General features: G+C 38.4%; 3 protein-coding genes across 3 annotated transcripts; 2 read left to right on the top strand and 1 right to left on the bottom strand.

The window, feature by feature from the left end:
* Positions 1 to 10,683: 10,683 nt before the first annotated feature.
* cyb5r4 (cytochrome b5 reductase 4) lies at positions 10,684 to 36,726 on the top strand. The gene is made up of 15 exons (XM_084725983.1): positions 10,684 to 11,198; positions 12,284 to 12,437; positions 14,384 to 14,484; positions 15,058 to 15,130; positions 18,402 to 18,483; positions 18,596 to 18,653; positions 19,027 to 19,120; positions 21,137 to 21,169; positions 21,254 to 21,376; positions 21,654 to 21,794; positions 24,247 to 24,393; positions 27,082 to 27,232; positions 28,977 to 29,063; positions 34,107 to 34,268; positions 36,191 to 36,726. Exons 1-15 carry the CDS (start codon positions 11,115 to 11,117, stop codon positions 36,243 to 36,245), a joined length of 1,545 nt encoding a protein of 514 aa, XP_084582109.1. The 5' UTR covers positions 10,684 to 11,114; the 3' UTR covers positions 36,246 to 36,726.
* A 20,939-nt stretch (positions 36,727 to 57,665) lies between these two features.
* Positions 57,666 to 76,737, top strand: mrap2a (melanocortin 2 receptor accessory protein 2a). The gene is made up of 4 exons (XM_084725604.1): positions 57,666 to 57,846; positions 61,636 to 61,735; positions 75,935 to 76,119; positions 76,153 to 76,737. Exons 1-4 carry the CDS (start codon positions 57,726 to 57,728, stop codon positions 76,452 to 76,454), a joined length of 708 nt encoding a protein of 235 aa, XP_084581730.1. The 5' UTR covers positions 57,666 to 57,725; the 3' UTR covers positions 76,455 to 76,737.
* Positions 76,738 to 89,371: 12,634 nt separating this feature from the next.
* On the bottom strand, positions 89,372 to 123,169 carry cep162 (centrosomal protein 162). Its single transcript, XM_084725982.1, has 30 exons — positions 123,072 to 123,169; positions 122,356 to 122,482; positions 119,860 to 119,916; positions 118,092 to 118,373; positions 115,278 to 115,415; positions 114,858 to 115,035; positions 113,323 to 113,402; positions 113,171 to 113,241; positions 111,314 to 111,344; positions 110,596 to 110,670; positions 108,757 to 108,963; positions 108,039 to 108,120; positions 107,578 to 107,803; positions 105,896 to 106,118; positions 105,490 to 105,638; positions 104,071 to 104,205; positions 102,609 to 102,740; positions 101,428 to 101,540; positions 101,170 to 101,269; positions 100,956 to 101,082; positions 100,654 to 100,817; positions 98,249 to 98,353; positions 97,900 to 98,136; positions 96,490 to 96,702; positions 95,915 to 96,233; positions 91,583 to 91,715; positions 91,363 to 91,504; positions 91,178 to 91,276; positions 90,802 to 90,936; positions 89,372 to 89,711 (listed from the first exon to the last, which is right to left on the bottom strand). The coding sequence occupies exons 1-30, from the start codon at positions 123,129 to 123,131 to the stop codon at positions 89,508 to 89,510; spliced, it is 4,344 nt and encodes a 1,447-aa protein (XP_084582108.1). The 5' UTR covers positions 123,132 to 123,169; the 3' UTR covers positions 89,372 to 89,507.
* Between the last annotated feature and the right edge of the window lie 21,010 nt (positions 123,170 to 144,179).

Raw genomic sequence — 144,179 nt, 5'->3', positions numbered from 1 at the left:
TACATTTCTTTGTCCTCAATTTAAAAAAGGCTATTTTATTTAGCAGGCCACAACTCAGTGACCTCTCCAGCTCTGTGATAATGAATCATTAATTATCTTTTGGTAAGGATGACTGTATAAGCCAACTCTGCTGGGCTGTAAGAAGAAAAAAAATATTAAGCCGATACTAGAAAAGAGACATTTACCAAAGGTACAGGTTCTAAGAATGGAAACAATTTAATTGATGTTTATTTTGGACAAAAATCTTGGAATGAATCACTTATTCTTCTCTTTCTTAACTTTCCTTACAGGTAGAGGGGGTGGAGAAAACACAATGCAGTGACATACAGGCTGCAGTACATATGAGAACAGGTGTGGGCAATTACTTTTCATGGGGGGCCACATGAGAAATTGATCAGGCTGCTGTGGGTCAGACGCAAATGACACAAATTATACAAGGTCCTAATAATAAAATAATAAATTTCTGGGGCACATGAAACCTTTCAGTGGGCCACATCCAGCCCCCGCACAGCATTTTGCCCAGGTCTGTGCAAGAAAATTAGAGTGTGTGTGTTTAAATCTGCCCCACCATGAATCTGCCACTGATGTCTAAACAGTGATCAGTGTTTGAAGGCCTATATTCTGGCCAAGATATGATAATTTAGAATGCATTGAAAATATGAAAGGATGGAGAAATGGACCATGCGGCTGGAGTGTTGCTAGAAGTTTAAGAATGCTACTTTTTCCCACTTGAAAAAAACTGATCACAATTAGCTGAATCCAGCCCAGTTCATATCAGTTTATATATTTCCTGGTACAGTTTGAAACTGTTAATAATAATCATCCTCTTATTGGTTTGTCTTATCTTAAAATTCTTAAAGTGATGATGCTTGGTGTGTATGTTCATTATTTTGCTCTGTGTGTCTACAAATGGAGTTTTCAGAAGTGCTGTACAATAAGTTCATTATTCTTATTAATATTATAACATTTTTTTAAGCTCAAGTGTGGACACTCTCTGGATATTTATACACCGTCAGCTGCCACTAAACTTCTCACTATGAGAACATTTTGAAACATACGCCTGCTTTGACAGACGTGCCCTGCCACAGTTCTAATGGGTTCTCAGTTGGTTTTGTCCTGCTGAGAGTTCCTCTCCGGGGTCACTCATGTAGGCCTCCTGCCATTCCTGCTGCCCCTCCCCTTCCTGCTCAGCCACCGCGGTGAACAGGAGAGATCGCCACGGCAGTTAGGTTGTACTGACACCTCTGGGTCTCAGGAGACACATGCAGACACATTCTTGGCCTTTAGATGCTGTTTGACTGATGAGATATACAACATTCCATGTCATTCCGATGAATACAGTGATCTGTATTTGACATGTTCACACATGGATAAAGCCACACTCAGCCAAAAATCATTAAAGGGACACTTCAAAACTTTTTTTGCATTTTATTTAGATAATTATATAAAACATTCAGCTTACGATGAATTTGATAAATGAACTTTCTCAATGAATGAAAAAGAAAACCTCCAAATGAGTTGTCCAAGTGACTAATTGGTTGCTGACCTGTTCTAAACATGGATCTGAATTAGACACAGCCAATCAGGCTGAGCAGAGAGTCACCTCAAACCTTTGAGGTAAAATCCATTGGTTGGATGATGAGTGAGGCTCTGAGCCAGGGTCAGAGGTGAAGGGTCAGTCAGACAGTCAGCGAGAGGCTGGGAAGCACAGCCTGTTCATAGATCTCACCTCTCACAAATATGTATGAAGAGAACCCAGAACATCACTACACATAATTACGATTTCTGTTTCCATTCTTATATTGTCTATATGCTTATATATACTCTGTTCTTGAATGGGAGCAACTGTAACACAATCAATTTCCCCCCGGGGATCAATAAAGCATTTCTGCCTCTGATTCTGATTTTCCTAATCTATTCATCTTCTGATTATTTTCATGATTGCTCAATACATAATTTAGTCTATAAAATGTAAAATAAAAATGTTCATCACAATTTCCAAGAGCCCAAAATGATGTCTTCAAATATCCTGTTTTTCTCACAACCCAAAGATGTTCAGTTTGCATGTCATAAATGAGTAAAGAAACCAGAAAATATTCACATTTAAGAAGCTTGAAACTTTGACTTGAATTTGATTAATCAGTAATCAAAATAGTTGGCAGTTAATTTAATAATAATAAGTTAATAAGTTTCTTTCCTCCAACCCAAGGACGCTTCATTTACTCTTACACGTGACAAAGAAAAAGCAAATCCTCACATTTTAGAATCTGGAACTAGTGAATGTTTGACATTTTTGCTTGAAAAATGACTGAGATGATAAATTAATTATCAAAATAGCCGCTGATTGTCTTTTGTTCTCTGCATTCACTGCTGATCCAAAGGCAGGATGGAGGAGGATTTATTGGAAGTTTTACAAACTGTTGAGTAAAGTCCTCTGTCATTACCCTGGATGACTTCTCTGATCACATATTTAAAGCTGCACTAGTGCCTATTATTATTATTGTATGAACAATGGATCAAATGTGTGAAAGTAGTGATGAACCCACAGAGGATTATCAATCAATCACACAGTCCCCTCAGCTCTACAGCTTGGTTTAGTTTTCAGGCTTCGACTTTGTTCTCATTGTTTTCAGAAGCAGATTGTTTTGCTTTTCTGAGTGGAAAATGGTAATGAACCTGTTAAACGCTCGCTGTCAGGCACCCAACAGCAAAAGGATAAAGTCACAAAGCAGCTAGCTGGTAAACAGAGGGGTGCATCTAAATGTTAGAAAGTTAAGGAGTCAATCTTTTTCTCCAGAGGTGGAGGAGAACAAAACAGAGTTCAAAGGACAGGGATATTGGAGTATTGTCTACGATTCTGATGATGCTCTGTGTCATGTGTGCTTGACAAAAACCAGAACACATTAACCATATCGTCTTTATAAGGAGATAATACTGACCTGAGGTGTGTTCAGCATTGTTCTGCTGCCCCCAGGTGGCCAAAAAAAACAAACATGAATGGTGCTCTTAAAATATACAGTGAGTAAAGTCAAAGATTAGATAAGTATCACATGATCATGAAATGAAACTTTAAAGGTCCAGTCTGTAAAATTTAGGGGGATTTATTTGCAGAATATGGTAGAAATGGAAAAAAGTGTTTTCATCAGTGCATAATCACCTGAAAATAAGAATCATGTTTTTGTGACCTTACAATGAGCCCTTCATATCTACAGATGGAGCACGTCCTCTTTCATGTAGACTGTCTTGTTGCAGAACAGATGAACCAAATGGCCCAAGACGCAATCTTGCAATCTCAATCACACCAGGTTTGTCACTACAAACAGTGTTTTCAGTTCTATCGAAAGTCCCAAACAAGTGCTAAAATTAAGTCTGTATATGTTTGTTTCTTCTTAGTCTTAATATTGATTCTTTTTCACAGTTTTCTTTTGGAGATGAAATGACGGCATGTCAAATACTTTTTATATACTTAAATACTTTTTTTTTCTATTATTGTTATTTTTGTTGATATTTGTGGCATCTTTTCAACCATCTTAAGCCACGTTCACACTGCAGGCAAAAGCGGCCAAAATCTGATTTCATGCTCCTGTGTGACCCCAATCTGTTTTCTTCATGACAGTGTGAACAACACAAGTCACATGGAATCTGATCATTTTGAATCAGATCTGGGACACTTTTGTATTTGGTCCTAAATCAGATGCAGATCTGATTTTTTGACCTCAGTGTGAACAGTCATATTAGAATTATTGGGACTTTTATGCCTCAAGTGTCTTCCTGCGAGCCTCTCATGGAGAGGAGCTCACAGGTATAATTAAAAGTAGTCCTTGACATCCTGAACTTTTGGATGAAATCTGTTTCTGTGAAGACATTCAAGTTACAATCAAAGACTCCACATTCACAGACACACGCCTACGTACAGAAGTAGCAGCCATTGCTCCACAAAAGGCCATAAATTAAAACTTTGGCTCTCTTTCTCTTCATCCTCGTCCTTGTTATCATCTGATCTGGCTCGCCGGCTTCCACTGCACACCGACTTACAAATGAAACCATAAACACCGACTTTAGCATGATGGCGTGCTGCGTGTAAAGTCATGGTTAGTTCAGGCCCATGACCGGTTCACGCTGGAATCTGATATAAGCCAGAGTTTGAAAACAGTGTGAATACTCAAATATAAAAATCTGATCTAATCAGAATCAGACTTGAGCACTGAGGTTTGCAGTGTGAATGTAGCAAAAGTGGCCCAAATCAGAACTGAAAAGATCAGATTCAATGTGATTTGTGCTGTTAAACAAAATCAGATTTGGGCCACTTTTGCCTGCAGTGTGAACGCACCCTTATTTTAGTCCAATATTATGTTCATGTCGATTTATCTAGAAATTGATACCTGAGTTCAAACTTATCATCCACAGCTGTAGTTGCAGTTTGAAAGCAGGATGCTGTGACACATAAAGAGGCTTGGACAGAAATCTTTAGTAGTTTGACATTAATATAACAGATGAATTGACACACTTGTACACACAAACCATAACAACTCATGTGTTTGGCAGCTATTGCGAGTGTTGGAGTGACGCAAAAAGTGTGCAGCACATCAAACCAAATGGTATGCCAAACCATTTGTTGATCCAAACCGCCTCAGCCTCATGCGTTGCCATAGCAACTCCCTGTGCTGTAGTATCACGAGCTGCCTGGTCAACTGACCCACTGAAGGAAACGCAGGCCGGCACGCCGCACATACAACCATATGGCAGCGCGTACGCGTTGACAACCAGTGTGCCGCTGGGAAATAACTGTCAACAAGCACAACAAACAGTCCACTGGGTGTGAATGTTTATGAGAAGACACTGGCAATAAGACTTGAACACATAGAGGAGGAAACAGATGGACATTAAGGTCTAATGGGTTGCTTTTGGTAAGAACCAAGTGTTTGTCATGTTGCCTGTCTTCACAGCACAGATGGACATTTCTGCAGGAAACCATTGTTAATTTACTGGGATACTACACAGAAATATACACTGAACACGGGAATTAGAATCAGGAGAAACCAACACTCAGTCTTTTGCATAATAATGCAGCTTTAATCCACATGTTTACTGTATACCTGTATGCAGTAATCCAACTGCAGCACTGGATGTAATACTAAAAGATTTGTAGCAACTTGTTACTGAAACAAAAGCAAAAGCTTTTTTTATTTTATTTTACTTTTTCATTTCATCTGTGAAGTAAACAAGCTGATCTGTGTCTGTCTGTGTCAGCACGCTCTATTCACATTACGATCAGGTGAGGCTTCGTTCGAGATGAGAATGTGAGACTTTGGTGATTGGACTCTGACATGACATCATCATGTTTAAAGGGGGTTACGAAGCCGTGATTAGTGAAGGAAACCCCCGATGGAGACGAGACACTGATGGTGGTGGTGAAGGGATGGCTGACAACTGGATGTGATGAGGACTGGACTTCTGATGAGCTCATCCTGGGCATCCTGGGATTAGAAGAACTGGAGGACTCGGTCTCAGCTTGATCGTGCAACTGGTAGATTGCCTTTACAGTCCCAATGCAACTTTTCACTGGCGCCCAGCCAGCAAGCAGTCCTTTTTGTTGGACCCTGAGGCTACTTACAATCGTACATTATTCCTGCCAACACTCCTGATTGTACCAGGTTTCTCCTGTATTTAATGACCATCTCCCAATACCTCCCATTTTGTTGTTGCTGTTTTTTAAAATTATATTTTGTTATATTCTGTTTTTCTTTTGTTCTGTGTTGTCTAATTCCTTCATGTTTCTTCTGACTGAGTGTGCACATTATGCTATATCTTGCTTGTAAAACTTTCCTCCATCTAATTCTATGTATTGTATTTGTACCACTTAAAAAAATGGCCGATTTTTTTTTTAAACTTGTTTTAGCAAAATAGAAACTGCAGTACACTTTACTACTATCCATTCCTTTTTATAGCTCAAGATGGACAGAGCAGAGACAAACTAAACAATTTTGTGGTGTGTGTCAGTGTAAACTTGTGTAGGATATGTGAAGAGAGGGCACATAAGCAAAAAAGGAATGAAAGAACTGCATGACTGCTACAACATAATGACAACTGGTCTTGGAGGATACAGTCTTTTCAGGGAAACACAAGTCTAAATCTGGTCTAGATTCACACTCTGTCCTCTCATTTCCACTCTGTTGGGTCTCGTGATCCCTGCTTGTCCCGGAGGAAACACCCCCACCCCCATCTCCAACCCCAACAGGGCAGGCCGGTGGTCCTTGGCCAGTGTTTGTGAAAGGGCCCCAAGCTGCCCCTCACCGTGGCAAATGAGGCGCGTGACTCATCAGACCAAACATGGGATTAGCTGGTAATGATCTGGCAAATGGTTTTGAAATAATAATTATCTGCCCTGGCGCTGATCTGCAGGGAGAGAGGAGAGGATAGGCTGAGAAACAACAGAGGGAGAGGAAGAGAGGTAAAAGACGAGGAGGAGAGTAGTCCAATACAGCACTATTTAAACTATATGAACCAACAAACATGACACTTTTAGAGTCACTGGTTACGTCACTGACAGGACATCCAGCTCAAAATATTGCCCTCCATGTTCAGAGCTGTCTCATGTGAGCTCAAGTTGTTATGGAAGACAATAAAACATCAATTAAAACCAGCCAAACCAAGAAAAGTGTTGTTTTCAATCAGCAGTGTATTCTTGATCTTTGCTGCCACCTGCAGGCAGCTGCAGAGAAGAGCAGGTGGCACAGCATGCAGATTTTGCATCCAGTATAATCCAGTGTCTCCCAACCCTGGTCCTCAAGACACATCGCCCTGCATGTTTTAGATGTTTCCCTGCTTCAACACAACTGATTCAAATGATCAGGTTGTTATCAGGCTTCTTCAGAGGCTTGACGATGAGCTGATCATCTGAATCAGGTGTGTTGGAGCAGGGAAATATCTAAAACATGCAGGACAGTGAGCTCTAAGGATCAGGGTTGGGAAAGACTGGTATAATTCATAACCCTGGGACGGTGTTGAACTCGACCCATAATGTAGCCAGTTTTGACCGTCTACACTCACACAATAAGACAAGATAAGATATTCCTTTACTAGTCCCACAAATTTACCATTGCACAGAGGGAATATTCATATTGCACATAGAATGATAATAATACACCTAAATATTGCACATTGAAATTAAAATTGACCTGAATGAAATATCGATATTGCACATTTAATGATAGTACACCTGATTAAAGCATTGAATACTGCACATTGAATTAAAAAATTCAAAATACATCCTCAGTTACGGTGCAATACTTTAAAAAAGAGGCTTAGTCCCGAGGAAACCAGTAGTCATGCTTTAATTTGTTTCATGAGTCTCTGGAGGCCAAGTTGAATCCCTTTTTTGAGACCTTCCTCACATCCCAGAAAACCTGTGACCAGAAATTCAGATCATGTCTATATTGTATCTGTCAGTCCAGGATCATATCTGTATGTCCGCATGAACTGCAAATCAGGTTCAGTTTTTGGAAGTCTGATTATGACCCCTCTTGAGTGTTGACATGCAGTTCAATATGCAAAATCTGGCTTGGAGATTTTTGAACATCTGGGGACGTGCAAGACGGGTGCAGGAAATCAACATGAGATTAATAAATTAGTTTTTATTTCTGATTTATCAAATAAATAATATGTAGAATTTATGAACAACACATTTATTGTTATTGGACAGAACACAAGAGTGTGTGTCTTATGTGCTAAATTAGGGCTCACCCTCCTGTGGCGTCAACATTGGACGTTCAGAAGACATCATAAAACCTTTCATTCCAGCTTCTCATGGGACATCTTTTCAACATATGACAGCACATCGTCTTTTAGCTTTCTTTGCTCAGTGGGATGGTTCAGCTCCCGCAAAAATTGTTTCAGTCTGGAAAAAATGGATTTGCTGCCAAATTATGTAGATATAATTTATAATAATAGATTTATAATGTTAGTTGTGATAAAGTTTGGGTTATTAGATTACTATAACAGTGCTGTCTGTGATTCTTCTGTTCAGAGTGTACACTTACACACATTTTTCTCACATTTACAGAATGAACACAACATTAATAGTTCTTTAAAAAAAGAGAAAGACTGAATTAACACTCCCAGCTGATGTTAATGAGGATTAATTAGAATTTAGTAATAAGGGAGACAACAAGCTGCTAGTAACCTTGCAAAGAGAAAGTGAGAGTGAGGGTGAGAAGATTGATGGGTGTGAGGACAGTGAGGGTGAAAGTGCAGTGACAGGTATTACCAATATAAAATAGGGGCTTTCAAACTTTTTTCACCATGTAGAACCTCAGAAAACACTGGGCTCTCCAAGTACCACCATAAATGACCAACTTTAAAATACTTTAACAAAGGCCTGCCCTATTCAGCTATGGACAGTTCATGCAGGAGGAAGGTTTATTCCTAATGAGTCCCACTTCAACTGAATCTAAACTTGAGGTAACTCGAGTCATATCGCCTTACTTTTTTTTATTTATTTTTTATTTTTTTGCGCCTTCTGGTGCTACCACCTGCTTTTGACACTTAACAGGTGCTTCTTAGGTGGACTTCATTTTCAACGTGGCTGCTCGAAATATTCTCCACCTGATCTGCACTTCCCTTTGTAATAGTTCCAGTGTGGAGCCAACAACTGCACTACTTTGGAACCATTCATTTTTAGTCTCTATATTGTTCCTCTGCTTACTATCTTGTCAGTAATCATAGCTGACCTATGTGTGCACTAAATGTATGATTGTGACCACGTAGCAGGCTGATATTGACACAAAATATAGAAAAGTTAAGGCTTATCTTAATATATATATATATATATATATATATATATATATATATATATATATATATATATATATATATATGTATATATTTCCATGATCTCTTTTATATATTTGCATTTAAGTATTTTGTAGTTTTAGTAATTGTAAAAAATATTTCAGACATTCCTCCATGTACCACTAGAGGGAGCTTGTGTACCACCAGTGGTACACATACCAAAGTTTGAGAATCCAGGAGATAGGGTGTAAAATCCATTGAAAAACAGGACTGTAAGAAATGGTATGATACTGTAATGTTAGTAATTAAAGTAATTAAAGAAGATATGAGAAATGGTATATTAATGGTGTGCATGCATGTGTGCATGTGCATGTGCAGACCCTACTTGGGCCACCTGTCAAAAAAGTCTGGAAATGCCCCTGGACATACACTCAGTACCAAAGATATCCATTGCAGTCAGTTGTGCACAACAGGAAAAGGACAGACAATTAATGACATTAATTACAACTGTAATTCATTTATGTGTGCCTGTTTCAAGCATCTGATAATTTCCACCTGCGCTTTTTGTGCAATGACAAGTCAAAATTACCTGCCATGAAAAATCTAGATATTTATAACTCCAAATAAAATTCATTTCAGTTCATCGACATTATCCAAAATCTCTGCCAAGTCTCTGCCAGGTGCACGTGGACCTTTATTTTGAAGTCAGGGAACTCCTGTGAATCCTCTTAGCAGATAAGCCTTTCAAAGACAAACCCCTCGGAAGCCTTGACAGAAGTCTGTCAGTACACTGTTACACTGTGAATATAGAGGGTGCTACATCAGAGCTGTGTGAGATACCATGTCTATAGGATGTCAGATGAAAACCAGAGAGATTCAGAAGAGGAGGATGATGATGATGACAGTGAGAGTTCATCAAGTGGAGGAAGAAATGGTTCATTTTTCACCACTTTTTTCAACAATTTAATATCAGGTAAGTTCATGTTCAGTTTGTATTAAAAGCTAAGGTGTAATTAAAACTATAAATAATCATTTAGTGTCAACTGTGATGAGCCAGAGTATATGATACCAAAAACTCAAGGTATGATAATACCACATTAAGAAGTCCACAACATGATATTTATTGTGATATTGCAAAAAAATAAAGAAAATTGGCAACTTGAAAAATGTCCTTTATTAAATAATATATCTCATGTGTACCGCATTTTTTTTGTTTGTTTGTTTGTTTATATGAAATTAGTTTTTACTTTTAATTTGAAGTGCTTCTGCTTTCCTTCTTTAATAAAGTAAAATTAGCCAGACAAGATCTGAGCATGTGCAAAAAAAATGCATAAATTATCTTTGGAAATGAATGTTTGAATTCTATATGTACAATTGCAAAATAAAAAGAATCCAGCAGTCAGTAGTGGTTCTTTTAATCAAATAAATAATTTAATAATTAAGCATGTCGTATCAAGGTTGTCACAGTCTGGTATGCTATTGAGACATGTTTTTTATTGCAATACCCCAATGTTAAATATACTGTTAAATCTTCATTAATTATATAATTGACATGAACTAGTAATTTAAACCCAGCTGTTACCAATGATACTAATTAAAGTTCTGTTGTTCATTCAAGACAAACAGACTCAGGGTGCTGCTATTGTGCATGTTGGCTCACTGGAAAGGCTGTGTTACACTAGATGGAAAGGGACTACTTAATTAGTTGCACCTGTGTTAATCTTACTATTTCATATGAAAAGTGGCCGCCATGAAAATGGTCTATTCTTAAAAGAACTCACAACACTTGTTTATTGGTGTGTATTATAAGTACCGGCATTATTTGCCAAGAACAGTAGAGGGCAACGGAGGACCGTCGCAACTTGATGACATCATTTGTTGACGTTGTTGTCACGCTGAGCGACATTTATTGTAGTCTTTGCACGGTGGCTGAACCGCAAAGGAAGGAAATAGCTCACTATTAACCACTAGATACTGAGAAGTCGTCAGTTTGCTTGTTATTTATTTGATTAACGCGTCAGATATTAACTTAAATTGTAATTTAATGTGACGATATATTTGTTTTGTTATTTGTTAGTAAGGTCGTCAGCGCATAACATTCATGTCTTGTTAGCCTAGCTTAGCTTAGCCTCTTAGCTAAGCAGCAGCATTGCTCAACACAGTTCTGACAGAATGTATCACGACAAGGAAGGAACTTGTTCCTCAAACACTTGTCAGCCAGTGTGACTATAGCTGCGTCCTTCATATGTGAAGTCCTTGTGGTGAGGTGTGGTCGTTACACAGGTTTTGTCCGAGGCTGGGGCTGTTTCCGAAGCGTTAACAACATGTTGAACATCCCGACCCAGTCGTTCCCTGCGCCCAGCTCCCAGCAGCGGGTCTCTCCGTCCGGACAGTCCGGGAGGAACAAGGTAACAGTAACCTCAACACATGAAAATCTACAGAGAAAACACCGAACTTCTCTCCTAAACTCACGGTTTATAGCTGTTTTGCAAAAGTACATCGTGACCTTATAATAATAATAATAACAGGTTCATGTAAAGTTAAATACTACAGTGTCCGTCTTTAATTCGGTACGTATGTTATCAACATTATAGTGTGTGTTAATTAAATAATAGCAACGTTAATAACTGGTATGTTAGAAATAATCTGTATCCTCACGGACTCTAGATGACGCTACTGTGCCTTAAATTTGGTCTAAACCAGTCCTTCACACAGGAAGAGGATAAAAAGTCAGCCAGAGATGGACATAAAAACATCAGAAAGTGTCCTGTTACAAATGACAAATACTTACCCATAAAATGTATCAAAATAAAATACTGACATGAGAAGACGATGATTAATTAAGTATAATTAATTTTAAAAGACAAACTGATATTACCTCATTGTAGGCACGTAGTAGCCTCAACATGATATGAGTAATTAATAATTACTTAATTATTGTCTTTTGATGTTTTTAAAGGCTGGATTACAGTAAAGTGAATTTACCAGCTGTTCTATTATTTGGCTTTACACACTTGGTAACTCGATTATTTATCAGAAGTTGCATATTGTTAATATTTTGTGATGCACCAATAGTCATCCCTACAATAAAGTCACAATATTGATTAATATAGATTAAAAAAACATGATATATGATTTTGTCCATATCTCCCAGCCCTTATGATCATGAGGAACATGTCACAAGATTCCCTTGCGTTTAGTGAAATGATTGGGCTCTTTGCTGTCCAGTTTCTTTTCCACAGTTTAAACCTGGGGATAGAATAATGTTGAGAATAAAGTCACATGTTCAGTAATATTTTTAAAAGTATTTCAAATACTCAAATACAAGCTCTGAAAGTATTTTGTTACTATTTACATTCTATTTATTTTCTGCACAGCGAAATACAAATTACAGAATCCTCAAAAATAATTTAAGATATATTTTTAATACATGTAGTTGAACTACTGCCCATTTGTGCAACCAAATAATCCTCTGTTACATGGGTCTCATCAGGTGGCCTTGAAGCCTGGTCACAGTCTGATGGACTGGATCCGGTTTTCCAAAAGTGGAAAAGATCTGACAGGGCTCAGAGGGCGCCTGATTGAAGTCACCCAGGAAGAGCTGCAGAAACACAACACAAGAGACGACTGCTGGACCTGCATACGAGGTGAGCCACTCATTTGCATTACAGTGAACCAGATGGAAATCAGGTGTGGACATTAGTTAAAGAGGCGGTCTTTCAGTGTGCTCCAGGACACATTTGTGTACACACTGCTCAAAGAATGAAGTCATATGTGGCCCAGACCACCTCTGAATGTGGTCTGAGAGAGTGGATCTCAGTTCGTCCACAGTGCTTCTTAGGTGGATTCACATCTGTACCTAGAGCTGTCCACTTGTGATTGGATCGCTCATGTTAATACCAGGCGTAAACTCCTCTAATCTGCATGGTAGCTGTAGTATTTAGCCAGTTGACATGAGTGCTTGATATTAAATATTTGATTTGATTGATATTTGATCCCTCTTCATCTTGAATATAGTGGAATTTAGAGAGTTGTATTCCTTAGGGTGCCCAGTACCAACATAGATGAACAGACCCTGTGTGCTTAGCAGAAGTGTGTGATTGCAGGTACAAGAGATCAAAATGCTTTTTGAAGGAAGATGCAGCGGTTTGGAACATCTAATTTTACCTGGAGGTAAATGATTTATTTGGCCAGTAAATGCCTGAGTCCCAAGAGTTTAGGTTTTCTTGATTTGTTTGACAGTTGTGATGCCTTTGCCCTTTCTTTATAACTATTTTTTCTCATCTACTACACTAATCTTCTGTTTGGCAGCAGTTGCGAAGCTAATCTCTGTGTGTGTGTGTGTGTGTGTGTGTGTGTGTGTGTGTGTGTGTGTATTTTCTTAACAATGTACCAAACTGATGATTCCAGGGATGTTAATGGTTAACTGTTCATTGATTAACCACCAATTATGTTTTTGACGAGTTACGCATGTTGACTAATTTGTATACACACAAATGCACTCACAGCAGTCAGGTTTAGAAGGGAACCTTAGATTTGTAAATTTGTATGGTGTGTTTCGTCATTGTGCACAGCTTAACAAAAATATGTTTAGGTGCAATTCTAGCCTAACCTACTTTATTTAAAGCTCTTAAAAATCAGTTCCTTATCCATATTAAATTAGACAATTCAGAAATGTTTTGTTGCTGTAGTGATGCAAGGTTTAAACCACGGGTAGGGAGGATGCAGGGTGACTTTTTAGAAAATACCACAGATTTGGGCAGGCAGGTCAAGTGACAAAGCAAAGGTTGTAGGAAGTTATTAATAGCTTCCAGTAACACTGCGTGCAATTGTCCGCTGTCTCCCTCTTGCTTAAACACACACAAACACACACAGCTCAGCTGACCGGTGCTCAGAGTGCAACAAAACAGGTTAAATCCTGAAACTGTGGATTCTGTCCTTTCTCTACACAGTGCAGCCAAACACTTTGATGAAGGCTTACATGTTTTGCTGCCATTCAACAATGAGGAACATATTTGGAACAATTTCTTTGTTTATTTAATAACCAAAGTCTTCAGATTACTGTCCATGGGAGAGAAACAGTGCACTCTGTTCCAGGATCAGCCTGCTGGAGAGCGCAGTGTGATCCTGACAATTGTGCCACTGTTGTGCTACTATAAAGTTGGTGGTTTGCAGGTTGTTGTGGGTTGCCACCAATTAACAAAACAAACAAACATGAAAATTTCAGCACCTCTGAAAGGTCTGTGCTGCGAAATTCTGCATTTTTTAAACCAGTTGGTTGCTGGTTAATAGGTGTTGGCAATCAAAAATGAACTGAAATTGACATCCCTAGTTGATTCCAAAACAGCCACAGTCATATTTTGTCAGTGTGATGGCCTCTTCACCGGTTCACACTGTTTTGTATGTAAGTAGACGGTTACATGTGTATTCTTCAGTGAGAAGTAGTCATTTGATTGCCACAGAACCGCTCTTCAAATATGAGATACTTTTAATTTCATCACGTGATATTAGCGCTTGTGCTGGTGTCAGTTTCTGTTATGAGGGGGCAGCTGGACGTGGTACATAAAGCTCTTTTCTCTCTTTATGTTTTCAGGTATGGTTTACAATGTGACCCCCTACATGGACTACCACCCTGGTGGAGAAGAGGAGCTGATGAAGGCAGCTGGGATAGATGGCACTGAGCTATTTGACCAGGTATGGAAAGTAGTCATTCTTATGTTACATTTTAAAACTAAAGGTACAGATCCTGCATTTTTAGGTATTAGGTCAAAGTAAAATGGCTTGTTCGCATTGATGATCAAAACAGTAGAGTGTACACTGGACTTTCAAAGACTCTGTGATTAGTTTGTATGTCTCAAATATAGGCTGTGAAGTTTATATTGGTATAGTTTGGCTAATGAATGGTCCACCAATGTGATCAACCTTTTTTATTTTTCAAAATATATAGATTTTATTTTCAACTTTGGTCAAAATTTGCAACTGCAATCTTATTCATGTAAGATAAAAACTAGTGCCCTGCTTGCTCTTTGTGGCTCATTGTGGCCTAATTCAAGGATGCTTAATGAACAGTGAACAGAACATGTCCTGAAAAAGCTCAGCAGCAATACAAACAAGCCACAGGACCTTGGGAGAACTGGAACATGTTTTGTTTTGCTGCCTTGTAAGTGCTGCAAGGTTTTATTTTTATGTTCTGTAAGCTTTGTAATGTAGGTGTCTTGGGTTTATATGTGTTGCTATGGTAACACGTGTGTGTGTGTTTGTGCGCAGGTACATCGCTGGGTGAATTATGAATCTATGTTAAAAGAGTGCCTGGTGGGCAGGATGGCCACAGCTATTAAAGGTAAACACACATGCACGCACAAATGCACACACACACAAAACAAAATGTTTAAAAATAATATCTGGATATTTTTTGACTATTCTGCGATTTATGATGTATATCTTGATATACACTGTAACATACTGTAAATTCTCAAAGAATGCAAAGATACACTGTTCTTATAGAATATGATGCATTGCTGTAGATTAAACTATCCAACAGCATATAAAGTAGTTAAAATGGGCACAACCTTAAACATCTACAGCAGTTAAATGCAATAGACACATTAATGCAGCAGTAATATTAATCCAAAAACATCAGATATAATAGTAAAACACTGACATGAAACATTTTACTGCACATTGAGTGATGCTATATTACCTTTTGCACTTTCAGTAAATTCTGCTATAATATATATAATGTAATACATATACTTTTACCCAAGTAAAGTTTAGAATGCAGAGCTTGAATTGTAGTGGAGTATTTTCAGTGTGGGGTATTAGTACTTTTGCTTAACTAATGGACTTGAATTACACTCCCGCTGCACCTGTGATACCGGCTGAGCTTTCCCCTTTTAAGGAAAGTGGGCTTGTGGGTAACCTGTGTGACAGAGGTCTAGTCATTCCTGGGTCGAGACACACAGGTGGGTCACAGGAGTTTTTGTTTGGGTCCTCAAAGAAATAAAAGATATAAAAATTTATACCTGCTGTACACTTTTTATGAAGCATTTAAAATGTGTCTATTGTTTTACTGATGACAGGGAAACAAAGCTGTTAATTCCTCCTAGATGAATTTACTTTGTCTCATTTATGAAGTAGACTAAAATGTTCTACGTTCGCATAAGAAGGTAAGAGTTGTAAAATGTGCGTATGTTTTCAGTAAAGCACTAAAATAAACGTTCATTTATGCGCAAATGAACTTTTCCCAGAAATTATTGATAAGGCTTATGGTGACTGTGATGGTTTGTCATCTTTAAACAGTGGGTAAAAAAGTTTGGGAAACACTGGTCTAGAGGAGTTTGTTATCAAAGTGAGCTAGCTAATTAGCTGTGACATGCAGGCTAAAGACAACTAAAATGGCTTAAAACTGGAGGTCTTTAAAATACGATTTGGAGCAGGAAGCTGTGGGTACACACTAATTTAGGTGGTCAATCGCATATTCTCCTGTGATTTTTTTTTTTCCTGCCACAGTGAAAAAAAACCATCACAATGACTCGTAGCTGCTACACAGAGACTTTTTTATTTATTTTCTGTGACAGCAAACACAAAACACAGCTTTTCTACTAACTACTAACTATTTTACTGCACCCTGAGCTGATCTGCACACGTTATGTCTGACTGAAGTAAAGTAACTGCCCCTCAGCAACAACCAGTGAGGAAACTGAAAACTCAAATATGACAAAATTATCACCTGCTATATCGAACATTAATTCATCGTTGCATATGATGAATATAGTCAATATGTTGGCCAGCCCTAAGAGACACACACAGAGCCTACAGTATCTTTGCATCACTGTGCCCACACACATGTAACTTCTGTATTTGAATTGCAGCCTCACCTCAGTGTTAACCACACTGTGATTGTACTTTTACAGTCTTTGATCTTAAAGGGATAGTTAAAATTATCTGAGGCATGGTTGTATGAGGTCCCATAGTCTGTGTATTACCTATAATAGGTGGCAGTCAACACACCCACAGGTTGGATAAGCCTCAGGAGTACTGGTGTAGGAAGCTAAGCAATGTATTGCTGTGGACAGGGTGGAAAGTTCATTTTCTTCCCTCTGATGCTTGATGAATATGGGTCCTGATGCTGCTTTGAAAATCTTTTCTCTAAAAACGTGACAAATAAAAAAATGTAAAGTAATTTTTAGTGTTCTGAACAGCAGCTCTCAGCTGATGCAAGCCCCTGACGTCAGTTTCTTTCAAAACAAGGACGAGAGATTTCACAACTGGGCTGTCAAAGAATGAGAGCAGCTTTGACATGAAATAATCCCAGCTGTTGTGCATGATTGCATATCTTAAAAAAGCTTCAACACCTGAGGCTGTGTTCACAAAGCTTCCTCTTACAAAAAAGTCGTTCTCAGTGATAAAAATCTAAGAAAGATCTTAGAATTGAGGAGGACTTTTAACAGGCTTCAGAGTGGGGGAAGAAAAATTCTCCAAACATTGAATTAGTAGTTAGTAAAACACAGATTAGCTCATGCAGAGATAATGTTTGTGATCAATCTCATTAGATATGTTGATATTATTTGATATGTTTCTCACTGTTCAATGTTACTAAGTGTTTTACAAAAGAAAATAAAACCAAACAAGGTAGATAAATCTCCCACCTAATGCTGTAACATGACAGGCGTGAAAACGATCACATTCCATTCCACTGAATGTCATTTACAGCAGCAATGGTCAATCGTATAATTGATTATTGATCATAATTAAATTATTTGAGCATTTCTTTAAAAGAAAAAAGTCTGATTTCAGATTCTTAAATCTGATTGTTTTCTGGTTTCTTTACTCCTTTATTACAGAAAACTGTTGTTGACAGTTTGCTGACAAAACAAGACATTTATGGGCATCATTTTGGGCTTTGGGAAACACCGATGGACATTTTTCACCATTTTCTGACACGTGATAGATGAAACAACAAATCGATTGATCGATAAAGCAATAGAGAGATTAATTGACCATAAAAATAACTGTTAGTTGCAGCCCTAATATTCCCTGTAGGCTCACAAAATGGCATTCATGAACATTGCGGGCTTCCCTCATTAATATCAAATATATGAAATACTAATATTACCAGCATGGTACATAAACACGAGCAAATAAATGTAACAACCATCAGTGTGAGAAGAGGAAACTGTGAGTAGGCCTGTTTTTTTTTTTTTAACATTTTGGGGACTACCTTTAAAGTCTGGCTTACAGTTTAGTAGTATTCATAATGTCATTCATAATGACACCATGTCTTAATAGAGACTAAATTCTAACAATTTTACTGTCTATTTGATACCATTTAGTGCATTTTCTTTCTTTTTTGGATCAGCCAGTCACATTCTTTAAAAGCATAAGTTATACCTAGCAACGGGGTCAACCACACCTCCTCACTAAGATAAAAGTTTCTGTCCCTTTCTTGTACAGAGCTGCTTTTGAGAGGTTTCCTAAATCACTCCTAAGCCAGGACTAGATTTTTTTTAGGCTGGGTTAGGGTCTCTCTGAGTGTATTCTCAGAATCTTTGTGAATATGGTCCCTGATTTTAGTTGTAGTGCTGATTTTTTTTCTCTGTTTTTCTTCTCAGCTATCATCCCTCCTCCACCACCAACCACCCTTGCACCACCTGTCTCAGTGGCTCCTCCCCCAGACAAAGACGCCAGGCCTCGGTATGAAAGACAGCACATCTAAAAGCTAATATGATACGGCCACGTCACGGTTGGAACACATTTGCATATAATCAGTGACTTTATTATTATGTGCTGTGTGTTGTTTGTGTAGGTACGACTGGTTCCAGACTGATGTGTCTGTTCATCTGGTTGTTTATGCTAAAAGGAAGGTAATCATCACTCTGCACACACATCCATGGGACAGCAAATAAGTTACTCTAACCTCTGTTGGTAAACAGTGGAAACTGCAGATGAAAAGCCAGTAGGGTGTTAGGGAGATACTGTGTGTGTGTTTGGAGAGTTTTTGCGACAAAAACTGACCAAGCACAACAAAAGAATTTAGAAATCACTCTTGCTGCAGCCTTTTTGACCCCTTTGATCTTCAGAATTTCAGTTGAAAACTTTAAAACCTATAGCAGTGACTCAACTAGTGTATTTTAATAAAAGTTTGAAGGATGAAGTTACCAGCTGGCCGGAGAGGTGCCTGAATCAGTTGTTCAGAGCAGATGACGTATTTATGCATTTATTTATTTTTTCTCTCAGATCCCCAGTACAGGCTGCACCGTTGTCGACCTCGAGGCTGGTGTTCTACGAGTAGAAGTGCTGCTGGGGAAAATGTCCTACATGATACATTTACGTGAGTAAGAAGTTGTTTTCTATAGTTTATTTTTAGTCATCTGCAAAAACATAAGTGAGATTCAGTGAGGTGCTCCCTCTTTCTCTTATCTTTCTTCTGTATAGTATAAGTGTGATTAATGAGGTACAGTTCAATTCCTATAGCCATCTGCAGACAGATGCTGAACTCAGATATCAGCTTAAGTATATTGGAATTTTTGCTTTCAAAGTATACTATTAGACAACTGGGATTTGTGTTTAAGCGTTTGTGTTTAATCACAGTATTTTTTATGCATTTTATTTTATTTTTTATGGTGACAGTGTCATATCACTACATTACAAAAAGTATAAGGGATACTCTACTCAAAACATGACTCTCTCCCCTCCCTTTTTAACTCTTTTAACTCTTTAATTGTGTTTATTGGCTCCAAATCAACAACATATATTGGAAATGGAAGAGATCACAGCTCCCCAAAAGTGAAGCCAAAGCATCTCAGTTGCCCCCTGTTGGCTGGCTGCAGTACAAGTCATAAATCCTGCCTCCCCTATGTTAACAGATTGCACATGGGCCAAACTAAAACATCAAAGTACAGGGCAGGTCAATTTTTCCCAAAAATGATTTCTGTCTTATCACATGGCTATTTGTTCAGGTGTTAATTTTGTGATCAGTTTGGTATGCAATATTTATTTGATGATATAAAAAAGGGTTTTATGCCCTTTATTTATTTTACTTTTATTTTGGCTTTAGTTTTTTACAGTTGGAGGAAGTAGAGATCCATCTTTGTATCTACTGTCACTGCTACAAATAGGAATGAAAATGGTGGTTTTTGTGTAACAACAAATCTAACTGAGTTTACAGTCCAACATGAAGTTCTACAAAAAGAAACATGATGTCCCACATCAGCATACTAATAGGGCTGTAAATCTCAAGTTTAATCATGTTATGATATTATATTGATTCTTTGCCATGATATAATTTAGATTCCATTCAATTCAGGGGTCTGCGATCAATATCAGACATCGATCATCTGTCTGTGTCTATCAGTGACAATATGTAACATTTTTGTCAACTCACTCAAAGCAACTACAGTGAGTGGACAATTTTATGGCTGAACTTTTCCAGACATTGGTGACACAGCTGTCATAGGAATTTCAAAATAAAGGCATATGTTAAAGATGACGATATAGATTGATATTTTGACTTTGTATCAATAATGTTGGATCGTTGAACATCAATATACATAAGTCCAGATCTGTATATTGTTACACCCCTACCCACTACTCTGGATATTTGATGGCTTCAAATGAGGCGTCACGTTCACACAGTTTATCTTGACTTTAACATTACATTAACGTAGTTTCATCCCAGCCAGTCGAAGTGTAACAGATACCAGCCACAGCCCTGCAACATGCAAACACCAAGTGCAACAGACTGACCTGCAAAATAAACAGCAAAGCAGCATAAAAATAGTGAAACGTACAGCTTCCAAGTTTGAGGCTTGTTTTGTACTGGTTGTTAAGAAAGCAGTCCAAAGTAAAATGGTAAACTTAGCACATGCATAAGAGTTTTTCTGGTTGTTGTGGGGATGTCAGCATCAAAAAGGTTATAACCCACTGGATCTTTGCTTCCTTGCAATGTGGGAGCACCATTAGATGAAGGCCTCTTGTTTTGGTTCTTCCAGCTAACAATAGAGAAATTGGCGTGCTTTGCTCATAATGTTACCTTCCACATCTTCCTGTTTCAGTCTGCATGTTGCACCAGAGTCTGCATTAGTGAGGAAAATAGTTAATGGATGCAACTCCCGTTTCATGCATATGCCTTTACCTGCGTGTTAGTTTTAATATGCTCAAACATTTATTGCTGTAATGACGGTTTGCAAAATCCATGTTGTGGCAGAATATGACACCATTGATGGAGATGAAAGCCCTCACGTATAATTCAAGCATGTGACTAGACATGGACACACTGTACAAAGTGTGATGCTGATGTACACATAACTTTGGTTGTAAAATCTGTATCATTTTCGTGTTTTTTCAGGTCTAGCTGATGAAGTTGAGGGAAACATTGCTGGTAAGAGAACATGCTGATTCAATAAAAACAAAATATTTTAGTTATTGTCTTGTTCTTATTCTTAAACTGTCATTTCTTCAACAGTGCACACTGCCTTCTCTGTGGGGAAGATCCAGGTCAGTATACGCAAACAGGCGAAAGGAAAATGGACGAGTCTTGGTCAACCACTGGAATTTCACAATACATTTCTACGCAAAAAAGACAGAGGTGAGACACCATTTCACTGAGGATCATTTATTCTCTTCCACTTGCAGTATTTGTAGCTTTTTATTTGAATGTTAAATATATAACCTTGTATCACACCAGTTAGGACATTAAACAGCAAAATTGCATTAAAGATTAAAGAGTTGTTTTGATGATGTGTGCATTTCAAAAGCCCCTTCTCACCCTTTTTCTTTCTTCAGATAACACTGGATATTTGCTCATTAATAACAAACACACACAGTTAAATAAGGAGTCTACATCAATGGTCTCTTTGTTGCAGCTCTCTACTATCGGGATTGTGTGTTGGTGTCAAAGACTGAGGTGAACCACAACACCCATGTGTTCAGACTGCAGCTTCCACGTGGGACTGCCATGCATGTGCCTGTTGGAAAACACGTCTACCTCAAATCCCTCATTCAAGGTGAGCAACCACGCAGATGGAATGCTGAGGGCTGTACTCCAAAGCAAATTAGCAAGGCTTTCTTTGTGTTAACTGGCTCGGCAAGACCTAAAATCCCACTTAGACATGACAGGTGTCACAGTGGTGGTTACCACCTTTCTTTGTCAACCAGGTTTTCATCATTGAACTTTCATAAAATGCATCATTTGACTCTTCTTCTGCACAAGATGAACCAAGCATGTGATGCCTACTTCAGTCAAAAGCTCAGTCTGTTAAAATGGAGAGCTAGAAGACTATAAAAAATATCATGGCAAAAGCGACACTGTTGGTGCAAATAAGGCAAGAGAGGAATGATGGCAGGAAATTTCTAAATGTGTAAAAATGTGTAAGTTTGTTGATTAATATATTATTTTACCACACAGTACACAGTACTCTCAGTGCCTCCCATTTGTTTCTAACTGAAAACTGCACATTTGTAGTGCTCTTAAACCTCAAGTTTGATGTGCAAAATATTTAAACATGATTCTCAAGAAGTGCATTTAGGTCTGACACTATTCCATAATGATAGATGGGTGGAGATCACTTTATTTTTAACCCAAATCAAAGTGACATGAATTTTATTCATTGAATAATATCTGTGATAAATACCAGTAGACTAATCCCTTTTTAATCACTTAACAATAAGATTACCTCATAAATGTATTATAAATGGTTTATAATTAGGCTATTAATTAGACTGTAAACACTCTGTAAATCATTAATAAGTAATTACTGTGTATTATTGTGAAATGAGAGATGACGGAGACTGGATGATCAGTAGAAAAAATAAAAGAAGATTACCAACTATGCCACACCTGGAAATCTGTTCTGAAGAAGATACCAACCATCTGGTTATTTGATAGCCAGATGGTTGGTAGTTCATCCCAAAATTAGAAGAACATATTTTTCCCCTGGCCTGTGGTGCTTTTTATTCATCTAAATTTCTTTGGTGTGAGTTGCAGAGTTTTGGAGATACCTGCCTTCAAGATGTCTGCCTTCTCTCCAATATAATGGGACTAAATGGCACAATGAAATTCAAAATGCGTGTCTTTCTCTCAGTTTAAAGGGACACAAAATTATCAAAAATACATTTGAAATTTTAAACCAGTGTTTCCAAAAACAGTGAACCAGTTGTTCGAGATAGGGTTATCTTACATCATATTATGGACCTTGTTGTGAGCAGTTTCATATGGGAACTACTTTCTTTCTGTAGTGGAGTCTACTGGAACTACTTTAGCTTCTATCAGAACACTTTCTTTCTTGTTTCCTTCTTTGAGGAAACTGAGTTACAATAAATGTGTAGAAATAATATATTATGCAGCATAAACACAATAAGAAGAAAGTTACTTGTTAGATTCCAGGAAAAGAGGTTAAATGATATTTTGTTAAAACCAAAATTCTGAACATATATTCAGATCAAACACAATTATGGCCCTGAATCTTTCGTTACAGCAAACTTATCAAGGAGTCAAATGTCTTAATCTGAAACTGTCAGCGTAACCATGCCCCATGCTCTGGAGCAGGTTATGCATTTAGCATAAATTACCAAAGTGATATAGCCAGGTAAAAAGAGATACACCATTGTGACATTGAAAACTCTGACTTCAAGCTCAACCTACCTCACTAACCCATTAATCTCACTTAGTACAGCGCTCTGGACTGGACTGAATACAGTGAATGTTGTCCTCTGTGCTCACGCAAAAATAGAAACCTCTTTGTACATATTGCACGTAAGGGAAACATTGATGTTGTTACCTTCAGTTCTGAGTGTGCAGCACACATGATTCAGCATGCCCTGCCAGAGCTGTGGTATGAGTAAGGATAGAAAAGGACATTGTTAGGCTTTTTGTTCATCAGTCAGCATGCCTCCTCATCATCCAGATTCACTAAGTACAGAACGTCCCATGGCTGCCTCTTGTCTGTTTTCAGCTTCATCTACTGATGTCTAATTTTCCTGTCTGTCTGGAGTAGATCTGCTAGATGCTGGTTCAGAACGTCAAACAATATTGCTTTATTTAGCATATGTGCTTCATCTTTACTGGGCACTGTTACTAAAATCTTTTACAGTATGAAATCCTAAACGTCTCCAGAAGAACCTTTGATCATAATCATTTTGCTGTAATAAAAAATGTATGTATTATCACAGTCACAGCCACTCCTGTTGATAGAAAATTCTTAATATAAATGATGGGCTTCTAAAATATACAGACCTACAAATTTATGTTGATAACCATTAATTTTTTTCATGCAATGATAAACATGATAGCTGTAACACAAACATGGTGAATTTTTTTATTCTGATGTCTATTAGGTGGCAATGAACCCATATAAAGCAGGTCTTAATTGTCATAAAGAGAGAGCTGTTCAGAAGACACAGTGGACACAGTGGACTTAGGATGCTTGATATAATTATGTCTTATATACTCCTATCCAGACACGGAGGTAGTGAGGCCGTACACTCCAGTAGACCAGAACCTGGCAGCTTCTTCCAACAACCCCTCACAGGATTCAGACCTCTACCTCATGATCAAAGTTTACCCTGACGGGGTGCTGACCCCACATCTCAACAGCCTGCACGTCGGTAAGTCACAAAGAAGAAAGAGGAGAACGTGGGACAGAGAGACACTGAGGGTCAAATGTACCAACATGAAATCACAGGTTAGCACTGTGCCTTCATCAGTGTTCCTGTGTGTAGTTTAGTGAGGCAGCATTATGCAGTCAGCGCTTGAGGCCCCCATTTCCCTCCAGCTACAGTCTGGGAGTGAAGTAGTGTTGCCTGATCTCATGAGAGAAACAAGCCCAAAAGAAGCAACTTGACTCTCAACAACAATAAAACAACGTGTGTGAGAGAAGCCACTTAACTCAATTTATTCTAAATGAATATAAGAGTTGGGACAAAACCAAATTTTTAGGGGTTTTTGATTTTTACGCTTCAGTTATTAATAAGAAAATATATTTTAAAAGATAAAACGCTTGGCTATTAAACCTTATAATGTTTACAAAAGCTTTTTTTCATTTCACAGCATAGTCATAGTTTTTTTTTTATGTGATAGCAATATTATTTAATTAATTTATCAAAAAATAGAAAATTTACCAGTGCTTGAGCAGTATTCCCGGATTTTTTAAACCCAGAAGTGAGACAGGGCTATAGGTAAACCTTTTTGATGGAAATCTGGGACACAACTTTGAAGGAACAACATTTTCACTGGAATTAGAGTGTTGTTCTTAATCTTTTTTTTTTTTTTTTTTGTGAGGACATGATTTAAGAATGTGTATGAATTTATTATTTTGCATTTCAAAAGCAACCATTTGAAAATTGCTCTAACTTGTAACTTTACATTTTTTTAAATAAATCTTAAGAAGTTGAACTGAACCGACTCCAACAAAAATTCAATGTATGAATGAAAGTAAAGTTAGAAAGTTATGTCCAATGAACTGGTCAAGTCATTACTAGAGTAAAGTCTGAAGCTCAGTTGGCAGAAGGTGATGTCTGACATTACGTACATACATTACAACATTACATATTACTCACACATGAAATTATAACACAGTATTGCTGCATAGAAATACTTCATGAAGCAATGAGATTCAGACGCATTTAATAAGACCCAGTTAAAGTCATTCTGAGAAATCTGTTGCTCATTAAAACCTAAACCATGGGACTATTTGTAGTATTGATTAAAGTCATTAAATTAACTTCAGGGGAACTGAATAAGAGATGGAATGACGTGAGGCACACAAACCTAATAAAGCCTTTAAATAAATATGACATTTACAAAATGATAAAGCTGATGACTCACTGAAGTAAACTGAATGTTGATTATGTTATGAAGTCAGCAGTAGCTCACCTGCTTTAAAAATGATTTGGCTGTTTATTGTACGTAAAGTTCAGTTTTAATGATCACAAAACTACAACTCCTGATCTATTCTATCTTGGCTCTGTTTTTCTTATTAATAATCTTGTAAATTATCTTTTATTAGTCATATATTTATTTAAAGTGGACTAATTTAGTACAGCTTCCTACATATTTCTGTTGTCCCTTCAGTCTGTTTCCATCACTGACACATTTCTATAGAACAAAGGTTAATTCAAGGTTCCCTCCCCAACCATAACCTTCCATTTTAATATATCTGCATTATTTGTATCTGCTCTTTAGAAGCAGATCTTTTCTAAGCAGAATCATGTCTCTATCATATCTCCTCGCATTATTTGTCTAATCCTTTCACAAATGCATATGAGTAAAGGAGACAAGCACTCCTACAAAATGTGTTGCTGTGCTGCAGCTTGGTCCCGTCTGATAAATTCTTTGAGCTGAATACATCAAAACTCATAAAAGGCTAAGCAAATCGGCCACTGAGGGACAGAAGTGACATTTTCCTCACAGCTTCACTTGTATTCATGTTGTTTCCATTGGGGGGGGCTACAAAATGCTTAGATGTTTTTATGTTGTGGTTATCTGTTCAGCACAGCTTGTGGATGTCCCGGCAGATGGCCGCCCACAATTAAGAAAGAATGTGGATCCACTGGAGGTTTTTGCCTGTTAAAATGAAGTTTTTCCTTCCACAGTCGCCTCTGTTGGTTTTATAAAGAGTACAATGTAGACGTGCTCTATAAAAAAAGTGCCCTGAGATAACTCTGTTATGATTTGGTGCTATACAAATAAAACTGAATCGACTTGAATTAATTAGTTTCCTTATTCCTCGTCAGTTCACTGATAGAGCAACAGAGCATGCAGCACATTAGACCTAGTTTAAATTCAAGCAGATCATCAGAACAGGATTTTAGGGAAACGCAAATGTATATCTGACAATATAATGGGGATGGGAGAAAACATTTATTCTCTGAAGTATCATGATTCTTCTTTTTACAAATCCTGAATTGATTTTTTTTTTATTGCTGTATCGATTTATATATATGTACTTATGTGTGTGTATATGTATATATGTATGTGTGTGTACCACCAGATTGTCTCTCCATCTGTTGTGGTCTATTGTGGTATTGTGTAACTGCATGTACTGTAACTCGTATACAGTTGTCCCTGTGTAATATTTCAATTCTATGCAAAAGTAACTGAATGTGATCGCAAGATTTTGTCAATCTAAAAACCTCTGCATTGTCCCTTCATTTTGACACCTAAGAACTTTATTTTTGACGTTAGCTCTGTTAATCCAGATGTTTGTTTTACTCTGACAGCATTGTGTGATTCATTATATTAATTATAATTAATCTATGTATGTGTTTGTTCACTTCTGTGTTTTTCCTCTCTAGGTGACCATGTATCTGTCAGTGGTCCAGAGGGTACCTTCAGTCTCCGCCCCCTTCGTGATGTCACTGACCTCTACCTTTTAGCAGCAGGGACGGGGTTCACGCCCATGGCTCGCCTCATCCGGCTGGCCCTGCAGGACATCGACACCATCAGGTGGGAACAAACACACGACTCAAATCAGGAGGCAAAACACTTCATGTTGTCTAAGGGTTGTCTGGAGAGTTTTTTAAAACTTAAATTTCATCAAAATATTTTATTATTTTTTATATTATTTTATATCATGGAACTACTTTGGAATCTGCTGGAACTGAGTACTGCAATTTCTCAAGGGATCATTTCAGTTTTTCAACTCGGCACAAGTCTACATTGAGTGAGCACAGTGTGGGACAGAGAAAAAACATGTTTAGTCAAATCTCATCAGCCATTTGAAAAACAGGCATGAAGAAGATTACAACAGTTATCTGAAAGCTGATAAAGACCTATGACCTACTGGCTCTTGACATTCCTGCCATCAGTTTATAAAGAAATATTAGTTTTGAAAAATTCTTCTCAGTGAGTGGGTACTTGTATAACAAGATAAAAGGCTTTTGAGGCGGCTATTTTTCAAAAAATGAATCTTTTTCATGTGAGAGAAGGTTATATTAAAGGTTGTTTCATAATTTGTCTGATTGATTTTGTGCTCTTTCAAGGATTGTGTAATGAAAGGCTGAATGACTTCAAAACAGTAAAGTTTTTTTTTTATGAGAAGATATCTTTGTTTCCCTTGCACAAAAGGGCAATGGATAACAAAAAAGACCCCCAGAAAGATCACATGAGCATTGTCTCTTTCTGAAAACGTCTCATCATGTTTGAATAAAGCTGTATTTATGCTCACCGTAGTGTACCTGGCATGCAACAAAAAATGACGTCATATCCAATGTTGCGTCAAGTGTGAAGGCTTCAAAAGCCACAGCTGCTGAGTGAGCAGGATCGCCTGCACAAACTTCAAATTGTCATTTCCATCGTTTAGTGATTGGACACAAAGCTACAAAAGCATTTGGAGATGCCTGCACTCTCACACACAGTATAGAGTGTTAAAACTTCATGTGTTCATGCAGGATAGATCACAAAACGCTTATGTACGTTATGTACCGTATATTAAATTCTCTTCATAAAAATCAATATAATGAATTACTTATATATATCTTCATGGTTCATACAATTTTGTAAGAGTAAAATTAAAGTACTTTCAAGATTCATAAACCCAAACTTTCCAGACCTTCAAAGCCTTAATCATTATAAATGCAATTAACAAATTTATACCCACAGCAATATTGTCACCAGCTGTTCATATAAACTTTGCCAGTATATTTTGATGTATGTCCAGCTGTAAGAAACATTCACACACACAACTGCCCAACTTTAGTCTAGTACCCTTTATTAACAACATCTGATTATCATTGTCTTCTTTTCTAGTCTAGTCTTGTCTCTTTTGTCTTTTTGAACTCCTGCATGGATCACTTCCACATACTTACACTGGTTTATGTTGTTACTTGGTTGTCTTTTGAATTCAATGTTCACATTTGATTATTGTTGATTAAAAGAGAGGCAGAACATTATTATTATTATTATTATTATTATTATTATTATTATTATTATTATTATTATTATTATTATCATATTTTTTTCCTCTTATTAATCTGGGTTTGAAGGAGAACTTTAAGAACAGAAAGTGTTGGACTGTGAGGTGAAATAATGTGACAAGAACTTGCTCCTGTTTTGGAAAAAACATCATCTTTTCACCTTTCCTATGAAGTACAGCTTAGAAAAAATGGTCATAATGTGTTCCATTGTACTGTTTGTGTCTCTGATTATATACCCAATGCTCTGCCTCATAAACCTGCCTGTGTGTCCTCAGAAAAACCAGGCTGCTCTTTTTTAACCGACGAGAGGAGGACATTCTGTGGCACGGTGAACTGGATGAACTGGCAGCTAATAATGAGAGGTACTGAGGATGTGTGTTTGTGTTTTAAAGCTTTACAATGTTTATCCCTGTCACAATTCAGCCTGTTAATGTTATCTATTATTAACAGTAAATGAGGTTGTGGAGTGTGTAAGGTAAGTGCATGTGAGAAGAGTGCAGTGTGTAGAAATGAAGAACAGAAAGAATTTAAAGGAAGAGACGGGCTGAGGTGAGAGAATGAGTTGTCACCATTTCATCCTTTAAGCCAGGGCTGATATTCGGTGAAAATGTGTGAGAAAAATGTGTGAGATTACCATTAATTCTTTCTAGTCACTGACTGTGAAAATCAATGGATGATGCAAAAGAACAATTCTCAGCTGATTTGGTGTCATCGTCACATGATAACTAACCTAAAGGAACACTTCAACCCCAACATGAGTTGTATATCAACTACTCTCCTCTGAAGAACTGTGTTTTTCCTTTCTTGCCACTGTGTCCATGTGAATGTAAAATGAATTCAAAACATGCTACTAAGTAGTATCAAAACTTTTCCAGTCAAACACTGCCTGCATCCAATCCTTTTTGTACTCAGAGCTAGAAAAAACTTAACCTGGAGGCAGAACCTGGTGGAGATCCTAATTAGGGCTGCAGCTAACAATTATTTTTGTGTTCGATTAATGTGTCAAGTATTTTCTCGATTAGATGTTTAGTCCATAAAATGTCAGAAAATGGTGAAAAATATTTATCACTGTTTTCTAAAGCCCAATATGACATCCTAAAATGACTCGTTTTGCCCATAACCAAAACATATTTAGTTTCCTGTCATGAAGAAGTTAAGAAAACAGAAAATATTCACATTTAAGAAGCTGAAATCAGAGAACATAGACCTTTTTCTTAAAAAATTACACAACCTAATTAATTAATAATCTAAATAGTTGCAAAGTGTCGATCAGTGTGTCCCAAAAACACAAACTGCATATACACACGTAGCGAGTCGCAACTTGTTAATCAAAACAGTTGTATTTATTATCACAAATGAATATTATAAAATAACTAGCTGAACTTCAGTCGGCTGGTTACCTGGCAGCTCTGTGTGTTGGGTTTATGCAGATTTTGGCTCTTTTATAAAGTCCTGTGTGATGGCACAGTTGCAGCATTTTGTAAGAAGGTCAGATTGTGCAGCTGCTGTCTTTTTCAAATTGAATTGTAGTTGAGAATAAAAAAACATTATGTGCAGAAACACATTCTGGTACAACATCATTTCAAGGAGAGCTCAATTGGACATGTTTAATAAGTAAGTTAGTCTCCTGGACTCTAGATGCTTTTGGTGGAGGAGGACAGCTTTTGAATATCCCTGAACACAATTTCAACTATTTAAAGAACAACATTACAGAACTGATTAACTGAGCCAGGAAAGAAGATCATTAGTCAGGTATGATGGAGACTTTGACAGCATGGAAAAGCAGAAGTGACGTATAAGAGTAAGATATCTTCCATAAAGCTTAATTATACAATTTCTGTTCATTGCAAACATATTACTTCCAATGTAACCATATAATTCCCCATGTTAGCGTTTGTACCTTTTGGTAGCCCTGGACCCAACAGTAATACTATATATACACTGAAAATAACAGCTAACCCTTCTTGCATGTCATGAATTACTGTATTTCCTCAAATAACTGGTTGACCAGGGCCTCACTGTCCGATTTATTCGTAACTGATTTTCTCAAGTGATTTAGGGGAACTTGTCAAGTTCACCAGTTTCCTCGTATTTTGAGTTTTCATTCAGATACGAACACAATTTACAAGATTCAGACCTGTTGTAGAGTCATGTGCAGGTAGTTTGAAGACATTTTGAGTTTGAAAAGTACATTACACTTCATAATTATGTCGACATCCTGTTTGACTACATTTCAAATTATGATATAATTGTAAAATTAAGCATAAAGCCTCTCATCATTACTTTATTGATGTATTATTACCTGCTGTCAGGTGTGCTGACTGTATATCTTCACATGCAGGTTTATGAAGTCGCTGTCCACAGGAACATCCTCACTTATTCTGTCCTCTGTCTCCGCAATTTAAACTTGCCTGTGACTCCCTCCTCCCACTGCAGTCATCTATCAGCTTGCTATGGCGAGAAGTTTTAATTTTTTTTTCCTCGTAAGTCATTTTCATATCGAGACAACTCTATATTTCAGTGACAGTCTGACCCTCAGGTAACATGGCATTAACAGCACTCGTTTTTCCCGTTCCTTTGCTTTTGTAGGTCCCTTAATTCTACTGCTGACGCTGTTAAAATGATAGATTTTCCTTTATGGAACTCTGAAAGCAGAACTTCAAACTCAAACTCATAAAGTTCTTCTTTTTACTCATTGATGCCATTTTCATGAATGAACACTTCCTGATATGTGCAGCAGGAAGCGCAGCCTTTTATGGTATTATTGGGGTGTTAATTATTAAGTCTCATGCACGTGAACTCAACTAGCATTGACAGTTATCTGAAGTTACGAGTGTTTGCTGAATCAGATGCAGCATGTTTGTAGGAGCCCTTCCTGCAACAGAAAGTAAGAGAATTTTAAGAGAAGAATTGGAAAATATTCTTGCATGAGTATCACTGTCTGGCATTCAGTTAATAATCATTAATGTCTCAGCCAAACTGTGTTTTGTGGTAACATACAAGAGCCACAAGATGGCAGTAGCTACATTTCATGTGCGTATGGGAACCTTGAAATTTTCCACGTGTTCCTGTAAATGTGTCACAATAAAATCCCTATTAAGAAATGAAGGGTTTCTGTCCACTGAAAAGCTAAAAGGCTTTTAATTTGAAATGGATACAGGAAGTGAGCAGGAACTGTAACAGGGCAAATGAAAGTGAATCAAAACAAGGATTCATACTTAAAATATGACCAGTATACTTATCAAACAAAGGAAATTAGAAATAAATATTTCCCTCTGTGTCATATTTTCCGCATTTCCTGAAATAGTGACCAGAACCTTTATTTATCTCAACTAGTTTGCTTAAGATAGTTGAGGTAAAAAAAGGCCCTGCTGCCTCGTTACAGAAGAATTTGCTAAGTGCTTGTCCTATCTAAAATCTCCAAGATAGGAAAAAACCTCTCTTCCTATTACCGAGGCAGTTCTTCATGGCTGTGTCCTATCTCAGACCTCACATCTTATGTTAACTTACGAAATCCTAACTAGAGCTGTAAACTTGATTCTTTAATTAGTACTCATCCTGTCACATCTGCATCTCTATTTAAAATGTACACAGGACAGCCTGTATCCATGACAACAGCTGTCTCACTGCAGTTGAAGAAAAGACGTGCCGTTCAGTTTTAGTATCGATGAGTCAGAGGAATTAATTGTGTCTTGGAGGAGAGGAAATGCCACCTTTTTGGGAAGTTTCCAATCCATGATAAGGATTTGAACAGACTAATGAACGCATTAATCGTCTTGGCAGTCAGTATATACCCATTAATTCATGGTCCGGGAAATTCTAATCATCATCAGCCAGTTTGAGTAGCTTTTCAGATATAATATTTTGTGTTCATGTTGTTCCCCAGTTCAACATGTGGGAAACATTGTCCATCAACTGTGACTGACTTGTGCGTGAAGCATTATTAATGTAAAGACAGTGTCCCCGTCCCCTTGTCCTGCTGGAGGCTTGCATCCTGTCAGAAGTGATTTATCCACAAAGATGAAAAGTCAGTGCTCACCTTGAATCCACGACACTAAAACCTACAAATCAAGGTTACTGTTTACTGCAGCTCTCCACTGAAGTAGATACATAACTTCTTGTTAAGATAATATGTAGCTTTTGTTTTTTTATATTTGTTTGCTCTTGCTTTTGGTTTTATGTCTTTTAAATGCAATTTCCGTAATGTTTTGCCTATTTGTTGGCTGCTTTCAGCTGTTGTTTTATGGTCTCTTTAATGCAACTTTAATATTCTGTTTTATTTTAATGTATTCTTTTGCTCTTTTAAAGCACTTTGAATTGCCTCGTGCCTGAGTGGTGCTGTACAAATAAACTTGCCTTGCCTTACCCATCAAGTGCGACACCTTGATCCAGGGTGAGGTGGAGCAAGTCTCTCTGTGTGAGACAGTCTCATTTCATCCATTTCACTGTCCTGACAAAACATTAGTCAGAAGCAGCCAAAAGTCCAAGCTGGGTTTGCATGGCACTTATCCACTCACCTCCACTCCTCCTGCAGTGATCTGTGGTGGATCTTACTGTACCCTGCTGTCAAATGTTTCTCTCACACTTTGTTGGCTTTGTTTTGTCTTTTGAGTTTTGACAAATGAAGCCATGTGCCACAATTGATGTGTTTTTGTCTGTTTTTTAAATGTTAAATATTTTTTTAATGCTAATCAAAGGTGGTTACAAAAACATAATTCAGTATCACAATTTTTGCACACACCCACAATGTGACCATTGAGTGTCATTATGTATTTTATTGAATTTAAAAAAAGCTACATAAAGTGTGCAAAGTAGTAAAATGTGATGGACTGAAGGACATATTGGGCCATTTACCAACAAATTTTCTCTTATTTTTGTTCGTATCCATGATGTGTTCTCATTTTATGAGTAACCAAACAAGTTGATTTCTGGGATTCCACAATATTTTCTTATTTTTGCTCTTCTCTTAAGATAGAGATAAAGATTTATGATTATTTATATATAATTATTTGTTAAAATATCTGTGGTTGTATATAAATCAATAAAATATTCATTGTTTCACCTGGGGGTGCACCAACACATCTATTTCCTGCTTCACAAATTTAATGCTTTTGTGTCTTTTATATCAACTTATGTCAAATTTTGGGGGGTTCAGCCTGTTGGTTGGACAAAACAAATAATTTGTATACTTCCACAGAGCCCATAAACTGACATATTGTAATAAAAAATTCTCAGACAAGTCAAAAATATAACTAAATTATACTAATATTGTAATATTAATGTATTTATAAGAATGCAGTGAAATGCAGCCAATTCTCAGCTTTACAAACTCCTCTGCTACATCTGGACCTCAGTGCCTTTGTACATGCTCAGATTGTGTGTGTTGTGTGTGCGTTGTGTGTCAGGTTCCAGGTGGACTACGTCCTCTCTGAGCCCTGTGAAAGCTGGACTGGCAGGAAGGGTCGGGTGGATGAGTCCATGCTCAAGGATTTCCTCGACAGACCAGATGGGTCCAAGTGCTACGTGTGTGTGTGCGGCCCCACTGCCTTCACAGAGCTGACAATAGGGTGAATATAACCTTCATTATATAACCATTACTCACTGTTTTAGCGCTCTGACAAGATGTTTCATCTTAAAGGGTGTTTCTATTTTACTACTATGCAGGTCTTATTTTTATTTTTCATACCTTTTGGCAACAATTTCTATCAGTTATGACAACTTTGTTCTCACTAAAGCTGCGTTTTTTTTTCATTGCAACAAAGTCAGACAGGGTGAGCAAGCAGTTGGTGATTTTTGAAACCTGACATGCTGTGGTAATCGGTTTTGTGATTCCCTGACTCAGTGTTTATATTTTTTACAAGCACTGGGAAGGTCCAGGAGGAGAGGTTATCGGCAGCCCTCTTAGCTGCCATGCAGGCAAGGTGCTGTCGGCTCTTGCTCTGGCGGTCCAGCATCATTTTTCAGAAACTTGATGTGCCTTTGAAAAAAATACCCTGTTTTAGCTACATTGCTCTCAAACCTGCAAAAAAGGCTGAGTCCTAAGTAGCAGCTATGGGTTCAATTCAAGCCTCGTTTGTCAAACTTTGATACACAGTCCTCATACCTGTCTGCTACGAATGAAACTCTATTGGATGTCTGCTAAACAATCACAGATAATGTGAGTCAAATCCAAAGATATCTGTTGTTAGAGTCTGCCCCACAGTTGTAACACTAGCCAGGAATAGATGTAACAATGAGAGGTAATTTAAGTTTTCGATAACTGGAATATGACTAAACCATGTCTAAAACTATAACTAAAGCACTGACCAAAATTATGATTAAGATTTAAACTCCACTCCACTGACTAAATCTTGACTAAAACAAGCAAAAACAAACAACTAAAATGTGACTCAAACTCACTAAAATTTACAGTAAACAACTAAGACTGAAACTAAATTAAAATTCATGTCAAAATTAACACTGACACCAGGAAGTGAGAAAACTATTTTGCAACTTCACTGGGCACCTTTTTATTTGCCATAAAATATCATTTTGTGGTGTTTCTGACACTCAGTTTACAGGCGTACGTTTTTATCATGGTTCCAAAAAATATTGATACCAACACTCTTAATTCCATTTTTTTTGGTGAAAATTTATTCTTTAAGGATTTATATACAGTATATATGAAATATATGTAAAATATGAAATGCTTTGGTTGGCTTTTTTGTGCTCTGTGCCATAAAACAGCCCCGTTCCAGACAAAAATTCATAACTTTAAACATTTCAAAATGTATTAAAACCTACAAAATATAAAACTAACAATACCTACTGATAACATAGGTATAAAATGGGCTATTATAATGATTGATTTTTTATGAAAATGTTGGCCCTTTAAATTTGTGTCCCAGATTTCTGTCAGTTCTGTCAGATTTTACAAAACTATGATTTAATCAGGCATAAAACATGTTTGCTATACCTTAAGGACCCTTGTCTCACTTCCTGGTTTAGGCAGGAATCCTGCTCAAGCACTTGGAAAATTTTCTATTTTTAGAGACATTCATTAAATATTTCTGTGTTATGTGTCTCACCCATAACATGTCATCTCTGTAGTCCTTCTAAATCAAAGCTAAATAAGAATTATGTTTTAAAAATGTGTATTTTAATTAGCATTAAGAGAACTCTGAGACACTTTAAAAAGTGAAATTGCTGCTCACTATAACTATACTGTGAAACTAAATAATGTAACATTTAGTCAACTCCGTATGACATGAACTCTGTCAGATTTTCCATGCGATGGAGTTGACACCTACGTTTAATAAAAATCATGAGGAGGCTGGCCCATTACAAGGTTTAATAGCCAAGAGTTTGATCTTTTAAATTATAGGATATGACATGAACCACTGTTTCTAAACCGTGCAGAGCTCAGTGTGCAGGGTCGTTCTTGCTGAGGATGTACTCAGTCACTTTGCACTCAGCAGTTGACCTCCTGTTCTGTTTGTTCATTTCTCAGGTTGTTGAAGCAGCAGGGCTTCAGTGAAGAGGAGCTCCATGCCTTCCAGGGCTGATAAGCTCTGCCTCAACCCAATTCCAACTCCTGCAAAGACTGTGTGTGCCTGAGAGAGAGAGAGAGAGAGGGAGGATTTTAATTTATATGTTTGTGAGAAATGAAAGGAACATTGTACTTCTATGCACCAAGGACCTGTTGATGCAAACAGCAGAAAACACACCCCAGGCTCTGATGGGCTGAAAACGAAATCACAAAATCACAGTGCAGTAAGATTCTTCTGATTCTGGACAGTTTGGTCAGAGTCTGGAACACAGTTAATAGAGTTCATAAAAAGTGTGAGATGTAAAAGTGTGTAAAGTAAAAGCAGTAAAATATACAAAGAGAAATGAACGAGATGATGAGGTATATGCAATATGAAGAGACTGAAGTGGGGTGTGGTGCAGAGGATCTTCTGCAGACACATCAGTCACATGGATGCAGTTCCAGGAGAGTTGAAACTACTGCAGTGAAATAAAATGCATTATGATGAACTCTTTAAAGCTTACTGTCACATTCATTTAGACTGCGGCAAGTTTCATGATTACTTCTCTTATTACATTTTTATTGTTTTTCCTAAACTGATTACACACACTAATACTCAGTACTCCAAAATTAGGTAAACATAGAAGCACAAAAAATGATGGACCACTTCAATACAGAGTATTAGCACATATTAAAAAACTAAATATTAAAGCAGAACAGAACTCATAAAGGGATGGGAATAGGGGGCATAGATTGTTACTGGATTCCAATTAATGGAGGGGAACTCAATCTCAAAATAGTATAGAAATGTCTGCTTGGTCCTATAATACTTCTAGGTGGAGCCTCGGACAGTGTATTTAAGTTGTTAAAATATAAGAAAAGATGTTACCTCCTCCATCCAGCTCTTGTGGGATGGTTGTACACTTTTCTTCCAACTAAAAAGTAGGGATGTACCAATACCAGCATCAGGTATCAGTTCGATACTGTCCACATATACTCATACTCGTACTCCTAAAATTACTCCTATACACCACACCTGATAGTTCAAGGAGTTTGCTGATGCTTACCTTCTTTCGTGGTCAATGCTGTCATTATCAGTGAGAGACTCTCTGTCCTCAACATCATCCACTAATGACCGCAGAGACTTTGGCAAACTGTCCATAAAATTCCATGTAAGTCCATGTTAAACTGAAACAACTGCACAGAGTGCACTTGTAGACCGCAGCCAGCCGCTGTCCAGTAAGTCCCGACAGGCGTAAACTAATTGAATGAATCGACTAATTAATCTGAGATGCCACCAGTCTGTGACGTTCTTTTCTTGGTAATTAGCTGCTACAACTTCTCTTTGTGTACTTAATCTTCACCAAAACAGCCTGACATCACAGGACACCCAACTCTTTGGGGTTCACAGGAGGGTCAACAAAACTGTCGCACACATGGCACCACACTGCCTAACAGTAAACTAAATTCTTAAAGACCATAATAATGTTGTGTAATTATTATACTGAAATATATCACGTACACAGTAAACTGAACAGCTTAATAAGGAACACAAAATCAGTAAAGCAACTTACTACAAATAACCCAAAAATGTCGTGTGTACAGTAACTATGATTACACTAGCAGCAGGAAACAGCAACAATGATTTGTTACATGTAGAAAGTGAAAATTTGGACTACACCAAACAATGCAGTCAGTGGGTTCGGATCAAAAGCCATATTCCAGCTATAAGAAAAAATATAAAAAAATCCTGTCTGGAGTAGAGTTTGGCCAACTTACTAGAGATGCACTGCAGCTGCAGCAGCCCTGTCTTATGCAATCTGATGATGAGTGTATCAGTGTTATAGCAGCCTGCAAATTTATATCTGATACAGTAATTCTACGCTTTTCCTCCCACTGCCTCCTCATGTGATTAAGTGATGAAGAGGATCCCAGTCTTAATATCAGTGTTACTTCTGATTGGAGTTTAATTTTAAGTTGACCTTTTTAAGAAAAAGTTAACTCCATGTGGGCTAAAACCTACTTTTGCTGCCTTGATAGACATTGAACCTGGTCACACTGTTGTGCAGTGTCAGTCATTCTTCAGCACACAGCCGCTCTTTATGGATCAAAAACATCCCCAACTTAAAAAACGATGAGCACCTGAGCTCCTCTTGGTCTGTTTCACAGGAGCATAGCTACATGTTGTACTGCTTCTGGGATCTTACAGTGCACTGGGACACATCATCAGTGATGTAACTGGTCTTCATTCATGTCTTTCAACTTCAGTAACCCTCGACCCAGCCAGGGTTGACCAGTGGCTGACTTGTGTCCCAGCAGCACTGCCCTTCAGATCACTCCTCTGCAACACCAGAAATTTAGTACCAATACCAGCCAGTGAAATTTCATGATTCTCGCTAAGATTGAAGTGTGTCCTCAAGTCAAGGCGGAGTTGTGGCTGAACTTTCCGCTATATTCAAAGCATTGTTCTTCCATGCTAGTAGCCATTCTTCCTCCTCTGCCATTTAACTGCAGAGTAGAACACTTGTGCCCCATTCAGAAGAATTGCACCACTGAAAGCTATGGCATAGTGGAAAAATGAGTACCATCACAAATCCACAATTTTGTCATTGATTTGATATTGAAGTATCAATTGTTGTGATATCCCGTGTGAGTAGGTCTGTTGACACCCTGGATAGCTGCTCATCAGCTCTCACTAATGCAAATTGCTGAATCAGTGAGCAGAGGTGCTTGCCACTGTTTATTGCTGATGTTCTCTGAGCATATGGTCAGGGTTTCAGCACTGGCAGAACTCTCCAGGGGTCTTCTGGCGGCTGCACAAAGGTACAGCCCTTGGAATGTCAGCACCTCACTCTCACCCAGTGCATTGGGGTTAGACAGACATAATAAATGCATGTGCACAGCCTGGATCATGAACTCAATGTACAGGGGTTCTGTCTGGCAAATGTAAAGGCCAAGACAGTCCAGGCTCCTCGCTGCGATAGGCATTGTCAGTGCCTTCCTGCAGCCTGCTCTTTGGCCTTGCCCTGTTGTATCAGATGGTGGGGAACCTGCATAGCTCCACCTGACCTATTACTGCCACCCACCCACCAGAGCCCCATGCCTCGGCTTGGAGTCAGTCAATTCCATTGCCTGTTGTGCTCTCCACTTCCTCCCAGTGCCCACTTACTTCCTGCCACAATTGACTCTTTTGCATTGCCAGTTGACCAGTTGTCCTTTCTTCCTATGTTACACCTGCAGCATCAAAAATGCACTGAAAAAATAGGTTGGTAAACAGTAGAAAGCAGCATAGAGGCTAGTGACAATGTGACAGTGGTTACTTTTTAAAATCCTTTACAGCAGTCTCTTTAAAACTCAACACAGACTAATTTGGAGCGATGATCGAGTGCTGCTTGAATGGTGACAGACTGATTTTGTGGCTGAGGAAGGTTGCAGAAGTTACCAACTGAGTCGACAAGCTTCCACACGTTGCACCGAAAAGGAGGCCAAAATTAGCATTTCCACTTGAGTGTTATGTTTCCATCACTGCTGATCAGAGCTGGGGCAAATAAATGCTGATTGTACCCTTTCCTACTGAAGAAAAAAGCCAGATGTTATAGTGGGCATTGGTGGATTTTTTTGTGCAGTGTAAAAAGAGATTAAGAATTTGGTATGTTTCCACTGCATGGTATGGGTTGACTCAGCTCGCTCTTTTTTTTTTTTTTTTTTTCATTTTCCACTGTGGACAGTACCTGGTGCTTTCTTTAGCATCACCTCAGTCGATGTTCCAAGCATGTGAAGTTGTTAACCTGGCAGTAAATGTACAGTGTATGTTAAAGTTTAAAATGGTCAACAACCAACACAAAGAAATGTAGAGGATAGAAATTCAGTTTAGAAAAGAGCACCACACATTCTTGCTTAAAGCAGCCTCTGTTTGTACCAAAACTACAGATTGGTATCAGAAAAACCTGGACACTACTGTTGGGAGTGTTCAGAAGTGCCACACTTGATTTTTGCCCATAGTTGGTGCAAGTGTGTAGTTACTCTTTAAGTGGTAATCCTTGAAATCCTGAGTGCTGTGATGTGTCTTTGCTACACTTTCCAGAAAACACTTTTAACTTTGCACCATTTAACTTTATTATTCTCCTGATGAAGACTCCACATTCACTAAAAGCTTGCTACATCAACGTAATGAGCAAATCAGAAACCCGTGGCGTTCACAAACTGTGTGGAATGAGGGGGAGAGCTTTTTAACAGCACAGCATTAATCTGAAGGTCAGGCTTTTCAAATAGTATCTATCCAACAGACTCTCCCCAAAATTACTACAGCAAATACAAGCTCCTGTGAAAGCAGGCATGAACACCTAGTGCCAAGGGTCTGTCCACTCCAGTGATTCAGGTTTTCACTTGACTTGTGCCTTTACACTTGAAAATACTTGATAGCTGCCCCCAAGCCCAAAGGTTAAAAAGCCTAATGTCTTAAAAGTGTGAATCCACAAATCAATAAGTTTCTCTTCACTTTATGAATCAACTAACATTAACACTATTCATTTTCAGAAAGCTGACACTTAATCCTCCAGATCCACTTTGTTTGAAAGAATAGAACCATGAAGAAGTAATGTTACATTACTGAGCAACAGTTTGAAAAAATGATATTAAAGATAATTTACCAAAATGTGTGGGTTGAAAATTATGTTACTTCCAACTTTGTTAAACATTAGAAAGTGCAAAAAGAACAATGAGTCAATAACCTGACAGGCCAGATGGTTTGTTACACCAACATCTGGGAAGTTGTCCTTACAAAATGTGTGGAAAAGGGCAGGCACTTTCAAAAAACATTTGTCAGGTGATTGGATGAACCATCTGTCTTTCACGTCTTTTCCGTGGAGAAAATCTATCAGTGCTGTTCTTTGCTCTTCTTTCAATGAAGAAATACTCTCAGGCTCTGCTCACCGTTGTCACACTTAAAAGCACACCTGTAGCTGCCAGTAGTCCCTCCAAGGACTCTGATTGGCTGCACCACTTTTGGTGCAGACATAAACGGATAACTTGAAGCCTGGCAAGATGAATTCTCACGTGATCTCACAAGTCCAGCTGTCTCGCAAGGTAAGTAAGTCGAAGTTCTTTTGTTAAAATGGTGTTACATTTGGTGAAGAGTGTACTCTAACTTGGTGAGGACCCGAAACTCATAGTTTAAGGACTTAGGACTTACCTATCTTGACTTGGGACTTGAGTGCAAAGACTTAAGACATAATAATGACAAAACAATTACTTGGACCCATTTCTGGCTGTGTACTTTAGTTTAGCCGATTAGTTTATCTGTAAGAGACAAGTACACAGAAAAGCAATGTCCAATGTGTTTATAACTGAAATTAATTTCCAACACCAATCCCTTGATGGGTGTTGATAGTCCAAGCAATTGTTAAAATTACATGTTGCAGTGTAAAATCTTAAAATCAGTCCATGTAGTAATGGAGAACAGGAAGAACCATGGATGGATATTTGTTACATGGATATTTGTTATTATTTCTATTAAAGTAACATGTTTAAAATCTTATAACACACATTTAACAAATATATTATAATATATAATATATATATTAGTACATTTTACAAAATTTACATTTCGGTATTATTTCATTTTTGAAAAGATTAACTAATAGAATAAATGTATTAATATCTTAGTCTGGTATTTATCATGAGAGATACCAGACTAAGATATTAATACCAGACTAAGATATTAATACCAGACTAAGATATTAGTCTGGTATTAATATCTTTAAATTTGCGCAGTTGCGAGGAAAGGCAGATGCCACATGCACACATCAGCCCAGGGTTATCCTGCTGAACTTGATCGTAAATTGACAATAAAAATCTTTTTCTTTTAAAAAATAAAAATATGGTAACAGTTTCAGAGGGCTGTGTTGCATTGGAGGTACAGGTGCATCACCTGTCAGACAACATAAAATAAGCCTTCTTTTTGTCCATGAAATGAAGTGAGTTTAGAAAGTGAGTCAGTTTGATATGTTATATTAAGCCGCAGGATATTAAACTGAATCCAACTGTGTAAAAGTTTCTGTTATTGCATGAAAAACGTAATTGAAAACCAACTTTCCGTAAAATCTTTTCATTTCAGGACAATAGGAGCTGGGATTGTCTTGGCTCAGCAACTGCCTCTGATAGAGGTACTTTTAAAGATTCAGCCGATTCAACCTGATGTTAAACACTTGATAAACAACATATATAACTAATAAAATGAAAAAAGTTTCTATGAGATTTTGAAATGCATTTGCAAATCATGGAAGGAGCCTTGAAGGGAGAATAACTACAGCACTAACACTAAAAATGATGAAGCTGTGAGGAAACAAAAGCTGGAGGAATGTTCTTCGATTTTTTACAACAATCAGCTATTCACACAACTTCTAAGGTACAATTTATACAATATATGCACACACACACATATAGTTTGGAATCTCCTGCTACAAAAGCTTGATTCAGTACAGTCAGATGACTGGGAGGACGAGGCCTACTCTGTTATTGAAAGGTTTTTCTTGCTGTGTTGTAGAAAGTACTCTTTACAAATAATGTTATTTTGTGTGAAGGGTTTGCAAAAAAAAAAGTCATGTGCTATACATGGAGAACAAAATGTGCAATATTTCAATCAAGTGAAAGGGCAGAAAGATACATGATCTCTCTGAGGTACACTCAAATAAGAATATACGAAATCACGAGTCACTGGTAAAAGAAATTGGAGGCTGAGCAATACAGTCTGTGCAGATTTAAAGGAACAGTGTGTAAGATTTCGTGGAATCTAGGGGTGAACTTGAAGACAAACACCTGACTGAACATGTCATCACTAAACACACACTTTCAAGCAGCTGCAAACTCTGCTTTGTGGATGAAAAAGGAGCAAAAGAGGCAACAAGCCTTCACTGCCTCTGCCACAAAGGGTGAAAACAGCAGATTCACCCAGGTGTCATATTTACATCAGTGATGATGATGATGATGATGATGATGATGATGATGACGAGCATAAATACCCGTGTCTACTGCAGAGCCATTTTACCCTAGTAAGAGCTAGTTGTACCCCTTCCCATTGAAGAAAAAAGCCAGATGTTAACAGGTGTTAGTGGGGTTTCTGTCCAGTGTAAAAGGGGTTTTAGTGTGGAGATGCACTATCTTGTTAATGTTAAAGGAGCAATATGTAGCCGTTGCACGTGCAAAAATGAGTACTGCAGTCCAAACTGCAAGTTGGAGCCATAGACTGTATATTAAATACATTGTAATTCTGTTTAATTTACAATCTATGGTTGAAACAGGTTGTCTCCCTGCCCCCTGGCCCACTCCTCCCTAGACACAGCAGAGACAGGCAGGCTGCAGGAGCTCCACAGGGTGCATGCAACAAATTGGCAATAACAAGTGACGAGTCCTCCACTGTAAGTTGATTAGCTGTTTATAACTGTGAATTGTCTGTCAATGTAAAGTTAAGCCTGTTATCCTGAAAACAAAAGCCCACTGCTCTGAAGTAACACACTGGACTTTAAGTTAAGTGTCTGCCTGTCTCATTGCCTGCCAAACTCCATTAACATTTAGCTCAATTTAACAGTTATAAACATCTACGCTTTTTACAAAATTATAAATGATTTCTCACAACTCATCAACAGAATTTAGTGGGGCACTGTGGCTATAACGTTCATGTCAAGTGAAGCGAGTATTTTAGCTTAACATGCTTCCTTGATTTCTGATGACACATTGTGGTCACTTTTATGATTTATTACAGTAAATATATGGCAAATTTCTCCTTTAATTTTTATGTCCCAGCCCATCTATTCCACGGATTAACCACAGTGCCAGGTTGTAATTGTGATTTGTGCATTACTTTTGCGCGTACATGCATGTGTGCATCATAGGTGCGCTCCAGTATTGAAACAAACTACTCTGCACCTCTGATCGCTTCCAGAGCCAGTGTTTGGTTTGTCTGTTCCTATTTTAAATTTACTGCACCAGTTGACACCCAGAAGAGAAGCACAGGGTGTCTTCAGTTTATTCTGGTTACAGTGGTACTCTGACATACCATGCAACACTGTGCAGACATCAGCTGAAGTTTAAAAACAATTTGAAATGTAAATAATACATTTTATGTCTGAATTATACTGTTTAATCTCTGTTAAATTTGCTATTATTGAAGGAAAGAGAAAACATGAACATAACAGGTGATTCCAAACTTTTGCACTGTAATGTGTAAACATGCAGTTCTGTATGTGCCTTGTGACTGTCAGCACTCTGCTACAGGCTGCTGCTGCTGCTGTAATGATGAGTTAGTGCTGCACGGCTGTTAGGGCTGAGAATCACTGTCATTGTTCAGTGTGGAGCGCACCATTTTATTAATAAAAGTAGAGCTGACTGAGAATACATCTGTGGGATTACAGGGTTGTGAATTTGATCCTGGAAATTGAAGCTTGCTACCGCTAAATGCACTCGAGCTATACCATCAAAAATACACTGAGAGTCAGAGTCGTTCCACTGAGCTGAGACAGATTCCATATTCTGTTCATGCTCAGAGGCTGCTGATGCCACTCCAGCAGAAACCTGGTACAGCGTGCACCGCTATGATAGAAACAGTCAGCATAATAAATCTAATGATGGACCAATATTAAAAAGGAAAATTCTAAAAAAAAAAAGCTTTCACTCACTTGGTGTAAGATTTTGGATGGATTGTTCAGGAACTTTTTTTAGCCGTCTTTCAGCAGTGAGGCACATTTTGTCGCAGCCACCTGTTGAATGTAAATCTGTCATGTGCTGCCATCTCTGCCAGTATTTCACTCAGAAGTGTTTTAGACAAAGTATGAATCCGGTGTTCTTGAAGTTTTGGGCTTTCACATGGAATTTTGTCTAATATTGCAAATGTTGCTGCAAACTTAAGTGCTACGCATTTTATCGCTTGTTAGAACACAACGCACACTTTGCATCCTGATTGTTACAGAGCTGGTGACAGACGTTGTGTTGTGTTTGTCTAATTTAGATGGTAGAGCCACAAATTACTATACTACTGTACTGCTCAGCTGATAACACACAAGACGCACACTACACTGCAAATTAAATATGAACAATAATATAAAATATGGAATGGTCCTTTCAAATGCCAATAAAAAATTTTCTAAGTGTATGGCAATTTTACAACTGCTTTTTCCTGATTGGCTGCAGGATTCGGAGATTGTTGCACCCCCATTGTGTTATTTAAGTATTCCATATTGAATAGACACATTTAGGGTTTAAGTATTTTAAGTAAAAACCTGCTTCCATCCCTTGGTGGCACTGCCATCACTCATGTTCCTAATTGGACACTCCCTTGGCCTCTCTGTTAATCTGGGACAATGACTGGCCTAAAGTCGCATCATCAAATATGGCCTATTGGCTGATATATGTATGTGTGTATGCAATTGTTGTCTTTTAATTATTTATTTTTGTAACTTTACTGTATTCCTTTGTCTCCTTCATACCCTTTTATAGTGTTGATTTGAATGTGTTTCATTAAACACAGTGGCCGCGTCCACCTTGAGTGAAAAATGGGACCCACAGGAGAATCTGGAGCGTTGGCAAGTAGCTACATGTACACACAGTCACATTATTATTTCTGATAATACTACAAAGACAGTTCATCTTCTGACACACTGGCAGATAAACTCAGCCATAACCAAAGGTGCTGTCAGATAAATAAGAGCTAGGATAAATACTAACACATGATTTGTTGTTCAAAGGGTACACTAGAGGGCTCTTTACATTTCCTTTCCTGGAGACAAAACTGTACATACATGGAAAGCATTTTTTGCTGTTGGAACGGTGTGTGTGTGGGCCTCTGTCAGCTAAAGCCCACATCCTGTGCGCTCTGCAAAAAAGCCTGACATTCAAATTATGTTGTTGCAGGTTAGCGAATAAGGATGCCAGTCAGAATGTGTGTGTCATGAGGTGTGTGTGCACAGAAAGTCTATTTAACACGTATGATTAGATTTTAGCAATGAGGTACAATTACTTTCATGATTTTGCACATACTAACTTAAATACCTGTTTACTGGAAATCTTGATAAAGTTTCAAAGCGACTGAGACACAGTGTGTTCCGGTAACCATCATAACTCACTGTCACTCTGTGCACAAGGTCTGCTGAAGAGCCGCTGACTCTGAGCAGCATGCATGGGAATAAATTACAATATAACAGACGTTATACTGGTCATAGGTTTTCCCCTTGATGAGCTGAGTAAGTGCTTATTACACCTTTATTACTATGACACCTGAAAGTGGGGAGTAACAAAGAGTTTCAGTGTCTGAGAATAGCATGAAATCTGTGAAAAAGCTGTGACTCACAGGCTCATGACCCTCAGGTGTCATGAGCTCTAGTCATGGGGGGCTCCTTAATTTGTACATTATCGGTCATGAGATTATGATTTTAGACAGAAAAAACATAACACTGACAGTGTTTTATATAAAAGAGCTCATCGATCATTTCAGACGAGAACGTCAGTTTACTCATATTGATCTTATGAAAATCAGTTGTAAAAAAGAAGTTGTTGTTCTCGAGGAGCTTTCCATGGACGAACAAATAACCATGAAAACATCATCAGGGTTATCTCAGCTTGGGATCACATCACATTTTTAGCTAAATTTGGTGTGTCCTTTTTAGTTAATAGTTAGTAAGGCCTTCAAAAGATTATTTTTTAACATTAATATGTTTTATTGAGACTGCAGTGTTAATAATGGCATTATATGTTTATTGCTAGATTATAAGACATTTCTAAGCACATGTAATAAACCTGTCAACAATGTTTAAGATGAATTAATCCTTTATTATACACTTATTAACACTTAATTATGGATTTTGAGTGTACTAGATCTAAAGTGTGAACAAAGCATATTGTGGTCAAGTAATCAAAATACTTGGCAATAACTGGCAGTTAATAAGTGCATAAAGAAGGATTATTTAACCTTAATAAGGATTGTTAATACGTTTCTTATAAGTGCTTATAAATGACTTACTGGTTGATTCAATCAAGCAACACCAAGTCTGCGCCACTGTTCTGATCCGTCCTCCACATAGCTGCAAGCCCCACCAGCAGCGTTTCAAAAGCATTTCAGCAGAGGAGCGTTTTGCTCGCCTGATTATGTTTACTTGCTCAGATTTTGTTGATTAGGTCCGCTTTCCTTGTTCTTTGTGCTTCTACCGTGGATGAGCAGGCTACATGACTAAATAGTTTCTGTCTGTCTTTATGTTTGTGACTCTGCACAGGGTCTTTTTTTTTATTATTATTAACTGGATTCTCTCTGTCTTTCTGTGTCTGACTTCCTGCCCATTCGATCTGCAAATGAACTCAGCACATATATGAAGCAGAGAGAGACACTGCTGGTGGAATCACAAGTATTGTGTAGAATGGCTGTGGACCATCCAGCTGCTGCGATGTGGCCATAATGCGATTCAGTTGTGCCCAGTGGAAATTGCGGGTCATAATCAAACGACATGTTTATTTTGCTATTTTTAACATGTATATAGTCTTACTAACACAGGTTACCATGCCTGGGATCTCATCACATTTTTATCTAAATTTGGCATAATTTTATTTTAACGTGCTTACAATAAGTCTTAGTTAACAGGTAATAAGGCCCTTATAAGATAATTAATATTAATGTTTTAACAAGACTGTAGTGTTAATAATAGCGTAATAAGTATGTGTATTGTTAGTTAATAAGATATTTCTAAGCACTTGCACAAAACTTATCAACAATGTTTAAGATTAATTAATCCTTTATTATGCACTTATTAACAGTTTATAATACCTTTTGAGGGTACTGGATTTAAAGTGTGAACAATGCTTATTAAGGTTAATTAATCCTTTATTATGCACTTATTATCAGTTAATTATGCATTTTGGGTGTATTAGATCTCAAGTGTGAACAAAGCTTATTATGGTTAAGTATTTAAAGTGCATTAATCAACTGTTAAGAAGTGCATATTAAAGGGTTAATTAACCTTAATAAACATTGTTAACAAGTGTCTTATAAGTGCTTATAAATGTCTTGTGCTTATATATTTATTTAGCTATATACACATATATAGTCTTACTAACACATAACAATAAAAAGCATCCTATATGGGTCTAATTACTTGCTAACTTACAGCACCTTATATGGTGTGTAAGTGTTACCCTCAATTTTAACAGAAGTGGCGATTCAATGGGACTTGTATAGGAAGTGTATGATCGAGTGTTTTTAAAGCTCAGCCCGTTCTGGAGACTAACAGGAATGTTACACCTGGGACCCGGGCCGAGATCCAACCTTGACCCCAAAAGTTATGTTTGTTTTTTAATTTTAAACACTATCCACCGTTCGGTGATCCGTGCCTAGGTCCAGCTGAGAAAGTGCATTCATGTGTGCTCTAGTACAGTTTGCATCAGGTGTGAAACCATACCAAAACAAGGAGGTGAATGTATTTCTGTTGTCTATTGTGTATGACGTATTTCGGCATCTGGTGTTCACTGAGGTTTAAGCTTTAGCCTCAGTCTTTTAGCATTAATGTTAGGTCATGTATGCAATCATTAAGTAACTTTACATATTTAAGACCCTTTTACTGGGTTAATGTGTCAATGGAAACACTGGAGACACTGGAGACAGACTTCTCAGCTGAGTATATTAGCATTAGCTTATATTAGACAGCTACACTTGTGAAATTTCCTAGCGTGAGTCATCACTGCAGCCAATAAAATCCACAATCGTCAGCTGGAAACAAGGAGCTTTTACTTCTCTAGAGTCAAAGACAAAGTATTCCGATCTTGAATCTGCCACCGTTATCCCTGTAAACAGCATATGTGCAGTGGACTGGAAGGGAGAGTTTCTAACGTCATAGAAAGAGCATCAAAATTGTTAGGATACCATTTCCAGCAAGCAGAGCTGGCCTGTGCCCTGTGACACTGCAGGGTCAGAAGAAAACATTGCTATTTCTTAGGGGAAATCGGTGTCTGTATGTATGACTGCTCAGTACCATCTTCATGTTGTCAGGTGTCATGGCTGGTGTGATCCCATTGCAAGATGGTCTCTAGTTTTATCTTTTTTTAAAATGTGAAATCTTCTTCTTCTGTACAGCAGGAACAGCTGTAAAATTAATGTCAGCCTAGTGGAGTAAAAGTGTAGAGTATTCAAGTAAAGTACAAGTTACTTTCAAACACAGGTGGTAGGATTGTAGTTGCATTCACTTGGTTGGTTTTGATGATTCACCACCAACATGATTAATAAGGCAAGGATGTTCAGACCACTCAAAGATACGTCAGACTAATTTTTAATAATTAGTTTTAATTTACTCAAGGGCTTTAATAGATTGAAAATGTCAGAAAGGTTGAATAACAGCAGCTCCTGTGTGAGCGATCCTTGAATCCCTGTGAATATTCATGGAAGCTGGATGCAGCAGGTTTAACATCTCAAGAGGGTGTTACTGTGCCTGTGTTTCCCCAAGGTGAATAAACACATCTGAAGAAGAGTGAAGAGCCCAACAGCAGCAGCTACTCAATGGTCATGTTTGAAACCATTCACTCATTCGCTCACTCACTCTTCCCTATGTAGTGTTTATCAGTTGTAAACTATATAGTGAATTAGCAAGACCCTGGACAGGCTCCACTATGTGCAGAAATAAGCTACACAGGTTCTCACCTACACCAAACCCTGGCAGCACATCACTCCCACCCTTATCAAGCTTCTCTGGCTCCCTGTCAAGTCCTGCATCTACTACAGAATCCTCCTACTCACCCACAAGTCCCTCCATGGCTCTTGGATAGGTGTGGGATTTATTTAAATGTTTAGAAATATAGGAACCAGGGTGACAGCAGCATCTTCTGTACCATACCCCTGCTTATGTGTAAATTGGTATGGATCAAGTTTATTTATTTGTTGTACCGTTGTAGATATTGGAGCAGAATTCTTTTTAGAAATTTCAGAATCACTGAGATAAGAGCGACTGGTCAAGTGTGCGAGCCCTGACTCCTCGCCACACCTGTTCAGATTTCCCCTCAGGTGTGCTGCTGGGAGCTATGTCGACAGTATAGTTTTCAGGACAGTCACCTTCACACATAACTCAAAGACACTTCTTGCAGATGCAATGAATTAGACAAAATTTGAACAACATTAAACACAAAGCAAACAGAGCACCTGCATGCCATCCCTTTTTTGCTGGGGACCCACTGGAAGCCCCTCCAGGTCTCCACTTTGAAAACCATTGCTGAAGGCTACTTTATTAGTATTCCATCCATCCCCCTGTGATAGACAACCCCAGCTAAACTGTGACAGCTGTGTTGAAACATTCATTTGCAAGGACTTACACATGAATTTATATCAGAGCTTCAAAAATTAATCGCTGATTAAATTAATTGGCAACTATTTTAATAATCTGTTAACTGATGAGTAACTTTTTGAAAAAAAAAAAGTGAAAATCCTCTGATTTAAGAGGCTGGGGTATGAATATTTTCTCGTTTCTTTACTCTTCTCTGACAGCAAAGTGCATATCTATGGGTTGTGAGTAAAACAAGACATTTGAGGACGTCATCTTAGGCTTTGGGAAATAGTGATCATTCATCATGAACAAACAAATACAACAAATACGTACTTCACTCAACAAAGGTCATGTCACTGGAGCCATTTTCATTGATTTTTGTAAAGCCTTTGATACAGTGAATCATCAGATTTTATTGCACAAACTTAGCTCATTTCAACTTTCTTCTTCTGTGGTAATTATGCTCTCCTCATATTTATCAAACAGGTCTCAGGTTGTTAGAATTGGTCATGTAACATCGTCCCTGTTAATGTGTGATATGGGAGTTCCACAGGGTAGCATCCTGGGTCCCTTACTCTTTCTGCTGTACATCAATGATCTTCCCAATGTGTGTAAATACTCTAATTGTTTGCTATATGCCGATGACACTGTCCTTTTTCTTTCTGACCCAGATCCTATTATTGTAAACTCTAAACTCTGCTCTGATCTTGGTATCCTACATGACTGGTTGAATGCTAACCATTTAACTATTAATGTCAAGAAACAGAATGTATGTACTTCCACTCACCTAAGAAACCTATATTCATCTCAGACCCAATTCACTTTGCTAGTCATAAGCTTTCCATTACAGAAACCTATAAACATCTTGGAGTGCATGTTCATTATTTAACAAAGAAACTCAACCAGAAACTGTATGTATATACCAAGATCAGACCATATCTTACCAATGTTGTCTCTAACACATATCTTCATGTAGTAATTCTCTCAACAATGTCTTACTGTCTCCCAATCTGGTCCCTCACTAGAAAGGAAACTATTGAACCTATAACAAGACTGTACAATAGAGTTTATAAGATCCATGGTAAACTTCCCCTCTGGACTCACCACTGCACTGCACTTTCTCATTCTAATGCCTTGACCTTTCAGAACTACACAAATAATCAGGCTATGAAATGTTATCATTGGACTCAAAACAAGAACACGTCTCCAACACTCACTGATCTGGTTCCAAGACACAACATAAGACAGGAATGTATCACTAGATCAGTCTCCCATGCACTCATCCCAGTACCAGCTTACAAAAATAGCTATGGTCAAAGATAATTTTTTCACACATATACCCAACTCTGGAATGAGATACCATATTATATTAGAACAATAACCTTTGTTATACATTTTAAACAGACATATAAACACTATCTGATGGAAGGATACACTTGCAACCACTAACTTAATCCATAATGTGTGCATACTGATGTGTTTCTGTCTTTCATGTGCTACAGAACAGGAACCTGCTGTAAACCAGTTTTAAACTGAGTCAGGCTCGATTAATTGTAACTTATTGTTATTATGTTACTTTTAATCTTTTCCTGTATAATAAACTAAATAAATAAATAAATAAATCATTTTCTGGTATTTTATAGACCAAACAACTAATCAGTTAATTGAGAAAATAATTGACTGAGTAATCAACTATAAAAATAATTGCTGCAGCCCTAATGAATACACACTTACACATGGACACTAACATTTATGAATATTAAACATTTCAATCAGAGGAGACTAGCATGAAATTCAATGACTATTTTATTGATAAAATACAGAGTTTAAGTTTGGTGGAGGCTCCGTGATGACACTCCTCCTGTGATGAAGTGAGGAGAGAGTCAGGAGTGAGTTAGACAGGACAGGCTGCCAAGGCCGGATCAATTATTAAAGGCTCAATTGGCAGCATGAAAACCCAGTGGAGAGCAATTTTCTCCAAGGTAGTGGAAGTGAAGCCAACCTGTGCGCCAGAGGTCATCTCCTGCGGCGCTACACTGCACAGCATCCAGCAGAGTCATATTGTAGCCAGCAGCGTGGGGAGCAGGTCAGGGAGCACACTGGCAGTGGCTCTCTCTGTTCCTGATGGTCTGCTGGCAGCTCTGATCTCCTGTAAAAAGAAAAAGAGCATATTAGTGTATAACTGTATCTAAATTTGCATAATGCTACAAATGATTCAGATCTACCCTCTCTTAAAGGGATAGTTCACCCAATAATGACAATTCAGTCATTTTCTACTCACTCACGTGCTGATTTAAGGTCAGGTTTATTTTTTTAGTCCACAAAACACTGCTGGAGTTTCACAGGAAAACAGTGTTGTAGAATCTCCCAAACAATTAAAGTGAATGTTTCAAAACAACTGGGAAAAAAACAAAATGCCTCCATACTACTTATTTGGCAAAATCCAAATCTGCTAAACTCCTGATATGCCGTTTGCACACCGTCACACCACACACACACAGTTCAGACAGTGTGTATGTGCACCTACATGCGGCTCCTAGCTATGAACCTACAGTGAAGATTCAGGCTAAAAACATGGTGTAAATAACATTTTTTTAGTCAACCTGGCATGTTGGCTTTAGGAGACTTGGATTACACCAGACGAGCAGTGTGGAGACATTTTTACTGTTGTTTTTTTCCGTCTGAAAACTGGTCACCCTTCACATTGACACTGTTTGGCAGATTCTGCAACACTGTGAAACTCCAGCAGCCTGACCTTCAACTGGCATGAGGGTGAGTAGATAATGACTGAATTTTTATTTTTGGGTGAACTAAGTATCCCATAACGTTTGCAAATTTCACTTAAAGGCATTTAATTGGTGGGCTCTAAATTTGAAGTTTGTCTGACAGTCCTCGTGCTTTCTGAAAATCAATATTATCATCTCTCACTCTCAGTGCTGTCTTCATTAACAGCAGGGATCTATTTTTGTCTCTTCCTGTTTTACACCATATCCTGTGTATAAAATGAGCTGTGTGTTTCAGTGTTGTGTCCTTGTGATACAGTGTGCATGTGTTTATATCCATAGTACTCATTCATAGTAGTCATTCATGTCTGTGGGGTCTGTTTATGTTGTTGAATTTAATTTATTTTATGAAGGAAATTACAATACAGAAACAGACAAAAATAGATCACTGCTGTTAATGAAGATGGCATTGAGAGTGGGAAATAATAATATTAATTTTCTGTCAGACATTAGTCACAGTCACTTCACATATCCTTTCAAATTTGGAGCCCAGCAATACCCACTGCAGAATGAAATGCCTTTAACGCTCATTTTGAATAGTCTATTTATTTATGTAATTCAATACACACAATGAAATGGAAGAGAGTGTTTTGGTCATACCTGTAGTGTTGCCTTCAATGAACACCAGTCAAGGTGGTTACAGAATTCTGTTATTACAGTTGTAAATTTGTTTTTTGTTTGTCAGTAGTTGTAAATTATTACTTGATCTAATGAACTAACACATTTACGAGTATGCTGCTTCTCAGTTATGATGATATTTTAGATTGCAGTGGGTCTTACAATTTGACAACCAGGATTGTAAAGGCAAAAGACAACACAATGTTAAAACAGGTTAAAAAGCACAATTTTATTATTTTCACATGTATACAAATCAGCCGGGTCTCTCTTCCTCTCCCTCGCAGATGTTCCTTCTGTAGTTGTCCTTCATTGTTCAGACAACTGCCATAAACCAGGACGCCATCACTCTTCAGCCTTTCTGGAAGTACAACTTGGCCTTAAGGCTGCGGCATGCAGGAGAGACCTCGGCCTGCAGATTAAAAGCACACAGAGAATCAGAAACAGAGCAATGTTTGCAGCCTGCACCATAAATACCCCAGGGAGTGAGGAGCCTGAATCACTCCTGTTCTCAATCAGTAATTGCCCCACAGCCATTGGCTCACAGCATGTGAAGTCCCGCCACCCACACACATACACACACAACACCACTGCACACACAAACCACCCCCAATCAGTGCCACTAGAATACAGGTCAGGTAAGATGGTGTTGATACAGTCTAGCCTGTTACACTAATAATGAACATAATATTTCATGTAATGGCAAATAGTGGCAAATTTAACAACAATTTTAAAGCATACAAAATACAGGCTACTAACATGTTACATGCAGAGAATGCAGCTAATTTAATGTTACTTACATTTATAAAGAATTTAGCACCATCAACAATTGCTTCTGCCATCTTTCCATCACGGCTGATCTTTTTCTTCTCCTGCAGAAATACACAACCAGATTGAACTATAGTACACAGGAGAAATTGTAGGGTACATCAACTATTTACTAGAAATTGCTGTGGATTTTGAGTGTTTTAAAGTAGAATATATAGGGGATCAAATTAACTGCTGAGAATTTGCACTTAGCTTTGTGGTTTGTAATTTACAATTTTATTAGTCAAATTTTTAACTATAATCTAACAATGTAATGCACTCATTAAGGTCAGCTGGAAGAATGTCCTCATGGAAATTAAGGTCTGGTGATACCAGTTCACCGTATACCAACATCTAATCCCTAAAGCTGTATGACATCACCTCAACAACACCTGTGGAGATGGACACAAAATCCAACAGCTGCATCCACAAATTACCTGGGCCTTCTTTGCTGTCTTTCGAATGTGGCACTGTTTGGAAGAAAAACTCTGAAACCTTCACTGAATAGGGGGAGGTGAGGCTTGTGTTTGCACAGACAGTCTCACCTGACCTGACTGTCCAAAACACCCAAGGCCCAAGTTTGAACAGGATGCAAGTGGAGTGCAACGCAGACAGCAGACCAAGCCTAGCCAAGATTGTTGGATTGCAGAAGCCAGGCAAGGCGTACCCAAACATACCCAAAATGTGGTCCAAAACCACTGACAAGGAAAGGAAGGACCTTGGAGAGTCCTATAAGATCGGATGTGTGAGTCAATATCAACAAGGGAGATGGACAACCTGCGATCAACAGAACTGTTTACAACTTTTACATCCACCCAGCAGATTCTAAAATCTCTTGGGATCACAGTCTCAAAGAAGAAGAAGGCTTTCAAAGACCTGGCAGAATGGGCAGAACAAGGGAGGTTCTTTTTATTCTGGCTCTGAAGAAAGGATAAGGTTTGGAGAAAGTAAGAGTCTTAAACTGGCTGCAGGAGATGACAGGGACATGATGTTCTGAAATTAAGGGAGCAAAACATGAGTGAAGGGTGCCTGCTGATGATCCTGCAGCCGGCATCATGGTGCTGTAGGAGGTATGTCAGGCAGAAATGCCCAGCTGGAAGGCCCACCTGTGCTTACACCAAAGACATACAAAGGGACAACAACGAGACGCAAAACCACCACAAAGAGATAAATAGTAAAATGTCTACAAAGATGCAAACTGTCCACAAAGATAGGCAAAATACAAATATATATATTATATATAAATATATAAATGAGTGCAAAGAGATGCAAAATAACTTCAAAGCAATACAGTACCACCATAAAGAGATGCAAAATTTCTGCAAGGATGTAAACTGTCTACAAAGACATGCAAAATTACTACAACAAGTTGCAAAATGATTAAAAAGATTCAAAATGACTACAAATATATTCAAAATGACAATGAGATGTAAAATGACCAGAAAAAGTTGCAAAATGATTATAAAGAGATTCAAAATGATTACAAAGACATGCAAGCTCACCACAAAGAGATGTAAAATGACTACAAATGAGCAAAATGACTGCAAAGAGATGTGAAATGACAACAAAAAGATGCAAAATCACCACAAAGAGATGCGAAATTTCAACAGAGATGTAAAATGACTACAGAGGCATACAATGACTACAAAAACATTCAAAATGACCACAAAGACACAATAAATAACTACAAAGAGATTAAAGATGAGAAAGAAGCTTGTTTGTGTCTCTACATCTCTTTCAGTCTGGGTGTCTTCCTCCTGTGAAAGCGAGGTAGGGTGGCTTTTACATGAACCAAACATGACATGTCATTCTCATTCCTGTTCTGTCACTCAGTGACACACACAGACACAGTGTGACTCAACTCTGAGACATTTTGTCCTTTTACCTTCATCATGGGCAACATTGCAGCTTCATTCAGCACACAGTGACCCTGAATGAAAGGATCACAGACCCTGGGGAAAAAAATCAAAGGAACTGCTGGATGAACAAGTAAAACTTCCATCACTTCTCCAAGAGAGACAGACAGGGAAAATAAATAACTTTACACCTTGAAATGAACAAAGGTTCACTTCAAAAGGTTATTTCTTATGGATAATAGAATCCCCTCTAGTCAACGCAATCACAAATTCCAACTTGTAAGTACAAGTAGAAGTACTGTTACATTACTGAATATTACTCAATTACAAGTACAAATATGGTGTTAAAAACACTGAACCAAGAGCTGTGCCTGCTGCTTTTTTCAGCTATGTGTCATGGTTTTCATTGGCTCATTTGCACACAGATAAAAGGGAGTTTCTTCTAAACACATTAAACATATCAGAAAACATGACAAGACTGAGTTATGTAGTACTGAATTGTGTTAAACTGTTGATCATGATTTCTGTCTTCAGGATTTTTCGTGTGGACCTGAAACATGACTTGGTAATGTGTCGGAGCCATGGTCGGAGCCACTACACTACCTCACCCTACCTGAAAATCAGTCAGACTTACCTTCAGCAACTCTCTCAGTCCAAATCAGCCCAGCAGTTCACTTCAGCTCACGTCAGTTCCAACAACCCAACATGGAAGAAAAAAAAAAACACCATCCTGTCACAGTCCTCTGGCTCTGGTTAAATATTTTTAGGAGCAAAATTCTACTGTGAATAATTTTGTTGTTTTCATTTCACACTGGCTTTGGCAGTGTAAACATCTGTCTCCCCCTGATAATACAGCCCATTTGAACTGAGAGGAGGCAAGAGCAGGAGAGAGGCGAGAGAGCGCAGCAGCTCTCACAGCAAAGCAGTGTGTGTGTGTGTGTGTGTGTGTGTGTGTGTGTGTGTGTGTGTGTGTGTGTGTGTGTGTGTGTGTGTGTGTGTGCTTCTCTGCTGTGTGTCGTTCATGTTCAGTGTGTTGCAGCACTCCGACGCTCCACACCAGTGTGCGCCATTACGCACTGAGATGTTCGGGGAGATCTGAGCGGGATAACTGGAGGAATCCCACAGGCTCAGAGGAGACGGTCCGCGGCTCAGTCTGGTTCAGAGTCTCTCTGACATGTCAGGCGCTGACGGTCCAAACGGCACCGGCGCGTCTCCAGTCCCGGACTATGAGTGGAGGTATGAATACTATGACGACGAGGAGCCGGTGTCTTTTGAAGGACTCGAGGCGCACCGCTGTGAGTACACCTGTTCATGTTCATCACTGTGAAACTGAAGCGAAGTTATTCATCTGTGTCATCTGACAGGTTTACTGCAACATTAGCTCTGGAGTCTCAGCGATCAGTTTCATCACTTACAAAATAATAATGATGATAATAAATAGAGCCCGACCAGTAGTGGGTTCTTGGAGCTGATGGCGATATTAGAGAGTGAAAGAATCCTGATATCAGAATAACAGCTGATATTCTTTGTAGAGATATAATAAACATAAGTGCGGATTTTTTGCAGTGATCCCTCAAAAGGGGTTAACACTTGTTGTTGTCCTAAATGACATCAGGGCAATGAAAAGTTACTCATTCTAAATATACTAAATAACAAATACAGATCAAGCAAAATCTATATATATATATATATATTAGATTAGTGGCAATCATATTTTTTGCACCACAGTTTTCATTTTTACTAATGTATATCACTATTAAAATAGTGATGATTTGACATTTGGATTTCTTTCTGCTGGAAAACAAGGCAAACCAGGGCATCTCTGCAGCACTAGTTCTTCTTTATAATGCTCTTCTCACACATTTTTCTTTTTTCAGAAAATTGCAATGTGGTTCTGATTCTGCACTGGGTCATATTACGATTTCAATTATATTGCGACTGTGCATCCCTACATGTATAAAAACAGTCTGCAAGTTTTCATATAGGTACACATCAGACAACATGTATGCTGACACAGATATAGCTGGGATAAATCAATATCAGGACAATATTTGCCAATGTCTGTCGGACTGTAATTGAGTTCTTGAGTTCACCAGGCCTTGAGCAAAAAGAGCATATGACACATGAAGTTGTATTTGTCAAACATGCCTCATGCAGTGCTGATACTATCAGCATCGCATGATATATATAGTTTTTGAGTTTATACCATTTATTATACATATTTATTACACAGATCAAAATACCACATTAGCACATTAGGACACGGAGACCAGGAGGAACACCACAGAAAAAGTCTTGCAGTGATTCGGTTTAAAAAACTGTTGACTTCAGCAGATTTCTGCAATCATTTTTCAGCAACAGGATAGTGAGCATTTCAGTTCTGGGGATCACCAAACCCCTTACTGTCAATATACACAAGAAAGACATCCATCCAACTGAAAGCTCCAGGTATGTAGTCTGTGGTTGTGAGGTTTCATAAGGCTGTGATTATCCTAGAGGTCACTGTTGGTCATTTTTATACAGAGAGGACAAGTTTCAAAAACTGTGCTCACAATGAAATGGTTGCTCTTAGGACAGAACAATAATAATACAAAAAAATCTGATTGTGATTATTTTTACTGATATTGCAAATGTGATATGATTTGAAATATTAGAGGGAATGCTACTTTTTACGTCATTTTTACATCTGATCTGTACTAAATGATGTAGAACTGCAATGATTTGTTAATTAATTGATTAATTGATTAGTTGTTAACTATTAAATTACTTGGCACCTATTTTGATAATTGATTTGTCAGTTTGGATCTTTTTTTTTTTTAAGAAAATTGGCAAAATTCTCTGATTTCTGCTCCTCAAATGTGAATATTTTCTAGTTTCTTTGCTCCTCTCTGACAGTAAACTGAATATCTTTGAGTTGTGGACAAAACAAGACATTTGAAGATGTCATCTTTGACTTTGGGAAACACTGATTGACATTTGAGGACATTTTGTGGACCAAACAACTAATTGATCAATCCTAAAAATGATTGGCAGATGAATTAATAATGGAAATAATCATTATTTGCAGCCCTACAAAGATGTTTTCTTAAGTCTGTAGAATCTGATCACGTCTCTGCTGCACCACAATAATGTTACAAACAAAAACTGTCTTATCAGATATTGCAAATCCTGTGATTTGAAATTCTCAGTAGCCCTTATTGTGATTTTGATAATTGATAATTGTTCAACCTTAGTTGCTGTGAGGACTAACATCATCACTCATGAAGACAGCTGAGCTCATTGAATCCACAAGAAGATATTCCACACTCTTTATGGACCTCAGTATGTAGATATATTCAAACGGGATAGGCAAAATAAAACTTTTTTTTTTTTGCCCCAAACTGCATGGATTTGGGCTTAAAGTTTGTGTGTCTATAAAGGGGGACTCTTGGGTGTAGAACCCATTTTCCTTCAAATATCTTGACATCATAGTGTGTCAAGCAGAAACATAAGACAGTAGATCCAAGCACAGACTCAGCAGGAGAGGTAACTTCAGTGAAACCATTTCATAACAGGAAACAGTCAAAACACATAAAAGGTTCATGCTGATGACAGACAGAAGTCCAGAATCCAAGCAAACAATCCAACACACGAAGCAAGAGACAGGAACACAAAAGATGAAGATGAACTGATGAAGAAACACCAGGGCTCATTCCTAAACCGGCTCCTACACAAATAAGGGGGAGGCTGTAAATACACCTGCAAGCTTTGGGAAGCCCCCATCTGTCTCTGGCAGAAACAGGAACATTCATCATGATGAATAAATATTAAAACGGTAATCTTATGAACAGCATTGACAAAGATGTAAGGTGCAAGATGTGACACACTCATCACCTTCATGACAAAATGAACTTGTGAAAGAGAAAAATGATTCATTAAATTAGAGAAATACTTGCTCCCATGCATCTTTGGCCACATCTGTTTTTTGATGACAATTTTTTCATCACGTCATTCCATCATGTGTGCACGAAAAATGTATCAAAAGTATCTTATTACTCATCCTTGGAAATAGCCACACCTCGTGGCGTTTCCTCCATCACGGACACAACAGAGGTGCTGCACCAGAGAGGAGCGTGGTTTGTTAGCCTGCAGCCTGCTTGCTTCAGGGCGAGGTTGTAGGGGCCGGTTTAGGACTGAGCCCACAACTAAATACAGAAGGAACTAATTAGGGGCAGGCAAAGCTAATCAGAAATCAAAAGGGCAGGAAAACAGACAAAGACAGGAAGTGAAGCAACAGAAACAGGAGGGAGGACCCTAAAACTAATACTAGCTACTAATAGTAGCTTTTGAGATGAGTACTTTGTACTTTTACTTACTCTTTTCACCACTGCATTTCACAAATAATATCACTAAACATTTGCTGAGTGACATATTCCTTCATGATCCTTTCATGATCTATATATATGACTGTGATGAGCCTTTGTTTTTCTCTCTAGCACCACCTTTATTTACTGAGCATGTTCAGGCTCCCCAGAGGTCGAACTCTCTCTATTTTGGGCTCTCTGTAAACTTAAGACCAGCTCTGCCAACACATCAGCCTGTTTTTTTAAATAGTTTTTTTTTTTTTTGGCTTATGCCTTTATTTGATAGGACAGCTGAAGCGAGGACAGGAAAGAGGGGAGAGAGAGCGGGGGAATGACATGCAGGGATGGGCTGCCAGCCACCCTGTCAGCACTGTTGATAAGACACATGTTGGCTAAATCGGCATGAAATTTACTGTGAATATTAATGATCCCCTGAAGATTAATCCTTCTTGTTTATTGATCTTGTGGCCTTTCCTCCAGATACTTTTACTTGTTTATTAATATTCATACATGTTTTTGCAGTGTGTCTGTGTGACTCAGTAGTGAGATTATATACATTTTCTATAGCATCACAATGACTTTCTCTAACCGTCCTGTGGAAACATGTCTGGTGTACAAGATTTTATTGCCTCTCAATATAATAAAATACTTCTGTAGTATATAACATAATTCCATTTAATGTTTCCTTAATTATGGTTTAATAATGATGATTGTGTCTTGTTTTTGTGTTTTATTCTATAGACTCCATAGTGATCGGCTTCTGGGTGGGCCTGGCTGTGTTTGTCATCTTTATGTTTTTCCTGCTCACACTCCTGACCAAGACCGGAGCTCCACATCCTGAGTGAGTCATTGCAATGCGGCTCAGTTCAATGTGCCCTGCTGTACTCATACCACTGTCAGACGGAAAGTTTTATTTAGACATCCGAATACAGTCAAGTAAACCAAACTCACAGGATGTCTTCAGGCAGAAACTTTCAGATAAGGATTCATGTGTCAGTCATGTGTGGACTAACATCATGAGTTTATCACTCATTCTTCAGAAGAGGGGGTTTGTAACGGGCCAACCTTCTAGTGATTCAGTTTTTATTAGATGTAGACATCATCTCCACCAGAAGGAATATTTGATGTCTTATGGAGTTCACTAAATGTTACATTTTTTAACACTTATTTAACCTTTAAAATAAGTCATATCTTTCTATGATCTAGACATGGGCAAAGCTTCAAAGTTCGTTTGACTCCTTAGAGGTGTGCTGTTTCAATACAGCTCACGTTGAATGACAAATATCACAAGAGTGGTGACTTCTCAGGCTTCAAATGTCACCAGTGCTTTAAAAGGCGCTTCATACAGTTTTACAAAGTTTTACAGCTGAGCTATGCGGGTCACACATTAGTGGGACAAGAAGAGAGGAGAATAACTGAGAAATGTGGCAGTGAGGCTACATTAGAAACGCATAACCGTATTTCTTGGTGATACATGAGGGACAATGTCCGCTTCACGTCGGGACTGCATCACCCTGTCAGGATTAATTTCACAAGATTGATCGCTTGCTGTACATTATTCTGCTTATAACATGGTTACCTACCAAAAAACATCAATAATTTGATACAAAATATCAATTTTTACATTATTTTATAGATTTAAAAATCATCATTTTGCTTCTCCAGAATCTGTGATGAGAACTGCATCCATAGAAATGACCTGCTCTTCATAATCAGTCATAAAGAAATAACAGACCTTAGAATGTTGTAATTGACCAATCAGAATCGAGTGTTTAACAAAGCCACGTAATAACAAGTAATAATGTTATAAAATAATTTCATGAATATCTCCAATCACATTACATTGCAAATTATATGAGATATCATCCAACTATCAACCACGAAGTTTAAAAACGTGAAACTACATCAGTGCATTTATGTATAATATTTTATATCTAGACATTTTGGACAACGCAGAATTATTTTTCTGTAACATGTTGCATGATATTATCTATATTTAATGCAGGACTCTGATCCATCCTCCACATGGTTGCAAGCCCCTCCAGCAGTGTTTCAGAAGTGGCAGCAGAGTGTTTTGCTCGCCTGATTTTGTTTACTTGCTCAGATTTTGTTGATTAGGTCCTCTTTCCTTGTTCTTTGTGTTTCTACCATGGATTAACAGGCTACGTGGTTGAATAGTCTCTTCTGTATGTCTTTATGATTGTGAGTCTTGCATGGGGTCTTTTATTTTATCTATTTATTTATTTATTTATTTAGTTTTGATTAATTAATTGGATTCTGTCTGCTTTTTCTGTGTCTGACTTCTTGACCATTTGATCTGCTCTGTGCTAACTGATGTGGCATCCATTAAAAATAGACTTGGCGCATATTTGAAGCAGAGCGGAGAGACGCTTCTGGGACGCGCCGAGGTGCTGCTGGTGGAATCACAAGCTTTGTGTAGAATGGCTGCGATCAGCTCCAGTGCAGCCGTAATGCAACACAGCTGCACCTAGGGGTGTCCCGATCTGATATTGATATCGGATATTGGTCCGATATCAGCCAAAAAACAAGTATAGGATTTTATCGGACTGCATCTAAAATCTCTGATATAAGCGCTCCGATAAGCAGTCCATTTTCCGCTCCAGCACTTCCATCCATAGGTGACTCTGGTTGCTGACTATTGTTCTCTGTTTGAGTAACATCACTTGATCAAGCCTTTTCTAACATTCCACACTACAAAATAAGTAATAAAAGTATGTATGATTCGTGCTGATATCGTATCGTATCGATATCGGTATCGGCCAATACTCAAGGCTGCAATATCAGTATCGTATCGGAAGTGAAAAAGTTGTATCGGGACATCCCTAGCTGCACCTGGTGCAATTAAGCTGTTTGAATGAGTTCTTTATATCTACAAAGGGCACGGGTCCTCTTCCTCTGAGGTCACCATGTTGCATCGCCATGTTTCTACAGCCTTGTTTCAATACAGCCTTCTGAATTTTCACAAGTTTTGCAGCCACCATAGGTTCTCCTAGACATTTGCAAGGGGAGATTAGTCAGAATGTTTGCACTAAATCCTACACATTGGTCTTTTAGACCAATGAGTGGCTTTGTGTTGCCTCCAGACTGGCAACAGCTGTGGTGGGAAGCACTCTGTTTTCAGGTTGTCTATCCATTACATTCTTATGAATGTGAATGAATTATCTCACACCTTAAGGGAATTTCTTCAAATTCAGCACAAACATCCACTTGGACTCAAGAATAAAACTTATTCGATTTTGGTGGTCAAAGGTCAGTATGACCTCACAAAACACATTTTGGCCATAACTCAAGGTTTCATATGCTATTTTAGGACAGAATTTCAAATGTCCAATAGTATAACATGATGAAGTGATGGAATTTCATATCCAAAAGGGCAACTTCACAGTGACAAAGTTCCGCAAAAATGATTTTCTGGCCATTATTATTGTCACAGTTTGTCAGATACGGAATTGGTGACACTAATCTTGACCCACCTTGAAACTGTGCTGATCATACAGATCAGTTGTGCTGCAGCCGGGCTGAAGACGTGAAGAATCCGTGTTTTACAGTTTGTTGCTTCTGTGCACAGCATTATATTAGAAGCATTGTAGTCCACCAGCAGCTCATTGGTTTCGCTGATACTAAACTTCAGGTGATTCAGGTTGTTGCACCATGTGACAGAGCTCTGTATCAGTCCTCTGTCCTCTGTAAAAATAGTCTTTAAGTGAAGATAACATGTTTATCACTGGAAATTGTTCACTGGAATCATACATGTCAATATAGCGATAACTCCCATTATGGCCAAAAAATACGCTCAAAACTGTGCAATCTAAACACATTCTGCAAATCTGAGAAACATGTAGTACTAAATTGTCGAGTTAGACCATTAAAATGTTCTTCATGATTTCTTTGTTCAGGATTTTTTGGGCAGATGTGAAACATACTGGAGCCACGGTTCCCCAACACTACAACTCAGCCCAGCAGTTCACTTCAGTTCCAACAACCTGACACAGAAGAAAAAAAAATACCATCCTGTCACCATCTTCTGGCTCTGCTGTCTCAAACAGGTCTGGACATGTCCAATAAAGCTGCTAGAAGGAGCGTCCATGTTTTAGATGATTTCAGGTTGTAGTGGTGTTTGACACTGAGACAGTGGAGTGGACATATCCCCAGTGTTTCAGAGCAGTGTTTCATTTTTTCATGATTTTGAGACCTAATTTTATATACTTAGTATTTTTTTAAAATCATTCAAATTTGGCTGGGTGGTTACTAAGACATTTTTCTGTGTTTTATTGTTGCTTTACACAAAACGTTAATACCTTTTATTAAATTCATTTGAGGTCCTTGTGATAAGTAGTAATTATACAATAAAACAAATATTGCTAGTAGAGTGCATTTCATACTATTTACCTGTCAGTTTAAAGGAGCGGAGAGTGTTCTGTGTCCGCTATCTGAGCTTATACAGTAACTGCTGTTTGTTTCTGTAAGTATAGAAAATTGCATCTCCAAACCTGCAGCTCTTGTGGGGTGTTCATGGTCTGCAGTGGTCAGTATCTATCAAAAGTGGTCCAATGAAGGAACAGTGGTGAATCGGTGACAGGGTCATGGGCGGCCAAGGCTCACTGATGCATGTGGGGAGTGAAAGCTGTCCTGTGTGGTCTGATCCAACAGACGAGCTACTGTTGCTCAAATATGCTGAAGAAGTTAATGCTGGTTCTGATAGAAAGGTGTCAGAATACACAGTGCATCACAGTTTGTTGTGTATGGGGCTGCATAGCTGCAGACCAGTCAGGGTGTCCATGTTGACCCCTGTCCTCCATCCAAAGCACCAACAATGGACACGTGAGCATCAGAACTGGACCACAGAGCAATGGAAGAAGGTGGCCTGGTCTGATGAATCACGTTTTCTTTTACATCACGTGGATGGTCGGGTGCGTGTGCATCGCTTACCTGGGGAACACATGGCACCAGGATGCACTATGGGAAGAAGGCAGTTGAGGACGTCATCTTGGACGCTGGGAAACACTGATCAATATTTTTCACCATTTTCTGACATTTTATTGACCAAACAACTTTTAATCTATCAATCAATTACACAATCAACTGATTAATTGACTATGAAAATAGTTAAGTTGCAGCCTTACATTTCTCTTTTATTTTGAAAGTTCAGTCTTATCCAGTGATGATATGTTGTTGTCAGACTGATTGTTGACTCAGGAAGCAAACAGAGAAATGTTGTGGATAATAATTGTCATAAAACTGACCTGAAGTTACTTTCTCTTCTTTCAGGCAGACTGAGATTCATTCCATCACAACTAATTACTGTAGTTTTAGTGGTACTTGTTGTTTTGTGTGGTGTTTTTAGAAATATGTTGGTCTAAAAAAGCACAAGTGGTATCAAATTAAAGGGGAAATTATGTTCTTTTTAAATGAAATCAACTTGTAATTGTCAGATTCTTCCTGTTTTTTTGAGACAGAGCTGTTTGTTTGGCTTGAGTAGGAAAATTGTCATTAAAGCGAGGATTCTCAGTGAACTGCAGCAACATTCTGCTGGTGTCTAGATGGTTAATGATAGCTTATATTTAGATTTTATTTACTCTGTAGGCTATATTTTAGTTTGTGCTTGTTAGTGTATGCTCTATGGTGGATTCAAGTTGATGCCTTGACTCTCATTTGAAACGCTCGTCCTAGATATGTCAATGAGATCCCAAAACAATATTTATAACTGAATAAAATGAATGCATCCGAGTCACGGGTGTACATCTTTCCCCTCCTCTGTATCTCTGCTCACAGTGTGGCTCCAGGGTTAGTGATGTCCGCCTGTTAGTCTGATGGTTTACCACTTTGTTTCGGACTGAAATGTCTCAACAACTCTTGGGTTTAGTCAGTGTTGCAAAATCTTTTGCAACAAAAGTAGCTTGCACTAGCTCCAAAAGTTGACCTCTTGCTAGTAGTGACTAGGGCAGGTCAGTTTTCTCCAAGGGCAGCTCAAGGATGTATTTTAAGAGATGAGAGGGAGCAGTCGTTGAGCTGGCATCAGGTAAATACTATATTTCTAGGGAAATTCCATGATGTTTGTTCACAGACATCTTGATTGGAAATCACAGTTGATTTTAATCAAATAGCAGGTGATTGTCATTACATGACATCTGTGGCCAGTGAACTGTGCCACTGTGCCATAGTGCAAAAAAAGTCAAATGTCAGAGAGTATTTTTAGAATGTAGTTTGTAATTAACTACATAAACTACATGACAGGGTGGCAAAAGACGGGACAGTGGTGCAGTGGTTAGCACTGCCGCCTCACAGCTAGAAGGTCCTGAGTTCGATCCCCCAGCTCCCCGGCTGGGGCAGGGCCTTTCTGTGTGAAGTTTGCATGTTCTCTCCGGGTTCTCCGGCTTCCTCCCCCAGTCCAAAGGCATGCATGCTAGGTTAATTGGTGACACAAAATTGCCCGTAGGTGTGAGAGTGGTTGTCTATGTGTCAGCCCTGTGATGAACTGGCGACTTGTCCAGGGTGAACCCCACCTCTCACCCAATGTCAGCTGGGATAGGCTCCAGCAGCCCGCGACCCTCACGGAATAAGCGGTTACAGAAAATGAATGAATGAATGAACTACATGACCCAGTGTTAGGAATGCACCGACACTGATACCAGTATTGGATATCGGTCTGATAATTGTGCTCATGTACTCATACTCATACTCATAACACTACCACAAGACCACCACACCTGATACCACGTCACAAAAAAAAGCAGCTATAACACAAGGATTGTGATAAAACATGTAAAGAACCAACACGGCACAGAGTTCAAGGAGTTTGCTAAAGCTTAGCCTCTTTTCTTGGCTGCCACTTGTTATCCTCAATGTTATCCAACAGTAACAATAAACTCAGCTCTGCAAATAATGTGGAATTATTCCTACTGAAATATACGTCCATCTTCAACCGCTTATCCAAAATCAGGTCGCAGAGGTAACAGTTCCAGCAGGGGAACCCAGACATCCTTTTCCCCAGCTACATTAACCAGCTCTGACTGTGGGATCCCGAGGCCTCAGTCCTCAGTTTGTCCTGTGGCCTCCTCCCAGCTGGATGTGCCCGGATCACCTCCCTAGGGAGGCAACCAGGTGGCATCCTTACAAGATGCCCAAACCACCTCGACTGGCTCCTTTCTACACAAAGGAGCAGTGGCTCTACTCTGAGGTCCTCATGGATGACTGAGCTTCTCACCCTATCCCTAAAGGAGATGCCAGCCACCCTCCTGAGAAAACTCATTTCGGTCGCTTGTACCCGCAATCTTGTTCTTTCAGTCATGACCCATCCTTCATGACCATAGGTGAGATTAGGAACGAAGACTAACCGGTAGATTGAGAGCTTTGCCTTTCGGCTAAGTTCTCTTTTCATCACAACAGTGCAGTAGAGTGAACATAATACCCTACAGTTCGGTGGCCTGAGGATTGCAAAGCTGCTTTTTGCAGATGATGTGGTTCTCATGGCATCATCAGTCTGTGACCTCCAGCGCTCACTGGATCAGTTTGTATCTGAGTGTGAAGCAGCTGGGATGAGGATCAACACCTCTAACTCTGACGCCGTGGTTCTCAGCAGGAAACCGATGGATTGTCTAGTCCAAGTAGGGAATGAGTCCTTACCCCAAGTGAGGGAGTTCAAGTATCTTGGGGTCTTGATCTTGAGTGAGGGGACAATGGAGTGTGAGATGGGCCGAAGAATCTGAGCAGCGGGAAACAGCAACAACAATTTGTTAGAGTAAGAAAGTGAGGACCATCTGATGAAAACAAACATAAACATGTTTTTAGAGTTATTGTAAGAACTGTATAATGGCATTATTAAGTACTCATATCAGTACACAGTATCAGCAAGTACCCAAATGTAAGTACTTGTACTTAGCACTCACTGACCCGCCCCTCTTGTCTCCTGTGGGGGCTTCTAGACATGTTGCAGGGGCCCCTGGTGGGGACGCCCTGATTCCCCCTTCGGTCTGACCTCACCCCTCATCACCATGTTATTAATTACTCTTACCTCTAATGTATATTATCATATTATATTGTGCTTTTTTCTCCTCATCATAATGTTTTTTCTAATAATGTAATATCATGAAAATTTTTTAATATTATTAAGTATATCTTACTAATTTCATCACGTGTTGCGTCACACATTGATGATGATAGAAAATATTAATTTATTTTTGTTTATTTATGTATTTATTTATTTATTTTTCCTACCGTCCCCAAACATACTCTGTAGATCAGTACATATTGATCACTGCCTCTCTTACAAACATGCACACACACATACCCACTCACTCATACACAGTCTTGACCATCTAAGTTGATCTCAACATCACTACTCCCAGTCTTAGCTACATCATCAGTGTAAGTCCTTTATGTTACTGTCTGTATGTACTGTGTTCATTATGTCTGTCTTTGTCATTCTTATGTTTGTCACACGTTCTCAACAATGAAAAAAAAATGCTGATGAATTTACTGAGATTTGAATGTAGTTAAACTACCACACAACTATTGCAAATTGTAGTTAAATTAGTAACTGAACGTTTCCCAGTCTACCTTTTGAATCACCATTGGACACATTCTTAAACCAGCACCAGTTCTGAAAGGAATGATGTCACATTTTTACGCTCAGATTCATTCCTTACATCTGGTTTCCTTAAATTCCATTAAATCACTCTGGGAGGCAGATCTCTGGGAGGAGATTACTGAGGAACTCTGGGAGGATGCCCTTGATAAAGTACATAAATCATCTATCTGAGCAAAACATGGACTGATCCAGTGTAAAGTTGTGCATCACACCCATAAAGGTTACAAAGGTTAGGCTCTCTTGAATTTATAAAGCTGTGGACCCAACATGTAACAGGTGTCATCAAGCTCCAGTGAGCCATGTTCACATGTTTTGGTCTTGTTCTGCTTTGCAATGTTACTGGGAGGAAATCTTCAGGTCGGTGTCCAAGGTTACTGGGAAACTGATTAAACCTAATGCTATGACTGCACTATTTGGTGTATCCTTGCCTTCGATGCCACTCTCCTCCCTAGAGGCAGCCTTTATAGTCTTTGTCACCCTACTAGCCAGACGCTTGATAATGCTCAAGTGGAAATCTTCAACAGCCCCATCACATATAGTATGGACAAAAGAAATACTTAATTGTGTCAGTCTGGAAAAAATCAGGTGCATAAAGAATGGTTCCCTGAGAAAATTTAGTAAGATGTGGGACCTTTTTTAAATAAGTACAAGAACTGGACTTCTGAGAGACCCCTGAGTGACTGATCAGGTACCTGTCCCGCAGTATTTACACATAATGAGCAGTAGATTGACCAACTACATGACATTATTTATTTATTTAATTATTTATTTATTTATTTTTATTTTTTTTCTTCTTCTTCTTCTTCTTCTTCTTCTTCTTCTTCTTGTTCTTCTTCTTCTTCTTATTATTATTATTTTAGTATTGCTTAGTTCTTGTCCTGTCCTGGATTCGTGTGGTTTTATTTTGGTCTTTACATGCACTTTTGCTTTGTCACTATTGTACCATCCAAATGTTATTGCATTGTTTGTATTGTTGTCATTTATTTGTTCATATTAATAAACAGATTGTGGAAGAAAAAGAAAATAGTAATTGAACTGTGCGTAGTTAACTACACATCACACTGCTTGTTACAGGACTAGCCGTTACTGTGCGTTTTGACAGTCTGCTTATCTGCCATCACCACATCTGGACACATCTGACGCTGGCTACACCCTCATTTCTCTAATGGAAGATGACAGATGATTCAAAAACTCTTGAAGCCACGTCAGCGAGTTAAATACAACCTTAACAGCACGATGGGTCTTTGGAAAAGTTGCAGACAGCTTAAACAATTGATAGCCGGTGTTGTATTTGAGTGTGACGTCTCTCCAGTCAGTGTTGGACCACTGACATTGTCAGCTTGTCTCCTGGCATCGCTGTCTGTCTGTTGTCAGTCAACCAAACAGCCAACTTGGCTTCATTTTACACATTTTTTACATTGTACATGCAGTTCAGATAGATTAGTATTTTGTGTTTCTTCCTATGCTTAGATTTTTTGCTGTTTGTGCTCTTAGTGTATGCTCCGTGGTGGATTCAGGTCGATTGCCCTGGGAAGTCTCATTTGCAACACCTGTCCTAGTTACTATATATATATATATATCAGAGAGATGCTGATATTTAGTGCATGCAAAAGAAGACATCTGAGCCATGAGTGTGTCTCTCCCCTCCTGTCTTTGATGTCTGCCTGTGAGCAGAACCTCACCGCAATATGTGTCCTCAGTTCTACGCTGGAGGTACCAGATTCTGTTCAGTCAGCAAGAGAGACTTTCAAACACAGAGCACATCAGTGACTGAGTCATGATGTTACAGCAGTCTGCTCAGAGTCGAGAAAAGTTAAGCACAAGATGTTTCTCCAATCAGTTTCATGAAGTGACAGACGAAATATCTTCATTAGAGTCAAACAGAGACGTTAAACAGCCTTCATAAGCACAGGACTGACTAGATTTAAGCGTACATATGATTAATTTGCTCATTCTTTAATTTTTTTTGGTGGCACATGACTAAGAAACTATTTAACAACAAAAACAATAGTTTGTCATTTAAGGATTATCGTCTGCACCAGTCTATCTGTAGATCTGTAGCGTACAAACTTCTGCACAGTTATTTATTGACTGTAACAGCATCATGTTGTGTATGTTGACTGAACTGAATGAACTCTGTCACCGAAGTTCTAGGGAAGAAAACAACATCCACCTCCAAGGACCAGATAGATAAAACTCTGATTCACAACTAAAACTGTGTAGACACAAAGACAGACATCTGTCATTCTGTTTATCAGATTTATAAAACTTTGAAAGTCTGGATGTCCTTCACATATCTAGACGTATCTTCACATATTGTAATTGTACATTTTGGCCTGCAACATTAGGTCTCGATGAATCTATCCTTATAAGCCAAGCCTGTTTAGATTGTTTTTCTGCCATTTTGAATTTTGTTCAAATCTGATTTCTGACTACCTCACCTTCTTCAAATTTTGTCTCCAAACTGGGTTCAGAACATATTCGGACCAAGCTGGAAAAAGTTTTTTTTTTCAGATTTCTGATATTTCCTACATATTTGTGAAAGCCACATCAAAATGTCTAAAACCACCAGACATATGATATATATTTTGCTGAGTTGTTTACTTACATTATACTAAATGGTTCCAACAAGTATTTTATTGAAGGTAACAGTGCATTTCCTGCTGGCTGTTGCTCACTAGTTGCTATAACTTCCAGGAAAACAGTATGAGGAAGGAAGTCAGCGAATATGACTAAACATAACATGAATAAAACGTTGATATTACCTCATCCATAAAAATTATATCTGCCTGAGTATGTCAGATAGATTTTCATCAGCTATGGTAGTTGTTTTCCCATGATATCATGCTACTTTGTGACATCATTAAAGTCAGTCTTTTGTTATTATTTTACTATGAAAGGGGATTCTAGCGGCAGAAATTACTTTGAACATTTAAATGCTGTTGGCAGGCATCATATTACAAAAAATGTCATATCTCTCAAGACTTTGAAACCATATTTAGTGAACATATGTAGATATGATGTCTGAGTGAACCTGACATATTTGGTTCCATTAGGCCAATAGATGGTGTTGTTGCAGCATCATCTAGCTATAAAAGAAGGAATGTCTGTGTGTATGACTGTCCTTGACGTACCTCAAGAACCGTTCACCCGGTCGACTTCACACTCAGCGTCTGTATCGTTGAGGACTCAAGGCTGTGTCAAGTGTAAAGTCGATCCGACGTAAATTTCTCAAGAACACTGCACTCAGCCATACAGCAGTTTTCAACGGAAACTGCAAGCAGCATTTCCAGGGACCAGATGTTCAGCCTGCTCCCAGTGGGCAGGCATTCATCTCAATAAATGTGGAACCAGGTTGACATGCACAGGCTTCATTTCCACTTTTACACAATTAGCCATAAATGGATGTAGAACCCTGCAAACATCTGTTTGCATATGGATACTTGTGCCCCTCCACCACTCATCAGACCTGTCAGTGAGATGCAAAGAAGAAAAGCAATTGAACAGATTGTCACATCAGTGAGGTTCTCCAACAGCATCAGAACAGCTGTCATTATACATGCCTGTGGTTATTTATAGCTCCTGTACCAATATTTCACCATATGTACCTGTGAACATCACAGGGTGATATCTCAGTCATCATTAGGAAACGTCAGAAGGATGAGCAATAATTCATATCATACTGAAACACACTTTACAAAGTGCTTCACATTACAGGTTCAAATGAAAAGGTCATTAACAGGGAAGTGATGGCTCCATTGTGAATAAAAAGAATGACAAAATAGATGATAATAAGATTTATTTATAGAGAACTTTTTCAGCAACAAGCACAAAGTGCTTTCCACAGTCAGAAGAATTAAAAACAAAGCTAGATTAGGGACAATTACAAGAAGTCAATAATAAAGCATTGGAATAAAGAAACAAGCATACATATACACTGTAAAAAATAAAATAAAAAAAAAATAGCTGAGATGACAACATGCTACACCAGATTTTCGAATTTTGAGCCCAACCCAAACTCCAGTTTTGAAATAAACTTTAAAACGTTTTTCTGACCTATAAACTTTAGTTGAGATAATTTTCTCAACTTTTTCATTTTTACAGTGTAGATATAAACATAGTATATACATTTATGCTGTACAAAAATAAACATACACCTGCATAAAATATAAGAAAGATTTAAAAAAAAAAAAACCCTCAAAGAAAAACATTCAGTATCTCAGGGCCACAGAAGGGTGGTCTGTCAGCTGTTTGGAAAAGCCTTTCAATAAAAGTAAGTTTGGAAATGAGACTTAAAAGCATCAGCAGTTCCACCTGATGTGATGCTCAGAGGGAGGCTGCTCCATCAGCCTTAGGTCCCAGCCCAACTTATTCTACTTGCGCCTTGTGAAAGTTTGGTGGTGCGACGCAGTGAGACATCAGTTCTTTCACTGTCTGTTTTCAGCACCATCTATTGTGATGAAATGAGGAGGAGACAGGAGAGGGAGGAGGGAGCGCTTGTTTTGTGTGAGCGTCCAGCGAGAGCGGTGCAGGTAGAGGCAGGAGGAGAGAGAAAACAGGAAAGTTACAGCAGCAGCTCCCTGATACCAAAAAGGAAACATATGCACGTCCTAATGAGACGTATAGATATGCTAGTGCTGCATCGATTTCTTTCTGATTCATGTTCATCTTTTTACCGATACAAGCCGTCTGAATCAATGCACTCATATCTTACATATTAAAGCCTGATGCATCTGATGCATGAGTGAATCATTACACCCCGACTATCTAAGATAACACCCAGATTTTTGTTGTAGCTGGCTTTATGTCTAGAGTCAGGGGAGCCCGGAGTGGCTGTATTTGTTTTATGATGTGTTCAGGACCATCGAGGAAAAATTTTAAGAAGCTCTGGGACATTCAGCTCTTTATGTCAGATGGTAGATAGATGTAGCAAACCTAATTTACTGGTGTCAGAGGGTGTGAATGAAAGGTACAGCTGTGTATCATCTGATGTTATGCTAGTGGATTATGTGAGCCATGGGTAGCATAAAGAACAGAAGGAACAGCTCCCAGAATTGATCAATGTGGTATCCCATATTTAGTCTGAGCAGTTTGAAGTTAATAGACCAACAGAAACCTCATAATTCTTTGAAAATGAAGTTTATAGATGCAGCTCTGAGCAACATTTCACAGAACACAGTGTAGACTGCAAAATAATAACAGTGAAACCTGAAGAAATAATGATTTACTAGGCTATTTGATAATGTCTTCCTAATTGACTTAACTATTTAAGCTTATTGATTTTAGACTGCAAAAAATATTGTCAGTGGCTAACTGCCAACATCCTTGCAAGGTGTGCTCATGCAGGTGACATAGCGAAGTGATGTGTAGCAGAGTAAAGCACTGATCTCTGGACAGTTATACTGAACACCAGTGGGGACACTGAATGTCTGATCTGCTACTGAACTCAGATGATCACTACATCACTCTGCATCGTGCTGCTGGGACACAGAGATGCTGATGGACCAACATAACATTAAAAAGTCAGCCTAAATGAAATATGAATCCACTCCAGAAATAATCACTCAAATATTAGTTGGGACAATTCTGACTTTTACCTGAAGCGATACTTTGCACAGGATGATTTTAATCAGTCTTCCCTCTTTTTTATGAATTAATCAAATCTGAGGAGTAACAAAACTGCCCTTATTAAACTCCGTCATATTAAATCTGTTACAGCACGTCTGCAGCAGGGTTAAGGATCCCTCCCAGACATATTTTAATATAAAAAATGCTCAGCTTTCAATAATAATTGGGGTGTGATGTGATTTTTCACCAAAGAAGTTCATTAACTTCAATAAAATTCTTATGTGTACACCTACCTCTTCGCTTTAATAATAATTAAAAAAAAATCTATTGAATGAACATACTGATAAATAACTGCTGGACACAAGATGTCTCCTACTACACTGAAAAGTCTTACCCTGGTTTTTTGATCATATTCAGGATATGGTATTTGCATGGAACATGAGAAATGTTATTCATACCCCTGTATACATGATTCTGTGAGTATCCAGGTTTCTGATCAGTTGTGTGCAGATGTATCTTCATTTGTCACTGTGGCAGTCGTTCTGTACCAACACAGAATGTCCAGAAACCAGGAAAGGATTTGATATGAATGTTTTTTCTCATTTGCCCAGTCAGGCAAGTGGGTCAGATATTTATTTGCACAAAATCCATTTTCACTTGCCCCTTTACACATTATTTTATTTATTAGCAGTTCGAATAACAAGAAAGACCACAAAGAACAAAGAACAAAACATAACCATAAGCCACCACACCAGTTGTTTTGTCAGTGAAAGGTTTTTAAAAGACATAATCCTTTGCAGCACACTGAATTCTAAACTGAAAGTACACAGCATCCTCTCTCTCTGTCTTTTCCTCTGCATGTAGCAGCACTGCTCAGCCATGTGAGAAGCGGCCTCGTCTGATTGGCTACATGGACACCAACCTCAACAATGGAGCCCCTCCTCCCCACCCCAGTGGTCTGGACTCGTCCCGCTCTCTTTTCCAGTGCTACGTGTCCAAGGAGGACCAGGTGAGCTCCAGAGCCCCGTGGAGCACAGCGGGAGGTGTGGGTGGAGGAGCGGCAGCAGGAGGAGGAGGAGGAGGAGGAGGAGGAGGAGGCAGCTGCCTCAGGAGGCCCAGCAGCAGTCTGGAGGTGGAGGATGGCACGCTCCTGCAGGAGCTGGCAGTGGCAGGAGAAAGGACGGACAAAGAATCCATCCTGCTGGCCCACTTCAGCATCCCAAACTGTGTGAACTCTGAGCACAGCTCGACTGTCGGGGAGGACGACCTGCTGCTGGGAGAGCCAGAGCTGCCAATCATTGTGGAGGGGCGGGACCAGAATGAGCACAGTGATTTCACATACATCAGGCCCGGAGAGCTGAGAACAGCTACTCATCAAGTGTGACGATGATGTGTTTGAACTTCCAGACATTCAAATAGTGGTGACAAAATACACTGATGTACCAAAGGGAGTCTATGCTCACTGGCAGAACTTCACTTTCCATCTTGTTTGTAGAAATTCTGTCTTTAATGGTGTGAAACCAGCTGTTGTTGTGTTTTAGCTGGACTGAAATGCTGCAGACTGGCAGCCCATCATAATATTCATTTATGGAGAACTGCAAAAGACAAGAAATGTGACCAAAAAGAAATTCTATTACAAATGTTAAGTTACTACGGAAGCTGAGAATGACCACGCTTACAGTTATTTTCTAAATGCCGTTATCTCACAAGTTAATTATTCTGTTATCTTGAGAAAACAAAGCCCATTTTCTCATGATAACAGGTTAGTTTATCTTTCTATCTCAAGATAATAGTTTGTTTTCTTGTGATAATTGGTTTATTATTTTGTCATTTCAAGATAATTGTGATTATGGTTAATTATTTCATTATCTTGAGATAATAAACATTGTTTTTTGGCGACTTATTTATTTAATTGGATCCCCATTAGCCACCACCAAGGTAGCAACTACTCTTCCTTGAGCCACACAAGATTAGTTATTTCAACAGGTTAATTTTTTTTTTTCCTGAGATAAAAAAGTTTGTTGTCTCTTTATAATGGGTTAATTATTTTGTTATCTCAAGAAAACAACGCTGGTTTTTTTAAGCCAACAGGTTGCTTATTTAGTGATCTCAAGATAACAAAGCTTGTTTCGTCATGATGATGGGTTAATTATTACTTTTCTTGAGGTAACAAAGTTTGTTTTCTCATGATGAAGGTTTTAATTATTTTGATATCTCAAAATATTATTTTGTTTTTGGGTCAATTACTTTGTTATTTCAAGATAACAAAGCTGGTTGTCTCATCAAAAATGTATCTCATCATCTTGAGAAAACAAGAGGCTGATTATCTCAATACAACAAGATAATTTATCACAAGAGAAAGATCACTGATCACCTGTGAAGCTGCAGTTGGGCTCGTCTTCTCCTTATATGTTGAGGACTTTTCTGAATGTTATCTCTAACAGAAAGACACAACGCCATTTCTGCCTGTCCCAGACAGGAGAACAGTATGATTCGTTGATCAATAACTGGTACTTGTTACAGTGTGTCTTGTTAGGTCAAGTTTGGGACAGGAATTGTGACACAAATCTGGCAATTGTCTTCATTCACCAGTGTGCAACAGTACTGGCTGATCTTAAATTTTCATCTTACATCACATGATACAGTTGTCAAGATGACATCTATGCATTTGGGATCGAATCACAACTCAGCTCATTTTTCAGATCAGCTAAAAAGACAAAAAATGGGATTAGGGTTAAATTAGAAATATAATGGTAAATAAAATAATAATACATATACTCTACTGAATTATACTATACTATAGTATATGTAATATATACTTATACACTGTGCAGTCTATACTTAGTAGTCTGTCTCAATTTCCCACCCACAGCACTGTCTGATTGGTTAGAGGAAATGTGTAATAACCAATCAACACTGAAGCCTGTGCCAGACAGACACAGATCTGTTCTGGTGAGCTGAGCAGAGCTGTGTGTAGAAGTCAAGACAGCAGATATTTACAGAGTTACAAGAAATATAACGACTTAATGATCTGTCTCATGATGTCTATGATGACAAGAATGCCCGAGATTCGGGGAATTATTACTTTAAAAAGTAAAGTGACAGTAAAACTGTATGTCACACTGTGAAGGTTTCATTTAGTCTGCAGGTCACATCCAGGCCGAACCGTTGGAGGTGATCTGCATGGATCACGGACCAACAACCATCCATCCCACCCATTTCTCCAGGTGACAAAGCTCATTTTCTCAAGATATGAAATAATTCACTCATGATGGAAAAAACACTGTAATGGTCGTTCTCTGCCTCAGCCACTGGTTTGACAGGATCTTTTTCGTACTGGGTACATAACCTGCTCTGCCCCTTTTGGTGCATTGTGACAAAAATAGACAAAAATAGAATGTAGCAAGTCTGAGCCCTGCTCTACAAAACTCAGTACATGCTCTACATGACAGCAGAGGGGTGCTGCTCTCCATTACTGACATGTTACAGAGATGGAAATGAATGTTTCTTTTTTTAGCTCCTTCTTTCAGCTTATCTCTATTTGATGGGTTCAAGGACAAAAGTCATGCATGTCATGTAGAAAATGTAACTGAACACCGACAGACTGAATATGTGTAGCAAATATACTGCCTTTACGTCATTGGAGGACATGAGTCTGTATTAGTCTGGCAGGAACTCCACCAAGGTCATGGTCATGGTAAACTAATTACATTTCCAATGTTTACGTGCATGAAAATGATGCTAGTCTTCTCTGTTGGGTGCTGGCACTTTAAAGGTGTTTGTTTGCACCCAGAATTCAGTGTGATAGAAGGAAGTGACATATGGCTACTCTCATCAGTGCCAACTGTTTTCCACCATAGGCTCCACAATGCTGTACCTGCCTCTTCGCTGGTTGACTTAAAACGCCAGCATGGGAATTTCGTCACAGCACCAGATTTAAAAGCTGTAGAATACTGTGAAATACTGAGAGATTTAGCAGGCGGCAATTAGGCTTTATCAACTTGTAAGAACTTGAATGTAATGGAAGTTCATTTATGTAAATGTCCAACACTGTAAGTTCAAGACTAAACTTTGGTTTTAGGATAGGGCTCACAGGGTTATATTTGATTTTTAACACATACTGCTGGATAAACCCTGACTGTATGTAATGCATTTCAACATGAGACTAAATATACAACTAATAACAATCTCTTCTGCACTTAATTACCATAACATTTTAAATTAAAGCTGCAAGAAGTGATGATTGCGGACACTGTAATTCAAAAGATTGTCACACAAGGCTTACTTCTTGTTGCCAGTAGTTGGTGCAATGATGAGAAATATGGGTAGGATTTGACGATGTATACTGAAATTACGACAACTTCCTGTTTTATGCTGAAATATTGAAATTTGCTGTGACACCACAACCGTGCTACTTGTCAAAAACATAAACTTTTCACTGTGAATGTCTCACGATTGCACATACCAGTGTCACAGTGTCTGGAATGCCAAAAATTCCTGTTGGATGTCCAAAACATTTGAAAATTCAGAGACATGTCGACCAATTGGGCCCTCACACCCTGACATGCACAGGGATGTGAGGGTTTGATCAATGCTACTTGCAGCTTTAATTGAAAACATTTAAGCTGTGGCTCCAAGAATTTCTTTTTTTTTTTTTCTTTTTTTTTTTTTTGGACGTCTGGACACATACCTGTCCCTCACAATTTTTTAGGTCACTTGCCAACACAAACTAACACAAGTGGCAGACAAAGTGCAGAAACAGCTGACTTTGACTTTACACAGACGCTAATTGTAACATTTTACTTCAGGACTTAAAGCCCCTCCACCCCTGTACGTGTCTGGGTGTGCATTTATCAAACTTCTAAGAAGTACACTTAAGAATGATCAAAGCAGCCAGCTGTGAAGTAAAGCACTTCTTTCTCTGAATGTGAAGAACAAGACACATTTATGAAGAAACTACTTACTACTTACTTTCATTCTATATGACGTCAACAACTCAACAAGTTGTGTACTTGTGCTGTCGGGAACTCATTTGTTTCCATTATTTTGACACTACATGGATGCAGGATAAGAACAGACTCAAGTGATCACATGATTAATCACATGTACCTTCAGAGCAGGACCAGCCAATCAGACAAAGGGTACTCATATCAGAATTGCAATATCAGTCAAATTAATCACAGTTAGATATTTTTTCAAAATTGTTCAGCCCCAATCAACAGTCTAATAAATTTCTTTGTTATAAACAGGGATTAAATAATAAGAAAGTAGCTGAATTGGAAAAAAAGAGAAAAACAAACTGCAGATGGAGGACATTCTACTGCTGGTAGATGACCTACAAACAAAATAAGTGGTAAAGTGGTCCTATCAAATATGCATTTAGAAAACAGGTCACAAGAAAGCAACTATTCTACTTGGTACATACAGCTGAAATTTTATTTATAATGATCAGTGCTGTACTGTGCAGTCATTCCACATTACTATGTACAATAGAAGACACTAACACAGTGTTCCTAACCTACTCAAGAGAGCCCTTGATCGCTCAAATGTGAGTCTAAACATGATAAATGGCTGTTTTATTGTATTAGCTGTTAGTGTAATGGACTAAGTGGAGAATTTTTACTTTTATTTTTCACTGAAATCCAAAATTTCACTCACAACTGTGTCCACATTCGAAGCCAACAGAATACTTTCCTCCTGACTGTTGTTGTCTCCTTGTTTGTGGTTTGTGTGTCTGTATGTGTGTGGGCTGATTGCAAGGTTTGTTAATGTCTTTGCTGCACTTCTTACATTTAATTGAATGTATTTTTCTATATGCACTGTATTAATCTGAATGTAAAAGTACATTGAGTTTACTTGTAATGTGTAAAAATAAATCTGCCTCGCCATGCCCTTGATCCGTGAGCGGTATTATCTACATCTCACCGTACAGTCCTCTGCAGCTCTTGGAGCGGCAGTGTGAATTTGACTGTATTTACCATATAGTAGCATTATTTTAGTCTGCTGCTTTCGTTTGATTTTGCTGCTCTTTGTGCCCAGATCCAGCTCCAGCTCTCAGTGGAGACCTTTTTTTAATTTAATCTCATTTTAAATATGCTTCTGCTGTGGATCATGCTCTGCTTGTGTTAATCCTCTGTGTAGTTCACCCTCAGGGACGGCGCATGAGACCCTGCTCAGGGTTATATGTGCCCCCATGACATTTTGTGTTGCTGAGTTTGAACAATGGGGGTGTTTAGTGTCTCTTAAACAGCAGCTACTCAGCAGTGAGAGCTGGACTAGCAGGACCAACAGCAGGACACCACCCCACTAAAGATTTTAATATTATTTTAAAGCTGTATAACAGTGGCAGCTGGTCAACAGACGGCGCTAGGTGCTGCCCCACCTCTCCCCACATCCTAAAACTTCAGAGAAGACTTAATTATTTTAAAATATATACTGTAGATTTCTTTAAATGAACAATGTCAATATTGTGCAGTTAGTGAATAAAATGTATGATGTGCACTAAAATGTGTTGTTAAAAATGTTTTAAGATATCCATTTACTCTCACTATGAGTTGTACATGCATGGTTGGATCCTCTCAATAGAAGAGATAGGAGCTTGGTGGCGCACAGAACCTCAGCGTTCATCTGAATGCTGCTGGTTTACACATCGTCAACCTCTGGGTGGCAGCAGAGAGCGACTGGCTCCATCTACCTCTGATAATTAATACAGCAGAGTGAGATCTCAGATGTGTTGATAGTTGGAAGAGTTTAGCGCATTAGCTGCTAGAATGGAGATATAAAATATGCGAAGTCACTATAAATAACGTGTTTTGAGAGGAGAACGTTTGCTTTAAACTTGCTCTGTGTCAGAAAACAGCCTCGTCCCAGACAAGAATCCACAACTTCAAACAATTTAAATGTGTTTAAACTAACAAGAACTACTGATGACATGAGGGGTAAAAATGTGCCATTACAATCATATTTGTTTTAAAATATATATATATTTTTATAAAAATGTTCCTAGATTTCTGTCAGATTTTTACCAAAACATGATTTAATCAGCATAAAGAGTAGGACTGTGTTACGTCCCTTAGCTCGTGATGGGAAAAAGGAAGGAACATAAAACCAGTTGTAATCGGTAAAGTTAAAGTTATTTATTTGTACCGCAGTTAAAGAGACAAGTACACAAAAAAAGAGGCATCAAAGCAGGCGACAGGACCAATGAGTGCTGCTCAACTCAAAGAAAAGAATAAAACTGAAAGAGAGCTCCCAAAATGGGGCTTAACAACTGCCTACAGTGGATAAAAAAGAAAAAAACAAAAGGGAAGCCTGTAGCTACCTACCTTGTCGAGTTTTAAAACAAAAATACAAAAGAGACATCACCCCTATGCCTAGTGTAGTCTAATAAAAGTCAAAAATCCTAGCAAGTGTGTGTCAACTTCAATCAGTTTTGAAACTGTTCCCTGGCCCAGTCCCTTTCAACGAGTACCTCATTCAAAATATCTTAATACAAACAACAACGAGAGGCACATGTGGCAAACTGTCTATGGCGAAGGCAGCCGCCATGACTGGCACGCTCCCTGAGCTTAAATCTCATCGACTTCCAGCTGCACTCCTGTGATTGGTGGATGGGCGATCAAGAGAAACCAATCAGCAGGCCGACCAACAGTGTAGATGACGCAGGCAACACCCCGCATAGCTGGAGGCCAATCATGGGCCGGAGTTCACACACTGCAATATACAAACAGAACTACACGGCACAAGGGTTAAGCACGGGGGGGCAGAAACGGTGGTGGCTGTAACAGCGTGTAAATCACCAGTTTCATCATGACACACTATTATTTTTTTTTTTTTTTGTGAACAAACTTTTTATTAGTTCATGTTGACAGAGCAGAAAATAAGTGTACATATATGGATGCACTTTTTAAATAAGTAAACTTAAATTATTTAATATTATGTTATACATGTACACAAAAGTAGCGAGCCTGCAGATAAAATACAAACATGCATATCCATGTATACCTTAACATAATATTGTAGGCACATAGACACAGACGTACACCTGCAAACACAATTCAATCCATGAGAAACATGGGTAGGAGCACCTGCTCATTTATGAACATCAGCCATATCAAGTCTACTCAGTCTACCAAGTCTACCACAGTCATGTCAATTCCACATGAGCAGGAGTCTGCCGAGTCCCCACCAGTAGCACCAAGTCTACCACAGTTAAGTCAATTCTGGTGGAGGAGGGTGGGTGGTGTGATTGCATTAGTCTAGGAGTTAAGTCTCCATTTTCTGTTGTCCTAAGGTTGATGGTTCAATTCCTCATTCTGAAAGCTTCAACATGATCTTGCAGAGCATCAATATCATCTCCTATCAGTGTGGTTGTTCTCTCAAATGATTCAATACAGCTTTGTCTGTAGAGACACCAACACTTGGTTTCCAAGTGTTGCTCAAACTCATGACCACAGGTATGAACACCACTGTTGGCAATATTAAAAAAAAAAAAATGTCAGCAGGAATAGCTCAACAAGATAAGCAGCTAATATCAGATACATGAGGTTGGAGGATCAATCCAAGCTCACCTGCCCTGAGATTTTCTTTTTCTTTTTTCTGGAGTTTTCTTTTGAGTATTTTGGCCAAGAAATACAACTACGATTGAAACTCAAGGTGTAACCTCAGTCTGAAAGGCAGGCGTGTCTCTGTTGGAAAAGAAAACACAATTGTTACATTTTCAAGTCAAAGCAATGTGGTCATCCAGACTCCTATTAAAGACCTGTAAAATTCAAAACCCAAATGAAAAGCAGCTGGTCACACTGAGAATAAATATCTTACCACAGTGAAGATGTTCTCTCAGATGTCCTCCATTGAGGCTGCATATCTACAAGTGTAAGAGAAATAAAAGTCAGGTTATTTGAAGTGTGGTTGTCTGAACGACTGATCCACAGTCAGTGTTTCCTACAGTAGATGGTGTTCAGTACAACACACTTCCTAGAAGCAGTGAGGGACACCAGCACAGAGGCTAAACAGAGTCCTGTTGTGGACAGAGTCAGCAATAAAACAGATTTTAGTCACCTGAAAAAAATGAATGTCAGTTTTATAATATTGTCACCACTTTACCTCGCTGTGAGGCAGCCTGTTCTTTTGGGAAACTACCATTACAGAAGTCAAATATCTGTCCAAGTCCCACAGTCAACTGTCAGAAACATCATTTTAGCTCACAGAACAGAGGAGTTTCTTCTCTACTGCTGCCTTGATCACTTATTTCAATTATACAGAGGTGGAAAGAGTACTTAAAGTACTCAAGTACAAGTACTGTTACACTGCTAAAATATTACTCAATTAAAAGTAAAAGTACTGGTGTTACATATATTTTTAAGTAGAGTAAAAGTACAAAGTATTTGTCTCAAAAACTACTGAGAGTGTTAGTTATTTCTAAACGTTGATGTCAGTCACCTCTAGAAAGGGTTACACATTTTCTGCATTTTCCTTAAATCATAGTTGAAAATGATTATTCATCATTAATAATTTATATGATACAAAGCACATTTTTCCTTTCTGTTTTTGTCATTTTTTTAGTTTTTTAGTTTAATTTTTCTTATTCAACAAACAGCTCCACCAGACAAAACATCAAATGAGGTGAAGTTACTGCCACGACTATTCAACCCATGAACACAGTTTTAATTGGTTAAATTCTTAACAGCAATTAATTGATTAATAATTAATCATTAACATCTTTACTCCAAATGTGCGCTGCTGCAGTGTTTTGTTTTGTTTTTCACTTGTATGTCACGTTTTTATTGGCTTGTTTGTGATCAGATCACCTGACTGGCTACTAAAATTCAGATGAAAGGTTTGGATATTAACTCAAATCATACTCAGTACTCACTAAGATTTTAAAAGTAACTAAGTAGATTACATCTTGTAATGCGTACTTAAGTGCAAGTAAAAGTACAGACTTGAATATATACTCATAAAAGTACAAGCACACTAAAAACTACTTAGTTTCAGTAATTTGAGTATTTGTAATTAGTTACTTCCACCCCTGCATTTATATCAGGGTCAGTGACACAGCAGACAGACTTTTGTGTCCAAGTGTAAAATTTCCTTTTAAAATAATTGAATCAATTCATAGCAGGTATCACTGTATACTGTGGAGACTGTTTACATTCAAATAATATATTTTATGTTTTAACATCTCAAACCACCCAAAATGTCAGGTGGTGCAACCGTAAGAGAAAATTAAAAATTATTAAAAATTATATTTTAATGATAGTTAGTTAAAATAAAATACTGTGACATGATTTTATGTTTGAAAATTTTCAAAACAAAAAAATACATGTCACATACTGGTAAAGCTGTTGAGATTACTGAAAAAAAATTATCCAGCAATTTGTATGTTGTCAAATGTCGGGGTGACATGTAGTATCTCACAAAAGTGAGTACACCCCTCACATTTCTGCAAATATTTAATTATATCTTTTCATGGGACAACACTGAAGAAATGACACTTTGATACAATGTAAAGTAGTCGGTGTACAGCTTGTATAACAGTGTAAATTTACTGTCCCCTCAAAATAATTCAACACACAGCCATTAATGTCTAACCGCTGGCAACAAAAGTGAGTACACCCTTAGGTGAAAATGTCCAAATTGGGCCCAAAGTGTCAATATTTTGTGTGGCCACCATTATTTTCCAGCACTGCCTTAACCCTCTTGGGCGTGGAGTTCACCAGAGCTTCACAGGTTGCCACTGGAATCCTCTTCCACTCCTCCATGATGACATCACGGGGCTGGTGGATGTTAGAGACCTTGCGCTCCTCCACCTTCCGTTTGAAGATGCCCCACAGATGCTCAATAGGGTTTAGGTCTAGAGACATGCTTGGCCAGTCCATCACCTTTACCCTCAGCTTCTTTAGCAAGGCAGTGGTTGTCTTGGAGGTGTGTTTGGGGTCATTAACATGTTGGAATACTGCCCTGTGGCCCAGTTTCTAAAGGGAGGGGATCATGCTCTGCTTCAGTATGTCACAGTACATGTTGGCATTCATGGTTCCCTCAATGAACAGGCTCCCCAGTGCCGGCAGCACTCATGCAGCCCCAGACCATGACACAACACCATGCTTGACTGTAGGCAAGACACACTTGTCTTTGTACTCCTCACCTGGTTGCCGCCACACACGCTTGACACCATCTGAACCAAATAAGTTTATCTTGGTCTCATCAGACCACAGGACATGGTTCCAGTAATCCATGTCCTTAGTCTGCTTGTCTTTAGCAAACTGTTTGCGGGCTTTCATGTGCATCATCTTTAGAAGAGGCTTCCTTCTGGGATGACAGCCACACAGACCAATATGATGCAGTGTGTGGTGTATGGTCTGAGCACTGACAGGCTGACCCCCAACACTTTCAGTATTCACATTTCTCTGTGCTGTAACATACAGGAAATTGGCCAGTTTCCCGAACCTGAGGCTTGTCCTGTCTTCTGACTGGTGGATTGACCTAAAATGTTTTTTGACAGTTAAAACTTCATACAGAGAGAATTACACCTGAAGCAGCTCAAAGTGTGAAGTTATTAACAGTTTAAAAAACACTGCCTGTCTGTCTGTCTCTATCTGTGTCTTTCTGTGTCCAACTTGTACATTTTAGACTGCAGTCTTTTTAACTGTTAAACTCAAAGTTTGAGCTGTTAATGTTAAATTCACTCATTCATTCATGAAATACCTGTCTTGTCTACACAGTGGATACACGTCCACTCACAGTTGCTGGGCAGAAATTGACAAGACTGATTGTGATTGGCTTATTTGAATGTCTAGCTCTCAGTGTAATGGCTGCCAACTAACATTTTTAATCTCAGCCATATTTTTCTTCTGTCCCACTTACTGACACAGCTTCTCATATATATATATATATACACACACACACACAAAAGCTGTTCTTTGTGTCTGTAAGGGGACTTTTACTGACATACACTCTCACCCATATACATACAAATATGCATGATAATGCATGTGCACACACACACAGACACACGCAACCTCAGTGATACATCTACTGCTATTAATACTTCTGGCAATATGGTGGGGATACTAGTCGGCAGTGAGCATCAGGCACACTCAAAATTTTGTTTGAAATTTTCTCATTTTCTCATTATTTTGCTGTGGGAGAGAAGCTTTACCAACCCAGAACATCGGCCTTTCTTGACATCCTGGGATCTTTCCGGTGTTCCATTTATGAACAGCTTGGACAAATCCTACTGATTCTACCTTCATCTTCTCAAAATACGTGCTTACATACAAACTACAAATGTGCACAGACTTGTCAGATCACAGAGACTCACCAGTTCCAGGACATTCAGTTCATCTGAGGAGACTTCCAAGGATAAAAAGCCTCTCCATGGGATGGTGTTTGAGTACTGACTCCAAGAAAGACTTTCTTGTTCAAAGGGAATTCGTTCAACACATCCTTCTTGAGACACAATTTGAGAAACTCTACAATTTCAGTTTCCACTGACCGCATAGGCTGTCTGTCCTCTGTCTCAAATGAAAAACGTCTCCCTCAGACTCTCCTCCTGTGACAGGTGGTAGTTCTTGTGGTAATGGAAATACAGTAAAACTGCAAAGTAGCGGACTGCTCAAGTACTTGAATTGCAAAACTAACTTGCTGCATTACTTGTTACAATAAAAAAATAATCAGAGTACTCAAACAGTTACTTTACAGTAAGGATGACAACGATAAATCAATGATCGATTAATTGCTCATTAAGAATTGGTCGAACAAGAAAATTTAATTGATTTACTATCAAATAAATTATTATTTTTGAGTGTTGAGCATGTAGGCCTTGACGTCTTTATATATTTCATAGGCTGTAATGCTGTCACAGAATAACAAATAGAACAAATACAAATAGCATGTTACTCCCAGCACTGCTCCCAAGCAGGTAAACCCAACTGATTCTAATGACCGAACAGCTTTTTCTCATTTTTAACCCCCCTCCCTTTAAGGCATTACACAGCAAAATCATCAGGATGTTGTTTTCTCTGATGTGGAGTTCATTAACTGCAGCTGTTACTGCTGTCAGTGGGGGTTCAGATTTCTTGTAGATATTTATTAAGCCTCATGCTGTTCTGAATGATGAGACACTTGATAGGACCTTATATTGAGCTGTTTAAGACAGTTTAAGCAGTTGTCGGAATAAGAAAGTGCTCTCTGCTGCTGAACTTGGACTATAGCTGAGGAGAAGACCCTGTTGGAAGTGGATTATACTTTACATGAATAAATATTCCTCTTACAGCCTGAAGTTGTCACTTCAATAAAAACATCAGGGAGTGGATTAAACAGACCTTCAGAGTGGGAGAGTTTTCTGGTTTTCCTCTGCTGCCTGCAGTCAGTACTGATAATTCAAGTGCAGCAGCTATTTGCAAATATATCCATCCAAGGTTATGTTTTCAGTTGTTTGTTTGACTGTTTTTCAGCAGTACTGATTACTGGCCCCATTAAACTAAGAGGAAGGATGTTGCATGTGGAAGATCCTTTTAAATTTGTGGATGTGGAGGAAATGAGAAGACTGTCACAGAGGGACTCTTTCAGAAAATTTGGCAACCTGTTATTAGTCTGACAGAAATTAGAGTGAATGGTCAGTGCTGTGGCTGGTTAACCGGGTCATGGTGTCGTAGGTCAATGCCATCTAACTTATTTCTTCTTTCTTTTCCGTGCTATCATTCTATTTTTTTTTTTATCTGTTCTGTACTTTTACACAACTCTTCAAAATGAATAAACACGTTTCAAAAAATGGAGCAGATCCAAATCTCATGGTGGATACACAACTCATTTTTCACTTTAGTAAAAATTGCAAAACAAATCAATTGGCCTTGCCCTTCTAGTTAAATCTGTATTTTGGCAGTGTAGCTCCCAAAACAGAGCCGTGAATCCTCAGTAAATGTCCCCCACATTTCTGCAGTACAGTACTGATACAATTGATCCTGTGCATTAAAATGAGGGTGAAGTGGAATACTTAAAGGCCTGAAGTTCCAGTTCCAGTACAGTGTATAAAAGGAGGAGCTAAATATAAATCATCACAGTTACGACTTGTAAAAAACATTTCTTTCAATTACACATTAAATAAGTTATAATAACTTAAATAAAAACACACACTAGCTATAAAATATACTAAAAAATGAACAGGTGCAGATGCATATAAAGACATTCAGTGAAGATTTTTTGTTTACAGACTTTAGGCTGAAGATTAAGTATTAGTAACGTGAACCAGGAAGCACTGTCATCTCTGTTATGTGGAATATTGACTAATACACTACTGTCGATGAGAAGCCATTCACCTGAACTCATTTTAACACTGACGTATTGATTATTGCTTATGTTGTCCATCTCTGGCTTCAACACAGGTGTCAGCATTAGCTCTCACTGACACACATCAGTCTAATCTTATGTTTGTGCATTAACTCCTCTGGGTGGTGGGGGTGGGGGCTGTGATGGGGAGGACCACTCCCTGTCTCTGCAGATGTCTCAGGATGTCCAGGATGGAGTCCAGCTCCAGACGGAAAGCCTCCAGCTCCCTGCTCTTGTCCTGAGCCAGACGCTTCCAGCGCTCCACCTCTGTCTGCTGATCGGCATCCAACGTCTGCCACGAGCCACCAATCACCTGCCGGGAGAGGGACAGACATTTAGTGAGGTTAGACATTGTCTTTGTTCATAACCCACAACTAAAGATGTAGCTGCTGTCACGGGCTCTGCTTTAGGTCTCACTGTGCTGCACCTCTCTGGAAGAGAATTAAATGTGAGCTCTGCTCAGGAGAAGGTACTGAATCAAATTTCAGATATTTGGGGCTGAGGGCAGGGCGCTTGAGCTTTGCACACTTGCTTTTTGCTTCATTGTGTCCAAATCCTTCTGTTGGATGGAGTTTCTATTCTTCCATGACATTAATTCCATATTTTGACTTTCATTACATCTGATCAGATATTCATTCCATACTGAATTTTATTCCATATTTTGATTTTCATTCTGTATAATCAGACTTATATTCCACATTGCTAGACTTTTGATCTTTATTATCAGACTTTCATTCCATATTATTGTGCGACCAAACGCTGCATCACTAGATTTTGTCAAAAGTCAAAGTTAAGTTTGACTCCGCTGTTTCTTCTTTGTCCTCTAATTCATGAGACAATCTGCATGCTGATGATAACTCATAGTATGGAGCAGAGAGAGAGTAGGACCGACTTGTCCTCAGGGTGAAGATGCTCAGTTGTGTGGGGACTTTCATTCCATACTATCAGACTTCTGTTTCACAATCGGACTTTCATTCCATATTCTTTATTGCTATCCATTTAATAACCTTGCAACTGACATAAGAGAATAATCCCATTTCATTTGGTTATTGCAGGACAGTATTGTGAAACATAACAGCAAAAGTTACATTGTTATGAGGGTAAAATTATTTGCTACCAATAAAGAGTGGTTGTACTATGGAGTTATGAAAATCTACTCTGTCGGTCATCAATTCAAGATCTTCACCAAATGAGCACAATGGATCTTTAGTTGACCATGGCAACATGGAAAATTCAATTAAAGTCCTAAAATACAGGTTACACAAAAAGATGCCACACAGATGCATTGTAATCTATTTGTCCTGCTAGACTAACAGGGTCCACAGTGAAAGGTTGGTGGCCTGGGGCCATTAAAACAGTATCTTAAGCTCTCCATGAAGAGTAAATTGTGGCCTCAGTAGTACCTGCTGCAGCTCTCTCTCTCTGTGTTGGTGTCTGAGCTCCATGTTGAGGATCTTTCTCTCCAGGCTACACAGCAGTTTCACCTCTGGGCTCTGAGCTTCTTTTGCTTCCTTCAGCTCCTTCAGCAGTCTGGTGAGCTGAACACATGACTGAAGCAGTGACTCAGTGTTCAAATAAGAAACAATTCTAAACAAAACAATTCTCTTTTTTCTTGCTTAAAATCAAGGGGCATGTAATTGCTTGTTATAAAAGCAATACAAAATGTAATGCAAATCAAAACCCAGATGACAAACAGTAAGAAAAATTGCGTAATTTGTCTTCCATTAAATGTTCCTTACATTACAATGACAGGGATCAGAATCAGAATTTACGCCTCACCTGTTTCTGCAGAGCATCCTCTCTGGTTCTGGATATTGCCAGTGCACTCTTAGTTCCCTGCAGCTCTTTCAGCTGCTCTTGCAAATGTTTCACTGTAATCTGCAGGTAAATATTAAAGTTAAGGCAACAGGATGAGTCTAAGGACATTTTACGGACTTGACTTTGATTGGTTAGTGAGCCAGTACCTCCTGAGTGTCGAGCTTATTGGCTAGTTCGGCAACTTTTGAGGACGAGTGCTCCAGGGCATGGGTGGCACGCAGCTGGTCTAACACCCGGAGGTGTTCTGCTTTCATAGAGGACAGCTGCCCTGCAGATCGCTCCTGCACCCTAACAGACCACATTCAATTCAGTTAGTTGATCACATCCAGAAAATATCAGTGATTGTGTTCACACTGACACACAGACCTGCACAGCTCCTCCTTGGCTTGTTCTGCATCAGCCTTTAACGCCTCTTTGTCCCGCTCACTCTGCAGCTGCAGCTGCACCAGCTGCTGCTTCAGAGCCTCGTTCTCCTGCAGAACCTCGGAGATATGACTGCCTGTCAAAAATATACAACAATAAAAGACATTATTCAACTATTTGCTAATGCTAATAGCAACAGCCCGTGCTTGACATATCTCACTGTTACCGTTCTCCTGTCGCTCTGTTTCTGCCAGTCTGTCGTTGCTCTTTGGCATCTTTGCTACCGTCTAATTTTGCAAAGTTGCTCATAATTGTTTTTCTTTTTTGTTTTCTCATGTTTCATCCTATTGCTTGCATTTTTTTGTTGTTTTTGACCTTGCTTGTGCTGGTGTTGTTTTTGCAGTGTTTGCCTTTGGTCTTTCTGAACTGTGATTTGCTTTGCTTTTATTACTCTGCTTTTACACGTGTCCATGTCTGTTTTCTGCTTAATACTGTCTGTGTTCTGCTTTTACTGTGATTAAAATGCTTTTAGAATTGTTGTTTTAACTTGTTTCTGAATTTTTATATTGATTTTAGGTTGCCAACACCAACTTTACATCTGGCCAGGGACTACAGATGAAAACTAGCCTTTTGGCTAATTCTGGCATATTTATAGTAATGTTTATTAATATGCACTGTCCCTGAGAAATAAATGAATAAATAAGTAAAATAAAAATGCATAAACCTAAGGGTAAAAAGGCATTAAACACAGCAGAGACAGGAGTAGTGATGCAAACTAACCTTTAAAAACCATGCAGAACCTTTTACTGAGAGCTGATGCTGTAATTGTATTAACAACATATTTTGTATATTTTCTGAAAAAAAAACAATGTTAATTTAACATCCTATTTGGCAAGTGCTACTGCATGTTGTTGTATCATTATTCCTTTAAGGACAAGTCAACATTGTGTCTTTAAACAATGGTCTCATGCCCACGTGGACATTGAAGAACATTTGGTCACTGTGATTGTCCACACTAATCTTACTGAAGAGACCTTATCCTAACATGATTCTAAGCCGGGGAACAAAATCTACAGCTCTTGTTTAGTGCAAAAGACGAAATGTCATCATTTAAGGTTGAATTGAGTTCATCTGTTCGGATTCCCTCTTTATGTTTCTGTCCCTCCACTGCAGCTCAGTAAGAAAACACTGTCTGTGGAAACAAAGGGGACTTGGCAATAAATACAGTAACTTTGGAAGATTCCAGCTGGGCCTTTCATACTCAGACTGCTAAAGCCTAATATTAGCATCAGCTGAACTTCATTTTCACTCAGAAAAAGGGACTGTTCCCCACCTCTTACACTGGAATCACTGTGGGGATTTCTTCACGGCCGTTGTGGACAAAAGGGGTGATTACAGCAACCAATAAAACAGACAATATACATTTTAGCTTCTACATAACTCAAGTCAGCTGAATACTAACAGGTATGTTTAAGGGTATAATATGCTGCCATGCACTTTCCTCTCACAGCTGTTAAAAGATAACAGGTATTGTATCTGCTTTGTAGTTTTTGATCTGGTTTAAAATTGTAGCCACTGACCATGATAATGAGCGTTATCTATTTTTCTGACAGACAGGCAGCACAAACAGGGCTGCAGTGGCCCATTATGTTCTTTATATTATCTTGGACTTGTCTTGGTGTCATGTGTGTTTGGACTGGGCTGTCTCTCTCACCTTTTAAAGTTTTTGGTCTTGACTAAGCCCAGTTGACTTGTTATTTTTGCCTTTCCTGCTGAGTGTCACTGGCTTTTCTCCCACCGGTCTGGAGCTCTGCTGTCACTCAGCAGTGCGATACAACCAAAAACTCATACCTTGCTATAAGTCATTTCATATGCAGATAATACATATCATGATATAGCACATTCTCTAAAAGTTCTGTGAATAGGAGTTCTTCACCTGTTCCAAATGCTCATTCTGTGTCATCTTCACTCTCCTCCCTGTTTGTATGTGTTTGCTTCATGCAAATTTCCTGCCTGGATCTGAGCCATGCAGAACACAACATCATCCAAATGATGCAAAATATAACCTGAATAACTATTTGTGATGAAATGGTGTGTGTTTGAATGTTGTGGGGGTGGGTGAGTTGGAACGAGAGGTATGTGAATAGCATGTAAGATGAGTGAATGATTGTCTAGTGTCTTGTATTTTATGTCTTGTGTATATAAATGTATGGAAGGATTGATATTTTATGTTGCTTGACACCAATGAAGGACAGGACGTGCTATGGAATATATACTGATCAGACATAACATGATGACCACCTGCCTAATATTGTGTTGGTTCCCCTTTTGCTGCCAAAACAGTCCTGACCCATCGAAGCGTGGACTCCACTAGACCCCTGAAGGTGTGTTGTGGTATCTGTCACCAAGATGTTAGCAGCAGACCCTTTAAGTCCTGTAAGTTGTGAGGTGGGGCCTCCATGGATTGGACTTGTTTGTCCAGCACATCCTACAGATGCTTGATTGGATTGAGATCTGGGGAATTTGGAGGTCAAGTCAACACCTCAAATTCGTTGTTGTTCTCCTCAAACCATTCCTGAACCATTTTTACTTTGTGGCACGGAGCATTATCCTGCTGAAAGAGACCACAGCCATCAGGGAATACTGTTTCCATGAAAGGGTGTACATGGTCTGCAACAATGCTCAGGTAGGTGGTACATGTCAAAGTAACATCCACATGGATGGCAGGACCCAAGGTTTCCCAGCAGAACATTGCCCAAAGCATCACTGTGACGGTCACAGGCCTTAGGTCAGTTCCTGTTCCTGCCTCTGCTTTCTCTTGCAGGTTCCCTCCCTGGTTGCTTACCCCTCCCTCCTCATTGGGGATTGCTTTCAAGTGAAAGCAATCCCCAACGAGGAGGGCATTGCCTTTAAAAGCTTGGGAGAATCCAATCCTCCTGGAAGGCTGGTGCCTTTCAGGCACCCACTGGTTTTGTTTGGTTTGACTTTGTTTAGCTTAGCCTTGGTTTCCTTGTACACATAGCTTATGTTAGCACACATTCACAGCACCCAACACCTTCATTACACCACTGATTCTCCTACTTAGTCATTGGGTTTTATATGTTGCTTTATTTTCAATAAATTATTTGTTTAAAAGATGTTACTGTGTGGACTGTGTATGCTCTCCAACGAGCTGGACATAACAATCACACTGCCTCCGCTGACTTGTCTTCTTCCCACAGTGCATCCTGGTTTTATGTGTTCCCCAGGTAAGCAACACACACACCCCCAGCCATCCATGTGATGTAAAAGAAAACGTGATTCATCAGACCAGGCCACCTTCTTCCATTGCTCTGTGGTCCAGTTCTGATGCTCATGTGTCCATTGTTGGTGCTTTCGGCGGAGCACAGGGGTCAACATGGACACCCTGGTCTGCAGCTATGCAGCCCCATACACAACAAACTGTGATGCACTATGTATTCTGACACCTTTCTATCAGAACCAGCATTAACTTCTTCAGCAGTTTGAGCAACAGTAGCTCATCTGTTGGATCAGAACACACAGGACAGCTTTCACTCCCCACATGCATCAGTGAGCCTTGGCTGCCCATGACCCTGTCACCGGTTCATCAATGTTCCTTCATTGGACCACTTTTGATAGATACTGACCACTGCAGACCAGGAACACCCAACAAGAGCTCCAGTTTTGGAGATGATCTGACCCAGTCGTCTAGCCATCACAATTTGGTCCTTGTCAAACTCACTCATATCCTTACACTTGTCCATTTTTCCTGCTGCTAACACATCAACTTTGAGGACAAAATGTTCTTGCTGCCTAATATATCCCACCCACTAACAGGTGCCATGATGAAGAGATAATCAGTGTTATTCACTTCACCTGTCAGTGGTCATAATGTTATGCCTGATCAGTGTATATTGTGTTAAAAGGTATTATTAGTTTTGGTATTGAAAGACTGTAAGTTAAACCTCATGGTGCACAGAATAATAAAGATAAAAATCTTTATCTTAAATAAAGATAATTATACAAAAAAGAACTATTTGTGATGAGATAAACAATGTTTTTCTATTTTCATACAACATATATCATCATATTGCTCAGCCTGACACAAACCTGATTTTAGAAGTTTTAAGGGAAAGCTAGAAAATGGTACATTAACATATCAGCTCTAACTAACTATTTTCAGAGATGAGATAAACATGGAATTATTATGCAAGTCACTGCTTCCCAGACTTTGTCAGGTGAGTTATCTTTTTTTTTTTTTTTTGGAACTCATAGATATTCTAGTTTTCATCTAAGCATGCAGAGCAAAGTCAACCGTAATGTCCACATTCCTACCTGTGAAGACGGTGGGCTGGTATGTCTTCTCATACTGAGCAGCTGGAAACGTTTCTTCCCCTCCTCGTGTCTCTGTTGCGGGAGCAGAGCTGAGTGTTTTTGCGGGGCCTGCTTGTCTTTTGGTCTCTGTAGAACGGGCTTCTGGTCGAGGACCAGGGACAGACAGCATGCTCCTCCTCTCCTTCTGCAGTCTCTCCACAGTGCGGCTCAGCTCCTGAATGCTTCGTGTCTTGGTGCTGAGCTCTTGGTTCAGCCGCTCTATCCGGACGCTGAATGCTTCCTCGGCTTGCCGCTGGTGTCGGCCTGGACTTGGATGGGCCTGTCCAGGAGAGACATCAGTTTGTATAAGTAAGTAAAATTTAATTTTCTCTACCTGCCTTTGCTTCATCACATACAGTCCAACATTTTACAAAGTCCAATATTTCAAATGTCCGTGGCAAAGAATCTTATATTTCTGTCTAAAAGTTTAATTAATTCACTTTTCACTGACACAGATCAGTCAGTCAGCATGCTAGAGGTAACAGTGAGGCTAAAGCTAAGAAGACTTAACCGGTCTGTGTAGCTCCTGTACCAACCTTGTGTTTGAGCTGCTGCTGGAGAGACTCAATCTGGTCCTGGAGAGATGTCTCTTTCTCCCGGTGGCTCTTCTTCACACTCTGCAGCTCATCCTCCAGCGTTTGAACCTGTGACATCCACGGCTCGGCCCCTGCTGCTGAGTTTGCTGCTTCCAGCTGCTGTTTCTGTTCCAGCTGCTGCTCCAGCTCTGAGATCTGCTGCTCGTAACGGAGCTAAACGGTTCACACAAACAAAGGTGTTGAAATGTCATGTTTTTCAGTATTTCTGCTTTTTAACTTCATAAATTCTTTCACAAAGTGGAAAAGTGTGCTGTGGTCTGATGAGTCCACATTTCAGACTGTTATCACTAATCATGGACATCATGTCCTCTGGGCTAAAGAGCAAAAGGACCATCCAGATCGTTACCAGTGCTAACTTGAAAAGACAGCAGCTGTGATGGTATGGGGGTGTGTAACTGTCACATCTGTGAAGGCCACATTAATGCTGAAAGGTTCATACAGATTTTGGAGTGACACATGGTGCAGGGACAACAGAGACATCCCTGCTTATTTCAGTGAGACAATGCCAAAACACACTGTGCACATGTTCCAACGGCGTGTCTTCATAGTAAAAGAGTTCAGGTACTAGACTGACCTGCCTGCAGTCCAGACCTGTCTCCCATTGAAAATGTGTGGTGCATTATGAAGCACAAAATACAACAACAGAGACCCAGAACTGCTGAGAACCTGAAGTCGTATATCAAGCAAGAATGAGAAAGAATTTCACTTTGTTTTTTTCACAATTTTCACAGTGTTGTTAAGAGAAAAGATGATGTATCACAGTAGTAAACATGCTCCTGTTCCAACCTTTTTGAAATGTGACAATAAAGTTCATCAAAACAATAAAGTTTATCAGTTTGAACATTAAACATTAATGTATTAAACTGAATATAGATCAAAAAGTTTTTGCAAATCATTGCATTCTTTTTCCATTTACGTTTTACACAGTGTCCTGGGTTTTAAAACTGGGGTTGTAAAAGTAGCTATAAAAACAGGTTTTTGTAAAATAGTATATCACTGAGTAAAACATTAACAGGCCTCTGTGAGATGTGGGGTAAATCTTTGTGTCTGATTGGTTATTACTCCTGAATACCCACTTGAGAGCTGCTCTTAAATGTTGCCTCTGTACTTCGCTGTCAATAGGAGTAAATATGTTTTATTGCTAATTCCAAAGTTGGCCCTTTAGTGTAAAAGTTTCAATTTTATAATATAATAATGCCATTTAATAATGTCATCACGCCATCAGGAAATACACCTTATTATATATATTATAATATATTTATCTGACAATGTCATTTTAACTGTTAGATAACAGTTTACCACATCATACAACAGTTGTAGTATTGTCAAATTGCTGTATTGCTGTTGTACCTTGATTCTGTGGAACTGTTGTTCCATGGCCCGCAGGCTGCGCTTGGACTCCTCATCGTGGCTCTCCAGCTCAGCTTCCAAACGCTGAATCCTGCGTTCCAGCAAGGCGTTGATCCTGCTGGGTGGGGACGTCTTGGCAGCGTCGTCCTCTTGATTCCCGGCTGTGGCTGCAGCGTAGATCAGAGCAGGCAGGGAGTTTGGGTTTCTACGTCTTAGTATCTGCTCCAGCTCCTTGACCTGGTAAAAACAGAAAGACTCTCAAGAAATGAAGAGACATGAACTCGAGAGAAAAGGGAGGGAGTGTAACAACTTTGATCAGTTAGCTTGTTTGTTACTATGTGTGAGAAACCTGTCGCTCCAGGTCCTGCATCCTCTTAGTTTCCACTGTTTTCTCTTTGGCTTTTCTCTGCTGCTCACTGCTTCTTTTGCCCACATCCATCTTCAGTTTTTCTACCTGAAATAGAGACAAACTGTTAATTCTAACACAGTTAACAACATTAAACTGTGACTGTCTTTCAGCACGCTTTCCGCCTCACATCACAACTGATACTACAAAGTTTCTGCCTCTTTGCATTCTGCCTCACAGGTTGATTCCATTGACATTAATAAAGATGGTTGACGTGTCTCTGCTTCCTCTCACTGTACAAAAATGTATCCCAGATACCAGCGCTGCCACCTTGCAACAGTGACGTCATTTGGAGTCAGAGTCTGAGTCAGGGTTTGAGCATGGTATCTAGGTCCCGCCAATACACCTGGCCGACTCACTCATGAGAGAGCTCAGCTGTCAATCATGATGTGAAACCATCCTTTTTTAAGCATCAAATAACTAATTAAAAACAAACTGATAAACAACACTTGAACAAACATCTGCATGATAAGAACTAACTTACATGACAGAAACCATCTCTACCAAAATTTACTTTACTTTGATTTTTTTGTTTGGGCCATGTCCCATTTTCTAACATGGAGGGGGCGGGGTTTACTGCCAACACTTAGAGAAACAAGCTTGTGTTTTTGTAGTACTTCTTATATCCAGGAAGGTTATATAAAAAGAATTAACGCTGTAACATTTTTTTTAGTAGATTTGCCTACAACTGTAGCTGTGAATGGGAACTAAGGATAAATAAAAACAACTCAATCAAAGAAATAAGAAAAGAAAAGAGGTGAGATGAGATAAGCTTAATTGATCACACAATGTAGAAATCAACACATTACTGCAGCTAAAAAGAGATACAGGTAAAAAAGATAAAGTAAAAAAAGAACAAAAACATAAGAGGATAAACATATTTTAAAAAATATATATACGTAAATTTGATTAGAAAAAGCCACACACAAAGACCATATACACTATATACACCTTTCACTTGTATAGATATGTGGAAAAAAACATGGCTATATATGTATGGAGATACATACACACACACACACACACACACACACACACACACACACACACATATACATGTTGTATGGATAATGCAGGATAATTGCACAGAAGCTGTAAATATTCACATGGTGTGTGACATTGTATTATGAGAAGAAATGCACTGACCAAAATGTTTCAAAATGTCAGGTTTTATTGTAAATATTGATTTACTGAGTGGACTAAGTGTGGATGAGAGATTGAAAGAGATTGACAGGATTAGAAAGGAAGGCAAAAAAGAAAAGATGGTGACTGGAAAAAAAAACAGAAGCCCAAACCCTTTACCATCCACCATAACGAGAAAGTTCACGCAATGAAAGCCCAAAAAAGCCAGCAAAAGAAAAAGAAAAAGAAAAAGAAAAAGAAAAAGAAAAAGAAAAAGAAAAAGAGAGTCTACAGGGATTCATGTTGAGCATCCCTGAAACCTGCTGTGTTGTTGCTTTGTTACAGAAATGTCTCTCCCTGCTGCTGCCCAGTCCACTGGCCTTTTACCTTCATCCAAAGGGGACAAGTTACAAAACCTGAACTTTTTGTTTTTCCTTTCTCCTGACCTCAGATATACTAGAGAGTAGGGCTGCGACAAACAAGTATTTTATTATTGATTATTCTGTCAATTATTTTTTGGACTAATCAACCACTTGTTGATCCATAAAACGTGAGAAAATGCTCGGACTGCTTACATCTAACGGACTTTGTGTTTATTTCTGCTCATTCATTGTCGGCCACTCATGGTGAATGATTTTGTTTCTTCTGGCTCCTGAACACTTTGCTGGACTCTTTGTGTCATTAGCAGCAATGTAATGTGTACACTGCTTATTTAAGTATGCATCTACGATATATTAAGAATATTGTACTATACTATGTATATTCTGGGCTTTCTGGTCTCTATCCTCTTGCTTTGATGTATTTTGTATATTAGTAAAATTCTGACTAAAAAAATAATAAGAAGACAGGATTAGTGAAGAAACTTTCTTTCTTTTGAAAAATGAAAAGGATGTCCACTTCTACACAAAAATTAAATTAAATGTATGTCTATATGCGATATCTAGACATGTATATTTTAATGCAGGTCCACATTTTGACTTTACCATTTTTTTTTCATAATGCATTTAAGATGTAACAAAAGACTTAAGGTACAACGGGAAACTGTTTTATTTTAGATTTGTCTTTTGATTTTTTTTTGGTTGTGATTTTTGTTAGTTTACTTTTTCTCATCTTTGTTTTTCCTCCTCTCTCCTGACTTGATGTTTTTTGTTTTGGTTTTTGGTATTTTATGTAAATGTAATTATGTACACCCTGTGAAGAAACAGAATGGGAGAGCGGAGACTTACCTGTTCTTTGAGTTGGTGGATCTCAGCTGTAGCAGCCTTCAGTCTGCCAGCATCTCTGTCCAGCAACTCCTGGTTCTCTGCAAACCACTGCAGCTTCTTCTTCAGGGCCGACACTTCCTCTCTGTGCTTGTCCTCCAACACACGCATCTCAAACGTCTTGTCACCTGACACATTCAGACCAGATAAACGCTGTCAGTGAAACCAAAGATCACTTATGCATGTAGCTACTTCTAATCTTTCAAGAGTTAAATAGTGAAATTTGGATTTAAATTCCACTTGCACTGCTCTGTATCAAGTTCTACCTGAGGTAGACATGGCCTGAGCTTTAGCCAGGTCTCTTTCCTTCTTCATTAGCTGCAGGTCTACCTCCAGAGCCTGCTTTTCCTGCTTCAGTCTGTGCACGTCCTCGGTCAGCTTGGCCTCATTCCTCTGCACACAGAAACGTGTCTCTGTGTTAGGTGAAGGGGCCGGAACAGAAACCAAGTCTAACAGTGTTTCAGTGATGGTGGTTCTCACCTGAAATGTGTTTATTTGAGCTAACAAGTCTGTGATGCGTTGAGTGTGATCCATTAAGCAGATGTTTCCTGCAGGCCTCGAGGTTCTATTCAGCTGCTCCCTGGTGAAGAAAGAAAACACATTTGACAAAAATACTTTTCAAAATGTAATTAAGCTTCATAAGAAGGCAGATGTTCACTTTAAATGTGCGTTCATACTGGAACGAAATGCACAAGCAATAACACGTTCACAAATAGGTGACAGCTTTACTGAACCCACCTTGTGAAAGTCAGCTCATTGAGTATCCTCTGGTTTTCACTGAACATGGCCTCCTCGTTGGCTTTAGTCTTGACCTGCTGAGCCTTCATCTGCAAATACAGCTTCTCATTCTCCTGTAAAACAACATTAGTGTTACTGCAGAAGTTCTGATAATGTTTCAATTTATAGGCACCCTAATTTCATGCCAATAGGCGGCAATTACCAAGTGACATATTAGAAATTTCTTTGAATTTACCCACAAATTACATGGTAAGTTTGTGATAATTAATACATTAATTACAATACTTGCTAATTATCAAATATTGACCATGAAATTATGGGTACATCTGCAGGTATTTTCGAAGAAAGTTCAAATACGTGAAATGGCAACTACCACCTGCTTGCATTAAAACAACACTTGCTAATTATCACATATTTACCATGAAATTTGGAGGTAATTCATGGGTAATTTCTAAGAAATTTCAAATATGTTACTTGGTTATTACCACCTATTGGAGGTGAAAGCGTCATCAATAGGCTGAATCTGTTGTAATATAAGAATCCATTCACAGTAGGTTATATGTTTAAATGGTGTGAATATGTTATTTTAATGTCTGAATATATACTGCATTTAACTGGTCTGCTAAAGTAACAACTATTGATTGGCAATTACAGTTTGAAAAAGTTAAGATTCGATTTGACTAAAATATTAATTTAAGGACTATATACTTGTATATTCCTGCCTGAACCTCTCTGACAAAGACTCTGCTGGACAACTCTGTCTCTGAGTTGGGGGTTTGGATGCTGTTACATTCCTTCCTTCTCTTTTCTGTTACAGCTCCAAGTTCTCTTTCTCATGATTTAGTGTGTGTTTAAAAAAAATTGTAGCTAACAGCTGTTATAACACACATTTTCATTCACAGCTGTGAAAAAGCTCCAAGCAAATCCTGTTGACACCAAAATCAATCTTCCACAATGAGAGGTACAATCAGAAGAGTGGACATTTTGGGATCAATATGTTGAGCCCTAAAGTCCATTTCTCTTAACCTTCTGACACAAAAACTGAATGGAGTTGTAGAGGTCGAAATTACAGTAAATATCAAAAACAGATTTAATGAAATGAAGATCAAAGGTAAAGACACACAAATGAAGAACAGAAATGAACAGCAGCAGTGAAAAGGTAAGTATTAAGAAACACAAACCTGCTGGTAACCTTTTATGAGTATCTCCTGCTCTTTCATTTCTTTATCCATCTGTTGGAGTCTTTCCTCTGTAGCAGCATCACTGGCCTCAGCCCATCTTTTCTTCTGACTGGCTTCTTCTGCACTTCGCAGCTGAGGAGGGAAAAAATTACTGCTGATTTACTAAATATCAGTGTATCACTGTTGCTACTCACTGTTGATTATGTTCAGACAATATAATCCACCCCACAATTTTTATCAGTGATTAACAATATATATATATTTATATATCAGAATGTTCTCACTGCTTTACCTTGCTGTCAGACAGCCTTTACTGACTGGAAACAACATTAATTAAGTCATATATCGCTCTCTCCAAACCATCCAAATTCCACTGGCAAAACCAGTATTTTTTCTCACAGAACACAGGAGTTGTTGGTCTACTGCTGCCTCAGTCTGTTAGTTTGTGTTGTTGTCTGACATTTTTCATCGAAGCTGCACAACACCACAATCAAATTAACAGACTGAGGCAGTGGTAGACCAGCAACTACCATGTTCTGCAAGGTAAAATGAAAAAGGTTTGGAGAGAGTGATATTTGATTTATGATTTATAATGGCAGTTTCCCATCATTAAAGTCTCTGATGGTGAGGTAAAGCAGTGAAAATATTCTAAATATGATGTACACTTAAACTGATATTGATTTTTAGGCGTCCGAAACACATTTTGTGACTGACTGTCCACAACAGTACATTGTTTAGCTTCCCACACTGGCACTCCCGCCAACTGGGGGTGTGTCAACCACCATCTACTGTAGGTAATACAACCACACTTTAAATCAACCAAACTATCCCTTTAAAATCACTACAACGCTTCAGATTTGTCTTTCCTGCATTGGACATTTAATTTATTTTTGATTTTGTCCTGCAGTGGTTTGTATAATATCCAGAGAGAGGAGCGTTGGTGTGGAACAGTATTTGGGTACAGTCTTCTTCTCCAGCATGAGCAAAACACTGTTCAACCGCACTTTTCAATCAGCAGCAGTTCTGTTATGTTGGATGTTCTGGCTGTTTTGCTGTGCAATCAGTATTACTAATATACTATAGACCAGGGACAAATATAACCTCTTTGTGTAGGTCTTCTTGTTTCTCAGCCTTCATGTTCTGCATTTACATAAACCTGTTGGACTGTTATGTAACAGATGTACAGAGAAGAGAACCTGGCCATAAGCCTAATTCTAATTTTATTCTAATTCTCTTTTAATCTATAACCTTAACCATGTGTTGCTCTTTCATCTGCTACTGCACAATGTCCTTATGATGCACCACCTCAGCCCTGCAAAAATAAAAAAGATAGCAGGCCAACCAAAGGAAAATAACAGTCTACAGCCGACCGCCCCCGCTCTCAATCATACAGAGGCAAGCAAATGGCAACAAGGCATGGACTTGTTTGGTTTAGTCCTGTGATGTGAGTGTGTTTGTGCACCTTGCTCTGCAGCAGGTAGTTCTCTTGTTTCAGTGAGTTGAGCTCCTCTGCTCCTTGCTTCATCGCCTGCAGCTCCCTCTCCTTAAGAGCCAACTGGACCCTCAGCTCCTCCACCACAGAGCTCTCCTCCACCCTCTGCAAGTCACACATCAACACTCAACTCAAGTCAATCAACCCAAACCAGAACACAGAAGAAGTCATAGAAGATGTTAAATAGAAATGCTAAAATCCAAAACACATATTTTTCCCCTGGCCAAGTATTGCTTTTTATCCACCTACATTTTTTTTTGTGTGAGATGCAGAGTTTTGGAGATATCACCTATAGAGATCTGCCTTCTCTCCAATATTATGGAACTAGATGCACTTGACTTGTGGTGCTCACAGTGCCAAAAAACAAACAAAACAACAACAACAACAACAAAACATTTGAAAAACTCAACAGCAATGTCTCTTTCCAGAAATCATGACATGGTTACTCAAGATAATTCACAGAAATTGTAGTTAACAGTTTCAAATAGGAACTATTTTCTTTCTACCAAACTACACCCACCAACCGTATCACCACACTAGCTAGTTCAGTGGTGTTAATGTTAGAAGTAGTACCTACATGAACAAGCTCACTATAAGGTCTGTGGATTATTTTGAGCACCACAAACTGGCATCTAGTTCCATTATACTGGAGAATAAATATGAGTAAAAAAAGACTATCTTTATCCTGCATTACAGGAACTAGGGTGGTACTAAACATCAGTCAAAGATTCTACTGAGGTTTTCAAATGAGGGTGTGAACATCTGTCCTTTATATTTTATGATATAATCACCCTAAAAAGAAAAATCCTCAGGTAAAATCCTCAATCTGACTAAAATGATTTGTCATTTGTCTTTTATTAAATCAACTTTCTTTTCATGAATATAACTAACACAAATTTATTTCACAGAGCTGTTCAATTACAGTAACATAAAAACATGTGAATTTTGGAAATGCATCTATCTTTTTTGAAGTAACTGTTTTACTTGTTTTGGACTTTACAACACTCTGGAGTTATTGGATATGTTTGGATCACACAAGTCAGAAAAAATCTTATACAGCCTCCACTGAAATCTAATTCTACAAATAATATATTAGTAGTAATTATCAGTACAACTTAAACTTTATCTGCAACTATTTAGAATACTGGGCTGAAACAGAATGAATAGAACTGCAAAAAAACACAAAAACATTTTGCAGCTTTAAAATGTTGATTTAGAATTTGAATGTCAATGTTATGAACTACTCAGTACAGTCCTGAAAGAATTAGCATTACATCATACGTGTAGCCATTACTTGCATATTGCAGACCTTTTTGCAGGAGTCTCATTTTCACACACTTCATTTGTAAACACTAAAAAAAAATAGCTGGAGGTGAAGTGTTTGATTACATTGTCCTTTGGAAGATGCTGCGTCCGTCTGGCTTCCTGTGTGTCTGTAGCATCCAGGTGGCTGCTGGTGTCAATCTGCTGTTGGAGGACAGCCACTAAGGACTGAACAGATGCCACCAGCTCACTGCTCACCTTCACATCTGGCTCTGCTAATCAAAAAAAAAAACAAAAAAAAACGGGGAAGATGTATCAAACAGACAGCTCAAAACATGACATGATTCCACACCTCCACACCAGGCTCCCTGCTGCATTTTGAGGATGCTGCTGGATTCAGAAATGGGGCAAACTCTATTTTGATGAGTTAAAATTAAAATAAGCTAACAAATATATTCATGTGCTGTAGCATTTATATCAGGGCATAATTTATAGCAGTATCATCATTTTGTGTGTGAGTGCCACTAATAACCTGTGTGGTCATCTTTTTCTTGACTCTTTGTGACTTTGGCTTTTGTTTGTGGACGCTGCAGAGGATGGGAGACAGAAGACTGGGTTCTGGTTGTAACAGCAGGTCTGCTCAGTCCCGATGACCCGGAAGACGCTGCTGTTCTTCCCTCCACTCTCCTGCCTCTCACAGGGGCCACAGTGGGTTTCCTCACTGAGGACGTAGAGGGATGAGAACCAGTGGAGGCCTGGGAAGAATGTATATAACAAATGTATATATTCAAAATTTGGTCCTTCTATATATAAACATTCAGAATAGGAATAGGGCAGGTGTAAATTTCATAATATACAGTAAGACAACGTAACTCACAATTATCATAATTCTGTTCAAATATGTCTGATTATGCAGTCCTAACACACTGACTTTATGTAAGGAGAGAAACACCACACTTGGTTTGGTACTGGGAGAAGTTAACCTTCAGGGCTTTCTATCAGAAATGCCTGAGGAGTTCAGGTGAAGAAGAATAAAGGGCAACAAAGGAGACTGCAGATAATTGGACTCGAGTCATAGGGATTCGGACTCGAGTCAACTTGAGTCGCAAATTTGACAACTTGCAACTCGACTCGGACTTGGAGTCAGTTACTTACTACTGTTAGTCTCCCCCCTTCGGCGGGAATCATGGCAACGGCGAGTGTCCCAAAAGTGGTCAACTCTGGATACAAAAACTACAAGTTTGTTTGAAACATGTCACATCTTTATTGGAATGTAGCCTTTCCCCATCTACCTTGGTCTAAATGATCAAACATGTAATGTAAGAATAGATAAAATTAACAGCTTTATGTTTTAATCCATGCAGACTAGACTGCATGCTCTTTTTTGGATGAGGAACAATAGTGAGAGACTTGACTTGACATAATCTGCGACTTGACTTGACTCGACAACCTTGTGACTTGACTCGACTTGACTCGACAACCTTGTGACTTGACTCGACTTGACTTGACATAACCTTGTGACTTGACTTGACTTGACTTGCCCATGACAAAAAAACTTGGGACTTGCTTGAGACTTGGACCGAATTACTTGATACTTGCTTGGGACTCGGATTGGAGGGACTTGTGCAATTGTCTGGTAGATTGTGATAAATGAATGGGACCGTGACCCAGGAGACTGAGGCTTGTGTCCCATGTGAGGCCAGTGGTCATTTTACTTATTATTTTTTGACTTTATTGACTTATCATTTACTTTTTTCTTTTCATTATTTTTATTTTTCACAGTTGCACAACACAGTTTGGTTACGTTTGGGCACCAACACTCCTTGGTTAGATTTAGACACCAAAAAAATTCCTGCTTAGGTTTAAGCACCAAAACTCCTTGGTTATGTTTAGTCACAAAAAAATGTAAGTTAGATTTAAAAAAAAGATCATGTTTGGGTTAAAATAGACACTTTCACTATATTAACCATGTGTTAGAAAGCCTTTCTGACAGAAAGCCCTGAAAGCTGACTTCTCCCATGTGCACTTTGTTCAGTAACAACAGATGACTACACCTTAACTTTTACTGTGTTGGATCTGATCCTACCATTGACCTTACAAATGTTAAATTATAACTTTTCATTTTTGGGAGAACTGCTGCTTTAAGAGGTCAGTCTGATGCAACTTCAAATCCAAGCACCGCTGAAATGGAGAGAAGTTTCACGTTTGCCTCACCAGTTGCTTCTTAGCTTTGCCAGCCTGAGAGGAAGTGTAAGACGAGTGTATGTTCTGATCCTTCATCAGCCTCTCTACTTCCTGCCTGATGCTCCATGTCAGGTTGTGGTCTGGGGAGCTCAGTCTGCTGGCTTCTTTTATCCGGTCATCCTCTCCTGGAGAAGTCAAATCTGGGAAAGTCTTTTCCAAGAAGTGTGATTTCTTTTCTTGGTTGAGTTCTACAGCACTGCATTCAGAAAACATAACGAGAAAAAACAGACAAAACCTTAAAGAGACACAAACAAGTCAGAGCATTTTACCACTACAGCAAAATGTTCATGGGTTCAGTCAGACCTTTCTCCAGCGCAGACACACACACTCACACATGGTGAAGACAATACCAGCCCCTCTGTCGTGGCTGGTAACGACTAACAGTGGATGTTTTGTGATGTCTTCATTTTTGGATTATTTGCAGTCCTAACCTGACAGGCTGAAGGCTGAAGCCTCTGACATGGTCATTCTCTGGCCGGATGGGTCTCATCAACTCTTCTGCAGTGGGCAGCTCTACACACACACACACACACACACACACAACATAATTTATACGACATACTTCAGTCCTGTCATGAGCTCGGCATTTATAAACATCTCAGCATGTTGTATCTGTCCAGCCTCCTTCGAGGATGTGGAGTATAACACTGTGAGGTTTGAACAACTGAGGGCTGGTATGCTGAACCAGTGCCTTCACCCCGGGTATATGAGCCTTACCAAAACCACAGTGTGATCAGGGTTTTCCACCCAGACTTTAAAGGGACAGTTCACCCTATGGGACTAAATGACCCTCAGCTTGTGGTGCTCAAAGCATCAAAAATCTAGATGAAAATGCATTTGTGAAATTTAAAACCAGTGTTTCCAGATAATCCTTTCTTTCTTTCTGGCTTTCTTTCTTTCCAGTAGAAATGAAAGTAGTTGTGGTAGATTCTACTGCAGACAGAAAGTAGTTCCTGCATGAAACTGCTCACAACAAGGTGTGTGGATTATCTTGAGTAACATGGTGATTTTCAACTTTTCAAATGTATCCTGACTGCCATTTATTCCCATTATATTGGACAGATCTCTACATCTCTATGGCCAATATCTCCAAAACCTGGCAATGATTTTGGGGTGAACTGCTCCTTGAAGAGACATACTGTGTCTGACCTGACTCATTGGTAGAAGCAGGCTGAAGAGACTGTCTGGCATGTTGAGGAGGGGAGGATGGAGACACAGGTCTGTTGGTCCTCCCCCTCCCTTCCACAGATGAATAATGGTGATCATGGTCATCTGAATCGCCCACAACATGGATCTGTCTGTAGGCCTCGTGAAGAGCCTCCATCTCTGAGCCTCCACTCTGCACATACGACTGGCCTGGACACAAAACAAGGTCAATGGAAAAACAAAAGAAAAGAACAATACCATAAGATGATATTGTAGGGAAATGACTGAGCTGGGGACTGTTAAAGGGACAGTATTACGGTACAACCAGGGTATTAAGAAATACAGACGGTGTGATTTTCACTGAATGAGATATGCTGTATTGTTGCCACCACGGGTCTACTAAACTAAAATAGTCAAAAAGAAGAAAATTGCCTCTGGCCTGGGAGGGTTTTGTGTTTAGTCCTGATGATACAGGCAAGCTCGCAAACACTGCAGACTGCTGACAGGTTGGAGTAGTGAAGTACGTTTGTAACTTGAGCGAGCATGAAAGAGAGGGAGTGTCAGACTGATTGTAGTCTATGGTGGCAGAAAGTGGCGGTGAAAGCAATGCTGAGATGAGAAAATGTGGAGCAGTGAAGTTGTCGGTGACAGTAAATGTCCAGGGATGGCGCTATAAGTGTATGGTTTAGGTTTCAGCTTGTCAGTGAATAAAAGCTGTGGCTTTTCAAGACCAAAGCAAAGCTTTGTGTGTGTTATTTCCCTTCTGCAGGAACAGCGTCGCTACGATGATCAGCTCTGCCTATGTTGAGGAAGTATTACAGTACAGTGTAGTTCTCTCAAGTTGAGTATTTATATATATATGTATATATGTATATATATATTTTGGGGGCTTTCAACAGGTCATGGAGGTGAGTATTTTTACACAAAAATTGGCATTATACCATATACCCTGAACAAATGTCAGGAAGGTAGTGCTCATGTTTTAGTTCGTACATGAGGCTAGGCCCTTCTTGTTTATACCATTCAAGGTCAAGGATGGGTCAATACTGGCTGCCTGTGACTCCACTCAAAAATTGAAGCTGTAAGGTTTGTAATGTATTATGTTGTTTATTTCTTAGGCTAGCCTGTTGAACTCAGCGTTAGCATGCTGCGTGGCTGGTCTCACAGAATGGAGCAATGTCAGACTACTAACAACAGTAGTAGGTTGAATTCCAATAACTGTTTAGACTGCAGTGTTGTTGTTGGTTAAGCTCTGCGACCCTTGTGTTTGTGTTGCTCCTGCAAGCAAATTAACTTGATAGACATGTCCTGAAAAAGAAATGGTCAAATTGTAGGAACTCATTTGCTTGACAATGTTGTGCAACTAAGACAAGCAACCAGCAGCTCACTTGTTCAGACTGTAAAGCTGCCTGCTTGACAGTAAGGTGAGATCCATAGATAATGTTACACCCAGCATGCTCAATATCTCCAAAATTCAACAACTCACAACAACACTATCTAGATGAATAAATACCACTAGAGGTGAGAGAAAAAATATGTATTTCTGATTTTGGGATAAACTATCCGTTTAAGCTTAATCTTAATGTATTTCTTCCTAAATCAAATTGTGATACGCACTACTTTATTGCTATGACAACCTCTTCTCTTGGGTACAACTCTGTATTCCTCGGTGTATCTCCACTCTAAAAGTGTTCTTCAGTCCATTCAGACTGTAAATGTGAAGACACTCTCTGTTCTTGAGACGCTCTTCCAGGCTGCTTTGAAACATTTTCTCCGAGACACATACACTGACTGTTATGTCACCATGTTTTAACAAATATGGACCCGGTGTCTTTGTGTTACCTCTGTCCAGTGATCCTGCTGTGTCCTTTTTTCTGTCTTCTCCACCAGTATCATCCAGGGAGTCATAGAGAGACACTGAGACAGAAGTGAAGTGAGAGTTACCACACATAAGATGGCTATATGTTGACTTCTTCAGAGAAGTATAGCAGTAAAGAACTAATAAATATACTGTTTATTAGTACAGTAAGCAATATGTATGTATGTATATATATATACATATATATATATATATATATATATATACACATATATACATATACATATATATATATATATATATATATATATATATATATATATATATATATATATATATATATATATATACACACATATATATATACATATATATATATATACATACATATATATGTATGTATGTATATATGTACATATATATAGGTAAATGCTGTGTACAACTTATCTGTCTCAGGGTTCTGAGTCTGTATCAGCCATCAAACTCTACTCCACAGTTTGACTGAAAGATTTTATTCCTCCCAACATCCTCCCATCACCTCAGTGCAGACTTGCCAACCCTCCCAGGAGACTCCTGTTTTTCATTTCCCTTCCAAGGTCAGAATTCTGACAAATTTTCACTCCTTTATTTCCTCTTTGTTATCACAACCTCCTTCAGGCTTTGATTTAAAATTCCTCCCTGTTAATACAGAACTCGAGGTTGACAAGTATGCCTCAGTGAAATATCGTCTTTTTCTCTTACCTTTGGCAAGAATTGGAGACATTTTAGACTTCTGAAAAACAGAAACAGAAATGGATATAGCATGAATTGTTGAATCATGTAACAAGATGTCAGTCTGGTATACTGTAGTATAACATTATACCACAAGTTTTATTGACACTACTTTCAGCCGAACTGGATACAAAGCAGCCTAAGTTGGTAACTTTTTATCTCTGGAGGCAATAAGCCAGCTCTGTTGCTGGAATTCTGTGAGGATCTGCAACAAAGGAGCTTTTCCCTGACTAACTGTGAACTAGAAGTGACACACTGTTTCTTTCACATATTTCATGGTTACAGCTGTGGCTTTACGCAGACAGATCATGTTAAACAGCTTTTGTTAAATGAATGTGCCCCCCTCTCTCTCTTTGCCTCAAGCACACAGACAGTGAAACAGACAATTTGTCATTTATGAGGTTGTTTGGTTTCAGTCCATAGCATTGAACATGCTAATACTCTTTTTTACTTTTTTATCTCTGGTCGTCCGGACTCATGCAGCTCACACATGCATTTATGGCTGTGGGATTTGTCTACTGTTTTTACATTGTGTGCTGTGTTCACATTCCTTAGCAACTCAAACAACATGAATGTGTTTGGCTTTAATGTTATCACCGTTGTCATGCATATTCCAGGATATATCCCCATCAGCCATTCTCTTTAAATTATGCAAAAAATATTATTCAGACTCCTTCAAAAGGTCAAGAATCTGACTGGTCTAAAACCATGACCATTTACCAACTTCATCGATGGCCACATTTAAGTGGATAACACATTAGCTGCTGGGTTTGTGTATGTATATGATCTTTTTAACTTTAAAGGGACAATTCACCCTACAATAAAAAAAATAAAATAATTCCCTGGCCTGTAGTGCTGTTTGTCCGTCTAGATTTTTTTGGGTGTGAGTTGCAGAGTTTTGTAGCTATCGGCCTCAGAGATGTCTGCCTTCTCTTCAATATAATGGGATTAAATGGCACTTGGCTTGTGAGCACAAAAAAAAATTGAAAATACATTTCTGCAGTAGAACTTAACTAAACTACTTTAGAATATACCAGAACTACTTTCTTTTCTATCATAGAGAAAGTAGTTCCAACATGAAACTGCTCACAACAAGTAGTGTGGATTATCTTGAGTAACTGGGTCATGATTTTTGAAAAGAGACATTGATTTTAAATTTTTCAAATGTATTTTTCAGCCCTTCGAGCGCCACAGGATTAGTGTTAATTTAGTCCCATTACACTGGAGAGAAGGCAGACATCTCTGTAGTTGATATCTCCAAAACTCTGCAACTCACATCACAACAGTATAGATGGAGTCACACAGTCCAGAGGAAAAATATGTTCAATCTATCTATTATATCTGTAATATATTATGTCTAAATGTGCTCAAGAACATGAATAAAAATGTCCAATTAGAGTGCATAATTTCAATGACTATTTCATTTGAATATCACATTTTGCACCGTTAGCTAGCTAACATCCCCTCGGATGCAGTGACACAAAATGGATCAGCTTTTGAAACAAAAAGGTGATGTAGGAGACAACTCAGCTCCAGTTAAAGCTCCAAAATGTGTAGTGAGGAAATACGACCCTGAATACATTAAATTTAGATTCATAATGGCAGCAGTGATGCTGAGCTGAAAGCACAGTGTGTTGAAATTCTGTCATAGCGCAGTTTGTTTTGTCTCCTGTTTTAGTCATGTTATGTTTTTTTCTCATTCATTTGAGAAGGTGGTCCTCTGAAAGATTTTAACAATCAGCAGTGGACGTCAAGTTCCAACATCTGAGAACCAATGTTCTAAATGTCTTAGGCTTAGTTTAATCAGTGCAGATGTCAACTACAAACCTCCTCCAATGGCTCTTTTGCATTTTCTTCTTCCTCAAAATCCTCACTGTAGTGTGGAGAGCCTGTAAAAGCTGAGAGAGAAGAGACCTGCTTGAGACAGACAGAGACAGATAAAGAGAAAGAGAGATCTGCGAAGGCTTGATCAGTCTTACCTGGAGACTCTCTATTGGTCTCTGTGACTCTGGCCTTCCTTTGATCATCATCACTCTGCTCCACTGCTTCCTCAGCTTTCCTGGAGGGAGGAAATCCATCCTCGTTAGATCACAGTTACAACCCTGATCTTCAAGGGCAGAGCAGCAGCACAGACACTGCATCACAGACCCCATCAGCAAGTGTCAAGTCTATTAGTATGCCATTCCACTGTTCAAGGCTAACTTCCCACACATCTGTCAAGTGCTGATTAACTTTTTAAGTTAACTCAAAGCTCCATTTGGACATAAATAATATCACAGAGGGCAGTAAAATATTCACCCTGAACCTCAGTAACTAAACTCATGATTCAGTGTTTCCCTCCAAGCCAAAAAATCTTTTCTTAAATGACAAAAATAAAGTCAAATATCGATTTATTCAGAAATCAGTGCAGTGGGTCCCTCTCGGTATCTTTCCTTTCCTCTGCTCTGTGTTCCACCAAGGGCGGGACACAAACACAGAGCAGAGGGAAAGATAGGTGGACTAGATAATGTCCAAGTTGACAACAACCCATCAAATTACTTGAAGTCCACTCATCATCTGTTTGTTTCTTCTGTCAGTAATAATGTACTGCTGTAATGTCACTAAAGGTTTGATCCGACCATATGCTTCTCCTGCTTACCTACACCCAGCTTATAAAAACCATCATTAAACACAGTCTCAGTGAGTGTGGTCAGATGTAGATGAAGATTCCAGCCAAAAGAACCACGTAAACCTTGAGATATAAACAGCTGTCTGAAATGTCTGAATTAATTGTTTTAAAAATGAATAAAAACAGGAAAAAGCTAAAAACCTGTCAGCTTAAAAACTTTCTTATTATGTTATTATTATGATAATAAGGTGTATAACACCACCCTAACATGAAGCTCACTTGCATGCGTACACAGTCACACCACACACACCCAGTTCAGACAGTGTGGATGCATTCATGAATGTGGCTCAATGCTAAGGATCTACAGTGAGGATTCAGGCTAAAAACATGGTGGAAATGATGTCTTTCAAGTCAACTTGGCATGTTGGAGCTATAGGAGACTTGGATTACACCAGACGAGCAGTTTGGAGGCATTTTATGTTTTTTTTTCTGTTTCCATTAACCCAAAAATGAAAACTACACCCAACGGGGATTAGATAATGACTGACATTTCTTTTGGGGTCCCTTTAAATTACCTTCCCTCTACATTAACATTTCTTTTCTTAGACATTTTGTGTTTTAACATTACTAGCTATGACCACACGACTAGAGCTCCACTGCTGAACAGCCACATGATACTGTGATGCTACCTGGTGTATACTGACATCTAGTGGCTAGACACCCTCAGTACATGGATAACAAAATTGGCATCTTTTCTGAAATGTAGTTAATGGAAACTGTACTTCCATAATGCAGCCTAGGATTGGATTGTACAAATATATCCTCTCATATAGTTCTGATGGGCCACATAAAATGAGGAGCTGGGCTGGATTCGGCACATAGGCCTTGAGTTTGACATTTACATACCTGCAGTTGGTACCAATGGTAGAGCTTGTTGAGTCCAACTCTCTGTTCAGCTTGGAGTAATCTATAGTTGATGAAGCTTCTGCCTCCAGTTGGGCAAAGAATCTGGCTTTCTCCTCCTCTTCCTCCAGAGTGTCCAAGCCAATGTTGGTCGTGTTTGCAGCTGTTGCCATCACTGAGTCTGCACAAACATATGCAGAGAACAAACATGGAAGACACAACTGTAAAACTGAAAAACAAAACAAAAAAAAAAGAGGGACAAAACACTGTCTCCTGTATACACTGTAGAAAACTCCTGCCACAGACAACCTGTGATGAATCAATTGCACCATAAAATGCAGTCCAACAAACTGATAGTCAATATGTGCTTCTGATAAAAGCATCTTGGCCCCATATGTTGGTATTTCTCTGTCCAAAACTCACCGTCTGTCTCAGTACTGTCTCTGATGACAGCAGCTGTTTCCTTCAAACCGGTGTCACCAGAATCCTCCTCCTCCTCCTCCTGAATTGACTGAGACTTCCTCAAAGACTTCCTGAAAGTCTTCCCAGATCCCAGCAGTCCTGGAAAACCAATGCATAAGTTAGGATCTAATACTCAATATCGGTATCAGTCTGATGCTGGCAAAAATTACTAGATGGGATATCATGGGGTACTGAAACATGATGTACTGTATGTTATACAAGCTGTGTTTTATTGTTTTCACAGAGGCAGCATGTTGCCTCTACACAGTTTACTGTCAGATCGTCAGGACAATATAACCAACAATCAAAAAACATTTTTATTTTTACTCAAACGAGTTACTTTTTTCTGTAGATAACACTTTTATGTCATGTTACTTTTTAATGGCGGTAATCTTGTAAAGTAAGGCCATCCAAAACTGGTCCTCAATGCATTCATGACTATACTTGCAGCTGTTCACTTGTGGTCAGTTCACCCAAGACATATGTTAATATCAGGTGTAAACTAGGGCCGTGTGATATAGCTGAAAAACCTATCACAATAGTTAAGTTTCACACTGGTTGATATCTTTAATTATTGATCATGTAGGTTGTGACTGACTACATTTTGTATACTTCAAGGGGTAGAAGCAGCTGTGGTGATAAAATGAGTAAGAACCACAATATTTTTGATCAAATGGCCTGATATTGTGACAATATTGTGGGAAAAACATTCACAAAATATTATGGTGCTTTCATAAAATATTAACCCAGTAAGATTTTTTTGATGAGCAATCATCAGTTAAGTGGATATAATGACTAAATGGGTTAAGGCAAACAATAAAACAGCTAGAACAGTCTGGTAAGTTCAGAAAATTACAATTACTTTACTCGAATGCAGCCTTTAATACCAGGAAAAGACAACTCTTCTGTCACATCACGATATAACAATATCTAAACTCTACAATATCTAGTTATCATCATATCATATCTGATTCATTCTGAGAATATTTTCTCAGAGTGAACATCCTTCCTCTCCTGTCTATACTCATGTCTACTAATCTGCCAGAGCAGCTAGAAATTATTTGATTTAGTCTCTACCTTTTACCTCTATTTAAGTCTTTAATAAACAACTTACTTTAAACTTGATTTATGTGTCTGCATTATGATCAATTGGATAAGAAATGTAACTCTAACAGTACACTCATGGCCCCATACTGCCACCCAGTGTCTCTGGTTATACATGCATCCTTCCACTGTGTTCTTGACATGTGTCACTCATTCTTGAGAATTGGAACAAAGCTGTATTTTGAGGAGGGTTTGAATTCAATTATGCTGGAAAAATTATTCTAAAAGATCAAACTTCTGGCTATTAAACTTTGTAACGGGCCAACCTCCTACTGATTGTATTTTTTTATTAAATGTAGACAGATTTTCTATCTGACAGAGTTGACGTCTTACCAAGATGATAAAATGTTGCTTTTTCTCATTTCACAGCATAGTCGTAGTGAGCAGCCATTTTATTTTTTAAAGTTGCTCTTCTCTCTTCTTGTAATCCTTATCAAAATACACATTTTAAAACCATAATTCTTATTTAGCTTTGTTTTAGAAGGGCTACAGAGTGACATGTTGTGGTTGAGACCAGGGCTGGGCAATATATATCTATATCATATTAAATTGTGATATGAGACCAGGTATCATGACAGATTTTATAAATCAATATATCATGATATGACGTAAGTATTGTCTTGTCCTGGTTTTAAAGGCTGCGTACAATTAAGTGATGTAGTTTTCTGACTTTGTCTATTTGCCTTTTCCCACTTAGTCACTATATCCACATTACAGATGATTATTTATCAAAAGATCTCATTGGGTTAATATTTTATTAAAGCTCCAACAGTCATCCCTACAATATAATTACAATATCAAGGTATCTGGTCAAAAATATTGTGATATTTACTCGTTTTATCACCAACACAACATGTCATCAGTCACAACCTACATGATCAATAAATTATCAATATCAACTGATACAAAACTTCACTATTGTGACTATTGCAAGTTTTTCAGCTATATTGCCCAGGCCTAGAAATATTATACAATGAATTATGTTAAAAAAACATAAGATTTTACCAGTGCTTGAGCAGTATTCCTGCCTTTTTCAACTAAGAAGTGAGGCGGGGTCCTTAGGGTATAGTTAACCCTTTTTATGCCTGATTAAATTATGTTTTTGTAGAAGTCAAAAAGGGGAAGGAAATCTGGGACACAATAAAGGGCCAACATTTTCATAAAAAAATCAATTTTAAAACAAAGATGATAATAATAGCACATTGTTATACCTCTGTTACCAGTGGGTATTGTCAGCTTTAGATTTTGAAGGCTTTCAACACAATTTCAAATTGCTTGAAGTTGTGAATTCTTGTCTGGGACGAGGCTGTTTTCTGTCCAGAGCAAGTTTACAACCATTTACATGGTTTCTGTCTTGCTGTTCACAGAGGCTAACACATCTAAAATAAAGGCTTTGTTTTAAGTGCCAGGTTATTGATACTTATAAAAAAAAATGTCTTACAACACAAATATGCAATGCTAATGAACATATAGCCTAACACATCAGTAAGCAAACAGACAAGATTGTTAGTTTTCAGGTCATAAAGCAGGCAGGAAAACTATAACTTTAACACACACAACAATGATAGAGACGAAAGACAGAACTAGTGGTGCTCATGGTGTCTATCACACTACTGCTGAGGGACTACAGCAACACTAACAAAGGGTTTGGGGGGTCTGAGCTGAAGTTACCATCTTCACTGTCCCCCTGGGAGTGACTATCAGTGGTGGCTGGTGGAGAATCATTAGTGTGTGTCCCATCAGGGCTCCTGTCTCCTGACTCACACTGGAGGTTTTCATGAGTGCGACTGCCCACACTGTCAGAGTGTGAGTCATCGGATGGAGTTCTGTGTCTCTCCGCAGTTTGAGAAACCTCCAAAACTGGATCTCTGCGGGTCTCGTCCAATTGAAGCGGTTTATCCAGAGCTCTGCTGCGAGGTTTGGGGACCGGCTTACAAAAGGGCTCTCTGACAACTTCAGACAGCAAGAGGAAAAAATGATGATGATCTGCTGTCCAGTTACACCTGGAACAGCTATTTGAATATGAACTCAAAACTACACAAGGCTTTGTTTATACTCATCTTCACACACTGGCCATCAGTCACCAAAATTTCCTGTAATCAAATGTGTTTCGACAGTGGGGTGTTGCCCATGTCAACACAGAAGAAATATGTAGCAATTTCACAAAGCTTATAGCCAAAAAAATGGTTTGACTGTCATTTTTTTTTAACAGTGGATGTTCCTGCTGCCATCTTAAAGACAACAAAGCCGTGCCTCTGTGCCTGCACATGACAGCACACAGCTACCTGCAGCCTCAGTGGATGGTGTGGCAGTTTGACACTGTGTGGGCCACATGACCTTCACAACCACAGGAACCACACCAAGAAAAAAATGGAAATACACATTTCTATATAGAGTAGGGATCTGTAGCACAACAACAACTGGTCAAATCAATGATTCTGATAAAGGCCACAAGTGATGTCTGTATCACACTCCTCATCTGGGTGCGATCCAATACACCACTACCATACTACTTAGTAGTAGAAAAAGTACATACGGCAGCTGCTCTTACAAAATTTACACTGCTAAAGTATACATACAATTGGGAGCTACTATTTCCTCATAACATTGCGTCTTGAACTTTACCCTCTTGCTGATGCACCCATCACAAAGGACTGTGGGTCAGATTACCCAGAAAAGCATGCTGGCTTACATACTGCAACGTCCAACCTGATGCACTGGGACATCCTTGTATTTTTGGCATTCTGCATCTGACACACTATGTTCTGGGTAGGGCTGAATGATTTTGAAAAATTATATCTAATTGCGATTATTCTGACTAATATTTCAATTATGATATGATTTGCAATAGTAGGGGGAATGATAATTTTCCATGGGTACCAAACAATGATGTTTGTTTTCTTAAGTCTATAGAATACGGCGTGTATCTCAGAACATCTCTGCAGCACAATAATATTTAATTTAAATGCTATTTGACACACATTTCACCTTTACCATATATTGCACCTCCTCTGATTTGAAAATTGCAGATTTTTAGAAATATATATCTATTTCTAGCATACTAACTAGTATGGTAGCATGGGTATCGGAACACAGTTAGTATGTCCAAATACATAGTATGTCAATACTTACTAAAAGTAAAAAAAAACAAAAAAAAACAAAAGTATGTGATCTGGAATGCAGGGTTTGTATGTCCCAATACATACTGCAAATGCAGTATGCAAAAATACCAGGATGTCCTACTGCATCTGGTCACATTTCTGACCCACAATCCTCTGCACAGTGACAGATACATCACATCAACTGAGCCACAGAAAGAGGACAGACAGACAGCAACTTATTAACTGCATTGCAATTTTCTTTTTAATCCAAATTTTGCGCTGAACTAGCTAAATGCACACAAAGTCTAAAAGAACTAAGCTCTCTGTTATTTTCTCACCATCATTGTTCTCAGGCTGAGACTTTTTGGTTTTGATAAATCTGCTTTTGGTCGTCTCTGCAGGGGAAAGAAGGAAAAAAAAAAGAAAATGACAGTCTTTCAAATCAGGAGACAATGAACTGACATACAGAGCTGTGAATGGACACCCAAATGTCTGCAGAGGCTTTGACATTTCATAGTAGAGATTTGTTGACTGGATGTTACTACATATTAACAACATTACAATATCTCACAAAAGGCAATGCTTCCTAAAAACTACTTAGAAATATTTAAAGTCTAAATAAAAGCAATTTACCTGATTTTTACACTAAATTTCTTAAAGACCAACTGTAGTCAAACAGCACTTTAATGCATGCTCTATACATGAGCCAGCTGTACAAACGTGTCTCACTGCTCAGAATGGGCTGGGGCAGGTTTTCACAGCACTGTATGTAAACAGCTCAAAAAAGTAATAGTTGAAGGAAAGAAAGTTCATATCCAGCGAGCAAAGCAGACAGGACAGAGTCATGAGAGAAACAGAAAAAAAAAGAAACAGTCAAGCAGCATTTTGAAACCATCATGCTCAATGTCTCCCCCTGGATGGAGCTGAAGAAGCAGAGGTGAAGCTTGTTTGGAAACCACACGTTTTTTGCACGGAAACATTTTGGCTGTAGCTCGTCTGCCCGTCATCATCTAAAATTGATAAAATACGTAAATAACTGCACAGCATTTGTTTTAATTTAATTTTTTTTGGTAAAAAAAATCTGCTAGGCCTGCCTATGTGGAGCTAATGGTATGATAACACAGGATATTTACCCTCTGCTGACGTGCTGCTTGGTTGAGAAGCAGTGACACGCCTGATCAGTCAGTACCAAAGCATTGATAAGCATTGCTGCTATTGGTATTTATGCAAGGTTAATTTGCTCTAAAGGCCACATTCAGACAGAATCAGGTATTGCAGTGATCAGCTGCAGGGCTGTGTGGTAGTGTTTAGTTGTGCTTAGAACATAACCGCTGTGAAACAATCAGAAATTAACATTTTATATCTCTGATTCAGCGGTCTCTTTGCCCATCAGTCTGTACCCTGTACGCTCTCTGTCTCCCTACTCAAACACATCGACACAAACCAAACAAAGCTTCTTTGTATCACTATTTTGCAGCTTAAACAGAGGCCACACAGATGTCAAAGCTGGGTATATGAAATAAACAAGCGGGGTCACGCTTCTGCAAAAGTTGGCTCTGATTCTACTTTTCCTCTGCACGCTGCTGTCTTTTCTTTGCATCCCCTCCTGTTAACGTAGCCATGCCGGTGCCGTCAAGAGTCACAGAGTGAATGCAACAGTGACATGCAGTGTCTGTACAATTCAGGCTGTTTGTGCATGAATAAATGATACAGCTCCTCAAGATCCAGGTCATGTACCTGTACTTGAATGCTGCTGGAGACGGTTAGCCCTGAAGCAGCGATAACTTGCGACACAGGCTCCCATAAGGTGGGCTGAACTTCAAGGTCGATCAGGCTATTCTCATTTCAGTGCTCAGGAGATGACCACAGCGCTCAACCACAGTTACCAGTTACACCAGCAAAAAGACTTTTTTCACATCTTTGCCTACCACGTATTTATTTTTTTTGTATTATGGAAAGAAGTATTAATAAGAGTATCAACACATCTCAGTATCAATAAACAGTATCAGTATCGATACTGGTATCAATAAAATCCTATCAATACACATCCCGACCTCCCCACTAACAATTATTTTCATAGTCGATTAATCTGTTGACTATTTACTTGATTAATAGATTAAGAGTTGTTTGGTCTATAAAATATTGAAAAAAATGGCGAAAAACGTTGATCAGTGTTTACCAAAACGTAAAACTCTTGTTTTGTCCACAACCCAAACATATTTAATTTACTTTCAGACAGGAAAGAAACCAGAAAATATTCAAATTTATGAAGCTGAAATAAAAAAATTCTGACTTTTTTTCCTCCAGAAAATACTCAAAGTGATTAGTTGATTATTAAAATAGTTGGCGATTAATTTAATAATCAACTAATCAATTATTCGATTAGTTGTTGCAGCTCTACCTGAAATAGATGTATCACATGTGGATGTAAATGACTGTTAAACAGATTCAACTGGTAATTACATCAAAATTAATTATATCAAAATTTATGTCTGTGTAACAATTTTACATAATGAATTTAGACCCAAAAAAGAGGAATTCTGAAGCTTCCCTCTCTCTCTTTCTTTTGATATTCCCCAGCTAGCCACTGACCTCTATTTGGTTTTTCCACTAAAGACTACTTTTATGGGTGTTTAATTGCTGCCAGCTGTTAATTGCAGCAACATATGGTCAAACTCTCTCTCAGTTCCTCCCTGGGCTGCAGAGCTTAAACACCAACCCAGCTGCAGCCGCTGACATTACACATTCTCCTTCTGAAAAGTGCTGGCTGACAAAGGTTAACGTGTCCAGTGTCATGGATGTTACATGATGGAGAATCCTCTCCTCATTATTACCTCCTCCACCGCTCTGTTCGTCATCCTCCCACCAAGACACCTTAGGTTTTTGGGTTGATTTCTGAGCGCTTTTAGCACCGGCCTGCTTGTCAGAGCCGCCCAAATCCAGCGAGTCATCTGAAATAGACTGAAAGGGAAGTAGGTTTAAGTCTCAGAGATGCTGACAGGATAAGACTGTGTGTATTAAACCATGACACCCTTTGTGTTTTGTTTCAACAGTCATGATTGTGGCATTTCTGATATCAGCCAGCATGATGAAGTCAGTTTGGACAGTCACTGCTCGGATGCTGGAAGCAAAAAATGCTTAGATTTATGCATCAGATTTATATTTTAATAAAGGACATTTTTTCAAGTAGTAATTTTATTTTATTTCTTACTTTTACACTTACTATCTTACATGTTTTTAAATATCACAGTGACCTCATAGTGAAGACTTTTTTAATCGTAGTATTATTGTACTGTGAGTTTTTGGTGTTATTAGATCCTGATTTGTAAATGATTTCTAAAATCACTGTAATACATTTATTGTCTCAATTTTCATCCCTTATGCACAAATAAATCAGGTGAATAAACCAGGAAACACTGTAACAGGGCCAATTTTAAAATTATTGAGGAGATTCCTCTCATATCAGATCTATTTATAAAAACAAGAGCAGTGTGCTCTGAACAATACCACAGTAGCCAGTACAGTACAGTACAGTACAGTGTTTCATTACCTCCTTCAGGAACAGCTCAAACTGTTCATCCAGCTCTTCCTTGGTCAGTCTGTGAGCCATAGTCTTACTGTCCACTCCATCAGCCAATGGGAAGCCTGATAACTAACATCAAGACAAAAAAGAATTTGGGGAAAGACATTAGACCTAATATATGAGCCATACTTCAAAACAAATGCTTTTACATACTTGAAGCATTAAAATGCCTAAATGTGGCATGGTAGACTGTAGTATTTACAGGTATGATTATGTTCTTTTCATTGTGGATACCAATCCAAAACAGATTTTGATCAGAATCTGGCAGCTTTGGAGAGAGTGATATTTGGCTTATATCACAGCTTCAGTTTCCAGAAAAGTCTGTCTGACAGCAAGGTAAAGCATGAAAATATTCTAAATATAGCAAACACTTCAACAGATATTGATGTTTTAAGTGTCTAAAACACATGTTGCTGCTGACCCTGTCCACAGCAGTACATTGCATAGCTTCCTACACCAGTCCTCCCACTGACTATGGAGAAGTACCTCATAAAACCACACTTCAAATAATCTGGACTATCCCTTTTTAGTTGAGGAACATTAAAAGTGGCAGATAAAGAAGAAAAAACAGTTTAAACCAGGGGTCACCAACCTTTTGCAAAAACATGCCAGTGGATTTTTTTCACCACAAATGTTGGGTTTGTATTTTTTCGCAACAGCAGCCCCAATAAAAAAAATGTAAAGTGTTTCATTTATTGTAGTTTTACTTAAATGCAACAAAACACTGAATTATTCCCTGTGAAAAGATTTATTTTCTAAAGTCATTTGGCTGATGTATTTGAGTGAACTGAACGGTGAATACCTTCTCTCCTGGGCCATTATATTGTGTGTCTAGATACTTCTATGTTTCTTAGAAATAATATCACCCTTATGTTTAAAAAACAAAACTAAACAAAACAAAAAACTTCAACTGTATGTATACAAGTTGATAATCAGCAAAGACAAACATCCATTCAAGAACCTATCAGAAGTGATGTGGGAAAAAAGTTCAATCATATTTCATTTCATCTGTTAGTCAGTGTTTATTTCTATTCGTTCAGATGCGCATTAAGGAAAGCTTTCAAAAACACGCTCTAAGAAAAAAAAAGAAGAAAGGGAGAAGAAATGTCTATGCTCTGTTTTCAGTTCTCATTTCATTCATTCACAGCATGCAACTGACCAAGCAGCATTAGTTACCTGTGTGATGCTAGTGAGCTCTTTGAACCAAATAGTGACATTTGACTCAATTACAGTGCTGCTGAGTAAAACATCGTACGCCGAATCATTCACAACAATCTGATGATTAATTTAACGAAAGACAGTGCACCACGACATTACTGAGTTTACAAACAGGGTTTAGTTTTTTTTAAATACATTCAGGAGAGAATGGGACACTGTCAGTTAGCGTAGCTTAGTTGTAAATACCACATAATAAAACAGTACCACTTCCTGTTACAAATTTCAAAATAAATCCGTGGCGATTATCGTTCTCTAAAACCACATACTACATTCTGTATGTTAACGTACAGTAAAACTATAGCTTGATAAATTATTATCATAAACATTAGATGTAGGCAGCGCCTGATACAAACTGAGTTCAGTTCACCAGGGGAATCTTAATAAAGATGAAAATGGGAAATGAGAATTTGACCTTTTTCTAGCTTTTTTCTAAAACCTAATATGTTCACGTACTAACGACTTAAAGTAATTCATTATTAAAGTAAACACACTGTAGTGGAGAGTTTTTATGTATATGTCACTGTCCCTTATGGGAGCACAATGACAGTGCCATAACGTCGGCGCCCGTTTTATTTTGAAGAAGGTCTTGCCTTACTTCCGCTCTTTTTTTAGGAAGCTGACACAAGCTGCCAAGAGAAGCTAAGTAGTTTATCTCGTTAGCCAGTCGTTAGCTGGCTACAACACAAGCTAACTGCCCTCACTACATGCACAATGAAGCAGCACAGTTTCATTAGCGTAGTCACAGTCTCGTCTCGACAGAACTCACTCGAAAGGCTCCACTTTAACAGCTTTCTCAGCTCAACACTTGTTGAGTCGTCCCACTCCTCGGTTTGTTGTTTTGAGTGACGGCTAGTTCCCGCGACAACACCCGGCTGACAAAACAAACCTGATTGGCGAGGAAAAAAGCGTCACAACAAACGATGACCAATGGACGGAGAGAGCAACTCAGAGCTTTGGTAAGGGCATGCAAAAATGTTTCATGGTCAAAAATATGTGGACGCCCCTGCTGCTATGGCGTGTTTGTGAAAGTATTCGTATCCTCTCAGTAATAAAGCTCTACACACTGTAAAAACACTCCACTGCAAGTAAAAATCCTGCCTTGAAAATGGTACTTAGGTAAAAGTATGGAAATATGTTCAGGAAAATATTTAAAGGACAAGAAAGTCCAAGCAAAATTACCCAATGCAGAAAAGTCACCGCGTGACTGTTGTATTTAACCCCATTACAGATTAATATTATCTAAGCACATTTTTAAAGGTATGTCTACATTTCGTGTGTTTTTGTGTCTGTGCATTTGAAGGGTGAGTTTCGTTTTTGGAGAGAAAGAGAGATCAGCCCAACAATGGAGGAGAAAAGAGAAGGAGCTGGCTGTGAAGAAAGAGCAGGATGATCCCATGATGAAGGCTGCTCTCTTGGAGCAGGCTGACTGTGGAGAGCAGTTCCTGTTGACTGAGGCTGGTCGGGAGAAGGCAGAGTTTAAGAATCCTGACATTTTTTAAAATATCAATAATGATAATAACACGTCAGTAATAAACTACTTAGATTTTTTTGGTCAATGGTCACGTTCACTGTGATCTTCCTATCACATTTTTGGCTATAAGTCAACAATTTGTACACTAACTAGAAGAGTGTGCTCAGAGTTCAGATCTCCGCCTGGCAACAGATGGTGAAGCGCCTACTGCACCATAACTGCCACCTGCAACCGACAGAGATTTGTTAAGTTTTAAATAAAGTGTTCTTGTATCGTAAAGTAAACATTATGCCTTTGGCCATTAAACACATAAAGGTACAAAAGTCATAATAAAAAAAGTTTTTTTCTTCTAGTTAATATCAGTTTTCCCTTGCCCTTCTATTTTTGTCCCCACAGGGTGCAACAGGAAGCACTCGTTAAACAGAAGGAGGAGGAGGAGAAGCACAGTTAGGAAAAACTCTGTCACATAGAGGCCATCCGACCATCAGCTCTCAGCCACTGCTCAGCGCAGGGAGATATTCATTGAGGCTAATCAGGCCGTGGAGGAAGCCCGGCAGAGCGCAGATGCGCCTCAGTGAACTCAAAGACAAGAAGCTGAAAGAGCTCAGGTGGGTTAAAGACAGGACGCAGATGGAAATGCAGGCTCTATTGTGAGCCTGTGTGAGTATATTAACTGAATAAACCTGACCTGCAACCTGTGTTTGTCAATACGCAGGGCTCCAGGGATCCCTGAAAAATACCACAGTGACGTGGAAAGGAAAGCCCAAGCCATGTTCCCAACAGGAACATGGCTTGGGCTGCGGCCCTTTGCTGCATGTCATTACCCCGCTCTCTCTCCCGATTTGCTTTCATCTTCAGTCCTAATAAAAAAAATCATTTGAGAAGGAAAAAGAAATCAAATCTATCCAAATCTAAATGTAACTTTTATGTATACATAAACATACGAATAAAGTTTTCTATAGCACTTTCATTATTATTCAGTGAGCATTTGATCATTAGCATGTTCTCGCTTTAGTAGTTTATGGTGTTTTAAGATATCTCTTTGAGTAGAGGCATATTGCAAACGTAAAACAAGTTTTTGAGACATTCAATTCTGAGTGTTAAAGTAACACTTTTGTTCACATGTTAAAATCACAACATTTTTCTTCTGGAGCAGGACAGACACTCCCAGACCCCCAGAGGACAGAGGACAGAGGACTGGTTTACCAACATGCCACCTTTTTCTCCTCTTATGAGTTTGCAGGTCTGTATTTAGTCATCAAAAAATAACGATAAGAATACCATTAAAGTACAACAACAGCAATAACAATGTTGATTTTTCAAAAAAGGAAACAATAACATGCAAAATATTTAAATTGTAATTAAGTAAAAACACTAATACCACAATGTAAAAATACCTAAGTAAAGAATGTGAGTATTTTTCCATCACAGCAGGTCAGTGATCAGTGTTTCAGTGAATAGTGTTTTATTTATGACAGCCCGCCACATTAAAAACATCGGCACCACGACATGACTTTCTATTTTTGGAGCTGAGACCTTTTTTGGTCGTGTCCAGAAGGTAACTCTTTATTTGCACAACTCTCGTGAGATTTGTTTCCGTCATTTCTACTAAAATAATCAAATGTGCACGATCTTTCGCAGGTCTAGGGTTCCCTTCTAGACACGACCCTCTCTGTCATTTTTACTTTTTTAATCAGTCCGAGAGGACGACGGTATCAGTGATTGATTAGTGATCAGTCTGCCCTCCTCTCCAACCTCACCTGTTCACTCTGCTGTGAGAAGGTCTGAAAGTTTCTCACAGAGAAACACAGACTCTCCTGCTTTACGTATAGGCCTCCTTATACAGTTGTTTAATTTTATAGGTGCATCTGGTTGGTGTCGATGTCATCAACCATCACGTTAGTTTCTGTTGTAATAAACTCCGTCATTAACAACAGTCTCCTCCACACGCAGCTTCTCTGCAGTTGGTCTGTGTGTTTCCTGATCAGCTAAACCAGCGCCGGAAAGACTAGAAAAGTTGCGCCAGTTAAAATAGAAGCGTCCCGTCAAAATTTAAAATCTCTTAATAATTTATTGGTTATAGGTCCGGGTCCATATAGGACGGCGTGTGGGTCCGGCCAGTTAGGGACCCCTGCTTTAGAGCATCTGGCCCGTGACGGTAGATTTAAACCAATCACAGGTCTTCTCAAACAGGTGTTCCTGTTGGCTGTCCTACTAGTGTACTAGTGCAGCTGCGCGTGTATGTTCTGTCAGTGAGACCTTGACTCAGTGTTGGAAACTCCTGTGGAAAAAAGTTGCCATAAAATGGAATTATCAGACAAAGAATCTTAAAAAGAGTTCAGCTAATGAGCAGCATGCTCAGCCCAGGGGGTTTGTCAGCTTTAATGCACACATGCCAACATTTCTTTTTAGAGTCAACTTGAGCTTAGTATTTATCACTATTTATAACACAACATACAAGAAACATTTTTGAAGTTTTTTAAAAAAAATTGTTGAATTTTATTTATTTAATTTTTATTTATTTATTTATTTTTTTTGTTATGGGAGAAAACCGGAGCACCTGGAGAAAACCCACGCCAACACGGTGGAGTATAGAAACTCCATACACGTTTTTAACTTCTCTACTTTTAGTCACATTAAATCGTCACTTCATTCTCACAAAACAGCCGCAAAGTACAGCTACTGTTGCTAAACTTATGTGGTGAATTCAGTGACCAGGTAAACTGACTGTGCTATCTGTGGTCAAATCAATCATGCTCAAAATAAATTTATGATTTTGTTGAACATGGTTGTTATAACGTCACCATATCCTTTAGTTTGGCGCCTGGAAAGAGCCACTATTACAGCAGCACAGGAAGCTAGACTGAATTATACTGAAATAATATAACATAAATAATATAGTATAAATACAGTCTGCTGAATTATTGTGTTTTGAAATGTCACACACTCACACAACAACAGATGTGTTATTTTGCAGCAAGAATGCTGTATAATTGTATTGTATGACTTACACTAACCCAGGGGCATGTATGACTATTTACATGTTACATAATTGCAACTTATCTTTGTGGTGGAACCACATTAATCACGACTGGGTGGAAAGGGCTGACTTGTTCATTATATATAATGTGACCTGCACATCAAGTCATTGCCACATAGACGTGGTCTTGAACCTAACCAGTGTAATAATTGATTAACACAAAATGACTTCAATTAACCATATATGCAATATAGTCACACCAAAATTACCCGGTTGAACTGGCCAAATATATTGCGAAGTGATTTATGCATAAGTAAATGTAATAGCTAAAACATATGATAGCTCTATTGGTTTGCCACATATCTGTTGTAAACTGATCATGTCCTCTCTGTATCTCAAGAGCTTTGCATTTGCTTCTGCAGACATGTGAATATGTTGCAGGAAGATAAAGGTAGCTGATACCTGGAGCACTCCCTAACCCTACCCCGTGCCAGGATGGGCAGGATGATGCAGGTGCACATGATGCAGAGAAATGCCAGCTGATGCTGATAATAAATGTTGTTTAAATTGTTGTTGCTCATTCAGCAACTGAAGCCGCTACATTTCAGCCTTCCAGTGGCAGAGAGGCTCCATTGGACACCATCCAGAACATCTTAGTCCATCATATCCTCCAGAGGTATGTTGTGGTTGGTTTTTAATATTATTTTGATCTTTGGTATGGAAATGAAAAAAAATCGCCAAATCATCAAATGATGGAATGTTGGACTGGTGATGTCACGGAAATGATGATGTCACGTCTGAAGGATCAAAGCCGTGTTCCGGATCAGAATTTTACTGGTTTATAAAAGGTTTGAAAGGTTTTAATGAATTGTAAGCAGTGTTGGGAATAACACGTACTACTAAATAACTCCATCTACTTTTTGTGGTAAGTAATAATGTATGTAGTTACTTTTCAAATTCATTAACGCTGTTACAATTACTGAAATTTTAAAGGGCTTGTTACTCAAAACTTCACTGAAACAATCTGACAACTTCAGAGGATTAAGGGTAAGTGGACCCAGCCCCTATTTTGAGGCAATTGTGCACATTTGTTGCCATGTGATGGATAGATATCAGGTATAATGACTGTTAAGCCAAAGCAAATCTGTCGTGTGTATTATACATGTTGGTAATTTGTCAGTGTATAATACCATGTGAATCATTCACTGAAGATTAGTCTGAATTGCTAAGCTAAGACAGTTTTTACTAATATTTATGCTTGATTTGAAGGCCTGTTGAGGCAACAATAAATGTGCCAAAAATATCAAAGGTTTTAAAGCATATCTATTGTATTTTACTGGTCCACAACTTACTTTTCATCATAGTGATAATGGCTACAATGATGAGATGATGTTTGAGTTGTTTTCTCTCACACTGTGCCACACTAAAATAACTTGTGCATTAATAAGAGTATTGAATTGAGTATTGAAGCAGAAAAAAGTAAAGCAAAAGTTACTTTTCCTAGTAACTAGTTACTAATGTTCAGTAACTTGCCCAACACTGATTATCACCATGTTTCTCTGACAGTTGACTATATTTTAAAGATATGCTGACCATCAGAGCCCACATTTGAAGGCTAAATAAAAAGGACACTACAAGGCTGTAAATACTATGTAAGGCTTTCTAGAGAAGATGCTTGTTGCGTAACATTTTTCTTTCTTTCCTTTGGTGATAAAATAGAGCATTTTGTTGTTTGTTTTTTCATTCATTTGTTAACTTGTGTTTGTGTCCTTGGCTGCTTGTTAAGTTGATGTGACATTCTGTAGCACAGAAACAATCAGACAAGTGGAAAAAAAAGGAAAATGAATCAGCAACTATTGTGATAAATGATGAATCATTCCAGTCAACAAGTGTCAAACATTACCTCATGCCAGCTTTTCATCTGTGAGGATCTGCTGCCTTACTCTTGTCTTATTATTCAGGGTTTGGATTATTGTTCAACACCATCAAGATATTAATTTGACCTTTAGGAAACCGCAGTGGGCATTTTTAACTACTTTCTGACACATAGCAAATGGTTAATCAAAAAAAGATGTGCATTCATTGTGTGATCAGCTGATCAATTAATGATTGGGCATACCTCCTCATATGTATGGTATCAATTACCAATTTACAGATGATGTGTGATATATCATCACAGTTTTTGTACATATGGATGCACTCACCACTTCACCTGCAGAAGACCATGTGTGGTTAAAATGTTTTGGCCGTCAAAGCCTTTATAGAGCTACCAAGCTTGTGTAAAGAGTTGATGATCGCCTTCAGTGTAGGGCTTCTTTAGGGCTTTGACTCAAATTGCAATTGTGATACGATTAGTGGAAATGATCAGTTTTGCATCACAAAAAAAAAACATAAAATCATGATGATGTGATAGTTATTGAGTTCTGTGCCAAATAGACATATTTTCTTTCATCTGGAGAACAAGATTTTTAGACCAGGGCATCTCTGTAGCACTACAGTGCCTCATTATAACGCTGTTTTCTCACACATTTCTCCTTTTTCAAACAATTGCAATTTGGTCCTGGTTCTATGATTTTCATATTGCAATTTTATTGCGATTAACTGTGCAGCCGTACTTTTGTATCAGTCTTTCTAGTAGAGAAGAGAGTAGTTCCAGTAGATTTGAATCCTAAACTACTTAGATCGAAAGTAGTTGCGATAGATTCTACTGCAGAAAGAAAGTAGTTCCTACATGAAACTGCTCACAACAAGGTCTGTGGATTATCTTGAGTAACTGGGTCATGATTTTTGGAAAGACATTGATTTAGTATTTTTTGGTGCTTTGAGCACCACAAGGCGAGTGACATTCAGTCCCACACACTGGAGAGAAGGCAGACATCTCCAAAATTCTGCATCTTACACCAAAACTGTCTAGAAGGATAAATAGCTCTACAAGTCAGAGGAAAAATGTGTATTTTTGAGTTTGGTGTGAAATGTCCCTTTAATACAGGGTCATTCATATGTCCTGATGTTTCTAATTTGTTGTATGGTAGCAGAGTCAAAGTGAATCGATTATTGATTAAATCAGTGTTTTGGTCAGTCAAAAACAAATCGGTGTGGACTGCTTCTTATGTAGAAGTAACATATTTGAAGCAGTATGCATAGGTCATGTTTCCACCACTTGGTGGCAGTCTTGAGCTGACCATCAGTGTGTCTCCTCCCTGTGTGAGTGTACCTGGAAGGGCAGTCCGTCACCAGAGATCAGTAGTAATCTAATAAACTCTGCCCTGCTCGCTTTTCTTTCTTTCAGAGGTCAGGACGGATCCATATAAACTCTGTTTTCACCTGCCTCCCTATATGGCTCTGTCCCTCCTAACCTTGCAAACACTCTTCCAACACTCACACTGTGTGTCAAGGATACAAGGAGGGAACACAACGTCATATAGGCTGCTGTGTTTTTGCTGATCTGTGCTACAGCTTCCTCTGATGGCCACATATCAACACAGACAACATAGCACACACACACACACACACACACAATATCTGTTCATGGTGTGTGTGTTTGGAAATGAAGCTCATAAAGCAATATATAGGACAATGAATGGATTATAATCGTGTGTTTGACAGTTATTCTCATCTGAACACAATATAAAGGTAATGGAAGCTGATTATTATGTGGGGGAACTAGATAAAAGCTCTTTTTGACCTGACACACTTTGACATGTGTAATTAAATGAATCATGGCTTAATTCAATTTAGCTGCTTCAGTTTCAGGGTCCTGGTGCACAAACTAGCTCAGAATACATGTCTTAAAGGAACAGTTATACCTCTAATTCTTCTTATTTCTTTCTGAAGTAGAATTTCTGACTTTCTTTTCTACCAGAAAGAAAGTAGTTCCTAAATGACACAACAAATTCTGTGGATTATTTACAGCTTTTATAGTAGTTTATATATATCTATATCTATATCTATCTATCTATCTATCTATCTATCTATCTATCTATCTCTCTATCTCTCTATCTATCTATCTATCTATCTATCTATCTATCTATCTATGTATATATATATATATATATATATATATATATATATATATATATATATATATATGTATGTATGTATGTATGTATGTATGTATGTATGTATGCATGTATATGTATGTATGTATGTATGTATGTATGTATGTATACATACATATACATACATATAGGACATATATATATATTTATATTTATATATATTTTTGTGCACCACAGGACTACCATCTCGTACCAGAGAAAAGGCAGACGTCTCTCCAAAACTCTGCAACTGACACCAAAATAACATAGATGGACAAATAGCACTACAGACCAAAGGAAAAAAGAAACGTTTTCGATTTTGGAGTCAACCATCCCTTTACGATATTAGTTAAATTATTAGTTTTATTAAATAAGAAATTCACTAAAATTGATATGAACATAAAACACACATTTTTACAACAATTCTTTTTTGTTTAGTCAACTATCAAAATATGTAAATTGCATGATATGTTAATTCATCCTGGAACTTCGGCTTTATAAATTTAAGTAAAATGAACTCAAAGATCAGTCAACCTAACACACACACACACACAAAAAAAAACATGTCGGTCTCTCAATAAACGAGTGTTTGTGTCGAGCGAATATAATTTTCATGCCTGATCGTTCGTGTGGACTCTCTACACTAAAATTAGTGTCATGGGTGAATTGGGGCTTACAGTGATTATAATAAAATCCTCCCGACCTTTCATTTCCTAGAAGCAGTCAGACATACATATCCACTTCACTTCACTTGCTGCGTCATTTCTGCTGTTTTAAACACAAATGAGTGAAGAAATGGGAGGCCAGGACTTCTAACAATGATAGGGCGTAAGCTAACAATTTCCCCTGCCAGCTAAATGAATGCCTAATGTCTTCTAATATTGTATTTTAAGGTTGGATAGGACCGTCACTGTTGTATGATAGCTGCTTGACTGATTGAGATGGGAATGCTGGTCAGCGCTCTGCCTTTTTCATGTGTATCTCTGATGTAAATGTAGCAATTCCTTGCTCTAATGAAGGCTTCGTCCTCTCCTGTCACGCTGACATTGGGATCGCCATCTCAACCGTGAAAACTGGACAGCTACCTTTATCCTCCCGCCCACCCGCTCCTTATCCTGATTGCTATTCCTCCGTGGACGCTTCTTTTTTGAAAAGTGGCTTGTGAGGATACACTTCCATCACAGGTAATTGGAGTGACCGTCGGTGAAGTGCACCTTCTGCAGGGTTCAGCTTCCTGTTTTCGATTCAGAATGTTAAAATCGACAGTGGACGCTGTAAGTGTGAGCAGGCTGTGCAGTTCTGTGGATAAATACATCAGCCACAACTTTACCCCACTGAATTCAATTTAAGAATCAGTGTGTAGGATTTATTGGCATCTAGCAATGAGCACACAGATTACAAACTCCTCGTCTCGTTTCCTTCCAAACATGTAGGAGTGTAGGAAGATGGCTCAGTCTACATCCTGTCCCAAGATCCCAAAGTTTTAAATAAACAGGACATCTTAAAATGTGACCTGTACACAACCTGCACAAGTGAAATGGACTAGAGATGATAGGAAGTACTAATACTTTGTTACTGTACTTGAGTAGCTTGTTCATGTATCTTTATTAGTATTTGAAGTTTTAATGTATTTGAGGGTAAATGTTGATTATTTTTATTTTGCTTCACTGCATGCCACCCTCTCAACATCATGACCAACCTCATGTTAAGTGGATGAGACAGTAACACATAGAAAAGATGATTCCTTGGTGTATCCAACAGCTCATCTTACATGACAGACATAACGAGACAAAAACAATGTAAAAGACAAGACCAAATGTATGTAAGACTTAATACAAAAACAAGGTAGCAAGACTAAAATGACGTGAAAAATGTATCAAAACAAAAATTATGTGACAAACGTAAAACAACACAAAAATCACAAAAAGGACGAAAAGATGAAAACAATGTCAAATTTGAAACAAGCCAAAAGCAGCATTAAAATACTGCTTTTAAAGGCATAAAAGACAAAAATATCATAAAATATAAGGACTTAACAATACAAAAACGATGCAACAAGACTAAAATGAAGTGAAATATGTAACAAAATCTGTAATTATATAAAATGGAAAAAAAAGATGTATAAGACATAACACGACAAAAATGACATAACAAGATGAAAAAGATGGAAAAAACATGATCAGACAAAAATGGCATAAAAGATGTAACAAGACGAACACAACATGAAACACATAACAAGACCAAACCTTCGTAAAATGACTTAACAATACGAAAGCAACATAACAAAGCTCAAATTGAAACTAATGTAAAAGCACAAAATGATGTAAAAGCTGTAACAAGATAAAAACGACATAAAACATGTAACAAGATGAAGGTGGCATAAAAGATGTGACAAGTTGTAACAAGATGAAAAAGACGTACCAGGATATAAAGGTGTAGTAAGACAAAAACAACATAAAAGTCATTTTTTCTCTCATACTTCTACTTGAGTACAGAATATGTGTACTTTAACCATTTTTTCCTTCCTGATTCTCATTCTGATACCTATATTTATTCTGATTACCGATTGGATTGGTGCCAATACCTTGTACTGCATTTAAGGCTGCATCTGTATCTTTAGGCTGATATTGGTATCAGAATCAGAACACTAAAATGGTCACAACCAAAAAAGTAAATAGTGCGAGACTTTAATAGCACAGTTGGAGCTAACAACCACAATAAAGAAGTGGAGTCGAGTGGGAAAAAATAGTATCTGTGAAGCATGTGAGGAAGTCAAACTCATTGAATTTGCTCCGCAGACTCAAGTGATGCTTCAGACATGTTGACCTCTGAAAGGAAATCTAACAGGGAGGAGTCTCCAATCAAGGCAATGTCACATTATCCAATTTTATACAACACTACTCTGGCTGAATGCAGAGCCAGCAGTGAGGAGATGCCGTTTGACTTGCAATGAGTCATGAGGCAACACTACATGATACGTGTATGCACATACTAACGCGGCAAAATCTGCAAAATGGGTCCAACAGGGCAAGAAACATGAGCAGTCAGACGATCAGACAGGTTGTAAACAAGGAAGCAGTTAATAGAGATTAGCCTCCGTTGATCTAATCACTGTCGGTGAGTGGATCTAAAATGCTGCTAATAATTCAGCAGTGGAAAAGGAAACTGGATGCACAGCTGTGGCAAGTACACAAGGTCAAATGTGAATGCAAAAGTGGGTCTGAACTGGATTTTTGCAACAGACAGTCATTTTCCCATTCACCTTTACGCTCTTTTCCAAAATAAATTGAGTTTTTGCTTATGTCGACAGTAACTTAATTGAAAAAACAGAAAATAAAGTTGTAATAACTGATAAAAAAAAAACTCGGTCATCGTGGCGTCTTAATAGCCAAGGCTACAGTCTTTTTGTCATCTTGGCTGATACAACAAAATCAAAAGTATTTTTGACGTAAGTTATGAGATTTCATAATAATGTAAGATCAGATTTATTTTTATGCAGATTTATTTTGTAGATTACCTTATTTTTCCTCTATTTAGAATTTACATAACCTGATAATCATAACTACATTTTTAAATGTTGCATTTTGCTCCTTAATTTAGATCAGGAACTGGCGCTCCCTACATCCACTTTTTTTGGTGAGTATATTTATTGAGACTGGGATGTCTACCTGACTGAGAATCAACTGCCTTTACAAAGTGTTGTGTTTGTACTGTAATAACTTTTCTAAACTTCTTAAGTCTTGACTCTGACACATACCACCCGTACTATAATACAAAAAAACTAAAACTAAACATTTTTAAACAATAAAAACTAAACTGAAAATCATCAAAATGTAAAAAGTGGCTCATGTTACCCCATTCTCCCCTAAAGCAAAGACAGAGTGGTGCTCGGATTTTAGATTTACTTTTACATGTTGAATGGCTAAAAAAAATCTTTTGCACACCTGAGAAGTTTTTGTGAGAGATGTGTAGGTGGAGTGAGTGGCTTCATGTCATGAACTGAAATCTGTTCAATACAGTCTGCCTTACTATAGTACTTTTTTTCTGCTTCTACTGAGGTATATTAAACAAAAAATGTCAACACAACCCGCATGACAAATACTCCCCTGTTATTAGAAAAAAAAAAAAACCCTGAAAGAAAATTGGCTCACGTTAGCCCTAAAGCAAGGACAGGAGGAGTGGCACTCAGATTTCAGATTTACTTTTACACAATGAATGGGTGAAAAAAGAAATCGCTTTCACACCTGACAAATGTTTGTGAGAGGTGTGTAGGTGGAGTGGGTGACTTCATGTCATGAACTGAAATACGTTCAGTACAGTCTGCCTTACTTTAATGCTTTTTTCCTACTTCTCTGTCAACAGTATTAGAAGCCTCAGATGAATACTGACAGTCGTCCCTAGTCATTTTCTGTGTTATGGCTTTAACTTCACTGAATATAGAATTTTTTCAGAGTTAATGCTTAACTCAGAGTGTCTGACAAACTTATACTGGACTTATTTCACCTCTGACAGCAACTACAACCTCATTATTTATTCTCTATTTATACTTCAACTGTGCTGACTGTCATACAATAACTGTGTAATAACTCACCGGGCGACACATACAGCATTGTTATTACACTGTTATATATGATTGTAGCTTGATCCACATTATTGTACATAATTTTACATCCATTCTTGTATTTCTATCATTGTTTATTTTCCATATATTGCAGTTCTAGATTTTTACATTACTGTTACATATTGTAGATTCGGCACATGCACCTTTACACACTGTATTTGTTATTGCCATATTATCTCTGTTATATATTGTTGTAGAATGTATATAATAATAATATATATTTTCTATTCTTGAACGGGAGCACCTGTAACATCAACAATTTCCTCCCAGGGATCAATTCTGATTCTGATTATTGATAAGACCTCTGATCTATTGAGCCAATTTTAATCTTTTTGTATATACTTATGTTGTAATTGAGGTCAAATGACTTAACGATTTGCAGGAGGAGTTCACTCTGATAAGCTTGTGATGACAGGTCTCTGTGAGCCCTGCCTTTTATATATATGGATGTCTGCTCAGCATATACCTCAAGAAGGTCCTTGAAATATTGTCTGTTAAGAATATTCTTTATTGAACAAGTGAAGACAGTGTGTGGGTGTCTCTTTTTCTTTTTTAACATGAAGAATTCCTGATATTGTCACATTATTGGTGGAGGTACGCTGGAGGAACGCTTGCTTTTTTCCCCCCTCGCTGTGTCCAGCTCTAATCTGCATTTCAGCATCCACAAATCTATGTGACTGTGCTAAACAATGCATTATAGATGAGATGATGCAACTAATGGGAAATGACACTCTGATCATTTTGATATCAAAGAGTGACAAACAGTAATGAATGGCTCACAAATCTATAAATCTCTGGGGGGAATGTGAAGAGATGTTTTATCTCAGGCGCCAACAGTGGAAAAAGCTGATCCTTGAGGTGTGAGGGATGAAATGAAGATGAATGAAACAATCGAGAGATAAATGAGTGAAAAAATGTGTCACACCGGAGAACTCACGGTCTGTCTGAACCTCATCAACCTGCAGCTCATTCCAGTGATTGATTAGTTCTGTCTGCACTAGTCGCTTTGATTGGAAAAGCTCAGGCCTGGTGAATCCTCTCCATCACTTTCTTCTTGGGCAAACCACATAATATCTGCTGAGAGCAAAAAAAAAAAAAAAAAGATGATTGTAGGGTGGCTCAGTACTTCCCTCCTGGAGACACGTCTCTCCTGCTGCCTGTTCCTCCTCTGGGCTGCACGTTTGATATGACAGCTTACCCGACGGCCACTGATGAGGATGACATCCCCTCAGATATCCTTGTGTGCTATCTCAGCTCTTGTTGTCGAGTTGAGAAATCTTCCTGATGCTGTCACTCACAGTCTTGTGCCGTGCCCACACAGATAAAGCGACGCCAAATAGGTCAAATGTTTATTCAATTTAATGCTCAGTAGTCTATGCCGTGTGTCAAGTGCTCTGCCTCGTTTGTGTGTGTTATCCAAGAAATTACCAGTTGGAATTTTATCAAAACCAGATAAAACTCTCTCTGGCGGTCTCCTGCCACTTGAAATTCATATTGATGCCTGCCAATACCATATGTGGAGGGGATTAGCTTCATTTTTCCTATGGGAGAGTAGGGTGATTTAAGCTGGTGGAGAAGTGGTGCCATCCGCCTCTTGTTTCCAGAAAACTATAATCAAATTCGGTCATGTGACCAGATATTTCAAAAGAGTTTGTTTCATTTAATTGATTTAGGGAGGCACAGGGGAAAAGTGTAAATCATTTGTTTCATACCATCCTATTATTTGTTTGAATAATAACAGACATGGTTTTTTGGCCACCCGATGATAGCAGAAGAGGCTCCAAGGTCATTTAAAGCAACAATAATTGTGTGTTCTGAGTTTGTCACACTACAGAAACATGTGTTGTTAACCACTCAGGCAGATTTAAATAATTAAAAAATGCAACCAAATTTGAGACACAGCAAGTTTTCCTCAAACTATAAAACAGAAGGGTCTCACCTTCAGTGTTAGTTGAATTGAGAATTAGTTGGCAAAAACACTGGAAATTGTTACAGTTTTATATTAAGAATGCAAAACCTTTTGTATTCAGCAAAACACTGCAACTTTTGTTTTAATAATGTGTTTTTCCTATGCTAAATGAACACATATTATTAGTTTTATTGAAAAAGAAAGTGAATACATGTCATGAACATAAAAACGCTGAGTGCAAATTTTTGAACTCATTCAGCTATATGCTAACTGCACAATCTATGTGTTAATATGTTAAGCTAGTATACTGGCTTTATAATTTTTTGTAAAAATTAATTAAAAATCAGTAGAGTTAAAGTTTGTGTAAAGCAACAATAAATGTGTGTTCTGAGTTTGTCACACCACAGAGACCTGTTATAAGCCGCCCAGCCAAATTTGAATGATTAAAAAAAAAAAAAAAGGATATAAAATTAGGTCTCAAAAACATGAAAACATGATCAGTTTTCTCTGCTCTGAAACACTGGGGGTGTGTCCGCTCCGCTGTCTCAGTGTGAAACGCCTCTATGACCTGAAAATAATTTGAAACATGGACATTGTGTCTAGCAGCTGTATTGGACATGTCCAGACATGTTTGAGCCACCAGAGCCAGAGTACAGTGACAGGATGGTATTTTTGTTCTTCTGTATCAGGTTTATTGGAACTGAAGTGAGCTGAAGTGAACCCAAAAAATCCAGTTTAACGGTCCAACTTCACAATTCAGTACTACATAACTCTTAGTGTAGTGTAATGTTTTCAGCAACTATTTTTTTGTAGAATATGTTGTAAAGAATAACCTGTTATTCTTTACACAGACTTAAAAATCATTTATTGTAAATAAAGATGGACAACACTTCTCCATTTAGCCAAAATATCCCTGATGTGAGCACTGCCATCTTGCACTGGTGACATCTTTTGGACATTTGAATCAAAGTCCCACCCATAGACCTGGCTACCTCAGTGGTGAGCAGAGCTCAGCTGTGAATCATGATTTGACGCTCCCTTTTTATAGCTGAAATCTGAAAACTTGAACAAACATCAGAGTGATAAGAACTAGATAAAATGACAGAAACCATTTTGGAAAAAAAAAACTTTCTTGACGTGTAATTTGAGTTTTTAGTTTGGCCCATGTCTCATCTGCTTACATGGAGATGGTGGGGTTTATGACTTATACTGCAGCCAGCCACTAGAGGGCAATACTTAAAACAAAACATCTTATCATATTATAACCTCAAAGTTCAAAAATAGCATTGAGAAAGTTGGATTTTATTATTTAATCAAAGCCACAATGTTCCCATAATCTTAACCTGGTGTTTTAGCAGTGTGATCCAACCAGCATTTATGTTCCCTCCAAACATATCTGTGGCTCCACAACGGTGGAACGAGCTGCCTAACTGTGTTCGATCAGCAGAGTTCCTCTAAGTGTTTCAGAGAAGACTGAAGACCCAGCTATTTTGTGAACACTTGATTGACTGCACGAGACTATCAGACTTGAACTGTGCTTCATTGCATCAGCTCTCAGATGTACGCTGCTTTGGATAAAAGTGTCTGCTAAATGAAAAAGTAAATTTGACAGAGCAAATAGAGTTGTGTTTTCATAAGGTTGCCTAAGTATTAATACGTCAATATTTTTTTAATTCCACGTTCAAAACAATGTTAATTATAGAATCAAAGGTACCAAAACTATTAAAAAATGGTCTTAGTGCTCATTCAAGACAGCTCAACTTGCAGCAGCAAAACAAGACAGTGTTCAGTTACTTTTTTTTTCTATCAGCAACTGTGTGCAGGTTGCTAATTTAAAAAAAAAGACTAGAATGATCCTGTTTTATGTGCCTGCCTTTTTACTTTTTGCAGTGGTAGCCTGTTGAAATGAGGAACTGAGTATTGTTCTATTACACTAGTATTGTATCAATGTTAAAATTGCAGTATTGTGACAGTTCTAGTATTGAATATTACGCTATTTTATGTAAGAAAAGCACAGGACACTTGGTCACAAGTGAGGCAGAGGTGTGCGATCAGTTGAAATAACCTAATGCCGCATTCTCAGCTGAAATTTCCGACTTCTGACTTCAAAACGTTCCAGCTGCATGATGGTTAACATAAAGAAAAAAAATGGCTGATGTTTCTTTTGCAAATGTGCACACAGTTCCTTGTAGTTCCTTGCAGACTTTTGAGGTAACAGACGCCATTATACATTTTAATATAGGGCACTTTTAAACTTAGAAACATATCTAAATATTCTGTTTGTGGAGATGAAGATGATACAGCTTTTGTCTCACAGTTCATACTGTTGTAACAAAACAGCTGAAGTGCAGATGTTCCTCTTGTTCTGCTTGTGTTAGTTAACAAACAGCTTCAGCGTCTCCTGAACTGGAGGACACTGATTTGCATGTAAACCAAGACAGATTGTAATCAGATCTCTTTTTTCAGAGGGGCGATCATTTTGTTCACGGGTCAGCATTGTTTCTTTTTGTTTGTTGTTGAACAGTAAAATGAACCTGTCACTGCAGCACAGTGTCAGACTAATGATCCACCTTAATGATATAATGATGGACCTTTGGCATTTGCAGAGAAAGAAAAGTGGGGAATAATATCACAGTAATCACAATCCTGTCTACTGTGTAACATCCTCAAACAGTCTGAAAAGAGACACCTGTAGTAGGACTTTAATTATTGTACACATCAATCAGCAGAGGCAGCGGCAGCACAGGCAGCAATCACACACTTTTTCTTCAGGAAATGCAAAGGGAGACATATTTGTGGCTAAAGTGCGAATTAAATCTCATCTGGATTTTATCAGTGCAGCACACTTGAAATGACATGTTGTAAATGGAACCTAAAACAAGGTAAAGTGTCTGCTGTGAAAGAGGCCTAATGAGTACAGGTGTTGTGTGAGTTTTCTGTATTGTACTGTCTTTTCTCCTTAAAGGATTAAATCACCCAAAAGTGAAAATTCAGCCATTATCTACTTACCTTCATGCTGATTGAAGGTCGGGTTTAGTTTTTTAGTCCACAAAACACTGCTGGAGTTTCACAGGGAAACAGTGTTGTAGAATCTCTCAAACAATGGAAGTGAATGTTGACCAGTTTTCTAATGTAAAAAACAAACAACAAATAAAATGCCCACACAGATCATCTGATGTAATTTGCACCATGTTCTTAGCCTGAACCTTCACTGTAGATCTTTAGCTTGGAGCCAGGTTCACATGCACATGCACACTGTCTGAACTGGGTGTGTGTGTTGTGACAGTGTGCAAACTGCATGTTGGGACTTTAGGAGATGTGGATTACACAAGAGGAGCTGTGTAGAGGAATTTTATGTTGTTGTTTTTTTTTTTTTGTTTGTTTGTTGTTTTCTTGGGTTGTTTTTTCCATTTGAAAACTGGTCACCATTCACTTCCATTGTTTGAGAGATTCTGCAGCACTGTTTTCCTGTGAAACTCCAGCAGTGTTTTGAATGAAAAACTAAACCTGACCTTCAGTCAGCATGAGGGTGAGTAGATTTTCATTTCTGGGTGAACTATCACTTTAAGATCCACAAATTAGAAGTTGTTAAAGCTTAGATAATCTTATCCTCAGTTTAACCTTTATCAGACTGGCACTAATCTGGGAGCAAGCTGCATTTTTCATAGTGTTTAATGTGGAGTAGGAGATTCTGGAGAAATATATTTGATTGTTAAGTCTTACTGTTGAGTGGCTTGGTACTGGCCAGTAGTACTGGGTATCATTTAAAAATTTATGATACCAGTACCAATACCTGTACCCTTAAAGTCATACTGATATCAATTAAGTACTCTATTTGTCTTTGTCACCCTGAAGTTTTCTTCATGCTATATTAGGTGCTTAATCATGTCAGTCACATTCACTGTTTTTCCTGAAATAATCATTCTACATTGAATGCATTTATTTTTTCAGAGACCACGGGTGTGTAATATATCGCCATATCTTTAAATGTTTTGGTTGCAAAACCATACAAATAGTCATTTTTTTCCAGACGCTGGCAAAAGGATCAAATGCAGGTCTTGTTTGAAGTTTCAGTACTATTTGGTACTTGGTTATTTCAATTGATACGTTGATGGAATTGAGGAGAATCAATACCCAAACCTACCAGCCACCTGCCCAAAGTGTCAGCATTAAATGATCTGGGAATGAGACTCAAAAACATGTTTTTCTCCAGAATCACTCACCCCACCTTTAAGAACTACAGTCTGCAGACCTGTGCCAAAGCCAATAGTCCACTCCTCTATTGAACACATGACAAATACAAACAGATAAGGTACATTTTCATCTCTCATTTATCAAACATCTGTCTGCGTTTGAGCAAAACATGATTTAAAAAAAGGGTAAAGATAAAAGTAAAACCAAAATTAAAAAACAAAAAGAATAAAAAAGAAACCAGATTTAATTAATTTATAATCACATTTTGAACAGTTCTATTAATGGAAACAGCTTAAGAGCCTTTGTATCATTAACAAGTGTCAGTGACTCACTCAAGAGTTTTAGCTCATTCTTACAATGGTTTGAAGTTTAGTCATAAAATATCTGCATCTATATTTAAAAAAACATACCCAATAACAGTATAATATTGCTATATTACATAATTGTACTATATAATATTGTTTTCAACAGAGATGTGTGATGCTCTTAATGTGTGAATCTGCAAATGCAAACTTCATAGTTAACATTATTGCTTGCTCTCATGAAGTTTCCATTTTTCCCTTAATATATCTGGTGGAGTTTATTGCAGACAATCAATATTTGGATGTCAGTAAGAGTATAATTAGTTGCACAACATGTGTGTAG

The sequence above is a fragment of the Lutjanus erythropterus genome, chromosome 9 (assembly GCF_056507025.1).
Source record: "Lutjanus erythropterus isolate fLutEry1 chromosome 9, fLutEry1.hap2, whole genome shotgun sequence".
Taxonomy (NCBI): domain Eukaryota; kingdom Metazoa; phylum Chordata; class Actinopteri; order Lutjaniformes; family Lutjanidae; genus Lutjanus; species Lutjanus erythropterus.
The sequence above is the reverse complement of the archived record's forward strand: the minus strand, read 5'-3'. Positions and strand labels throughout refer to the sequence as shown.

Coding starts and splice junctions, on each gene's coding strand:
- mrap2a (XM_084725604.1), top strand. CDS start 57,726: ATGTCAGGCGCTGACGGTCCAAACGGCACCGGCGCGTCTCCAGTCCCG. Junction 57,847..61,635: donor AGGACTCGAGGCGCACCGCT/GTGAGTACACCT, acceptor TTTATTCTATAG/ACTCCATAGTGATCGGCTTC. Junction 61,736..75,934: donor ACCGGAGCTCCACATCCTGA/GTGAGTCATTGC, acceptor CTCTGCATGTAG/CAGCACTGCTCAGCCATGTG.
- cep162 (XM_084725982.1), bottom strand. CDS start 123,131: ATGGCTCACAGACTGACCAAGGAAGAGCTGGATGAACAGTTTGAGCTG. Junction 108,964..110,595: donor AGCAGGATCACTGGACAGAG/GTAACACAAAGA, acceptor TTTTGTGTCCAG/GCCAGTCGTATGTGCAGAGT. Junction 101,083..101,169: donor CTCAAATAAACACATTTCAG/GTGAGAACCACC, acceptor TTCTGTGTGCAG/AGGAATGAGGCCAAGCTGAC.
- cyb5r4 (XM_084725983.1), top strand. CDS start 11,115: ATGTTGAACATCCCGACCCAGTCGTTCCCTGCGCCCAGCTCCCAGCAG. Junction 18,654..19,026: donor TTGTTTATGCTAAAAGGAAG/GTAATCATCACT, acceptor TTTTTCTCTCAG/ATCCCCAGTACAGGCTGCAC. Junction 24,394..27,081: donor TCTCAACAGCCTGCACGTCG/GTAAGTCACAAA, acceptor TTTCCTCTCTAG/GTGACCATGTATCTGTCAGT.